The 144,179-nt window shown below is 46.4% G+C and overlaps 2 protein-coding genes across 51 annotated transcripts; one reads left to right on the top strand and one right to left on the bottom strand.

Annotated features, from left to right (window-relative positions):
* Positions 1-81,993: 81,993 nt before the first annotated feature.
* On the bottom strand, positions 81,994-119,241 carry FBXO15 (F-box protein 15). Of its 50 annotated transcripts, none has more exons than XM_086372582.1 (12): positions 118,599-118,747; positions 111,873-111,983; positions 109,965-110,069; positions 109,720-109,795; positions 109,208-109,391; positions 105,853-106,095; positions 105,220-105,429; positions 101,589-101,715; positions 100,456-100,538; positions 99,378-99,520; positions 83,524-83,648; positions 81,994-82,372 (listed from the first exon to the last, which is right to left on the bottom strand). In XM_086372582.1, exons 1-12 carry the CDS (start codon positions 118,689-118,691, stop codon positions 82,103-82,105), a joined length of 1,770 nt encoding a protein of 589 aa, XP_086228708.1. In that variant the 5' UTR covers positions 118,692-118,747; the 3' UTR covers positions 81,994-82,102. The 50 variants fall into 50 exon arrangements, 48 of the variants coding, with proteins under 48 accessions (XP_086228708.1, XP_086228721.1, XP_086228711.1 ...); XM_086372595.1 differs by lacking the exon at positions 118,599-118,747 and adding an exon at positions 118,066-118,248; XM_086372585.1 differs by lacking the exon at positions 118,599-118,747 and adding an exon at positions 113,329-113,407.
* A 181-nt stretch (positions 119,242-119,422) lies between these two features.
* TIMM21 (translocase of inner mitochondrial membrane 21) lies at positions 119,423-125,124 on the top strand. The gene is made up of 6 exons (XM_086372631.1): positions 119,423-120,001; positions 121,835-121,897; positions 121,996-122,093; positions 124,338-124,411; positions 124,499-124,604; positions 124,707-125,124. The coding sequence occupies exons 1-6, from the start codon at positions 119,701-119,703 to the stop codon at positions 124,797-124,799; spliced, it is 735 nt and encodes a 244-aa protein (XP_086228757.1). The 5' UTR covers positions 119,423-119,700; the 3' UTR covers positions 124,800-125,124.
* Positions 125,125-144,179: the final 19,055 nt, after the last annotated feature.

Here is a 144,179-nt window from a genome sequence, read left to right as displayed (position 1 = left end):
AATGTTTATCCAAGTAAAGTCTATGCACACGCAACCCGATCTGAGAAAGGCATGGTGGTTTCTTCCACCAGCAGAACTTTCAGGAGCCCAGGCCAGACACTGAACATCTTGTTCTGAGATCCTGGAAAAAGCCTTGCTCCCCGGGGGCCACAGCACACACAGGCGGCAGTGTGCCCTGCAGTGTCCGGCTGCCATGACTGAGCATGCACTGAGGGAGTACTTTCAAAAGCAGCTATTTGTTGTCAATTATGGCATGAAATTGATGATGATCGCTGAAGGTCTAATTTATTCATTAAAATATGAGATGGGTCAATTACTGTCCTTCCATTTCACATTGCTGGGCTCAGGTCCTGTAAGGAGAGGAGGTGCCTTTCGTTTCACTCAGATAATTTCTTGGTCATCTAGATTTCTTAGGAGGGCACGGCCACCCTAAGAAGGTGCAGAGCTCACTGCTGCAGAGAAGCTTTACAGGGATGGGCGTCAGCCCCAAGAGGACGATGACGCTCACGCCATGTCCTTCAGTGGGGCGCCAGGGCCTCCACCCCGAGCTGGCCCCCTGGCAAGGGCTCACCTGCAAGAGCAGCATTTCCCAAAGTGCATTCTGACTTCGCCCTGTGCTCTCTAAAAAGAGTCACTTGGTCCAGTCATTTGAAAACAGCCCCCGGGGGCTCTAGAACTGAAGGATCTGAAGAGCCAGCAATAAAGGAACTGGTTTCCTTTGTTCCACAGAGAGTGTTCGACATGCCTTTTATATCCTAACACTCCTCAACATCCCACAGAACTCCCTTTCAGAAATATAAGAAGTATCTAAGAGGCTGCAGAAAGAACACATTGGGGCCTTTAATGGGGAAAAACATCACATCTTGATTTTCACTCATCACCAATTAAAATTTGTCATTTCCTTCCATGATGAATGCAGGCAGCCCACCAAAGTGAGGGGTACCAGCACCTCTGCCGCCAAAAGAAGTCTTTATGACTCCATAAACTGTTGCCTTACCAGGCTCCTCTGTCCACGGGATTCTCCAGGCAAGAATACTGGACTGGGTTGCCGTGCCCTCCTCCAGGGGATCTTCCCAACCCAGGGATCGAATCCAGGTCTCCAGCATTGCAGGCAGATTCTTTACTACCTGAGCCAGCAGGGAAGCCAGAGAAGACAAGCCTGGCAGTAAACACAGTTATTGCATGGATTTTACCCACTGGAAAAAGGGAAGAGCCTGCCTCACCCCAAAGTAATGGTTTTCGTTTTGAAAACGAATATTGTAAATCACTGATGTCTGGTCTTCCAGCACAGAGAAGGTGAATTAGAATCACGCTGAAGTCAGACCTTGAGAGTTCCTCGAAGTTCCCAGATTTTAGAGTATCACACCTGAGACTGGCTCTTAGTTCAACCCTCCAGCCGCCTGCGAGGCTCTCAGTTCAGATGCACCGCAGAGCAGGGACGCCAAACAAGTGAACCAGCCCGTCAGCTTCAATGCTAGCCCTGAACCCAGCAATCTGATCCATTAGCTCCTATGATGTCTTCACTAGTAGGAACATGCAGACTAACTTCTCTCATCTTAGCTGACCTGCACACACACGCTTCCCGGAGCTGGAATATTGCACCCACCCCATGCTGAACTTCAGCCCATATGTCATGTCAGCAACATTTCCACTCTACATGAGATTTTGTTATTTTTTAAAAAATTATCCTCTGAGGAGCTTAAGGGAGGGGAAGATTGCAAAGGCCATTGGATTCAGAGTCCAGAGAAACAGGATCCAAACTATGGGTTTCCATTGAACTCTGTACCTTTGAACAAATGACTTAACTTCTAAGAGCCTATTTCTTCATTTATAAAATAGGGGTGATGAAAGCAACAATACTGGATTAAATGGGAGAAGGTGGATAACTTACTGTCATATAATAAATAGATTCCCAAGTGGCTCAGTGATGAAGAATCTGCCTCCCAACGCAGGAGACATGGGTTTGATCCCTGTATCAGGAAGATCCCCTGGAGGAGGGCATGGCAACTCACTTTGGAACTCTTGCCTGGGAAATCCCACAGACAGAGGAGCCTGGAGGGCTACAGTCCATTCCATAGGGTCACAAAAGAGTCAGATATGACTTAGTGATTAAACAACAGCAAAAACATAAATAAGTAAATTGCAAGAGTGTTTTCTAGTAAGAAGCTCTCCTTTCCCTATTTATTTTCATTACTGAAACAAGTTTCAATGTCGTGTATATTTGCTGAAAATTGAAAGTATCTCAACCTAAAATTTTAAAGTTATACACATCAGGAACCAACTCCACTGTTCTTCAGAAAAAGAAACTGAGACCCACAGATGGTGGCTGAGGTCCCACAGCCAGTTTACACCCCTTTACTCAGCATCACTCACACCATAGTCTTAAAGGGACTTTCATCTTGATTTATTTATCATTTATCTTGCTAGGTTATCACAGACACCTCAAGTACAAAAGGACATGCTTTCACAGTATAATTACTCAACTTAGAGGGAATTTTTTATTTTTTTTAATGAAAGTAGCATTTGAAAAACCCTAGTTTCATACTCCTTGTCATTTGGTATATTTCATTTTCCCCTAATTATATGTACTTAGTGACTTAGAGCAAAATAATTCCCCTAACAAATAGGCCTTTTGCTCTAACTATATCTGTATGAGAATAGAATAAAAAGAAAAGTTCTCGTGGTTTATTCTATTATTATCAAGTGCTAATTGAGAAGGATATAATTTGCCTATTTTAGAAGGCTGTTAAATGAATTAGCTAATGATCAAGTACATTTGATCTTAAAAACTAAATAATATTAACAGGAAGGAGAAAGCATGTCACCCTTCTCCATTTCAAATACCATCAACCGAAGAGGAGGCTAACAGAGAGTGACCTGAGGACCGTGTGTTAGAAACAGGAGTAACAGTAGGGTCACAAGAGGCTCCTAATGTCTGTATGCTCTTTGCTTAGAGAAATTATGCTGAGGGCTAAATCAGTGGCGCATATGTGGTGAGCAGTCAAGGACTGGAGCTTCCCTGGTGGCTCAGTGGTTAAAGAATCTGCCTGACAATGCAGGAGGCACAGGTTTGATCCCTGGTCCAGGAAGATCCCATGTGCAACGGAGCAACCAAGCCCGTGGGCCACAACTACTGAGCCTGTGCCCTAGAGCCCGGGAGACACGTCTACCGAGTCCTCTCACCACACGTGCTGGAGCCTGTGCACATTGCAACCAGAGAGCAGCTCCAGCTCACTGTGATTAGAGAGAAGCCTGAGCGCAGCAGTGAAGACCCAGCCCAACCAAGTAAACGAACAAAAAACAGCCCATGACTGAACTGCTTTACTTTACGTCAAAATGTTGCTCTAGCTCTCTGCTGCTGTGTACAAACCACGCCAAAACTAGGCAGTGTCTCCCTGACCCACAGGACATGAGGCAATGGGGCTGGGGGTTCCTGTCCAAGATGGCACCTTAGTGTTCCTCTCTCCTCCCTCTCTCTCTCCCTTCCTCCCTCTGTCTCTCCCACTCTCTCTAACACACACAGCCTCCAGAATCTCTCCACACCCCCTGGACCATCACAGCCCGACAGTCTCAGGGCAATCAGATTTCTGGCATGTTGGTCAAGGGCTCCAAGAGTTCCAGGGCCCATGCTCCCCTAGACCCGGGCTCAGAAGCTGGCTTGGCACCCTTTGTCATATACTTTAAGTTAAAGTGATCACAGAGCCCACCCAGATGTCAGGGACATAGACTCTCTCACAGTCAGAGCCCTTGTGGCCATACTAAATCCACCAGAAATCTTTAAGGCAGTGTTTCTCAACCAAAGTGATTTTGTCTCCTAAGTGGTCATGTATGGATGTGAAAGTTGGACCATAAAGAAAGCTGAGCACCAAAGAATTGATGCTTGTGAACTGTGGTGCTGGGGAATACTCTTGAGAGTCCCTTGGACTGCAAGGAGATCCAACCAGACCATCCTAAAGGAAATCAGTCCTGAATATTCATTGGAAGGACTGATGCTGAAACTGAAGCTCCAATAATTTTGCCACCTGATGGGAAGAACTGACTCATTTGAAAAGACTGAAGGCAGGAGGAGAAGGGGGTGACAGAGGATGAGATGGTTGGATGGCATCACCAACTCAATGGACACGAGTTTGAGTAAATTCTGGGAGATGGTGAAAGACAGGGAAGTCTGACATGTTGCAGTCCATGGGGTTGGAAAGAGTCAGACACAACTTAAGTGACTGAATCACAAGGGATAAACAGTGATGTCTGGAGATATTTCTGGCTATCACATCAGGGCAGGTGAACACTAGTGGTTTCTAGTAGACAGAGGCCAAGAAGGTTCCTGGACACCCAGAAACCCACAAGGACCATCTCCCAAAACCAAGAATCATCTGGCCCTGAATGGCAGTGGTGCCAAGATTGAGAAGTATCGCTTTCAAGTGTTTTTTCACAGTAAATGAGGAGTGATTGTTAAACCCCTCTCTCCCCAGATGCTCCTACAGGTTGGGTTTCAGAACAAAGACAGAATTCATCCCTGAGGCCACATTATTCAGTCATTTTAATTCAAGAGGAACACTGAACCTCTGGTGCATGCTCCATGAAGTGGGCAAACCAGAGGTGGATAAGACATGGTGCCTGACCTCCGGAGAGGCATAACCCAGAGGCGGGGAAGGGGGGAGAGCAGCAGGACAGGGGTGTACATCATTATCTGATTCAAAGAGGATGAAGGAGACAAGGTCATAGATCATAAACAGTTTTTCCTATCTCCAGGATTCACTGTCTCCTCTGTTTCCAACCCCTAGACGCTCAGCAGTAGATCAGTCAACATCTGTTGAGTGAATAAATGGAACCGAGCTCCTATATAAGGGTTGGGATTTGAGAAAATGCCTACAGCGGCTTCTTGTTGGAAAGGGCAAGGGCCCTTGCTGCCACCTCATCCAGGGTGGTTTCCAAGGTGCCCCATGACCTGTCTTGGTGTCCCCTAAAGGCAAAAGCAAAACTGTTTAGGGCCTGGCAGATAAAAGAGGTACAAAGGAGAGCTTGGGTTCTCAAGGGGATGCTGGGACAGAGGTCGGGGACCCCTGCTATAAGGTCCCCCCATTTCCTTGGACTGTGGTCTGTGTGATTCTTGGTTATTTCTCCACAGTGGTGAGCTGTTCAACTCTCATAAAAGGGCAGCTAGGAAGGGAGGAGGAACAGAAGGAAGATTGGAGGGGAAGAAGACAGAGACCAGGGCTCCAGGAGAGCATCCACAGTGGGCTCCCCACGTTGGATAGAAGCGGCCTCAGATCAGAAGGGAGGGGACTTCCCTGGCAGCCCAGTGGTTAAGGATCCGCCTTGCAATTCAGAGGACGCGGGTTGGATGCCCGGGCAGGATCCCACATGCCACAGAGCAACTAAGCCCACCCACCACCGCCAGAGACCCTGTGTGCGCAAGGAAAGGTCCCACAGGACTCAATGAAGACCTCATGTGCCACAACTATAACCAGACATAGCCAAGTAAAGACATAATCGTCAGTGATCCTCTGAAGATGGTGGAGGAATAGGACGGGGAGAACACTTTCTCCCCCACAAATTCATCAAAAGAACATTTAAACGCCGAGTAAATTCCACAAAACAACTTCTGAATGCCAGCAGAGGACATCAGGCACCCAGAAAAGCAACCCATTGTCTTCGAAAGGAGGTAGGAAAAATATAAAAGACAAAAAAAGAGACAAAAGAGGGAGGGACGGAGCTCTGTTCCGGGAAGGGAGTCTGAAAAAGAGAGAAGTTTCCAAACAGCAGGAAACATTCTCACTGCCGAATCTGTGCCAAGCCTTGGAAGCACAGAGGGCAACATAACAGGGAGGAAAAATAAATAAACAATTAAAACCCGCAGATTACAAGCCCTACAGTAACTCCCCCAGTGGAGAAGCAGCGCAGACGCCTACACACACCACTAGCAAGCGGGGGCTGGGCAGGGAGGCGCAGCGTCGGCTGCATCGCTTAGAGTAAGGATCTGGCCTGAATACCCCGAGCGCTATCTGAGCGAAATAATTTGGGCTAGCAAACCAGACTGTGGGATATCTACCACGCGAAAAGCCAGCCCTAACCTAAGACACCGCCAGGCCCGAGCACGGAACAAAGGACTGAACAGAGATAGCCGGCTGCAGACCATCCCCCTCCGGTGACAAGCAGCCAGAGCCGGAAGGGGACAATCGCAGCCCCAGATCGAATCAGATCAGATCAGTCGCTCAGTCGTGTCCGACTCTTTGCGACCCCATGAATCGCAGCACGCCAGGCCTCCCTGTCCATCACCAACTCCTGGAGTTCATTCAGACTCAGAGAGAAATTATCCACAAAACTTTAAGCAGGCTTCTTTGCTAACTAAAACTTCTTGGGGGTCTGGACGGTCAACATCTGCCTGAGAAGGTGCACTGGTTGTACACCTAGACAACTGAGCGGCAGGGAGGCGATAAGTCGCAGCAACCGCGCTCGCCAAACACCTCATCACCTGAGCTGCTTGGACCAGGGAAGGGTACAAAACTCAGGCCTAACCGAGTCTGCGCCTCTGAGGACTACCCGAGTGCCTGAACCTGAGCAGCTTGGACCGGGGAGGTGCAAGCAGCCCAGGGCCGGCCACGGATGGTTCCTGGTGGAGCAACCTACAGCCTGAGCAGTGTGGGCAGGGAGGCTACACTCGCAGTGAGCAGGGGCAGGCCCAGTTGGCTGAGGCACTGCAAGCACATGCCAGTGTTATTTGTTTGCAGCGTCCCTCCCTCCCCACAGCGCGACTGAACAAGTGAGCCTAAAAAAAAAAAAAAAAAGTGACCACCACCGCCCTCTTTGTGTCAGGGCGGAAATCAGACACTGAAGAGACCAGCAAACAGAAGAAGCTATAACAGAGGGAACGGCCTTGGAAGCTACAGGCAATAGATTAAAACCCTTTGGTTAGTACCGACTACATAGGAAGGGGCCTATAGATCTTGAGAAATATAAGCCGGACCAAGGAACTAGCCGAAAATAAATTGACCCCACAATACCCACACCACCACCAAAGAAAGTCCTAGATATATTTTTACTATCATTCTTTCTTTCTTTTTTTTAATTTTTTTTTAATTTTAAGTCCTCTATTACTCCTTTAATTTTCACTTTTATAACCTACTATTACTTTGCAAAAAAAAAAGACCCTATTTTTTTTAAAAGGCAAACTTCATATATATATTTTTTATAATTTTTGTGACCTTGTTTTTTTTTTTCTTCTTTTCTTTAACATTGTATTTTTGAAATTCCAAACTCTACTCTAGATTTTTAACTTTTGCTTTTTGGTATTTGTTATCAATTTTGTACCTAATTTTCTTTATAATTTTTGACTTTTTTTTTCTTTTTCTCTGTTTCTTTTCCATCTTCTTTTCTTTAACATTGTATTTTTGAAATTCCAAACTCTACTCTAGATTTTTAATTTTTGCTTTTATGCATTTGTTACCAATTTTGTACCTTTAAGAACCCAATCTTCAGGACCCATTTTTTACTAAGGAGTGAGCTTACTGGCTTGACTGCTCTCTCCCCCTTTGGACTCTCCTTTTTCTCCACCAGGTCGCCTGTGTCTCCTCCCTAACCCCTCTCTACTCTACCCAACTCTGTGAATTTCTGTGTGTTCTAGACAGTGGAGAACACTTAGGGAACTGATTACTGGCTGGATCTCTCTCCTTTTCATTCCCCCCTTTTATCCTCCTGGCCACCTCTGTCTCCTTCCTCCTTCTTCTCTTCTCTGTATAACTCCATGAACATCTCTGAGTGGTCCAGTTGTGGAGTGCACATAAGGAAGTGATTACTGGCTAGCCCACTCTCTCCTCTATTGATTCCACCTCATCTCATTCGGGTCACCTCTAACTCCCTCCTCCCTCTTCTCTTCTCTATGTAACGCTGTGAACCTCTCTGGGTGACCCTCATGGTGGAGAAACTTTTCATCTTTAACCTAGATGTTTTATCAATGGTGCTGTATAGAAGGAGAAGTTTTGAAACTACTCTAAAAATAAGACCAATAAAAAAATAAAATAAAAATAAGACCGATAACTGGAAGCAGGAGGCTTAAGTCCAAACCCTGACTCCAGGGAACATTAATTGACAGGAGCTCATCAAACGCCTCCATACCTACACTGACACCAAGCACCACACAAGGGCCAACAAGTTCCAGGGCAAAACATACCAAGCAAATTCTCCAGCAACACAGGAACACAGCCCTGAGCTTCAATATACAGGCTGCCCAAAGTCACCCCAATACCATAAACATCTCATAACTCATTACTGGACACTTCATTGCACTCCAGAGAGAAGAAATACAGCTCCACCCACCAGAACACCGACACAAGATTCCCTAACCAAGAAACCTTGACAAGCCACCTGTACAACCCCACCCACAGCGAGGAAATGCCACAATAAAGAGAACTCCACAAACTGCCAGAATACAGAAAGGACACCCCAAACTCAGCAATTTAAACAAGATGAAGAGACAGAGGAATACCCAGCAGATAAAGGAACAGGACAAATGCCCACCAAACCAAACAAGAGGAAGAGATAGGGAATCCACCTGATAAAGAATTCCGAATAATGGTAGTGAAATTGATCCAAAATCTTGAAATCAAAATGGAATCACAGATAAATAGCCTGGAGACAAGGATTGAGAAGATGCAAGAAAGGTTTAACAAGGACCTAGAAGAAATAAAAAAGAGTCAATATATAATGGATAATGCAATAAATGAGATCAAAAACACTCTGGAGGCAACAAATAGTAGAATAACAGAGGCAGAAGATAGGATTAGTGAATTAGAAGATAGAATGGTAGAAATAAATGAAACAGAGAGGAAAAAAGAAAAACGAATTAAAAGAAATGAGGACAATCTCAGAGGCCTCCAGGACAATATTAAACACTACAACATTTGAATCATAGGGGTCCCAGAAGAAGACGACGAAAAGAAAGACCATGAGAAAATACTTGAGGAGATAATAGTTGAAAACTTCCCTAAAATGGGGAAGGAAATAATCACTCAAGTCCAAGAAACCCAGAGAGTCCCAAACAGGATAAACCCAAGGGGAAACACCCCAAGACACATATTAATCAAATTAACAAAGATCAAACACAAAGAACAAATATTAAAAGCAGCAAGGGAAAAACAACCAATAACACACAAGGGAATTCCCATAGGGATAACAGCTGATCTTTCAATAGAAACTCTTCAAGCCAGGAGGGAATGGCAAGACATACTTAAAGTGATAAAAGAAAATAACCTACAGCCCAGATTACTGTACCCAAAAAGGATCTCATTCAAATATGAAGGAGAAATCAAAAGCTTCTCAGACAAGCAAAAGCTGAGAGAATTCAGCACCACCAAACCAGCTCTCCAACAAATGCTAAAGGGTATTCTCTAAACAGGAAACACAAAAAGGGTGTATAAATTCAAACCCAAAACAATAAAGTAAATGGCAACGGGATCATACTTATCAATAATTACCTTAAACGTAAATGGGTTGAATGCCCCAACCAAAAGACAAAGACTGGCTGAATGGATACAAAAACAAGACCCCTACATATGTTGTCTACAAGAGACCCACCTCAAAACAGGGGACACATACAGACTGAAAGTGAAGGGCTGGAAAAAGATTTTCCATGCAAATAGGGACCAAAAGAAAGCAGGAGTAGCAATACTCATATCAGATAAAATAGACTTTAAAACAAAGGCTGTGAAAAGAGACAAAGATGATCACTACATAATGATCAAAGGATCAATCCAAGAAGAAGATATAACAATTATAAATATATATGCACCCAACATGGGAGCGCCGCAATATGTAAGACAAATGCTAACAAGTGTGAAAGGAGAAATTAACAATAACACAATAATAGTGGGAGACTTTAATACCCCACTCACACCTATGGATAGATCAACTAAACAGAAAATTAACAAGGAAACACAAACTTTAAACGATACAATAGACCAGTTAGACCTAATTGATATCTATAGGACATTTCATCCCAAAACAATGAATTTCACCTTTTTCTCAAGCGCACACGGAACCTTCTCCAGGATAGATCACATCCTGGGCCATAAATCTAGCCTTGGTAAATTCAAAAAAATTGAAATCATTCCAAGCATCTTTTCTGACCACAATGCAGTAAGATTAGATCTCAATTGCAGGAGAAAAACTATTAAAAATTCCAACATATGGAGGCTGAACAACACGCTGCTGAATAACCAACAAATCACAGAAGAAATCAAAAAAGAAATCAAAATTTGCATAGAAATGAATGAAAATGAAAACACAACAACCCAAAACCTATGGGACATGGTAAAAGCAGTCCTAAGGGGAAAGTTTATAGCAATACAGGCATACCTCAAGAAACAAGAAAAAAGTCAAATAAATAACCTAACTCTACACCTAAAGCAACCAGAAGAGGAAGAAATGAAGAACCCCAGGGTTAGTAGAAGGAAAGAAATCTTAAAAATTAGGGCAGAAATAAATGCAAAAGAAACAAAAGAGACCATAGCAAAAATCAACAAAGCCAAAAGCTGGTTCTTTGAAAGGATAAATAAAATTGACAAACCATTAGCCAGACTCATCAAAAAACAAAGGGAGAAAAATCAAATCAATAAAATTAGAAAAGAAAATGGAGAGATCACAACAGACAACACAGAAATACAGAGGATCATAAGAGACTACTGTTAGCAACTATATGCCAATAAAATGGACAACGAGGAAGAAATGGACAAATTCTTAGAAAAGTACAACTTTCCAAAACTGGACCAGGAAGAAATAGAAAATCTTAACAGACCCATCACAAGCATGGAAATTGAAACTGTAATCAGAAATCTTCCAGCAAACAAAAGCCCAGGACCAGACAGCTTCACAGCTGAATTCTACCAAAAATTTGGAGAAGAGTTAACACCTATTCTACTCAAACTCTTCCAGAAAATTGCAGAGGAAGGTAAACTTCCAAACTCATTCTATGAGGCCACCATCACCCTAATACCAAAACCTGACAAAGATCCCACAAAAAAAGAAAACTACAGGCCAATATCACTGATGAACATAGATGCAAAAATCCTTAACAAAATTCTAGCAATCAGAATCCAACAACACATTAAAAAGATCATACACCATGACCAAGTGGGCTTTATCCCAGGGATGCAAGGATTCTTCAATATCCGCAAATCAATCAATGTAATACACCACATTAACAAATTGAAAAATAAAAACCATGTGATCATCTCAATAGATGCAGAGAAAGCCTTTGACAAAATTCAATATCCATTTATGATAAAAACTCTCCAGAAAGCAGGAATAGAAGGAACATACCTCAACATAATAAAAGCTATATATGACAAACCCACAGCAAACATTATCCTCAATGGTGAAAAATTGAAAGCATTCCCTCTAAAGTCAGGAACAAGACAAGGGTGCCCACTTTCACCATTACTATTCAACATAGTTTTGGAAGTTTTGGCCACAGCAATCAGAGCAGAAAAAGAAATAAAAGGAATCCAAATTGGAAAAGAAGTAAAACTCTCACTGTTTGCAGATGACATGATCCTCTACATAGAAAACCCTAAAGACTCACCAGAAAATTACTAGAACTAATCAATGAATATAGTAAAGTTGCAGGATATAAAATCAACACACAGAAATCCCTTGCATTCCTATACACTAATAATGAGAAAACAGAAAGAGAAATTAAGGAAACAATTCCATTCACCATTGCAACGAAAAGAATAAAATACTTAGGAATATATCTACCTAAAGAAACTAAAGACCTATATATAGAAAACTATGAAACACTGGTTAAAGAAATCAAAGAGGACACTAATAGATGGAGAAATATACCATGTTCATGGATTGGAAGAATCAATATAGTGAAAATGAGTATACTACCCAAAGCAATTTATAGATTCAATGCAATCCCTATCAAGCTACCAACAGTATTCTTCACAGAGCTAAAACAAATAATTTCACAATTTGTATGGAAATACAAAAAAACTCAAATAGCCAAAGCTATCTTGAGAAAGAAGAATGGAACTGGAGGAATCAACCTACCTGACTTCAGGCTCTATTACAAAGCCACAGTCATCAAGACAGTATGGTACTGGCACCAAGACAGAAATATAGATCAATGGAACAAAATAGAAAGCTCAGAGATAAATCCACGCACATATGGACACCTTATCTTTGACAAAGGAGGCAAGAATATACAATGGATTAAAGACAATCTCTTTAACAAGTGGTGCTGGGAAAACTGGCCAACCACTTGTAAAAGAATGAAACTAGAGCACTTTCTAACACCATACACAAAAATAAACTCAAAATGGATTAAAGATCTAAACGTAAGACCAGAAACTATAAAACTCCTAGAGGAGAACATAGGCAAAACACTCTCTGACATACATCACAGCAGGATCCTCTATGACCCACCTCCTAGAATATTGGAAATAAAAGCAAAAATAAACAAATGGGACCTAATTAAACTTAAAAGCTTCTGCACAACAAAGGAAATTATAAGCAAGGTGAAGACAGCCTTCAGAATGGGAGAAAATAATAGCAAATGAAGCAACTGACAAACAACTAATCTCAAAAATATACAAACAACTCCTACAGCTCAACTCCAGAAAAATAAATGACCCAATCAAAAAATGGGCCAAAGAACCAAATAGAATTTCTCCAAAGAAGACATACAGATGGCTAACAAACACATGAAAAGATGCTCAACATCACTCATTATCAGAGAAATGCAAATCAAAACCACTATGAGGTACCATTTCACGCCAGTCAGAATGGCTGCAATCCAAAAGTCTACAAGCAATAAATGCTGGAGAGGGTGTGGAGAAAAGGGAATGCTCTTACACTGTTGGTGGGAATGCAAACTAGTACAGCCACTATGGAGAACAGTGTGGAGATTCCTTAAAAAACTGGAAATAGAACTGCCTTATGACCCAGCAATCCCACTGCTTGGCATACACACTGAGGAAACCAGAATTGAAAGAGACACGTGTACCCCAATGTTTATCGCAGCACTGTTTATAACAGCCAGGACATGGAAGCAACCTAGATGTCCATCAGCAGATGAATGGATAAGAAAGCAGTGGTACATATACACAATGGAGTATTACTCAGCAATTAAAAAGAACACATTTCAATCAGTTCTAATGAGGTGGATGAAACTGGAGCCTATTATACAGAGTGAAGTAAGCCAGAAAGAAAAACACCAATACAGTATACTAACATATATATATGGAATTTAGAAAGATGGTAACAATAACCGTGTATACGAGACAGCAAAAGAGACACAGATGTATAGAACAGTCTTACGGACTCTGTCGGAGAGGGAGAGGGTGGGATGATTTTGGAGAATGGCATTGAAATATGTATATCATATATGAAACAAGTCACCAGTCCAGATTCAATGCACGATACTGGATGCTTGGGGCTGGTGCACTGGGATGACCCAGAGGGATGGTATGGGGAGGGAGGAGGGAGGAGGGTTCAGGATGGGGAACACATGTATACCTGTGGTGGATTCATTTCGATATATGGCAAAACCAATACAATATTGTAAAGTTAAAAAATTAAATTAAAAAAAAAAGACATAATTGTCTTAAGTGCCCAGCACACTAAAAATAAAAATCAGAAGGGAGGCTGAGATGCTGAGGCCTCAAACAAGGTGCCTCAAAAGCCCAGCTTAAGCCGTTTGCTCTTGAGGGAGGACCAGCATCTTTCATCTGGCTTGGAGCAGATGCCACATGCCTGCTGCTGGGTGAATGGTTGACTCAGGGCAGGAAGCAGGGACCGATTTTTCAGTAAACAGGAAAGGACTGATTTTCCAATGAACCAGGAACCAGTATGGGGAAACTTTAATTCTTTTTTCTTAGGTTGGTTAAAATTTTCATCATAAAACATAAAACCATACAATTCCTAGGAGAAAATATAGGTAAGTATTCTGATAAGTATGTAGACAAGTGCATTTTAATTCTGACACAAAAGCTAGAGCCTATAAAGAAAAAGACCGAAAGCTTAAATACCTAAAACATATTTTCAAAAAAGTTAAAGTATAACCCCTTTGCATAAAATCCATATAGTCGAAATTCAAAATGCAAACTGGAAAAAGTTTACAGAAGATATTCTATACAAATGATCGATATGCTTAATGTATTTTTTAGATTAGAAATAAATAATATAGATGGCATCCTAAAAAATCATAGGTAAAGGAAAGAATAAACTAATTGTAAAAGAATTTCCAATGAATATATGAAAAAACATTCCTCACTAGTAAAAAGTACACACCAAAACCAATAAAATGCTATAATTATCTATCAAGTTAGCAAAAAAATATACAGAATACAAATTGTTAGATTTTTTTAAAGCAGTTTAGCAAAGGCATTAATCATATACAACAATTTTGGCCCTAAAATTCCACTTCTAAAAATTCATCCTAGGCAAATTATTGCATAATAAACAAAGAACATAGACAGGGGATATTTATCATGCTGTTTATAGAAAGACAATGCATAAGCAACCTAAACGTCCAACAATTAGCAATTAGTTGAGTAAATTATGAAAAACAGAAGGCATGGATTGCTATTTTTATTCATAATGATCACATTAATGTACAGCCACTGATAGGAAGAGATGTCTATGATCTATTAACTAAGAAGGGCAGAATACAGAAAAGTATTTATAACATGATCCAGTTTTGTTTCTGAATTGATGGTCAGAAAGAGAACTATAAAGCCTGGAATGTCTAGAAACAGGGGTTTTCTCTGATTGGTGGATGGGATACTGAATGAATATTTTTGATTTATCTGAATTTTCTCCAATGAACATTAGTTGTGTAATTTAAGTGCCTAACAGAAAAAAAAAATCTCGATTATAGTGTAAGAGTCCAGCAGATGCAATTAAAGATCCTAAGCACAGATGGAAAGCAGCCGGCAGATAAAAACATGTGAACATGTGACTATTACTGGGGTTTCCTATGTAGGAAAGGAAAAAACCTTTTCTCTTCTCCCAGGTTCTTAGCTGGGATCCTTGTGACAATAGACAAATGAACAAGAGAAAATAAGCTGGCATTTATTAGCATCTATCTTTCACATAAACATGGGAGAAACTCTGGGAAGAATAACTCAAATAGGTGGCTAGAACTTGAACTTCTTGACCATCTCAGCTAAATCAAAGAAAGGATGTGAGGGAGGGTGGCCAGGAAACTATGGGAAATGAGGGGGAGGTTTGCTATGCAAGTTAAGGCAGTGTCTCCAGCATGGACCAGAGTCTCTCAGGATTGAGAGACACCCTTCTCTTTCCCGGTGGGCTAGAGTCCATGGGGTCACAAAAAGTCAGATGTAACTGAGCAACAAACACTTCTGTTTCTAGTACAGAGTAGGAGACATCTTTACAAATGGAGATTTCCCTTATAAATACAAATCTTCTCTGTTATTGTTGTTCAGTCACTAAATCAGGTCCTATTCTTTTCAACCCCTTGGACTGCAGCAGGCCAGGCTGCCCTGTCCTTCACTATCTCCTGGAGTTTGCTCAGACTCATGTCATTTGAGCTGATGATGCCATCCAAGCATCTCATCCTCTGCTGCCCCCTTCTCTTCCCTTCAATCAAGAGTAGGGTGTGCACAGGGTCTTTGGTGGTTGGGTCTCCTAAACTTGATGAGCTTCCCTGGCCCCCTTAATCTTGCCTCAGGTGGTTTCCTGGATGCTCCTTCTTTGATTAGTAACTATTCAGATATGCAGATGACACCACCCTTATGGCACAAAGTGAAGAAGAACTAAAGAGCCTCTTGATGAAAGTGAAAGAGGAGAGTGAAAAAGTTGGCTTACAGCTCAACATTCAGAAAACTAAGATCATGGCATCTGGTCCCATCACTTCATGGCAAATAGATAGAGAAACAGTGGAAACAGTGGCTGACTTTATTTTTCTGGGCTCCAAAATCACTGCAGATGGTGACTGCAGCTATGAAATTAAAAGACACTTACTCCTTGGAAGGAAAGTTATGACCAACCTAGACAGCATATTAAAAAGCAGAGACGTTACTTTGCCAACGAAGGTCTGTCTAGTCAAGGTTTTCCAGTGGTCATGTATGGATGTGAGAGTTGGACTATAAAGAAAGCTGAGAGCCGAAGAATTGATGCTTTTGAACTGTGGTGTTGGAGAAGACTCTTGAGAGTCCCTTGGACTGCAAGGAGATCCAACCAGTCCATCCTAAAGGAGATCAGTCCTGGGTGTTCCTTGGAAGGACTGATGTTGAAGCTGAAACTCCAATACTTTGGCCACCTGATGCGAAGAGCTGACTCATTTGAAAAGACCCTGATGCTGGGAAAGATTGAAGGGAGGAGGAGAAGGGAATGACAGAGGATGAGATGGTTGGATGGCATCACCGATTCAATGGACATGGTTTGGGTGGACTCTGGGAGTTGGTGATAGACAGAGAGGCTTGTCATGCTGTGGTTCATGGGGTCAGAAAGAGCCGGACACGACTGAGTGACTGAACTGAACTGATTCTGCCCTTTGGAACTCAGAAAAGGTCATGGAGGCTGGAGTCTCACATACGAAAAATGGGGAACAAAGAGGCCCCTGTGCCCAGGAGCACCCCCAGGGCCCTGTTTGGCATCAGAAGGGAGATCGGGAAACAGGAAAGCTCTTGCACAGGCTCCAAGGAGCCTCCCCTAGAGCTGTATCTCTTTTTCTCTTTTACGTCTATTCAGTTAGAAAACCTGGAGAAGGCAATGGCACCCCACTCCAGTACTCTTGCCTGAAAAATCCCATGGATGGAGGAGCCTGGTGGGCTGCAGTCCATGGGGTCGCAAAGAGTCGGACATGACTGAGCGACTTCACTCTCACTTTTCACTTTCATGCATTGGAGAAGGAAATGGCAACCCACTCCAGTGTTCTTGCCTGGAGAATCCCAGGGACAGGGGAGCCTGGTGGGCTGTCGTCTATGGGGTCGCACAGAGTCGGACACAACTAAAGCGACTTAGCAACAGCAGCAGCAGTCAGAAAACCAGGGGAAAGCAATTTCCATTTCCGAGGATTAACCTGATAACCGGTCAACAGCAGGAACTGAGAACACTGAGCTCTGTGTAGTCTGTTTTCATATTAAATGAGCAAACTGAATTAAAAGTGCAATTTCACATTTAAAGGAGGCTTAAGCCCCTGGCATGATGCTAGTGAGGTGAGGCAGAGCAGGCAGGCCCCTCTTCAGTCCCTACCCTCCCATAGAACTAGAAAAATAAAGCCAGATGCCCTCTCAAAGGAGATGTTTTAACTCAAAGCCATGCCTAATAATAGGCCATGTTTTACTTTTTAAATATCATTGACCTGTGATCTTACGGGTACCAGGGATGCCAACCCCACTTAAAAGCATCAAACATTATAATGATGGGCCCAAGGAACTAAGGAAAATGAATATTAAAAAAAAAAAAAAAAGCTGACTTCCTGCAACCTGAAATGAAAATATATCTATTAAGCTCCTTGTGGATCAAAACAGTCAATCCTAAAAGAAATCAACCCTGAATATTCACTGAAAGGACTAATGCTGAAGCTCCAATAATTTGGACACCTGATACAAAGAGCTGACTCCTTGGAAAAGACCCTGATGCTGGGAAAGATTGAAGGCAGGAGGAGAAGAAACTGACAGAGGATAAGATGATTGCATGGCATCACCGACTCATTGGACGGGAGATGGTGAAGGACAGGGAAGTCTGCTGTGCTGCAGTCCATGTGGTCACAAAAAGTCGGACATGACTTAGCAACTGAACAACAACAAAAGCACTCGTTTAAGGCATAGTTCCTGCCTTCAAGGAGCTTGCAGTTTTGTCAAACTTATGTAGTTTCAACAGGGAAAGTTGGAGAGATGAGGGAGGTGGGGAGAGAGAAATATCTAAAATCTATACCAGGTATCTGCACCTCCATTACCTCTCCAGTTCTCCAGATCTACCGAAGAACAAACAAACAAAAAGATTAAAAATTCCAACCCTCGTGGACTTCCCTGGTGATACAGTGGTTAAGAATCAGCCTGCCGATTCAGAGGACACAGGTTCGATCCCTGGTCCAGGAAGATTCCGCACGCCGGGGGGGCAACGAAGCCCATGTGCCGCATCTATTGAGCCCATGTTCTGCAACTACTGAACTTGCCGCCTAGAGTCCATGAGCCATAACAAGAGAAGCCGCTGCGAAGAGAAGCCTGTGCATGGCAACTATAGAGTAGCCCCTGCTCCACCGCAAGCAGAGAAAGCGCACTCACAGCAACAAAGACTCAGCCCAGCCAAATACATAAATAAAATATGTTTTAAAGTTCTAACCTTCTAAACTGAAGAACTGCCTTCCTGTGTATTTTATCTTTTCCTGTAAGGAACAACCTTCTACTAATATATTTTGCCCAACCAGGCAGGACAGTGAGTGTATTCAAAATGCACACACACACACACACACACACACACACATTCTCTAGGCAATATACAAAACTCCAAAAGAGAAATAAGCTATCTGGGCTTAATTTATGTTTTCTTAAATATTTTATTGATGTCCTGTGACTTGTTAAATGCAAATATATGAAGGTGCTCATAGAGGAGGAAATGTTTAGTCCCTAACAACTACGATTTCAGTCTATCATTTACTGCATTTGAATAAACAGAAAAGCCATCTAAACCTTTTGAATTTAATACATTTTAATGGCCCTTTTATATTCTTCCAAAGTGCCTTCATACGTACATAATATAATGAACTACCCACCTGATTCAAATGCTCTCACTGCCTAGTTAGATGTGGAATTTGAGGCAGCATGCCAGCTGGAGAAGAGTAATAGCAGCTGTTGTAAATCCAAATGAATTTTTATAGGAAATGATATGAACTTCACATTGGATAGTTAATTACACTGTTTACTGCACACCTGCAGACTGAGTTTCATGATCTGCCACCTTGATCAGAAATGGAATAAGACATACATGAATCAATCTGGGTGATAGAGGTGTGTCATCTGTATCTAGTTATTGGAAAATTAGTTCAATCGAAACATGGGGCTTCCTGGGTGCCTCAGTGGTTAAGAATCATCCTGCAAAGCAGGAGACACAGGTTTGATCCCTGAGTTGGGAAGATCCCCCTGGAGAAGGAAACTGCAACCCACTTCAGTACTCTTGCCTGGAAAATCACATAGACAGAGGAGCCTGGTGGGCTACAGTCCATGGGGTCATAAGAGTTGGACACGACTTAGTGACTAAACCAGCACCACCAAATAATAAGCTAAAAGGTGGGCTGAAATGGAGACATTCCTTAATCAAGCAGAAGCAACTCCCCAGCAAGAGTGGCTGAAAGCCTCTGAATTCCCCATGCTACCTGGGAGGCTCGGAGAAGGCAATGGCACCCCACTCCAGTACTCTTGCCTGGGAAATCCCATGGATGGAGGAGCCTGGTGGGCTGCAGTCCATGGGGTCGCTGAGAGTCGGACACGACTGAGCAACTTCACTTTCACTTTTCATTTTCATGCATTGGAGAAGGAAATGGCAACCCACTCCAGTGATCTTGCCTGGAGAATCCCAGGGACGGGGGAGCCTGGTGGGCTGCCATCTGTGGGGTCGCACAGAGTCGGACACGACTGACTCAACTTAGCAGCAGCAGAAGCAACAGAATATTGGAGAATGTCTAAAAGGGACCACAGCAACATTTCCTGAAAATGCACCTGACACTTCAGAGATAATTTTAAGAATGTGCTAAAACGTCACAGCCACCTCTCCAGTGGTTCAAGGACATCCTGAAAGAGGCCACGATCCAGGTTAAGGTCCACGTGAAAGCAGACGGTCACTTCTGAGGCTTGAGAATTCCCTCCACCATCATTCTGAGCGTGTACAGTGCAGAAACTCAAGAAAAATAGTGCTGATGGTCCAGAAAGGCATATTTTTGTATCTTCTGAATAATCCTCACAATAACCATGCAATGAGTGTTATTAAGCCCAGTTCAAAATTGTGGAAGCTGAGGCTGGGAGAGAGAGGATGCAACTTTGTCCAGGATGCACATCAGAAAATGCAGAAGACAGTCTTGACCCCAGAACCTGGGCTCAGGTGTCACCCTCCTCTCTCTGGCTCCCGTGATGAAGGAGCCAGATTTCAATGATGTGAGAGCAGCTGCTTTGTCCCTCTCCTGTTTGCCTATTTCTGTCCCCTCTACCCCTGTGCTCAGTTGCTGAGTCGTAGCCAACTCTTTGCGACCCCATGGACCGTAGCCTGCCAGGCTCCTCTGTCCATGGATTTCCCAGGCAAGAATACTGGAGTGGGTTGCCATTTCTGTCTGCAGGGGATCTTCCAGACCCAGGGCTGGAACCTGCGTCTCTTGCATTAGTAGGCAGATTCTTTTCCACTTTGCCATCTGGGAAGCCCCCATACTACTTGATCTTAGCCAAAATGCCTCTAACCTTTAAAAAAAACCTAACTCTAGGCATGTGATCTCTAGACAATTGAAACTGCTAAATTACACTCTCCTGAATCCACACCATGCATGGTCTAAACTGTTGATTCTTTTCCTGGATAAAAAGAAAGCCAGGTCTCCACCTCCATAAGCAATCCTGCAGGCAGATCACTCAGGCAAGATCTCTCTCTGAAGAGACAGCTGGCCAGTCTGGAGCAGTGGAGAAGGAGGCAGAACCTACTCCCCTGCCTCCATGATTCACTGGGGTTCTTTTCCCTCCAGTTTTCCCTTTAAAATTTATCCTGGCTGAGCAGAATCTTTGGAGTTGGTCTCTGGACATGAGTCCACCATCCTCCCAGATTGCTGGCTTTGCTGATTAAAAGAACTTATTTTCTACTGACACTTTTTCTCTCAGTATTGGTATATGAGCAGTGAACAGCCAGCCAAACCTGGATTGGGTTACAAATCCAGATGATAAAATACTGGACCAGAGCATATGGGGACCTTAGATCTTTGAGCCCACTGAGGCTGAGACCATCTGTATCATAAGCCAGAGTCTCAGAACACCAGGGCCTTCCTGGTGGCTCAGACGGTAAAGAACCTGCCTGCAATGCAGGAGACGTGGGTTCGATCCCTGGGTCAGGAAGAACCTCTGCAGAAGGAAATGGCAAACCACTGTTGTATTCTCACAAAGGAAATCCCATGGACAGAGGAGCCTGGCAGGCTACAGTCCATGGGGTCACAGTGAGCACAACTGACCTCAAAGCACAGGGTTCCAGGGGCCTGCCCAGCCAGCAGGATTGCAGTGATGGGCATGGAATCTCATCCCCAGTGAAGTCTTCACAGAATCTCTTAATATCTGCCATCATTTAATACCACTGTTTAATCTCTGATCCATACATTTAAAAGGGAGCGGGAAGGAAGATACAGTTTCCTTTTTTTAATATTAGTAAGTTTGATATTAACAAGTTTTGGAGTGATTTTAGGTTCACAGCAAAATTGAGGAAAAAGCACAGAGAGGTCCCACGTACCACCTGGACCAATGTACATGCACACAGCCCTGCCACCAGCATCCTGCCCAGGGTGGCACACTTGTCACAGTGGACGAGCCACGACCGACACAATACTATCACCCAAGTCTGTAGTTAGCATTAGGGCTCATTCTTTGTGTCAGTGTTCTTTGGGTTTTAACAATATATAATGACAGATAAGGGCTTCCCTCATAGCTTGGTTGGTAAATCACCTGCCTGCAATGCAGGAGACCCGGGTTCTATCTCTGCATCGGGAAGATCCCCTGGAGAAGGAAATGACTACCCACTCCAGCATTCTTGCCTGGAGAATCCCATGGACAGAGGAGCCTAGCGGACTATAGTCCACGGGGTTGTAAAGAGTCGGACACGACTTGTGACTAAACCACCACCAATGGCAGATAAACACTGAGTGTTTGGGAGCAAACAAAGACTGGATTACCAGTTATTTTGAACAAATAACCGACTCCATTATCCACATTTTATTTACACCTCCCCATCTCAGTCCAGAGATAACTGAAAGCAACTGTCCAGATTTTCTAATTCAACTTTTGTGAGTTCTGCTTTTACTTCCCAGTTTGGCACCCTCTGCAGCCTAAGTTTTCAGCGTGATTTTGACGCTTGCTCTTTCAGTGTGTGTCATGCAGGCCTACAACCTGATGATGAAACAAGCACACGAGTAATTTACAGGAGCCAGTTGCCAAGAGGCTGCATGAGTCAGGGCTGAGGTGTTGAAGGGCAGGGCTGGCTGATCACAGCCTGGTGATCCGGCAAGTTCAGAGGTGAAAGGGCGTGTGCATGTGCATGTGAGCATGTGCCTGAGTGTGCCGGGGCTGTGCATGGTTTGATTAGACTCCCTCCATCTGCAGGGACAAGAGACTCAAGTCTGCACTGGGATAGGATTTAGTAGAAAATATGCAGAGCAGTAAGGACCCACAGGTGGACAAGGAGGCCCCTGGGGGAAATGGATTCCGAATGCATCACCCGCCCTCGGCTTGTTTCCAGGTTACTGTGTGGTGTCTCCACTTCTAGGCTCATCTACCCACCTCCCTTTGACCAGATCGATCACCACCCATCCAGGGGCTCCTCAGCCTCAGGCTGGCCTGTGTCCTGCTGCACCAGGGAAGGGGAGATCACCATTCAAATGGGGATGATCCTGGAATGAAGAACCATCCCCTGGGGGCCCATCAGCCTCCTCTGAGAGGCAAAGGATGTCATCTGAACTCTGGGACCCCAACTGAGAGCCACTAAGGATCAAGGTAAGCCTGTCTCTCAGCACCTCTGTGGTCTCCGTCTGCAATGTCCTGCCTGGTTAAAGGTCTTCATCATCTCTGGCCTGAAGTCCAAAGGAGCCAGTGTCGTGGCTTATATTGGGCAGCCACCCCCTCACCAAGCCACTCCAGGAATTGCGAGGCACCAACTGGATCAGGACCTGGGTAGGCAGTGCCATCAGCAGGCCCTGCCTTGGCCCATGTGGTTGGGACCACCCTCCCCATGAAGCCTCTCCTCTGGAGGCTCCAGGCTGAAGGAACCAAGGAAAGAGCAGCAGATCCAAACACTAACCTCATGATCAGCAAATGCCCCAGAATCTGCACCCCTGGGCAGGGACCCCAGAGAACTGCCACAGGGACTCTGCTCCCTGTATCCCAACGATTGTCTCAGAATGAGTCGCAGCAGCCAAACAGTGGAGACAACCCAAGTGTCCATCACACACTAATGGGTAAACAACACACTCTGTCCACACAACAGAAAGTTCTGCAGTCACAAAAAAGAAGGAAGAACTGAAAAATGCAACAAGATGGATGAGCCTTGAAACAATACACCAAGTGACTCAAGCCAGGCATGAGGGTCACTCAGTGCAGGATTCTCAGTTCAGTTCAGTCGCTCCAACTTCAGTTCAGTCGTGTCCAACTCTTTGTGACCCTATGGACTGCAGCACGCCAGGCCTCCCTGTCCATCACCAACTCCGGGAGTTCACTCAGACTCATGTCTATTGAATCAGTGATGCTATTCAACCATCTCATCCTCTGTCATCCCCTTCTTTTCCCTCTTTCAATCTGTCTCAGCATCAGGGTCTTTTCAAATGAGTCAGTTCTTCACATCAGGTGGTCAAAGTATTGGAGTTTCAGCTTCAGCATCAGTCCTTCCAATGAATATTCAGGACTGATTTCCTTTAGGAAGGACTGGTTGGATCTCCTTACAGTCCAAGGGACTCTCAAGATTCTTCTCCAATACCACAGTTCAAAAGCATCAATTCTTTGGTGCTCAGATTTCTTTATGGTCCAACTCTCACATCCATATATGACTACTGGGGAAACCATAGCCTTGACTAGATGGACCTTTGTGGGCAAAGTAATGTCTCTGCTTTTCAATATGCTGTCTAGGTTGGTCATAGCTTTTCTTCCAAGGAGCAAATATCTTTTAATGTGTACGATTCTACTTGTCGAAAAAACTAGAATTGGCAAATTCATGGAGACAGATGTGGACTCGAGGTTACTGTGAAGGCAGCAGGGTGGAGTTGGGGGGCGGGAGTCACTGCTTCCTGGTTAGTGGCTTTCTTTGCAGTGCTAAAAAAAGAGAGTTTTGGAAACAGAGGTACTGGTTGCACAGCAGCGGTGTGAATATAACTGATGCCCCTGTATTATCAATTTAAAATGTTTAAAGTGGTGAAATGTCTGCTTTATCATTTTATCACAATAGCAAAGAGAGAGGATGGAAGAACTTGTATGGAGGAGGGGGAAGGAGGCGTCGAGTGGGGCCCAAACACAGACGTTGCAGAGATGCTCTGCAGCCCCAGAGGGTGCCCGGTCTCCCTCCAGCCATAGGTCCGGCTGGACTTCCTGCCCAAGGGCCCTGCTCACAGCGCAGGTCTGAGCAATCGCTTGGTGGAGGCCCTCAGATGCCCAGAGCACCTCAGGGACTCACAAGAGTTTCTGCAAACGCCACATGTAGGCTCCAGCCCCGCACGCCCTGACACTTTCCCACCTGCTCTGACTGATCCCAGCGCAGCGGCACAAACACAGGATGGGTGGTGAGGTTTTTCTGACCCTTTCAGACCCACCCCTCACCCCCCAACCTCTCCATCTGGGGAGAATCCTGTGCCCACACCTCATCCCTTATTCCCAGAACATTGCGGGGCTCCTGGCTTGTAGATGGACCCCACCCAGGGTCCCAGGGAGGGCTGCCCACTGTAAAGAACGACCCGCCTCTTCCTCCCTGACCAGGGCGGGCAGCCGATGCCAGCACCGTGGCCACTGTCCGGGGAGCCCGGCACAGCTCACAATGTGCTTTCCATGCGCACCTCACCTCCACGACCATCAGGGATGCGCGATTCATGGGAGAAGAGGAAACAGGGACTCAGAGAAGTCAGGAGGCCTCCGTCAGAAGAAAACTGAGCTGGGGGAGACCGGGCCTGCCTCCCTCTCCCTGGGGTGTCTGCTCTCTTCCCCGGGCTCTGAGCTCAGCAGTGCCCCCTGCCTGGGTGACTGGGCGAGGGTCCCAGCCGACAATGCCGGCTCATTCCCCACGGATTCGCACACCCTGGCTCCTGGGCATCCCAAAGGCACATGACCCCCGGGAATCCTGCGAAGCTGAGTTTTGTCTCACAAGCAATGATTATGGAGTTCATTAGTGCTACCCTATCCGTCTTCCGCTGTTGGTGTTGATTTTCGGATTCACCCATCACAGAGCATCTGGGCACACATCCAAGACAGATGTGTGCTTAATTACATCCCAAGCCTCCCCACTCTGCATTCACAGGCATGTGTCCCCGAAGCATTAATCAGGCAAACGTCAGGGTGGTCCCGGGGCCCTGGAATCGCAGACAGTGAAAGTGGCTAAACTCCCACAGGTCCCTCCAACTTGGAGAGGTCAGTGTCGGTCAGATACATTCCTCTAAGGCACCTTCAGCGCTGGGAAAACAGCCTGACTCACCGAGACCCTGGGGCACAGAATATACCAAGGTCCACACTACAGTGAGGCTCGCTGGGGCGTTCACCCCAGTCCTGGGGCCTCCTGAGGACACAGTCCCAGTGTAAATCCCCACCTAAGGCTCCGCACCACGCTCCCTGCACCACGCTCCGCTTGTCCCCCGAGGGCAGCAGCAGGAAAGCCCGTCCAGTATCTGTCCACACGCGGGGACAGACTCCTGCCCTCCCCCAGGACCAGGGGCAGGGCACCACCCCACCGCTCCCAAGGGATGACTCCCTCCTGGCAAAAACTCTGGACTCGAATCGTGTCCTAAACAGGGCCACTTTGCCCGCAGCCGGGGGATGTTCGTCAGTGACTGGAGACGTCTGAGGATGTCACAAATGGATGGGCAGCCACGTTGTACGAAGAGTGTGACTTTAGCCCTTGAAACTGACCACTGGCACCAGCGGGGACCACCTCTGCGGGCCTCTGGTCTGAGGACGCAGGCCTGAGCCTGACACTTGGAGCGGGCACAGCCTGGGCCTCCTCCTGCTCCAGATGCCTCTCTCCCACCAAGGCTCTGCCTGGTCTCCTTATCTGACTCCTCCTGCGCCTGACTGCTCCCACGTGCCTGCTCCCATGCCCCACCTCCTCTCCCCGGGAAGGCCTCCAGTTCCGGTCAGTCACTCAGTCCTGTCCGACTCTTTGCAACCCCACGGACTGCAGCACGCCAGGCTTCCCTGTCTATCACCAGCTCCCCCAAGGCCCATCTGGTGGGCGCCCCCACCCCCGCCTGCTGCCAGTGAGCTGTGCGTCCCTTCCTCAGGGCTGTGCGTCCCTTCCTCCGGGCTGTGCCTCCCTTCCTCGGGGTTGCACGTCCCTTCCTCGAGTTGTGCGTCCCTTCCTTGGGCCTGTGGGTCCCTTCCTTGAGCTGCACCTCCCTTCCTCGGGGCTGTGCCTCCCTTCCTCGAGGCTGCGAGTCCCTTCCTTGAGCTGTGCGTCCCTTCCTTGAGCTGTGCGTCCCTTCCTTGGGCCTGTGGGTCCCTTCCTTGAGCTGCGCCTCCCTTCCTCGGGGCTGCGCGTCCCTTCCTTGAGCTGTGCGTCCCTTCCTCGGGGCTGCGTGTCCCTTCCTCGGGGCTGGGTGTCCCTTCCTTGAGCTGTGCGTCCCTTCCTTGGGCCTGTGGGTCCCTTCCTTGAGCTGCGCCTCCCTTCCTCGGGGCTGCGCGTCCCTTCCTTGAGCTGTGCGTCCCTTCCTCGGGGCTGCGTGTCCCTTCCTCGGGGCTGGGCGTCCCTTCCTTGAGCTGTGCGTCCCTTCCTCAGGGCGTGCATCCCTTCCTTGAGCTGTACGTCCCTTTCTCAGGGCTTCGAGTCCCTTCCTCGGGCCTGTGGGTCCCTTCCTTGAGCTGTGCGTCCCTTCCTCGGGGCTGTGCGTCCCTTCCTTGAGCTGTGCGTCCCTTCCTTGGGCCTGTGGGTCCCTTCCTTGAGCTGTGCGTCCCTTCCTCGGGGCTCCCTCAGGCGATGCTCACAAATTTGTTGTCACCTTTACACAGTTTTGCAGCTTCTGCATGGGGTTGTCTGTATTTACAAAAGTCCCCGACCTATTTAATGCTTCTTTGAATCCTCAGGATGAGAGAAGCCAAGGGTTAGGCTCCCATTCAGAATCTGGGCTGCAGGATGCAGCACCTGGCACCTGTCCTGAACCCATGCCGGCCTGGGCATCACCCACAGAGACTCTGGCCACCTGGCACCCGTCCTGAGCCCATGCTGGCCTGGACATTACCCAGAGAGGCTCGGGTACAGCTGGTGGATGAGGGCTCCACCAGGCAAAGAGCTCAGAGCTCTCCTGGCGAGGATGAGCAGCTCAAGCTGGGGACCAGGTGAGTAACAAGAAAGGCAGACTCTGGGCAGAGCTCTTGTCACTAGAGAGGGAAAGTGCCAGTGAGCAGAGGGGAGCCGCGGGGAGAAACCCCAGCGGAGGCGCCAGACCAAGGCTGCTTCACGGCCCACGTGACTTGGCAGTGAGCCAGCTGGAGATCCAGGGAGGTGTCTGGGGGGCGGGACTCTGCCTGGCGGCGCTCCAACCAGACGGAGACACTGCAGGTGAGAAGAGTCCCTGTCGGTGGGGGAGGACAGGCGCTTGCCCAGCTGCCCTCCTTACACTCCTCCCCCTCTTCCTCCTCCTTGCGCTGAACCCTCCTCCCAGGATCCACAGGCAGAAAGGGGTATGTGTGTGTAAGTCACTCAGTCGTGTCCCCATGTCCTCTTTGCATGTCCTTTGCGACCCCGTTCACTGTAGCCCCCCAGGCTCCTCCGTCTATGGGATTTCCGCCGCAAGAATACTGGAGAGGTTTGCCATTTCCTCCTCCAGGGGATCTTCCCAACTCAGGGATCAAGCCTGCGGCTCAGGCATTGGCAGGCAGGTTCTTTACCCCTGAGCCATGCAGGAAGGTACAGTTTGCGCTCATCACACCTCACACCTAAAATTGAAGAGGCAGCAGCCCCCGCCCTCTGACCCCGGTCTTCAAAGTGGAATCTCGAGTATGTCCGGGCAAGACCATCATGACAGTGACGGAAGAGCCCGCAGAACCAGTCACGTCCGAGGGCTCCTGCAGCTGGTGGAACCACCCACTCACTGTACCAGGGGCCCTTATTTTGTCTTCCTGTCCTTGGAATTTATGGCTTCCCAAGTGGTGCTAGAGGTAAAGAACCTGCCTACCAATGCAGGTAGATATAAGAAACGGGTTCGATCCCTGGGTCAGGAAGATCCCCTGGAGAAGGATATGGCAACCCACTCCAGTATTCTTGCCTGGAAAATCCCATGGACAGAGGAGTCTGGCGGGCTACAGTCCATGGGGTCACAAAGAGTTTGGACACAACTGACTTAGCAGGCACACCTTGGAATTTATTCCCACTGATTCTCTCTGCCTCTGCTTCCCAAAGAGCAAATGGGTCTGTGTGTGGACAAACAGTGATTTCTGCACTCCTGGGATGGGATCAGCTCAGGGCCCCAGCTCAGCCTCTGCACAGAGGACCTTCCGCTCTGCAGGTCCTTGCACAGCCCCGCCGTCCACAGAGCGACCAGCCGCAGAGACGTCTGAGAGCCTCGCCCATGGAAAACGTGCATGTGAGCAGAGGATGACATTTGGGAGAGAACAAAATAGCACAACATGTAGGAAGTGGTGAGGGAAGGATTATTTAATCCTTTTCCCCAGTGCTGGCCAGGCTCCAAGAGCAGTAGGCAGAAGACCAGTTTAGAAAAGTGAAAACTCATCTGAATAATGATGAGAGCGAGTGCTGGTGTCAGGAACCAGCCCAGCAAACTCATTTATAGCCTCATAAGTGAGGGAATAATTGAATCTCCCTGTGAAAATGAACATGCTGCATAAAAAGAGATCAAATTGGATTTCTCTCCCCAGGTCATGGAGCAGCAGCTCATATTTATGCTGGATACAGCGGATAAACAATTATGTAATCAAAGGAAAAGATCTCCTAACTTTAAAGCCTTATACAAGCCATTTAATCGCACTCTGTACCTCAGATTCCATTGTAACTCATTCCAGGTTGTGTGGCCTGCCCCTAGTTTTTTCTTAAGTCCTGAAATAATGCTACACCTGAGGCCAGATTCCAAAAGATATATGTTTTTATTAAAAGCAGAAGTGTGGATGGGAGAGGGGTTTGGGGGAGAATGGATACATGTATATGTAAGGCTGGGTCCCTTCACTGTTCACCTAAAACTATCATAAGATTGTTAATTGGCTATACCCCAATACAAAATGTCTTTGGTGTAAAAAAAATAAAATAAAAATTAAATTTAAAAAAAGCAGAAGTAATAAGTTGCCTTCCTTGGGTTTGGCTCTGGGTAGTGAGACCCTGCATTCATTCTTGAAGGAAGACACCCAGGTTTTGTTCCAGGAACAGTCACCTCTGGCAGGAGCATGACCTGGCCACTTGGAAGCACAACCGCAGGGAACACAGTAACTCAAGTCTCCCCCTTTCCAGGGAGACACTCCTGAAGTGCCTTTCCTGAGAGAAATAGGAACGCAGGTGGCTTTGAACTTGGAAGGCACCCAAGGCTGGACAGACAAGGGATCCCCAAGGGTGGCAGGCCAGCATGAGCCTGCAGGGTCAGACTGGTCTCACCATCAGAGTCAGTCTTGCCTTCTCCATGGCTTAGAACAAAAATACTGTTATAGAACTAAGAAAAGCTCACTTGTCTCAGCACACCAGAATCAACTGATAGGTGCTATGTAAATAAAATATGCAGAAATTATCTGCAACAAGGGAAAAAAAGACTCAAGCATCATCATACCGGAAGCAAGAAGATCACAGGGCAAGGGTTTTCTAGGTCTGGCCGCTGGTCCACAAGTCGATCTGTGAAGCCAGACTTTGCTCCCAGGGCAGTATCACGGCAGTGCTGACGCCGCGCTCACTGGGTGGCAGGCAGCAGTGCAAGGACCGACCTGGGCAGCTCCCTCACCCTCGAGCCCCACGCTGGGCGGGGGTCTTCCTCCCTATACCTGGGGGGCAGCCAAGACCCAGAGAGGTTACCTGTCTCAGTCAGCGTCACACAGCTTGTCTGCCAGGGAACCAGGGGCCCAGAGCACATGTCCCTACCACCACTCAGTGAGGACGTCAGTCGCGACTAAGCCAGAAACTGCGAGGCATTTCTCTACCGGCTTCAAAGGCAGGTACTTCTCAATCCCAGTTTACTGATGAGGAGAGTGAGGGTCAGCGGGGTTAGGGGACCACTGACTCCAAGGCCAGGGCATCGGTCACATGTGAGGACTGGGTGGGGGGCACTGAAGCGGACCATTTGCTGTGGTGGAGCTCTGCAGGGGTTTGCACACCTCAGGGTCTGCAGCGAGGGGGCCACTGGGATGCACATGACTCTCTGGGGCTTCCTCAGCCTTAACTGGGCAGTTGTCCCCAGTACAGGCTCCTGCCCCCTGCAGCTTTCTCAGACTTCCAAAATCCTAATCTGCATGAAAACTCGGCCCATTGACACATTCTCTGGGACATCAGTTGTGTGTGCACACATGTGGGTACACATGTGATACATGCATATGCACACACATGTGCATACACCTGGATGCACACACATAGAGCACAAACCCATAGGAGCCCCATTTCAACATTCTTCTCTACTTATCTTTCTGCCAAATTCATGGTTATCCTTCCAGATCCAGAGGTTAGCTCCTCCGTAAGCTTTGCCCTCCTGCACTTTTCCAATCATTTAATAACCTCAGTCTTCTGGATGGCCATAATAATTGGTTAAAACTTCCGTCATGCTTCCTACTACTGATCTGAATGCGTGTGTGTATTCAGATGCTAAACAGATCGATGATAGAGACAGACAGAGAGATAGATATTAACTGGTCTACATTGATAAAATACGTATTTAGATTGGTATAGAGATAAGTATAGAGACGTTAATATTTATATATAAATTTATACATTTATGTATAAATATGTCTACACAGGAACTACTGTTTCTCAGCTCCAGCGCTAACCATGGCACCTTCTATTAGTATTACCTAGTACACCTAGTATTAGTAATACCTAGTATTAATAAACCATGTATTAGGTTTTGAAAATGTTTAGAGAGAGGATGGAAGGACAGATGGAAAGAAAAGAGACAGGGATGGTCCATGGGTGGATAGATGGATGGAGGGAGGGATGGAGCTCAGTCTTAAAAGCACAACTAAGTGTGGCTGCAGTCCTGTGAAAAGAGGGCATAAAATCAAGGAGGAAGGTCTGGGAGGGAGTTTCTTGTCTTGAATTGCACCACAGTCAGAAAGTCAGGGGAGTCAACCTGTGGAGACAGACTGAGCGGGCTTCACCACTGATATCCGTCCACATTTACTGACTACTTACCTTCTGCACGCTTCAGTGTCCTCGTCTGAACCAAGTGGGTTGTAACAGTGCCTCCCTCCTAGGTATTCACTGAGCTGACATGCCCCAGGCCATGAGTACCTCTCTACACCACCCTCCTCGCCAGCTCACGATGGGCACTCCAGCCCAGGCAATGCTGTCTAACACCAGAGTAAATCTTGGGAGAGGTAAAGATGGTCCCCTGACTTTGCAGGGTTTGGTCTGGTGAGGCAGATGCATGTTGACAAGAGTACATAATTGCATGGAAAACCGCAAAGAATAGCACTGAAATACACCCATTACCATATGTGAAATAGATGACCAGTGCGTGTTCGATGCACCGTGCAGGGCACCCAAATCCAGTGCTCTGGGACAAGCCGGAGGAGTGAGGTGGGGAGGGAGGCGGTGGGGGCGCTCAGGATGGACAGGACGCATGTATATTTATGGTCGATTCATGTTGGTGTATGGCAAAAGCCCTCACAATATTGTAAATTATCCTTCAATTAAAATACATAAATAAAATAAAATAAAATACACAAATAATTTTTTTAAAAACGAAAGACTCAGAGCATGCGAGAGTCCACAGCGGTTGACCCACCCTCAGCTGAGAGTCAGAGATTTTCCCAAGGAGGCTGCACACAAGCAGAAACTTGACAACTGTGAAAGCAATCACCAGGGTGAGGAGGGGGTCAGAACTAACAGAGGTGCTGAGAGCTAGGGAGCACCGAGGATGACACCTGGGGACCTGGGGTAACCACCACCACAGCAGGCGAAGCAGGCACAGGGCAGGCACACCTGTGGGGGACTTTTTCCATCAGTGGGAACAGGAAACACCTCAGAAGTTTTATGAAAGGTGCGACTATTTCTCTGCACAGAAGAAGAGATGGAGAAAAAAAATTACCTATGTGGCCTGGATGGGCTTCTCTGGTGGTTCAGCTGGTAAAGAATCCACCTGCAATGTGGGAGACCTGGGTTCAATCCCTGGGTTGGGAAGATCCCCTGGAGAAGAGAAAGCTACCCACTCCAGTATTCTTGGGCTTCCCTTGTGATTTAGCTGGTAAAGAATCTGCCTGCAATGCTGGAGACCTGGGTTCGATCCCTGGGTTGGGAAGATCCCCTGGAGAAGGGAAAGCTACCCACTCCAGTATTCTGGCCTGGAGAAATCCATGGACTGTATAGTCCACGGGGTTGCAGAGTCGGACATGACTAAGCGACTTTCACTTTCACTTTTCACTTTCCTGGTGGTGAAATAAGACTAAATTGGAAATAGATCTAGAGAATCGTTGCCAAAAACCGAAGGATTTTTAAAATGGAGCTTATATTTCATTTAAAACTCCCTAACGAAGAGAAAAATATTAAGGGCTCCCTGTCCCATTCATCAGTCTCTTTGGTGCTTCAAGCCTGGCTCTCGTGTCCGTCTGAAGGTCAACGTAACGGACAAGGCCTGCCAATCACCGCACTTCCACCCATCACCTTAACAAGCTGCATCGCGTCCAATTTAGTTTAACTGCTCCAAGGGATCATTTTTCTTTTAGGAACGTCTTGTTTTCATTATTTCAGTCAAATACATCACCTCTTGCTTACTTTGGAGTGATCGTATCTACCAGAATGTCATCAGTTACTGCTTTCAGGATTTTTATGAATATTAGTAAATCCTCGCCATGCTCATTTCTTAACTCAAACACACTTCATTAACCAGGTGTCATCAGCATTTGCCCCATCTCCTGGCTCTACTGTAGGTGAAAGTCAACTATTTATTTGGTTTCTCAGTTAGCCACCTGGGAGCAGGCTGAGGAGGGGATGCCTGGAAACACCTTCCACACCATGACGGTTTCCATTGTCCTGCTGTGTCCTCAACCTCCCTTCATTCCTCACTTTTCCTGCCTTTGAGAATGCCCATGTTTGCTGACTCCAGCAGAGAGAGAACTTCGTAAACTTTAATCCTCTTTCCTAGTTCTTCCTCCCCACACTCCCCTGAAATCACTCCCCACACTGATTCCCCATCAAGCAGCCTCCTCCACAAACATTTTCAGAACAAATGAACACACACAGCAATTTTTTTTTTTTTTTTTTGCCTAGACAGAGCACAGATCCCTAAATAGAAGTAAGAAAATATACTCACTGAAGAACATCAAAACCAAGATACATGACTTATCATGTCAGGCTGGCCACAAAATTGAGAGAAGTAATTTGGCCATAAACAGAAATGATGAATATCTTTTCCAAATGGAAAGGCCCTGACAGCGAGGCTATAAAAATCACATTACTATTGTTACATATTCATGTGATGAGAAATTCATCAGCAAACAGAAGCGTGAGAGGCCATAGATTCTGTACATATGGAGACCATATGCCTCAGGTTTTCTGGGAAAGAAATATTATGTCCTGTGTACCCATACATACAGTCACCCTGGCAGGGCCATGTGTCCCCAATTTCAGCTTAGAAAATACGGCCCCTGGAGCTTATATTACCGCAGACCCCAGGCTGTGTAAAGAGGGTGTGTGCAGTGAGGGAGACACTGGCCATGACCCTGGCTGGTAGGAGAGAGTCCGTCTAGTTATCAGCAGATAATATCTGCTGTAGAGAATCAGCAGAGTGCATATATATGAAGATAGCACTTCTATTTTTTAAATTGTAAAACTATACTTATTTATTTATCTGGGCTGTGCTGGGTCTTCACCACTGCACTCGGGCTTCTCTGTGCACGGCAAGTGTTGCGCACTCACATTGCGATGTGCAGATTTCTCACTGTGGTGACTTCTCTGCGTGCAGAGCATGGGTGCTAAGACTCTCAAGGCTCAGTGGTGGTGGCCCACGGGCTTAACTTCTCCTTGGCATGTGGAGTCTTCCCGGACCAAGGATCGAACCCATGTCCCCTGCTTTGGCAGGCAGATTCTTTTCTTTTTAAATTATTTCTTATAATTGGAGGCTAATTACTTTACAATATCATGGAGAGTCCCTTGGACTGCAAGGAGATCCAACCAGTCCATCCTAAAGGAAATCAATCTTGAATATTCATTCAAAGGACTTATGCTGAAGCTGAAACTCCAATACTTTGGCCACCTGATGCAAAGAACTGACTTCTTGGAAAAGACCCTGATGCTGGGAAAGATTGAAGGCAGGAGGAGAAGGGGATGACAGAGGATGAGATGGTTGGATGGCATCACCAGCTTGATGGGCATGAATTTGAGTAGACTCTGGGAGTTGGTGATGGACAGGGAGGCCTAGAATGCTGCAGTCCATGGCATTGCGAAGAGTCAGACACAACTGAGCCACTGAACTGAACTGATCGTGGTGGCTTTTGTCATACGTTGACATGAATCAGCCCTGGGTGCACACGTGTCCCTCCGTCCCAAAGCCCCCTCTCATCTCTATCCCTATTCCATCCCTCGGGTTGTCCCAGTGCACCAGCTTTGACTGCCCTGTTTCATGCATAGAACTTGGACTGGTCTGGCAGGCAGATTCTTATCCACTGTACCACCAGGGAAATCCAATAGTACATATTTTTAAAAAATTTTTCAACTACAGCAATTCAGGGAAGAAACAATTAGAAGCAATCATAGGCATTCCTCAGGAAAATGTTTTGTAACTTCTCCAAATACCTTTGCACTGAAGGGAAGTCTCGCCCTCCAACTGTGGCATTAGCCATTAAAGGAACAGAAATAGCTAGAGAGTTAGAAACAAAGTTAAGGAACAGCTTCAAGGCTGAATGCTGAGCAATTGCAGGCATGGGCTGTGAGAAGTCACAGGCTGCAATTCTGATGATCCAGGCCAATGTCCAGGAGTGACCTTCTAGCAGGAGGGGAGGAGGAGACTTGAGGCTTTCTGCACGCTGACTTTATCATCAGGACTTCTGATCCCAGCCCCTCCTTGGCTCCCACAGTCTTAGGCATAAAACTACCAGAGTCTTTTGTTGGGGCTCCCTCTACAACAGGAGGACCCCCACATCTGTGCTGATCCACCTGAACTATGACCAGTGCAATGTTTCATGGAGGAAAATAGAACAGGGGCTGTGCTTTCTCTGGGTTAGTCTCTTGCTGGTACCACGGCAGTGAGAGATTAATGTCTCAGCCGTAACTTTCATTTGGTTCATGGTCTCCATCGGCTACTCCAACACCAGGCTAAGTCAGGCAACTCAGCTGAGTCAGGCAATGCATTTTAGAGCAGGAGAGGCCCTAGGAAATATATGACAAACTTCTTTGATCCTGGGGCACTTGTGTTACAGGACACCTACCAATAATACTCTTCGTGAAATATGGAATTTCAATATAAACTCTGAGATAAGAAAATGTGACATAACTTGCTGCAGGCCAGCATAAGCCACGTAGAGACACTGGGAGCAATGAAAAAAAAACACACACCAGAGACTCGACGCTCCCAAAACAGCCGTGGCTGTGTAGCTTATGTGACTGGATTCCAAAGGATGCGTTTGCCACCAGGACCACATTAAAGTTAACTGTCCTTGTAGATTACTCTAATCGGCTTCTTTCTGGGGTGCACTGTGAAAGAACTACACAGTTAGTGATGAAGTGTGGCTTCATACTACCTGAAGACACTTGAGTGGTCTGTCCAAAGACCTGATGCCAAGAACTCAGATTCGGGAGTAGACCCAACTTGTTCTAAAGTAGAGTAACTTGTGCCGTGGTAGTCAGTCAGACTGGATCAACCAGTGGCCCCTTTGCAGGATGCGGAGTCGGGGAATCCTCTTTGGGGGATGTGCTGTCTCCTTTAACCACACAGCAGGGCCTTCCCTGGTGGTCCAGTGGTTAGGTATGTGCCTGCCAATGCAAAGAACATGGGTTCGATCCCTGGTCCAGGAAGACTCCACATGCAACAAAGCTCATGTGCCATAACTACTGAAGCTTGCGTGCCTCGAGCCTGTACTCCGAAACAAGAGAAGCCACTGCGATGAGAAGCCCACGCACCACAGTGAAGAGTAGCCCCCTTAGCCCCGACTAGAGAAAGCCTGTTCGCAGCAACAAAGACTCAGTGCAGCCAAAAATAGATAAATAAAATTTTAAAACATCACACAGTGAAACAGCCACAGCGGGGGTGCTGAAGCTCAGTCCGATGTCTGTGGACTGAATCCTCAGCACCCATTACAGTACCAGGATTGGAAGCATCTTAAGTGTAAGTTGCAGGCCCTCCTGACAAAGAATGTGAAGTCTTTGTGAGGACGCACAGCTTTCCAACTAAGCTGTCAGAATACACGGACGGGAAGCAAACTGCAAAGTGCCCGGTGAACAGTGGCATAGGTGTCAGTTTAGGTTTCATCAGGAGCTGAAGCATGTTTCTAAGATAGAGGTTTGTGCCCTCAGGTGTGTGGAGAACAGGAGCCCAAGACACAGGGCAGGAAGGACATGTGAAGTTTTGCCCAGAGACTCTCTCTAAAAGGACATTCCAGTACTATGTCATCGCAGGGGGCGGAGGAGAATCACCAGCTTTCAGGAAAGATCCAAACAGAGTCTCCACACCACAGTGGGGAGTAATTAGAAAAGATGTAAAAGCAACTGAAAAGGTGTCTCTGGTGACAACAGAAGAGAGTCAGGAGCAACCACATAAAAGGCAAGATAAAGTTTATTGAGAGTGCTAAATTCATGGCGAGAAGAGGCGAGGAGCTGCAATGAGCACTTTTAACCAGGCAGCTGCAGGGGGCGTCTGCACTCACCCGCTGAGATGGGAGGAAGGAACGGTTACAAAGCTCCTTTTTTTTTTTATTAAGTGCCTAGTATGTGTCAAGATTTTAATATGCATTAGCTGTTGCTATCATTATTATTATCAGTAGTAATACTGTAAAGAATCTCAGTTGAGCTTATGTTTATCACTTATTTATTCATTTAATAGTGAAGAACTGACTCATTGGAAAAGACCCAATGTTGGGAAAGATTGAAGGCAGGAGGAGAAGGGGACAACAGAGGATGAGATGGTTGTATGGCATCACCGACTTGATGGACATGAGTTGAGCAAGCTCTGGAAGTTGGTGATGGACAGGAAAGCTTGGTGTGCCGCAGTCCATGGCATCACAAAGAGTCAGACATGACTGAGCAACTCAACTGACTGACTAAACAATGTCTATTGTATATAGGGTCCTGTTTTGGGTGCTATGGGGCAGTGGTCCCCAACCATTTTGGCACAGGGACCAGTTTCATGGAAGATGTTTTTTCCACAGAGCAGGGGGAGAGAGGGATGGTCTTGGGATGATTCGAGTGCATTAATTTATTGTGCATCTTATTTCTACTCTTAAAAAAAAAAAAAAAAAAAAAAGCTCCTTTTTCCAGACTGCAGGACAAAGAGACCAGCGACTCCTAAAGAGTCACACGGCGAACTGAGGCACCTCGGCCTTAAAGCAGTGTGCTCAGTCGTGTCCGACTCTTTGAGACCCCAGGGACTGTAGCCCGCCAGGCTCCTCTGTCCGTGGGATTCTCCAGGCAAGAATACTGGAGTGGGTCGCCATGCCCTTAAGGAGATCTCCCCAACCAAGAGATCCAACCCAAGTCTCCTGTATCCCCTGCTTTGCAGGCAGATTCTTTACCTGGTGAGCCATCGGGGAAGCTCCCTTAAGTCAATGGATTGAGCTAAATTTTCAGATGGGCTTGAACTTTGGTCTCATGGACCAGCTGAGGGCCTGCTGTGGACAAGCTGAGTGGCTGGTGTTGGCGCAGAAGATGGGAAGCATGCAGTACCATGTCCTTTAAAAACACTCCTGCCATCATTTCAGTAGAATTGGTCATTCCTCTGAGTTCATAAAATTCCTCCAGGCCCAATGTTCCCGGTGATCAGAGACCCAAGAGGGTTCTCTGAAGGGTCCTCCACAACTGGGTCATGGTCCAAATGCAGACACGCCAGGGGAATGAGAAGATAAAACGGGCTCAGCCCGTGGGCTCAGAGTCATGCTCAGCCTTGGCTTTCGGTCCTCAATGCTGAGGGAAGGGGGCACTTTGCTTCCCCGGCTCCTTTCTAGCATGCTCACTGCCTTACCCTCCTCTTTCCCAGGAACCTGAGGGCTACGACTGTAAAGACAAAGGGCTTGAGGTTCTCAAAGGAATTTCACAGAGTCAGGGACAACATGGAACACTCCTCTTCCTCCTCGCCGTCCTCCATCTTCACAGTCAGCCTCTGCAGGTAGCATCCTTCTCACCAGGTATCAGCCCGGCCTCCTCTTCTGCCCCCTTTTATGCTTGTCAGAACCCTGGTAATTACACTGCCAATGCCCCCCCCCCAATAATCTAGGATAATCTCCTCATCTCCAAATCCTTAAACTAATCATATCAGCAAAATGCCTTCTGCTGTGCAAAGTACCAACTGCAGGTCCGGGGCACTTGAAGGGACTTCATTCTCCCTGCAGCACTACATCTCCCGGACCTTCACGTTCACGGGCAAACCTGCCACCCGAGGTTGCCGGGCTGATGGGGAGCAGCCGATGTTCCTCTAACTGGACACCACGGGAGCAGGTTTGGAGCAGAAGAAAGGAGGCAATTCGCTTGCTCTTTAGAACAGAAGAGAGAGCGGAGCTGCTGGTTTTACTGTTACCTCTCGTTTCTGGTGGGAAGAGACCATGGCAGAAGCAAACCCAAGCCCTGCATCATTACTCTGCCCCGAGGTGATTACTCAGCAACAACTTCACAACACACAGGAATTTAACCTCAGGATTCTAATTAATGTTCCTGAGCGAACCTCGCATGGTTAATTCGTCACATAAAATGTTTACTCCCCGAGGCTCTCCTGTTACTTTAACTGTCATGTATAAATTACTTTATTGCAGATTGATCGGTAACTAATTCATGGTCTATGGATTGAGCCAAGGTGATTACCATCAACGTACTTTGTGGCCCTGAAGTTAAGCCCAAGAGCAGTTTTCTGTACAACATTCAGCTTTTACAATCGTGTCAGCCCTGCTGTCTTGTATTTCACAGTCAACAAGCGATGTTTGCCCAGATTGCAAATAATCACCATTTGGCCCCAAAAGTCAGTTTGTAGGACTAACAAATCATAAACAAAGTCTACGTTGTGAATGAAACTCTGAAATCAGGGAGAAAACAATGTCCAGATGACCTTAGCTAAGGCAAAAACCTCCACTGGGTCAGAAAGCCTACATGCCTCCTTAACCCATCAAAGCTGCCACACTGAACCAGTCACACCCCAACCCCACAAATAAGCCAATTTCCAAGGGTGTGGAAGCCACACTCAGAAGTCAGAAGGGCCTAAACTGGAAAGCTGCACACCCATGGGGGCCCACGTCATCTCCATGTTTGCCACCTCCTGCTTGTCACAAAGAAGTTGGCTCCACGTTCCCCATGCATGGAATGGAAGTACAGGCAGGTGACTCGAGAAGGCCTCTGCAGGACTCACTCTGGACCCAATTATCCTAACAGGTCAGTGAGCAGATACACTTCTAGGCTTGGTCTTTACTCAGTGGAGCCCACAACTCGAGTGTCTGATGAACATCTAACGAGGAGATTTTGAGTAGGACTTGGCCCCATACATCCCTGGATACACCGAGCCACTTGGATCTGGAGGGACTCACTGTGCTGTTTGCATCTGGCTCTCCTCCCTCTCTCCCCAAGGGTCCAGGTCCCTGTTCCTGGAATCTCCATGGACCCCATTCATCCTCCTCGGCCCAACTAAGTGACTGGTCTCTGAATCAGTAGGTTTCAGTTCTTTCTCTTTCTCATATAAGAAGCATTCCAGGCATAGTTCAGTGCAGTTCAGTCGCTCAGGTATATCCGACTCTTTGTGACGCCATGGACTGTAGCACGCCAGGCTTCCCTGTCCATCATCAACTCCTGGAGCTTACTCAAACTCATGTCCATCTAGTGATGCCATCCAACCATCTCATCCTCTGTTGTCCCCTTCTCCTCCTGCCTTCAATCTTTCCCAGCATCAGGGTCTTTTCCAAGGAGTCAGTTCTTTGCATCAGGTGGCCAAAGTATTGAAGTTTCAGCTTCAGCATCGGTCCTTCCAATGAATATTCAGGATTGATTTCATTTAGGATGGACTGGTTGGATCTCCTTGCAGTCCAAGGGATTTTCAAAAGAATCTTCTCCAACACCACAGTTCAAAAGCATCAATTCTTCAGCGCTCAGCTTTCTTTATGGTCCAACTCTCACATCTATACAGGACTACTGGAAAAACCATAGCTTTGACTAGATGGACCTTTGTGGGCAAAGTAATGTCTCTGTTTTTTTATATGCTGTCTAGCTTAGTCATATCTTTTCTTCCAAGGAGCAAGCGTCTTTTAATTTCATGGCTGCAGTCACCATCTGCAGTGATTTCACAGCCCAAGAAAATAAAGTCACTCACTGTTTCCATTGTTTCCCCTTCTATTTGCCATGAAGTGATGAGATCAGATGCCATGATCTTAGTGTTCTTGAATATTGCATTTTAAGTCAACTTTTTTACTCTCCTCTTTCGCTTTCATCAAGAGGCTCTTTAGTTCTTCAATTTCTGCCATAAGGATGGTGTCATCCGCATATCTGAGGTTATTGATATTTCTCCCTGAAATCTTGATTCCACCTTGTGTCTCCTCACCCAGCCCAACATTACGCATGATATACTCTGCATATAAGTTAAATAAGCAGGGTGACAATATACAGCCTTGACGTACTCCTTTCCCAATTTGGAACCAGTCTGTTGTTTCATGTCCAGTTCTAACTGTTGCTTCTTGACCTGACCTGCATACAGATTTCTCAGGAGACAGGAAAGATGGTCTAGTATTCCCATCTCTTGAAGAATTTTCCACAGTTTATTGTGATCCACACAGTCAAAGGCTTTGGCATAGTCAACAAAGCAGAAGTAGATGTTTTTCTGGAGCTCTCTTGCTTTTTCAATGATCCAACAGATGTTGGCAATTTGATCTCTGGTTCCTCTGCATGTTCTAAATCCAGCTTGAAAATCTGAAAGTTCATGCTTCATGTACTGTTGAAGCCTGGCTTGGGGAATTTGGAGCATTACTTTGCTAGTGTGTGAGATGAGTTCAATTGTACAGTAGTTCGAACATTTTTTGGCATTGCCTTTCTTTGGGATTGAAATGAAAACTGACCTTTTCCAGTCCTGTGGCCACTACTGAGTTTTCCAAATTTGCTGGCATATTGACTGCAGCACTTTCACAGCATCATCTTTTTGGATTTGAAATAGCTCAACTGGAATTCCATCACCTCCACTAGCTTTGTTCATAATGATGCTTCCTAAGGCCCACTTGACTTCATTTCAGAATGTCTGGCTCTGATCACACCATCGTGGTTATCTGGGTCATTAAGATCTCTTTTGTATAGTATTCTTGCCACCTCTTCTTGGTATCTTAATTAAAAGGTTAATCCTTTCCTGTTTATCCAAGTCCATTCTTTTTTCATTTACAAAAGACTGTTTCTGGGCCATCTCCTCTTCCTAGAATGACTTCCCAGCATCTTCTGATGATATGTTACCAAGAGCAGAGTCCGTGTCTATCTTGCTACCAGCAAGGAGTACAACAGCATTCATCTAGGTGTCATCTGGGAAAACATTGTGAACAGCTTCCAGAAGTAGTTAGAATAGACTCTGCATTGGGTACATAGCCCAGATCTCAGTAATTCAACAGGAGTTTATTTCTCACCCACACAATGCTGAGCAGCCCCAGACATCCCTCCACAAGGCTACTCAGGGACACAAGCTGAATTTCTCTCAACAAGCAGATATTTGCATAGCTACAACAGGGAAAAGAAAGAACCTAGAAAACCCAGACAAGCTCTTGAGTGTCTTTAATGGGGAGACCCCAGTGTCCCGTCTCCTGTGATTCATTGGCCAGAACCAATCATGGGCTGAGAAGTGGAGTCTTCTCTGGACCATAAAGAAGGCTGAGCATTGAAGAATGGACTCTTTTGAACTGTGGTATTACAGAAGACTCTTGAGAGTCCCTCAAACAGCAAGGACATCAAACCACTCAATCCTATTCATTAAATCAACCTGAATATTCTTTGGAAGGACTGCTGCTGAAACCGAAGCTCCAATACTTTGGCCACCTGATGCAAAGAACTGACTCACGGGAAAAGACCCTGATGCTGGGAAATACTGAGAGCAGGAGAAGAGGGGGACCACAGAGGATGAGATGGTTGGATGACATCACTGAGTCAATGGACATGAGTTTGAGAAAACTCTGGGATATAGTGAAGGACTGGTGTCCTTCTCCAATAGGGAAGCCAGGCCTGCTGCAGTCCACGGGGTCGCAAAGAGCTGGATGTGACTGAGTGACTGAACGACAACAGAGAAAGCAGGGCCTCAGTGAGCACTGGCCATCTGCCGCCTTCTAGTAAAAAGGAAAAGAGGTGGTGACCCCAAAGGGAGGGAACCCTGACTCGCCCATGTGTGACCCAAGCTGCTTCTGTGCATGAGTGTGGTGGTCTGAGGTGCCACGAGCAGAGGACACGGAGGGACAGGGAGCCCTCGGTGACAGATGGGCTGAGAGCAGAGCTGGAAGTGAGACAGGAGCCCCCGGGCCAGGCGGATAAAAGGGCCCAGGGTGGAGGAGGGTCCAAGAGCCAGGAAAGCAAGACCTTAACCTTAACTAAAGTCATTTCACTAGGGGCGTTAGAGGTGGGGGTGTTCAGCCCCCAAATACCATCTGCTGACTTAACACTCTTGATTCTGATTAGTTTAACTTCTTAATGTGCTAAATTGCTTCAGTCACGTCCAACTCTTTGTACCCTATAGACTGTAGTCCGCCAGGCTCCTCTGTCTATGGGATTCTCCAGACAAGAATACTGGAGTGGGTTGCCATGCCCTCCTCCAGAGGATCTTCCTAATCCAAGGATTGAACCTGCATCTCTTACATCTCTTGCTTTAGCAGGCAGGTTCTTTACCACTAGCGCCCTTTGGTTATAACTTGCTAATGAAGTGAAGTGAAGGTTGCTCAGTTGTGTCCGATTTTTTGCGACCCCATGCACTTAGTCCATGGAATTCTCCAGGCCAGAATACTGGAGTGGGTAGCCTTTCCCTTCTCCAGGGGGTCTTCCCAACCCAGGGATCGAACCCAACCTTGTCTACTATCACCAGGACTGCAGGCACCTGCCTGTCTGCTGCATATTCCCTGAGGTGCTGGAAGGGGAAGGGCCGCACAGGTGACACTCTCAGAAAGCAGAGTCCAGACCTTTGCTAATAGAGCCATTCCCAGGGGAGCAGGTAGGGGCCCCAGGCCGAGGACTCCACTGAGAATTACAGGAAGGGGGCGCTGCATTTGCCAGCACTTAAAGGGGCGGGGCTGAGTCCCCCTTGCAGCCAACAGGGTGACCTCTCAGCTCACCATGCAGCTGTGCAGAGCGCACCTCCACTCTCCGCACCTCCTGCCCCCAGGGGTCGAGGACAAACAGGAGGGTCCTTGGACAGCCTCCAGGTCCCCAGGGAACAGAACCAGGCCATGGGGGAGGGCAGCCCAGCGAACACAGCACCACGTGGTCCTCCTTCCAACTCATTAGCACCAGGAGTGTCAAAAGCTAGCCGCCCTCTACCTGCTCACGGGTGCGCAGTAAAGCGGGAGTCTCCCTGTCAGCCTGAGGGACTCCTGCTTCCTGGCAGGAACCCTGAAGACTGAGGCAGCTGTGCTGAATCTGAAACTCTAGGCGGGGTGTCAGGAGCCACAACAAGGTTGCCGGGTGCCCTGAGACCAGCCCACGGATGGCGCCTTCTGGCCCAGGTGGCCACCCCGAGTCCATCAGCTCTGCCCAGTGGAGCAGGGGGGTTTGCCCATTTAACAGAGCAGTGACTGTTAATACAAAAATAGCATAAAAAAAATTAAGAACCAGCTGCTACTAAAAAGGCATCTTGTGTGTGTATTGTGGGTTCTGAAGCTGGATGCTCTTGACCTCGGTTCCCCAGCAGACTGAGGTTCCAGAATGTAACGTGCTAGATGAGCCGGAAGGAAATTAACCGCCACACCAAGAGCATGGCCCCTGCCCTCAGGGGGCTCTGCACCCTCCATTCCACCCACAGAATGAGCTTCTATTTATAGATGAGATGAGATGGCTATAAATTCACATTCGTCCACATTCCTAACCAGTAAATGTACCAACAGCTTGCTTATTAAAATCATCTGTCTCTATTTGTGTCAGGATGCATTAGAAGTATAATTAATCTCCCCAGTATTATTTCTCAGGATTTGTCCTAAGAAAGGACGTATCATCATTTCTACCAAGACACAATTTCTTGCACCTTAAATACCTCTCCCTATTCTTCTATGAAGACCATTCTCCAAGCCCAGATCAAATTCCACCTCTTCTCTGAAGCCTTCTCAGACTAGCCCAAGATGGTCTTTTCTCTAAACTGATAACGTGACTTCTCGGGTAATTGAGAATCACCTTCTCATGTGGTTGTATCTGACCATGTCTATAGGAGTATAAAATTCTTCATGCCAAAAGGCATCAAATACATCCATCCATAGTATCCAGATTAATATCACATCATGAGTGGTTGCTATGGATAAAGAACACTTGCAAATCTTTAAGATAAATACAACAAACCCATTAGAATATAATGAGTAGGGTATGTGAAAAAGAAAAGAAACAAATTGCTAATAGATACACTGCTACGCTCACATTCTAATAACATGAAAATGGAAATCAAAACAGTGAAATAGCGCTGGATGCTAATCAGAATGACAAATATTTTTTAATCAAATGCTAAAGAAGATGTGAATAACTGAAATTATAATAAAACTACTTTAGAGATATTAAGTATTTGACCTAACATCTCTCCCTCCCTGCATGTGTATATCTATGTGTGTGTTTCAATAACACTCTTGCATCTTAAGCTGTAAAAAAAAAAAAAAGGAAGGTGCTGTTTTGACCTGAATGGTTGTGTTCCCCCAAAATCCATATTTTGAAACCCTAACCACTAATGTGATGGTATGGTGTGTGTGTTCAGCCACTCAGTCTTGTCCAACTCTTTGTGACCCCATGGGCTGTAGCACAACAGGCTCCTCTGTCCATGGGATTCTCCAGGCAAGAATACTGGAGTAGGTTGCCTTTCCCTTCTCCAGGGGATCTTCTTGACCCAGGGATCAAACCCAAGTCTCTTGGGTCTCCTGCGTTGGCAGGCAGAGTCTTTACTGCTTGAGCCATTGGGAAAGCCCGTGATGGTATTAGGAGAGACAATTAGGTTTAGACTAGGTCATAAGAGTAGCGTCCACCTCCTACTACAACCTCACCCCGGTGCCTTATGAGAACCCAGCAAGAAGGCCAGGAAGAGGGATCTCTGGCCAGAAACCAGCCATGCTGGCACCTCAATCAACTTCAAACCCCTCAAACAGTGAGGAATAAATTCCTGCTGTTTAACCACAGTCCACAGTATTTTGTTACAGCAGCCTGAGCAGACCAGGGCAATAGTGTTGGAAAAAATCATTGCTAAACTCATTCGGAGGACTCTAGGGTCACTGGCAGTTATACGATATTATTAGCAATGACAGGATGGAGCTAGAAAGACTGTCCTAAAGTCTTAGCTTCCAGTTTACCAGCAGTGTGACCTTGAGCAGTTGAGCCCCTTTATTTTACATCTACAGAAAGGAAAGGATTATGGCTATTAAAGGGTAGTTCTTGAAGTTACATAAACATTAGCATTTTTGAAGATGCTAAGGGCAAATTACTCAGTACTTAGTCTCTGTTTTCTTACAGGAAAAACCCTACTTTTATTCAATGTAACTAGACGCTCAGAATACTTCACACACTCAGTTCTAGCCAACAGGCAGAGGTGTGCTGCATGTTCCTGATTGATTTTTCTCCTGAAATAGACACTCCTCGTTTCCTCTTATTCCATCTCTCCTTTCCTCTTCCTCCTTCTCTTTGTCTTTTTCATCTTCTTTCCCTGTCTGGGATGTGGATGTGACAGCAGAGAAAGTGCAGCTATTTCATAACCATGAGGGGTGTGGGGGTCCAGGGCAGATCGCTCCCAAATGTGCATCAGTGGCATACTGATTATTTCAAATTAAAGTGAAAGTGAAGGTCACTCAGTCATGCCCAACTCTTTGTGACCTCATGGACTATAGCCCACCGGGCTCCTCTGTCCATGGGATTCTCCAGGCGAGAACACTGGAATGGGTTGCCATGCCCTCCCCCAGGGGATCTTCACAACCCAGGGATTGAACCCAGATCTCCTGCATTGCAGGTGGCTTCTTTACTGTCTGAGCCACCAGGGAATCCCAAGAATACTGGAGTGGATAGCCTATCCCTTCTCCAGTGGATCTTCCCAACCCAAAGTTAACTTGAAATGCAGTCAGTACAAGAGAGGCAGTTTGACCCTCCTCTGTCCCCTTGAGACCAGGAAATAAATCTTCCTGTGAAGGTGCCTCCCTGCACCAGGAGGCTAAGAAGAAGACCCCTGCCACCAGAGTTTGGGACTTCAGGACCGAGAAGCTTGTACAAACAAACCTTGTTTATACCCCGAGTGGCTCAGCAGTAAAAAGTCCAACAGCAGTGTCAGGAGATGCAGAAGACTCGGGTTTGATCCCCGGGTCAGGAAGATGCCCTGGAAAAGGAAATGGCAACCTGCTCCAGTGTTCTTGCCTGGGAAATCCCTTGGAGAGAGGAGCCTGGCGGGCTCCAATCCATGGAGTCACAAAGAGTCGGACACAACTGAGCACAGAAGCAGAGAGCTAACCAATCACTCTCTTGTGAAAGCTGGCAGAAGAAAAAAGACCCCCCAGGCCAGACAAAGGACTTCATCGCTCACAACAGCCGGAGCTTCACGTTCTCCTTGTCTCCATGTCCCCACAGGTCACCGAGAGACACGGCCAGCCTGAGACAAATGCCTGCATGTAGTGTTTGCATTACAGGAAAGAAACCCAGGGCCCCTCATGTTCTGAACAAGGAGTAAACGCTACAACAGGCAGCAAGCAAGCCAGCCCCCACCCTCGGGGAGCAAGTGGTGGCATGGGGGTGATGCGGGGGTCGCCTCCACCTCCCAGGTGACCAGCTCCAGAAATGGAGTCAGACAATCCTTGCAGCCAGAACCCTGGGCAGGAATGTGTGGGGACACGCAGGACTCTGGACGCTCTCTCAAAGGTACATCATGTTAACATTATCACATTAGATATTCTGTGAACCTCTAGATACCAAGGCCTATCCTGCTGAACTGCAATCATGGGATTCATTGATGGAACTAAGCTGGGAGATGTTAAGATATTGGCCAAAGATGTACACGCCTTCAAGAGTCTGTCAGAGTTATCACCTCCTGCTCACTCAAGCTGAGGACCCAGCTCCTCTCCTGACTCTGAATTATCTGCCCCATCACCAACTTGTGTGACAGCCAAATGCTTGCCTTTCAGAAAAGATGGAGGCACTTATGCTGAGTCAGACATACTAACTGCTCATGAGGTGCAACTTGCTCGCGGTTGTTTATTAAGATTCTGAGAAAAGGACATGGCACTAAATGTTATTACAGCCGGCATAAAACATCAGTGAAGCTCAGAAATAAAACACAGTGTCAGCTTTCACACCTAGAGCCAAACCCAAGAGAAATCACAGTGCTGGATCATAAGATAAATCCTATAATATTTTCTAATACTTGGCCCCATTAAAACATACAGTATTTTCAAGAAATATTTCCTAAGCCCTATGGAAAAGGCTGAATGGTTCCTGGAAGTGGGGATAAATGAGCTGGGATAAAGCACTGTCTTCTGTTCTTGGACAGATTTTGTATATGAAAAATAAATTACCTTATTAATGATTAGCACATGGAAGTATGTAAAATGTGTATGGTGACGTAAAATTTTTTCAGAAGTGTTTGGAGCAATATTTAAAGAAATATTATCATGGAAATAAAGCGGTGGATGAGTAGGACACAAATAACAAAGAAATGGAGGACTTTCCTGGGGTTGGTGTAGTGGTTAAGAATCCACCTTCCGGTGCAGGGACTCAGGTTTGATCCCTGGTCTGGAAAATAAAACACTACATGCCTCCAGACTCCTAAACCCATGAGCCACAACTGAGATTTAATGCAGCCAAAAACAAGCCAGCGTGGTGATGACACAGCCCGGTGATGGTATGGCCCAGGCCCCGAGCAACCAGAGACTGGCCTCAGGCAGAACTGAGTTCAAATCCGAGCTCTGCCTCCTCTCTGCAGTGTGACCCTGAGCAATGCACTTACCCCCTCCCAGCCTCAGTTTCTTCATCTGTAAAATGGGGAAACAGTAGGATCCACCTCCAAAGACTTTTATGAGAATAAAATACGACGGCACTGTTGTTTTATAGGCATCATTATGTAGGGGATGACGCAGGAGAAACTTACTCCTTAGCGTTTGGGAAGAAAATTTGTCTCCCTTACATCCGGGCATCAGCTAAAGACAGTCATATAACCTAATCTGCCCCTTTTGATGTTGGCTGCTGGGAGACTGACTTAATGCAATACTTAGCCGCAGTAACCGGGTACAACACACGAGCACACACAGCATTTAGCTTCCTCTGCTTTCCTTATCACTTTGATTTTCTAGTTTAATGGTTTCCCTCAAGTATCACTTTATATCAAATTGCCTCAAACCTTTTTTGGGGAAGCAAATGTAATATAAATATAAATAAATAATATTCATGAGGGAAAGTAACTTCGTGATAATAAAAAATTCAAACTGCTTCTGCAGTGCCTATTTGAAATAATGCAAATCTCACTGAAGTCCTTATTTTAAAAATGCCGTGCAGCTAGCAGCAGGGCCGTGTGACTGTGAACTCGCCTGCGAGCCCTCCCGTCTGCCCCGCCCTCCTCAGGACCGGAGTCCCTCCTCCCCTGGCGTGCTCCTCCTCACTCTGCTCCGTCTGCACTCTGCTGATGTCCTGTTTTGTGGCTTGAAGCACCATTTTCAAATGAGGTTTCTCCAGTCTAAATCACCAAACTTCTTCCCTGGGCTCCAGATTCATACATCCATCTGCATCCTTAACATTCCCACCTGAGATGCTAACAGTCTTTTTAAATCCAGCACAGCTGAAAATGAGCTACTGATCCCCTCTGCCCCACCCCACCCCTGCATAGCCAGCCCAGCCCCTGCGGGCTTCCTCCCCCCGCACGCTGGGCAGCTTCAGTAGCCTGTCTCCCCACGCTCAGGGTCATAGCACCTCTGGTTACACTCCCCTCACAAAGTGAATGACATCTAAACCTCCGACAGTTTCCACCACAAACGCGGAAACGAGAAGCCTCTTGCAGGCCTCTGCAAGTCCCACACAATGAGACACCGCAAGTCTCTAATTTCACCCCTCACTCCGCCTCTTTCTTACTTAGACACCCTTCCCCCCACCCCACATCTCTCCCCCTCCCCGTCTCTCTCCCCACCAGCTCTTTCTGTGTCTGGACTTTGCAGTCCAGAAGGTTCTCTCTGGGCTTAGCTGGCTGCCTCGTCCCACCACCTGGACTTGAGCTCAAAAGTTACCCATCTGAGGGATGGGCCCTCTCCTGATCACCCTGAATACTCCCCGAACTGCTGTCTAAGACATCACTTGGCATCTCCCAATACCCTTCCTACTTTGGGGGAAACTCAAGACATCAGCTGTGAAGCTGAGGGTGGGGGACGGAACAGTTCTCTCTCTCCTGCCCCCCAGGAGCCGGAACTTTCTCCCTTGACCTCTGCGGGGCTAGCGACAGGGGCTGGAGGGGGCTACGTGGACTCGCGCATCCAGGGCAGCGAGAGGCCACATGAAGCCCTGCTCCCGCCTGCCCTCCAACCGATTCAGAGCAGCCGGCACAGTCCTTCTCTGTTTCACTTGACGGATTTGTATTGTTTGTTACCGAGGACTGGGGCATACTTACCATTATCAAGGATTATCTTATTTACATGTTTTTACTTATTTATGTGTTTTACATGCTTACTAGGGCTTCCCAGGTGACGCCAGTGGTAAATAATCCACCTGCCAATGCAGGAGACACAAGAGATGCAAGTTTGATGCCTGAGTCTGAAAGATCCCCAGAGAAGGAAATGGCAACCCACCCCAGTATCCTTGCCTGGAAAATTCCAAGGACAGAGGAGCCTGACAGGCTACAGTCCATGGGGTTGCAAAGAGTCGGACACAACTGAGCACACACACGTTTACTATCCCTCTCGCTATCTAAAAGCTAACCCTGTCTTCATCAGTGCGATCCTGATACACAGTAGGGTCTCGGATCCTTGTCAGCTGGTTGGTTGGAATGAGTCCACGGCACTTATGAACAGAGATATTTGGAATTTCATCCACTCCTTTGTAGCCCCTCAGACGCCTATACAGATTTTAAAAAGAAGGACAAAATTTATATCTAAATTCTGGAGAAAATAAGATTTAAAAAAAATTGGAGATAATTTTGAGATGGTAAAGAAACTGATGCCAAGACCAAAAGCTACATGTTTCTGATTCATCCATTTGAATCCAAGCCAAAACTATCTGAAGGGAACCATAAACCCGGCAGCTGGGAAGTGATGTCACATCTCACATGAGGGAGCCATTCACCAGTGGTGTCCACGTGGTCACGCTCTGCAGGGCGCAGGCGAGGCTCTGCCTGCAAGGTCCTTTCTTGGGGCAAATGCCAGGTTCCGTTAAAGCAAGGCTCGCGTGTGCTTCTGTTCCCTGTCACCATCACACACCGAGCAGCACCCGGGGACAATCAGGACCAGGTTGACAGTGAGCCTCCTACACGTTCAGTGATCAAAGGTATCAGGCACGTAGGTCCTGTGGGCCACCTCCTCCAGGACATTCCATTTTGGTGCTCACCCAGGAGATAGTGGCATCCTTTCCTAAGGATGCTTCAATGTCAGGTGAAGTACACTGCCTCCAGGGGACAAATTGGAATGAGAATGACAGAGATTAATTAAACTCTAGGCTCCAAAACTTTGGCCACCTGATGTGAAGAGCCAACTCATTGGAAAAGACCCTGACGCTGGGAAAGATTGAAGGCAGGAGGACAAGAGGGTGACAGAGGATGAGATGGTTGGACGGCATCGACTCAATGGACATGAGTTTGAGTAGCTCCGGGAGATAGTGAAGGACAGGGCAGGCTGTCGTGCTGCAGTCCATGGGGTCACAAACAGTCGGACACGACTTAGCAACTGAACAACAAGAAATTCAAGACTCCATGACGTGGGATAACACACAGCTCTTTCACCAGAACCACAGAGAACCAATGGCTGCAGCACAGAGCTACCGTCAGCATCAGTAAACAGCTACCTGAGAACATGAAAGAAAGGACTCGAGCTCGTCAAGCTCCCCCTACTTCAGGAAACTTTCCAATGGAAGTGGTTGCGTTTTTTAACGTCACAGATTACCTTGAGGGAATATAATGGATGCTGTAGACCCTTACTCCTGAGAAGTGTGCCGCTGACAACCCTGATGGACACTTCTCACAAGGTTAGTGCTTTTGTGGTGCATCTGAAGCAAATGCTGGGGGTCCCCAGAGGTCCTCAGGACCAGTTGAAGAAGCTTAGCAACATTAAAAGAGTCTGAAGGAAGCAGCAGGGGAGGAGGGCGGTGGGGAAGGACCAAGCCAGGATTTAGGAAAGGAAGGTGTGAGAGTCAGAGCGCCCCAGGGTCAGGAAGCATCGTCTCCCCTTCTCCATCTGCCCAGTAGGGCAGGGGGACCCTTTCCTGCACTTCGTCTTCTCCATCTCTAAAATGACAACAGTCGGGATGGCTGAGTCCAGGATCCCTTCCAACCCCCAGATCCAATGACACACTAGAGTCCTGGCTGAAACTTGCCCCTCTGTCAAACCTTCAGCACACTGACAAAGTTCTCTAGGAACAAGAACAACCCCCCCCCCAAAAAAAAGGCACTAAAGTCTCCTACCCTTTTAGGAAAAAAATGAAAATTCCAAAAATAAGGCTTTCCCATAAATAGCGATCTGCCTGTCTCAGTAGGTAGCTGGAGTTGTCACTTGAAAATAAATGCAAAGATTCAATCAAGAAGCTTCATAAATATTCCCTGCTCTGCCTCCCACCACCTCCGTAACACCCTGCGAAGCACTCCATGTGACAGTGAGCCGGTGGGTCTGTCTCCTCACGCCGGGGAGATAATTGCAGGGCTACTAATTGTGCTCCTGGGAATTAAGTGGGGCCAGCAACCTCAACAAGAAACCCTGGCCTAAAACGATTCCAACTCACCTAGGAAACTCCATTTAAGTGGAAACACAAAGCTCTCTAGCTTGTGCGGTAAATCAGAGAAATGGTTCGAGCCACACCTGCTGACAAGGAGTGAGAACCTCCATGCGGAAGCCGATGGCGTTAACTCTGACCTACAGAGTGCCTCCTTGCCCCGAGGAAAAGAGTCCTCTAAAGTCACTTTTTGTGGAGGCTAAAATCTCGGATATCTCCCCCTTCGTGGAAAAGTTTGCACGGATGGCTTTGAACAGCAGGGCAGTCCATACAAGTTAAGTGTGAATATGCTGTTGTTGTTGTTTAGTCACTAAGTCATGTCCGACCCGTTTGCGACCCCATGGACTGTAGCCCTCCAGGCTCCTCTGTCCATGGGATTTCCCAGGCAAGAACACTGGAGTGGGTGGCCATGTCCTCCTCCAGGGGATCTTCCCAACTCAGGGATCGAACCCATGTCTCCTGCTTTCGCAGGCAGATTATTCACCACTGAGCCCCCCAGGAAGCCCCCCAGATGTGAACACACAATCTCTCTTTTTCATTTTTCCTTCTGAGGAAACAAAAACCTAAAATCCAGCAAATAATCATGCTGGTTTGAATGGTGTTGACTTTTATAAAATTAAACTTCAAACACTTTTTACTTTATAAAATGTCTTTAGGCAGCACTTTAATATCACATTGTAATGGGAGTGGCACTCGAGTTTTTCTGATCAGCGGTTTATCTACTTGTCATTTAGTATGTATTTTCACCCCTGGAGAAGGAAATGACAACCCACTCCAGTTTTCTTGCCCGGAAAATTCCATAGACAGAGGAGCCCAGCCTATGAGGTTGCAAGGGTCAGACACAACTTAGCAACTAAACCACCACTGTCATAATAGTAAAAGAAATCCACTGAGAAGTGTCCTCATGTCATGCTTTTCTTCTTTACTAGTGGGTGTTACCTTCAGACCGAGGGTCTAATTATTTCGTCTCCCAGAGGCTCCCACTTCTAAGTCCCACCCCCCACCCTTACCCAGATCTCATCTCACAGCAGGGCTGGTAAGGATCACAGATCCCTCCCATCACTAGGCTTTATTTCCTAGAGAGAGTCCCTCAGAGCTGGCTGCTCACAAAACAATCATTTGTTTCAGGGCTATTAAGGAGCTTCCATTAAAAGAAACGGACCAGGACGGGCATCATTTTTCTAGGATGAAAAGAGGAATTGTCACGAAAGGCAGCCGTCATGGAGCCAGTGGGCAGGTGGAGGGCCAGCTGTCCTCCCAGCTTTTCTCTGCAGAGAAAGCCATTCGTCCTGAAGGCCAAGGTCAAGGCATGCTGGCCTGGGATGCCCTGCATCTGCATCCTGTCCCATGAGCGCAAATCCAGCTGAACCGCCCCTCCCCTCCTCCAGCCGTGCCAGGTGCCTCCCTCACTGAGGCTATGCAGCTCAGCTGAGTGGTGAATTCTTTGGACCACAATTTGGTGCCCATGGGTCAACACCGTGCTGGGCACTACAGACACACAGCTCCCACTGCGTCCAGAGCCCAGATTCTGCAATGAAACGTGTGTCCCATACAACAGAAAACGTCTGATTTATTTATCTTTCTTCTAAGAGCAATTATAAGGGAGCAAAACAAGTTAGAAGGCAGAGGGCTCAGGTCTGGAGGGAATTTATTCAGACTTCATACTCTAAGGATAATAAAAGGCAGTAAATCCTTAAACTAAACAGAGTCAGCGGCAGGGAGCCGCTCAAAATTTATCCTCTTCTAGATTAGCAACGATTCAATCACACCGTGATTTATTTTAAAATACAGCGATTTTCATTACTTCATGTGTTTCAAAACACTCAGTTTAAAACAAAGGACACGATCCTTTCATGTTTTTTTTTCCGACACTAGTTCTTAGATGTTTCTTCACCGCGGCTGAGAAAGAGCTTCCTCGGCTGAAATACAACTACTGCATCCCTAAAGCAAGTACATTTCTTCTTTATTGCACGTATAATGCATGAGAATGTACATGATTTTGCAAACTAAGAACTTTCTGTGAATTTAGGGAGAAAGTAAAGAGCCATCTGCATAGACAAAGCTGAGAGATTGATTCTTGAATGTAGAGCAAACTAGAGAAGTGGGGTACCCCACTTCACCCTGGGGTACACCTAGGCTCCCCTTCACCCTCTCTCGATTTCTCCTCATTCGCAACATCTCTGTGGGCTGACACCATTTTCCAGAAAAGACCTAGGAGGAAGGAAGCGGGAGCCTCAGGTCCTGACAGGTGAGTCCAGGATGGAGCAGGGCCAGGACCAGCAGGGTGAGCAGACAGCTTGGTCCTGCCCCTGTGGCTCCTCCTCCCCAAGCCCTCCCCCCAGGACGCAGTCCTTTCCATGATGTATGGACATGAAGAGCCTTTCCCACCCAGCACAGCTCCAGAGATTCCCATTCAGTGTCGGGTTGCCAGAAAGTTCATTTGGGTTTTTCCCTAAGACCTTGCAGAAAAACCCAAACAGACTTTCAGGCCAACCCAGTATTAATGGACTCATATGCTTTTCCATTTGATAAATATGCAGTGAACAGCCAAGAATTCTCCAGAGGTCTGTGTGCTGTAAATTAAAACAATGGGTAAATGCTAAGTGAAGTTCATGGTGGTCGGTGCACACGAAATGTGGACAGGTGCCTCCACGTGAGGCCATGTGAATGCATTTTTGACATTCAGCTCGGACACACTTGCCTTCTTCCTCTTCCAGGGCCATGGGGCCCACCCCTAAAAGCTGCACATTCAATAAAGCCCCCATAATAAAGCATGTTCAGTAAAGCCACTACTCCACACTCTTTAATTTAGCCCTAATTTATGGTAATTAGGGTAATCACATTCTATTTTTATCAGAACTCCTGGAAAATTCTAAAGGGTTTTCTTAAATATATATTCAGTTCAGTTCAGTTCAGTTCAGTCGCTCAGTCGTGTCCAACTCTTTGTGACCCCATGAATCGCAGCACGCCAGGCCTCCCTGTCCATCACCAACTCCCAGAATTCACTCAGACTCATGTCCATCGAGTCAGTGATGCCATCCAGCCATCTCATCCTCTGTCGTCCCCTTCTCCTCCTGCCCCCAATCCCTCCCAGCATCAGAGTCTTTTCCAATGAGTCAACTCTTCACATAAGGTGGTCAAAGTACTGGAGATTCAGCTTTAACATCATTCCTTCCAAAGAAATCCCAGGGCTGATCTCCTTCAGAATGGACTGGTTGGATCTCCTTGCAGTCCAAGGGACTCTCAAGAGTCTTCTCCAACACCACAGTTCAAAAGCATCAATTCTTCGGCACTCAGAATATATGGTAAAATTATATAGTTCTTATTTTAGAGTGTGAATTCAGTCATTTCTAACAAATCTATGAAGTCCCAAAGTAAAGACCCCTCGTCTTAGTACTGCTCACAAGTAGTGGCCTGGACCCAGGGGGTCCTACCTGCCTGCAATAGTGTAGACTAGAACAAGAGCCAAGGTCATTGTCCTGGGTTTGCTAAAGAATCCACCTGCCAATCCAGGAGACACAAGAGACATGGTTTCCATCCCCAGGTCAGGAAGAGCCTCTGGCGGAGGAAATGGCAATCCACTCCAATATTCTTGCCTGGAAAATCCCATGGCCACAGGCACATGGCAGGTCACAGTCCATGGGATCACAAAGAGTTGGACACGACTAAGTGACTGAGCACACACACATGCACACACACAGCTGAAAAAGGTGGCCCTGAGGCAGAACCCTGGGTAGGAGGATGTATCAGGAAGTGTATGCGATTTCCCCCAAATTGTCCTAAACATTTCCTATGTCCAGAAGCACATACTAAAGGCAAGTATGTCAAGTGACATGTAATATACTAGAAGAGACTTTTCATGCAAAGTTGGATAACTATATATCTGGTTTAAATATAATCCTTCTTAAAGACAGGAAGATGACTAGTGATTCATTAAAATAACTCCCCACGGTAATACATATAAACCATTTCAAACAGAAGCACCCTGTTTTTGCAATGCCCTATAAACACAACCTATGTGCTTTCCTTATAAGCTTCTGTAGCATTTAACAGCTCTTCCTGGTTCTGATATCACCAGCAATAGAAGTGGTAATACTAGTAGTAGAAGTTCCACTTCTAACCTCCAACTCTTTCTCAACTTTTTTGAAGGTCATAGACCTTGTTGAGAATCTTTTGAAAGTCACGGACATCTCCTCAGTGTGGTGGACTGATGTACATATTTTGATTAAATACAAATAAATATTCATAGCCTAATTATAAAATACAAAGAATGACTGCTATGCATTTAATTGTACTCTCTCAAAACTCATATGTTGAAGTCTAATTGCCCCGTTGTCAGAACGTGAACTTATGCACAGAGAGGGTCTTTATAGAAGTGATCAAGCGAAAGTAAGGTCTGCAGAATGGGCCCTAATCCAATTTGACTGATGACCGTATACAAAAGGGAATTTTGCACACAGAAACAGACAAGGGGAGACCAAGGACAGGTGCACAGAGAGAAGACTGTCATCTGTGAGCCAAGGAGACAGACCTGGAATGGACACCTCCCTTGCAGCTCTTGGAAGGAACCAGTCTTACTTGGACTTCTGCCCTCCAAAACTGTGAGACAGTAAATCCCTGTTGTTGAAGCTTCCTGGTCCTTAGCAAATGATACAACAATCTTGTGAGGTTCTTTCATGTTGATATGTGTACCTGCAGTTTGTTTCCATTACTGTCTGAGCACACCAGAGTTTATCTGTCCACTCTGTTGCTGGTGGATTATTTGCAAAGCTTTGCAGTGTTGAATGATGCTGCCATGAACATAGTAATGCATGCATCCCAGTGGTTATGTATATGAGTTTCTCTAGATGCCCAGCACTAGAATTGCTGGATCAAAGGTATATGTTTTTATCCAGGTTGTTTGGAAAGTGAATGGGTCAATTTTTATACTCAGCACCAGTATATAAAGGGCTCCTGCTCCTCAAACTTGCCAAAACTTAATATCATCAGAGTTTTTTTCACTCTTACCAATAAGCCTGGTGTCAGAGTGTATCTCATTAGATGGATATAGAGACAATTTCATTGACTGACTTGCATTTAATATTACTATCATCAGTATTTATGACTTTTATGTATTGACTTTTCAACTCATAAAAAAATCATGTAGTATGATTTAATGTGAATATCTTCTATCTCAAAAGCTGTTTATGAGATGAGCTTAGTTCCAAATGAGAGAGTTTGTTAGCAGCCTCCCCAACACCGTCCACCCTCAGTGATTCCGCAAGATGCTCATCTCCACGTAGAATTCTGCATTCAGGGTAGTGGTCACCATGGCAAAATGCAGGCCTGAGAAGGAGAGCGTGTGGAAAACAAGTGCTATGCTGATGTAATTTTATATCAACATGGTAGATGTCAGTTCACCCTCGTGGCTATAATTTTTTATTATTTTATAATTTGGTACAGTGAGGATTTGGGGGTTTTTTTCTTTATCGTTTTTGATGATGATGAAGTAGAAATTCAGCATAAATAATTTGAGAGAGACAGAGAGCATACAGAAAATATGCATATAAAGCTATAATCACACCATCAGAGAAGACGGCTTTTAAAATTCACATGCAGGGACTTCCTGGTGGCCCAGGGGTTAAGATTCCACCTTCCAATGCAGGGGACGTGGATTTGATCCCTGGTGGGGGAGCTACAATTCTACGTGCCACGTGGGGCAGGACAGTAAGCAGCACTAGAAAACTTGAAGGTGCTAAGTCGCTTCAGTCATGCCCAACTCTTTGCAACACCATGGACTATAGCCCCCCAGGCTACTCTGCCCCTGGGATTCTCCAGGCGAGAATACTGGAGTGGGTTGCCATTTTCTCCTCCAGGGATCTTCCCGACCCAGGAATCGAACCCACATCGTACGTCTCCTGCACTGGCAGGTGGGTTCTTTACCACTAGCGCCACGTGGGAAGCCCTTAGAAAACTTGAATACCTCTATGCAAAAGAAAACAAACAAAAAAAACCAGCAACAACACCTAACCAGACCTTGCACGATATACAAAGATTAACTCAAAATGGATCACAGACCTAAAGGTAAAACCTTAAAAAAACAAATAAATAATAAAATAAAATTCAGGTGTGCATTGAAGTTGATAGCCCCCAAAGGTGGCTGCCATCGATGTCTTTTCATCGTGAGATGCACTCCCGCTCTCCCCACCTCCACTGAGCAATCTGACCTCGTGCCCCACCCTGACCCATGTATCGGGCAGAGGCAGCACTGTGCCAACTTTGGGTCTAGTCTTTAGGAGATCTGGAAGTTTCCACCTTTTTTCCAGGGAGGAGTGAAGCGGTCACCATGTGAAAGCCCCAACCACCTTGGCCTACTGAGATGCTGAGACGCCTCAGCCAGCCCTGTGGAGAGGCCACGCCGGAGAAGCACAGCCCCAGAGCTGCGGGCAGAGGCTTTGGGACCGGAAGCCATGCCCAGCCCCCGCTGGACAGTCACATGAGGGGCCCACCCGACCTCAGCCAACATGGTCACGCTGCAGGTGCCCCACACAGGCACTCCCCGCACACGCGAGTGCGTGCCTGTGAGCGTACTAGACTCTGCATGTGTCTCTAGAAGCATTTCCACTTGCAGTGACTCTCCACGGTCCTTGGTCAGGTGACATTTTCAGTGGCTCCACTCTGTGTCCTCGTGAGGCCACACGTGCTGATCCCAGGCAGGCAGGTGGCTCCCCCATTGTCCCCACTACACCTGCCTTCTAATGAGTGCTCTTGTACATAAATCTATGCATGAATACGTCACCCCATCCTTTGCATGAATTCTGGACATGTAGTGAAAGCCTCCGAGGGTTAAACGTTGTTGATGGTTCTATTCAAATTACCTTGAACAAAAACTGCCCCAACTCCCCTCCCACCAGCAGTGGACAAGGGTGCTGTTCTCCAGGCTTGTGAGCTAAGGATGCCATGTGATTTTTAAATTAGTCTCCTTTGATTTGGCGGATGAGAAATCACCTCCCGCTGTTGTTTTAGTTTGCCTCTCATTATAGAGGATTAGAGCTTTCTTCCTGAGGGTGAGACGCCCGTGGTCACTGCACTCTACTGCCCTGACCACGTGACAGTGTCCTACACAAGGTCGTCTGACAGCCAAGGGCAAATGGAGGCGGCCACGAGGAAAATCGCACGATGGAAGGAACACGTTAATACACGATGACAGGGGTAATTTAAGACTAAGGCCTAAAGAGTCATAATCAATTTTTCTGACAGAAGAATTTCACAATCCATTGATTTAAAATCACATGGATGGATGGACCATGTTTCTAGAGCATTTGTACCTGCCACTTATATTTGCTACCTATGTTTATAGGAAACTGCCACTTCTTGGCAAATCATTAATTGGGAAAATAGCATTTCAACCCGATTAAACTTCTAAAACTTATTTTATGCTATAAACTTTCAGTAATAGGAACTAATTCTCAAATTCCTGAGATAATTGCATCATCTGAAAGCATCTCCATAGTGCCTAGTACATGGTCAATGTTGGTTTCTGTTCTTTGCTATTAAACTCCATGATTGGGTAAAGAGAACACAGAATTCTAAAGTTGCACGGTCAGTCCAAAAAAGAGTTGTAAAATCTTCCAAAGAACCAAAGAGGTAGTTTTTGTCTCCTGTATAATTTAACACAAGTTGGAAAAAAGGAATAGGCACATTTTGAAAAGCATCAAATATGTCAGAAATGGAAGAAAACACTGTATCATCTCTATATTGTAGGTTCTAATGCAGTTTCTGATTATTCTAATAACTCACTTTTATGGAGAGACCAAGTTATTATCAAAGAAAATGATATCCTGTTAATGTCTTACTAATAACAATTACATCTTCAAAAATTGATATATAAGACAGAATTCAATTGGTTCAGAAAGTTACAACTTCAACAGTATCATTTGCTTGGAAGTGTTCTGGTCACAGTATGTCCTTAATTACTGTAATTCTCTTCCTTGTTTGAGTCTGAAATTACACTGCTGATACCGCTTTAGTGACAAAAGCACTTTGAACAGACAGAAAATCTCAGATATGGCTTGTGAGTCTCTTTTGATTGGAAGCTTGTTGACTGCAGCTGCAATATTTCTGAGTTAAGCTATGCTCATAAGTTCTCATTTTCGCTGGAACATTTCAGACTCCGTTGTTTTGATTGCGATATTGTCCACCAGGATGGGCTTGTGATTAATTCACATTATTAAGATGACTAACGCGCCTTTCAGATGGCAGTTGAATACCCACGGCAAGAACAGCCTTGAGAGTGATCTGCCTGCAGATGGAGGGGGAGCGAAGGTTACGTCCTCTTTCCTTCTGTAATTCAGCAGGACTGAACAGGATGCACTTGGCATCTGGCAGGTCATCGTGGTTTCTGGAGGACCCTGCAGTGAATGGCCTGGTGTTCCCAGGAAGAGCAGGTGATGAGGCCTGGACACAGTCAGTCACTGATGGGGTAAACAGTGGAGTCCCAGACAGAAGGAAGTCGAGAGTAAGACTCTCGTATAAATAAACCTGAGATTCCTTCTGAGCCCACTGCATCTTTGGAATCCCACCCACGTACTGAGTTAGGGGGTGGCTCTCGCAGACACTCTGCATTGTGTAAGAGCTGCCACTGACCCAAGTGGACTCACAGAATTATTATTATTTTTTTTTTAATTTTAAGAGTTTGAATTAAAATTTTAAAAAAATCCACCTGGACACAACTGTTCTGGTACCACCTACTTAAGCTCATATAGGGTGGGGTTGGACGAGTCTCACACCCAGAAGCCACTCGCTTGCCAACATCACGAGGGGGCAAGGGCTAACAAGCCTGAAGGAAACCAGGCCAGAGGGAGACCATCAAGCAGAAGCCCCCAGGAAATGAGCTTGTTGGGGGGACAATGGCTCAGAACACTTCCCCAGCATCTCCAAGCCTATACTCAGGAGCTCCAGGACTCTGCTGTATCATTAACTCATTCACCTGGAAACCAGGATGACCATGAGACCCCGAGTACCAAAGCCACAGGCCACCCCTGCCCGTCCCACCACCATCTCGGGGGTCGTGCTGACAGGCATAGAGAAGCCGAAGAAAGCTTCTCCTCTGTGGCTCTAAAGTGACCCTCCCAAGTCCCTTTGTCAGCTTTGGGTATAACCGAGCTACAGCTTGAATCACAAATCATTTTTTTAAACTGGATGTTCTTTCACCATCTTTAAATATAATTCTTTCTTTGAGTTGCTTATTCCGGATAATGCAAAACCATAAAATCTGGAACCAGAAGATGTGGGCTCAACTCCTGGCTTTATCACTTTCTGTCTCTGTGATGGGAAGTGACTTAATCTCCCTGGATCTCTATCTCCTCCTTTAAAAATAGAGAGGACAGTAATGTCAAGCAACTATTTCCCTTGCTACCTACTTTCCAAAGCCTTTGCCAATTGCCCAAGATGGAATTAGTTTGAGCGGCCCTTGGTTTATTTCTCTGTCATAACAGGAGACCCTGAGATGGCTAATTTCAGGTGTTGATTGGACTGGGACACAGGTACAAAGACAATTAGTCAAACATGATTCTGCCTGTGTCATGAAGATGTTTCTGGATGCAGTGAACATTGGAACCAGAACACTGAGTAAAGTGGATGGTCCTCCCCGTGAGACAGGGCCTCATACAGTCACTGGAGGCCTGTACAGAACGAAGGAGCAACCCTCCACCGACTGCCTGCCTTTGGATTGGAACATTGGTTTTTCCCCAGCCTTTGGACTCGAACTGAAACATCAGCTCTTTCTGGGTCTTGACCCTGGGGATTTGCAGGTCTTGGGCCATCTCCACCTCCATAATCATATGAGTTAATTCTCTATTATATAATCCCTTTTTGTATAAGTGCCTATCCTACCAGTTCTATTTCTCCAGAGAACCCTGACTAATAGACACGGTCTATTATAATTCTCTGTGCATTCTGGTTTTTTCCATCAGCCTGTGAGGGCTTCGAGGGCAGCGACTGTCTCACAATTACAAGCACACAGCACAACCCTGCCCCAGAGCAACTGTTCAGTAAACATCCAATGAATAAATAACTGTCTTTTATGTAAATAAAACAGTCATAAGTACTTTGAAAATGGTACATACAACTCTACACAAAAATTAGATCTTTCTCCATGTCGGTCCCCAAACTCACTCTTCCTGGAGAAAATCAAATCAAACTGAGATTGACTTATTCTAATCTTTTCCATATTCCATTAATCTTGCCTCTTTGATAATGAAGGATCACCTCTTATGGGTGTGGCATTGTTCCAGGCACTGAGGCAAAGGATGCAGACAAGATCCTTGAGAGTCTGTTCTAGTCGGGAGGCGAGAAGCAAACTTTAAACAAGCAAACACATAAGTAAACAAGGTCAGCAGTAATGACCGGACCCCCGAAGCAAGCAATGCAGCCGTCCTGGGTGTAGGGGCCACGTTCTCCTGGACCATCAGCTTCCCGCTAATGAGAACCCTCTTCTGTTTTTCCCAGTATTTCCTGAGCCCAATTTCAGTTCCTTCCACCTCAGAAAGGAGCTTTAAGCAAAGTCTGAATTCATTCAAATTAATTGTTCTAAAACAGAATTTTGATCACATTATTCTCTTGCTTAAAAAGCTGTGTTGGTTTCCCTTTTTCTACAGAAAAATGTCCAAGTGCCTTATTGGCATTTCTCTGCAGTTTGTTCTAAAATCGTCTCATTTTTCCAGCTTGTTTATCTTTGGATTTGCTGCCCAAATTCACTTTCGTGAACACCCCCTCTCTCACCCCCAAGCCACCAGAACACAGTTCTCACTTCCTCTGACCTTCATGTCCACCCGTCAGCAGAGTCCATCATTTAAGATCCAGATAAATGATCTTTGATATCCATTACCTTCCTCATAAATATTAATCCTTTCCCTTCGTGGCTAGAAGAGAACATCTACCCCTCCAAGGCTCATAGCACTTGGTCGAAAAATACCTTATGGCATTTTTCTGGCTTTGCCTGGTATTATCATTTTTAGGGACATCTCACACCCTCCATCTGGATTATTATTTCCTTGGAAGAACAAATTGTTTTATCCAATTATGTTTTTCCCATAGTCCAGTACAAAATAGTGTTCAATAAACATCTGCTGAATAGATGAGTTTGGTGAATAAACAAATGGCCCAGCAAATAAAGATGAAGCAGTCCAAACTTTTTTGTATTTTTCTACTTCAACTGCTGATATTTTATTTATAATAAGTCATATAGATACATGAATCACTCCTTATGGAGTCTGGTAATAAGTAGTCATTGCAGAAGTTCTGAAAGTAAGAATAACTTCTTCTTATCAAGACTGATCATTTTGGTGACAATACAGAAAATTATGTGCTGGGCATAATTATGAGCCATTTCCTACAACAAAAAACTTAAGTAATTTTGAAGTTCTGTTTTACAAAAAAAATTTAAGTTTTTGACTCTGGTCAAAACTTGCACAATTACCAGGTAACACTTCCTGACAATAAGACACCCACGACTCTAAAGGTAGCATCAGGGTTTGAACATCCCTCCAGGTGCCAGGATGTGTAGCCCAGTGGACGGTCAGCATGGTGGTGATGCTGCCTTAGGTCGTGGGGCCCCAGGGGAGCAACCACATGGTCCCCAGGGGACCACAGCCCCACAAGCAACCCTTGACAAGACCCGGAGAACTTCTCAGCTCTCCATCTGCTGCCACACAGGATCATCAACAAGTAAAATACTCAAGGCATAAACTTTTGGGATATTTTGTTTCACAACATAAGATAATTGATGTGTTGCCTACAAGTAAGGAATGAGCTGGGAAAGACTGAAGACAAAAGGAGAAGGGGACAGCAGAGGATGAGATGGTTAGATGGCATCACTGATTCACTGGCTATGAATCTGAGGGAACTCTGGGAGATAGTGAAAGACAGGGGAGCCTGGTGTGTTATAGTCCATGGGGTCACAAAGAGTTGGATGGACATGACTTAGCAACTGAATAACAACAAAGAAATACGCAGAAAAATACATACTTGCATTCATGACACTCTAGTTAAAAGCTGAAAACTAAGTATACATTTGGTAGTATGAATGCGTGTGTGCTCAGTCACTTCAGTAGCGTCCGACTCTTTGCAACTCTATGGACGTAGCCCACCAGGCTCCTCTGGCCATGGGAGTCTCCAGGCAAGAATACTGGAGTGGGTTGGCATTTCCTCCTCCAGGGGATCTTCCCGACCTAGGGATCGTACCTGAGACTCTTACGTCTCCTGCATTGGTAGGCGGGTTCTTTACCGCTAGTGCTATGAATAGATGATCCCAAAAAGGTAAGGAGCATCACCATTTAGGTGAATTAAAGACACAAAAATCACCATCTATTTGACAAAGACAAATGTATATTTAAGGGTAATCAACAAGAATAAGGATCTACTGGGGTGAAAACAGGTGATGAAGGGTAACAGTTTCATAATACAACATGAAGTAATGCGGGTAACAGAACGATGCCTTGGAGTAAAACCCAGAAAGGGGCATGTATGGACCCATTGCAAACCTGTTATCACCTGAGGAATGAGGCTAACCTAACTCTCTGCCAATAGAAACAAAAATGACTGCTTTTTGAGGGATGCTGAACTTAGATTCCTTTGCAATTTAAGTTCTCAATCCACGTTAAAGAAATCAGAACTAGAAACCACAGTTGATGGACTGTGCTGTGGTTTATGCAAGAAACACAACACAGACTTGCAACCTGCACTCAGAGAAGAAACCCGGAGCTTACTCAAACCCATGTCCATCGCGTCAGTGATGCCATCCAACCATCTCATCCTCTGTTGCCCCCTTCTCCTCCCGCCTTCAATCTTTCCCAGCATCAGGGTCTTTTCAAATTAGTCAGCTCTTCGCATCAGGTGGCCAAAGTATTGGAGTTTCAGGTTCTGCATCAGTCCTTCCAGTGAATATTCAGGGCTGATCTCCTTTAGGATGGACTGGTTGGATCTCCTTGCAGTCCAAGGGACTCTCAAGAGTCTTCTCCAACACCACAGTTCAAAAGCATCAATTCTTTAGTGCTCAGCTTTCTTTATGATCCAGCTCTCACATCCATACATGACTATTGGCAAAACCATAGCTTTTCTTCAGTTAACTACCCAAATATCAGATAGCTTCCGGTTATGGGTTTCTTCTGTGCTGGTTATTGTACAGCGTGCAGAATTTGAGGTTTTCAACTGTGTCTTGTCTGTGTGGCGGGATCCGATCTATGCCCTGAAGAAAATGGGAGCTTTAGAATGCATTTTCCTGTCCTTCGCCATTTCCTGGAGTTTGCTCAAACTCATGTCCACTGAGTCAGTGATGCTATCTAAACATCTCATCCTCTGCCGCCCCCTTCTCTCTCCTACAGGCAAAGTGCCAAGGTGGAGGGTAAAAATGCTTTCCTTTGGGGTCTAAAACTCCTTAATCTATACCTTTTGTGGGAATCCTTCCCCCTTGGGTGCCCCTCAAGCCCAGCTCGGCTGACCTCTCTGCCCCTTCTTTTCCCCACACCAATCACCTTGTGGGTCTTACAAATAATGGACATTCTACCTTTCCCATGCTCCTGCTAAAACACGTGATCAAAATAAGGCCACCACCTTTGACTTATCAAATGCTTTTTTATCTTCCCCAAGGCACCTGCCCACTGGCATCCTTGCATTTATTCTTCCCAGGGGCCTTAGGGCCCTCTGAGTCACAGTGAGCAAATAGTGATGAGAACCAAAGGCCATGTCAAAGGAAAAAATGGAGACAGTGGATAATAAAGCTATAAATGCAAAGCTTTGGGACTTCACCATTCAAGACATCTATTGGCTTTTCAAATATTAAATAGCAATTATCTCCTCAACCTGCAATAAGTACAAGAAGGTTAAAAAAAGCTTGCCAAGCTGGTAAAAACAGGCCACTGTATGTTCAGAGGTAACAGCCAGGAACATGCTACCCAGTAAACCAATTCAGGCTGTGGCTGCAAACTAACAATGGATGCATGCATTTGTTCATTAATTACATTTTTATTGGGCATTTACCATGTGCCAGGCACTGTGGTTTATAAGGGCTCCAGGGGGAGGGAAGCTGCTCAAATATCTCATCTGCCTCTCCCCTTCAGCAATGCTCTTCCTCCAATGCTGGACCAAGCCTCCCAGCTGCACCCAGAAACAGATGTGGTAACTGACCCTGCCTGGGGGGAGCCAGCACCCCAATTCTAGCGTCAGCTTATACTGCATTTGCAGTAGGAATGGCTGGTGAATGGGAGAGGGAGCCCTAGGAGCTTCAGAAATCTAGGGGCAGATAGTAGATGTTTTCCAATATTTTCATCTAAGTTCCCATCTTTCTACTGCAGGGTTGTTGTTGTTCAGTTGCTGAGTCGAGTCTGACTCTTCGTGGTCCCATGGACTGCAGCATGCCAGGCTTCCCTGTCTTTCACCATCTCCCGGAATTTGCTCAGACTCACGTCCATTGATTTGGTGATGCCCTCCAAGCATCTCATCCTCTGTCATCCCCTTCTCCTCCTGCCCTCAATCTTGCCCAGCATCAGGGTCTTTTCCAGTGAATCAGCTCTTCTCATCAGGTGGCCAAAGTATTGGAGCTTCAGCGTCAACATCAGTCCTTCCAATGAATATCCAGGGTTGATTTCCTTTAGGATTGATTGATTTGATCTCCTTGCAGTCCAGGGGACTCTCAAGAGTCTTCTCCAGCACAATTCAAAAGCATCAATTCCTCACTGCTCAGCTCTCTTTATGGTCCAACTCTCACATCCGTACATGACTACTGGAAAAACCAGAGCTTTGACGATGCAGACCTGTGTCAGGGAAGTGATGTCTCTGCTTTTTAATATGCTGTCTAGGTTTGTCATAGCTTTCCTTCCAAGGAGCAAGCGTGTTTTAATTGCATGGCTGCAGTCATCGTCCTCAGTGATTTTGGAGCCCAAGAAAATAAGGTCTGTCATTGTTTTCACTTTTTCCCTTTCCAGTAGAGTCCTATTTTCAGAACTCATTTCAAGATTTCTGAACTGATGCAAATGCCCTTGAAATGCATCTCTAACTAGAGCAGCAGGAACTGAGTCATGGTGTGGCACTCACAGCAAGCCCACTGATTCATCGTCACCTAAACTGGCACCTAGTAAGGATGGGCCCCAGGTGGCTCAGGGCAGCTCTTGTCTTCATGAGGTTTTGTAGCTCTTCCCAGTCGTACCTGGAAGTGACAGCAGAGTTCTGAGTGTGAGATCTAAGGACCCAGTCATACACCACTGGTCACCTGCTCACAGCAGGATTACATCTGGTTTTGCATCCATTCTGAAGAACAAGGGACCTAGTGTGGTCTAATATGTGATAATCTCATGTACAGAGCAAAAGACATCACAGCAATCTCATTGTCCTCTTGTTGGACAATCTGTATAAATTTATATCCTCAAACTCAGATCACAGACACCTCCTCAATCCAGTCATTCTATTTGTTATGTTCACATCCTTTATTCAGACTTTCAGGTGTGAGGGATTGGCATGGAAGGGCTGGGGGAGGGGGCTGTCTGAAGGTCAGAGGGGCTGTCTGAGGTCAGAGGTCTGTTCTTTCACAGTGTTCTTCAGAATTTCCAGCTGATGCAGTAAATGAGATTACAGGTGTATGTATATTTACATCTCCCTGCGGGAGATCCAAGAGGGAGGGGATATATGTACATATATAGCTGATTTACTTCATACATAGCTAATGCAACGTTGTAAAGTAGCTATATTCCGATTAAAAACTAATAAATGCATACATATATATCTCTTTATAAAAATAAAAAAACAAAGCCTTCAAACTTTACATAAACTACAATCAGGAAATCACTATGTAGTATGTCTATGAAATATGATATGTCCTTAATAAAGAACAGTAGAGGTCTTAAAATCTAACATACATAGGTGATGGATAATAGATGCATAGATAGATATGGATGGATAGATATGATTATATATATTGATGACAGTTTTAACTGACATATGAAATATTTCAAGCATAGTCACTTGGTCACTTCTTACTATTTTGCCATATTGTCTTTATATCACTGTTTTGTGAAGAATTCTCAGTCCCTTAACCCTTTCCATCCCTTTCTACCCAAATTTAACCACTTATTTGAAGTTTATTATTCTTATACATGTTTTTAATGCCTTAAAAGCATTTTTCTATGAATGCATACTTCCAAAAATATATGCAAGTTGGTTTTAAATGTTTTTAAATGTTATATAAATTGTACCATATTCTCATGCTATGTCTATGAGATTTATTCATGTTCATGCATGTAGCTCTGATTCATTCATTTTAACTGGTGTATTGTGTTATATTTTATGAATATACCCAATATTTTGTTCATTTTCCTATTGATGGACATACAGGATTTTTCCAGTTTTTCCAATGGTGTTATCACAAACAGCACATTATAAATATTAAGGATCTCTCCTTGTGCACTAGTCTCCCTTCCATACATACTGAGAAATGGAGTTGCTAAATTGTTGTTGTTCAGTCACTCAGTCATGTCCAACTCTCTGCGACCCCATGGACTGTAGCACACCAGACCTCCCTGTCCTTCACCATCTCCCGGAGTCCACCCAAGGTCATGTCCACTGAATCAGTGATGCCACCCAACCATCTTGTCCTCTGTCGTCCCCTTCCCCTCCTGCCCTCAATCTTTCCCAGCATTGGGGTCTTTTCTAAGACCCTTAGAATTGCTAAATTATAGAGTCTGAAATATTTAAAATTATGAGAAATGCAAAATTACTTTCCAAAGTGGTTGTATCAACCACCAGCAGACCATATGCGTTTCTAGTCTCCACGTTCTCACCAAGACTTGGAATTGTCAGATCTTTTCATCTCTGCCAACTGGATAGTGTGAGCTGGTACCTCACTTGGGTTTTATTTGAAGTTCCCCGATGATGCAGATCTCCGTTCATGTGTTCAGTGTCGACCTGCAGTCCCTCTCCTGTGACTTTTCTGTCTATAGTGCTTCCCAGGTGGCTCAGTGGTAAAGAATCTGCCTGCCAATGCAGGAGCCGCAGGAGACACAGGTTCCATCCCTGAGTCAGGAAGATCTCCTGGAGGAGGAAATGGCAACCTACTCCAGTATCCCTGCCTGGGAAATCCCATGGACAGAGGAGCCTGGTGGGCTACAGTCTATGGATTTGCAAAGAGTCAGACATCTGTCTATACCCTTTGTTAATTTCTATCAAGTTTCTGGTCTTCAGCTTATTGCTTTGAAGGAGTTTAATATATTAAACATAAATAAAATATTTAAGTATATTTGCTTAAATATATTTACACATTTATATTCAATAAATACTTTAATATATTTATCAGTTATATGCTTCACAAACCTCTCACAGTCTTTGATTTGTCTTCTCATTTTTGCATGAATGGAAGTTTTGCTTACAGACAATTGATTTAATCCTCATTTTCTCCTATGGCTTGTATTTTTTATGTTTTTCATTTAAAATCCATCCCTACACCGAGATTAGATATTCTCTGATGTTTTCATTTCAAATTTGAAAGTTTGCTTATGTCATTGGTCTACTTAGGCTATATTTTTGTGCAGATTGTCTAATTTTAATTCTGATTTTTTGCAAATGGGTATCCTATAGTCCCAGTACCATTTATTGAATAGTCCATATTCCCCACCTGATTTATATGGCTACCTTGCCATTAACTTGTGTCCATTGTGCATTATTTTGCTTCTGTGTTCTCAATTTTGTGTGTTTATAAATCAAGGTTTTGCCCTTGAGCTACTTCCCACACTGTTTTTACTGTAGCTACAAAATAAATCTTCAAAGCATCTCCCGCTACCTGCTTCTTCAGACTTGTCTTCTCCATTCTTAAACTCACAGCTTTCCACATGGCTTTTTAATTAGCTTATAAAGTAAAACTTTTTTTCTTGCAATTAGATTTCAATGGTATTGAATTTATAGATTAACTTATTGAGAACTGACATTATTAAGAGTCAGTCTTTCCATGTATAAAAGTGATAACTCTCTATTTATTTACATTTCTATTGATGTCATTTGAGAGAGTTGTAAGATTTTTCCATAAAGGTCTTACATATCTTTGGTTGGGTGTTTTCCCCAAATACTATATAGTTTGTTTTTATTTGGGTGAATTTAGAGGGCAATTACAATAAAGCATTATTTAATTAAACTTTCTGATTGTTGGTTTTTAAAGGAATTAAATTGATTTTTACACATAGATATTTTTCCAGAAGCCTTAATGAAGTTTCTAATTTTAATAACTCCTCAGTGGGTTAGTGTGGGTTTTTGATGTAGAAAGTCATATCATTTACCAATAACAGTTTGATTACTTCTTTCTGGTCCTTATTCATTGTTTCCCCCTTTTCCAGTCCTACTGGCATGCCTTGGACCTCCACCCAAAGCATTCACACAAAGTTCACAAATGGACAAAAGTAAAGCATTTAGTAATGGATGCTTAGATTATTAAAGAATGAGGACAAATAAGAATGTGATAACCTAAAAGTCAGGACGGTGGTTATCTTTAGGGAAAAGAGTGTTTTGATGGGAAAGGCCCTGAGGACTCAGGGGCTGTGGCAATATTGGGTGAAGGTCAGTCATGATTTTGAATTATAGTAATTGTCAATCTGTGCATTTTTCCTTCATGCAATTTCTATATGTGTGCTACAATTTACAATTTTAAAAATGTTTTTAATTGTTTAAGAATGAATTGGACAGCATTCTCTGTCTTCATATGCTCTAGAACATTCTGTTGACAGCTAGTGGTACTCTCTGGCCCTTAAATATAATGTAAAAAAGCAGATTTAAATAGTTTGAACTTTGCTGCTTTTTAAAAAAATATATGGGGTTTTGATTACTGATTGATTTTTCAATGATTACATTCTATTGACATGTTCCATTTCTTATTGAATGAACTTTTGCTATATTTTTCTAAAAACTTCTTTTCTGTTGAACCAGATTAGTTCCTAATGTTCTCATGTTTGTGAGTTTCTGTCATATTGGTACTTCCATCCACTTTTCCATTGCTATTGTTCTCTGTACCTGCCCCTCTGAGGGTGATTTTTATTTTCCTGTTTGTACTTTGTTGTATACTTTTAAAAGTTCTTACCAAAAGTGTGTATTTCTTTTATAATCCATAACAATCTAAAAAGCCTATTTCAATTTGGGGAGGAAAAACAGTCAAACGTTTGAGAATTCTTTCATAATGTGAAAAAGCACCTCACCAAAAAAATCTCTCCCTAATGTACCAGACACCACTGAGCACACCGCGCATATGAGCTCAGTTGATCTCGTGTGTTGAGCTGCAGAGAAATATCAGTGAAAACATCAAACTCATAGGTCAGCATTTAACTGCCAATTTCTTTGTCACACCTCGCACACCCACAGGCTGTCAGGCTCACAATCTCTTCTTCATCTTCCGCACCGTCTGGTATTAATAGACGGTAGGACACTTCTGCGGTGACCGGAGTTGGGGTGCATCAGCTGTGAGGTTCCCAGGTGGTGAAAACAGGACTTACCGCAATGTCCCATAGGAAATTTCATCCCAGTTACATACATCTTCCAGAGAACAGCTGTGGCTGAGGAATTTCACAAAAGCCACATTCCCCCAAAACGAAGCCATTAACTCCTCTGGACATCCATGGCCATAAAACGTGCTGGGAGGGCAGATCTCCAGCACTCATTTGCTTCTAAAAATAACTTGCTTCATCCCATAACAAAGCACTGCTTTTCTAATGGATATTAGCGGTTTAATTGTTTGAGTCAAGCGGGGCGAGGATGGTAATTGCATTCACTTCTACAAATGCTCTTGGACTGGACATTAGTTGACTGCTCTGTGAGGGATGACATCATCATGTATCTTGCCCTTGGCAAACTTTAAAGAAGACTGGAGGCTTCATCAGTTCCTCGTGCCCTGTCTGCGGGCTTTAGGAGGGCGCTCTCCCGGTCAGCATCCTCTTCTAGACGCCACCCTCAAGGTCATTCTGAAGGTGAACCGCAGAGTTGGAACCAGGATACAACACCCTCCACGCCTGCGCCGAGGCCCAGATGGTTCCTGTGAACACTGCAGCCACAGCGCCATCACGATGCTCTCAACTTCCTAAAATGGGACGTTCTCAGCTGCCTTCTGCCTCCCTCGTCCACACGGCTGATGCCTCCCTCTCCAGTTCTCCTGGTTCTGTGGCTGAGGAGGAAGGAGAGAATGACGCGGCAGGCTCAGTGCCATCTGCAGCTGCGTGTTATATATATATCAGATTTCCGATCCCAAGGTGGGCATCACTGACTTCCTCCCATGGAACAACTTCGCTAAGATTCCAGTTCAGCAAGCGGAGAACAGAGCTAGGAGCCTGGCTTTCATTCCTGGAGAGTTTTTGACTCCCTCATTGAAAGCTGTCCGGGAACTCTCATTCGAACTCTGAGAATTTCAGCCTTATCTTTGAGTTAAATAGATGTGGAAAGGTAAAAACAGAGAAATTACTGTTGAATCATAGACAAATTTTATTCCAGGCTCAAATGCAGTAAATGCTGTAAAGAGACAGGTAAAAAGTTGCACCCGCTCTGTACTAAGTATCTGTTGTGTTGAATGGAACAACTTGGGCGAGGGGGCAGTTTGAACAGAAGCAGCTCTCTCTCCTCTATCACAGCTGTGGCCTCTCCTGTGTTTCTCAGCACTGGACCCTATCGTCCCCCGGACTTTCTCAGGGCACACACCATTGGGTCCACTGGGATTCCTCCACTCACCACCGGGTGATCTGTCAGACTTTACACTGCAGGTGAATCCCTGGTGGCCTTGATCTACAGCTCAGAGCTCTCAGGAAATACTTTGCCAGAAAATTATTCAAGGTGGTGCTAGTGGTAAAGAACCCCCTTGTCCATGCAGGAGACGTAAGAGGTAAAGGTTTGATTCCTGGGTCGGGAGGATCCCTTGGAGAAGGGGATAGCAACCCACTCCAGTATTCTAGTCTGGAGAAGTCGATAGACAGAGGAGCCTGGTGGGCTACAGTCCATGAGGTCACAGAGAGTCAGACACAACTGAGCAGCTAACACTTCCACTTTCCCTCTGTATTCCGTCCAAGGATCCATACTCAAGTCCTGTCATGGGGCCAGGTTTCAGTCCCAAACAGAACATTCAGGGAATAAATTCCTCCATGGCCCAAGCATCCACAGATTGGCGGGGGGACACGCCGCCCACAGAAGTAATGTTCCCTGTTGCGATTAGGTTTTAACATAAATCACAATGACGGAGATGCATGGTTACACTTCCTAATGTAACAACGCCCTTGGGGAATAAATGTGACGGTGACATAAATCCGTGAGATGACATCACGCTGCTCTCTGCCTCCGGAATGAAACGTTTAACCTTTTCCTAATAATACCAGTGTGGAAAGGTTTTCCATTTTTTGTTCTACCCTATGAAACAAAGTTTCACCAGCTGGCAACTTTTTCCTACAGAAAGCTTTGAGAATCTCTTTAAATAGTAGTTATAGGACTCCCCTGGTGGTCTAGTGGTTACGAATTCGCCCGCCAATGAGGGGACACAGGTTTGATCCCTAGTCTGGGAAAATCCCACTTGCCACGGAGCACCTAAGCCCGTGTGCCCCAACGACCGCAGCCTCTGGCTCTAGAGCCTGTGCGCCACGAGGAGAAGTCGGCACTGCGCAAGCGCATAGTAGCCCCACCCTTCCGCGACTAGGGAAAGCTTGCCTGCAGCAACGAACACCCAGCGCATCCAAAAATAAATAAAACAACAGTTGTTGTTTTTTTTAATTGTTAAAGTAGTTACAAATGTACCATAATCATCTTCTCCTGCAAGAAAAGGGCGTGTCCAGCTGACGATCCGGCATCAGGCCGGCCTGTCGGGGCCGCATGAAGAGCACGTCGTGAACTGAAGCATCAGCTCCGCCACCAAGCTGCTATAGAAACAAACCTCTCTCACCTGACCGTTCGCTCCACTTAAGCAGAATGGAGATCATCGGGGCAAATGAGCAATTTAGCAGTGGAACCGTAGCCAACAGAATCTTATCACATAAAGGATCTCCTTCTGGGAAAATGGGTGGATGGCGTTTGTAAATCTAAGTGGTTCTAGATACCACTTAGTATCTTGTTCCATGACAACTGCAATTTCTTCCGCCCTAACCGGAGGCAAGAGGTCAATGTGCATTGGAAAAGCACAAGAACTAGGGGCTACAGACCTCCACTGGGGTGTAGGCTGTGTGTAGATAAAAGATCAAATAATTTTTATTGCAGGCTCCATAGTCCAGTGACATCAGAATTTAATGGCATGCTGCAGTGAAGAGGTACTCGACACATTAAATCAATACAGAATGTTTTCACCCCATCATTTTAACCCTGAGGGTGTTTAGACGCTATTCACCAATAAAAACATTTCCCTTAGAATTTAGCAACATTAAATGCCATTAAACCAGCATAATCCTTGATCAGCTTTCTAGAGCACGCAAGAAAACTGTGTGCATTTTTTCACTTTCATCAGGAGCAATCCCTTTCCATACATATTTCACTGCACAAATTTAATTTCCTGATTTTTTGAGTCCCTATCAAATTAAACAAATTAACATTTTTTTTTTTTGGCCACTAAGCATTTTCTTACAAGCTCATTATTTCTTCCAAGTCTAATGTTCTTATGTGAAGATTTAGCTACTATCAGTTATATTTTGGGTTTTCTATTTCTACCAAGTCTGAATTTTCCTAATAACATATGCAATCAAAACATCACTGCAGCTGAAATGGTCAAGTCCAGATATTCTGCTTTATTTATGCATACATTATATAAGTAGACTTCCCTTTTTTCTCATGGGCATAATCATCCATGAGTGACTGAAATCCCCTTAGTAGCTCAGATTACTCCTCAGCTTTCTTTGATTGATGCATTGAGACCTGCCTTGGCTTCCCTGTAAAAGCCACCCCGGGAGGACCCAGTGGAAATCAAGCTGACTCTGGGCATCTCTAGAGGGGAGGGGACTATGGCCAATGAGTGACATTTCTCTTCTCTACAGGTACTCAGAGGCAGGCATTGGCATGACACGGGGAGGGATGCTCAGCATGAGTTATCAGGAAAGGGACTACGTTCCCTTGACAATGAGGATCGTGTTTCTAAAAGAGTTCAAAAGGGTGCCTGAGTCCAGTGCCTGTCAGTGACCTCAACACACGGAAATACTGCCCAGGCTGTCTTTTGAAAATAGTGGTTGTCATTGTTGTTGTTTAGTCACTAAGTTGTGTCTGACCCTTTTGTGACCCCATGAACTGTAGCCGGCCAGGCTCCTCTGTCCATGGGATTCCCCAGGCAAGAATACTGGAGTGGGTTGCCATTCCCTTCTCCAGGGAATCTTCCCGACCCAGGGATCAAACCCGAGTCCCCTTCCTTGGCAGGTGGATTCTTTACCACTGAGCCACCAGGGAAGCCCCTCATACTGTCTCCCAGAGCTTTCTTATTTTGCTGTTCACATTTTCATCTACAGTCTAGCAGGGATGTGTTTCTGGGTGTGGTGTAGTGGGTCCACTTTTCTTTCCTCCAGACAGCCACCTAGTCATCCCAGCATCAGCCATTAAAGCCCACTCTTCTCCTCTGCTCTGAGCCACCTGTACCATCAAACTTGTCTCTGAGTTCTGTCTTCTGCTCCGTTTATCCGTTCTTGCCTTGCATCAAAGGGCAGCCTCATACCTCCTGGCTTTACACCAAGCCCTCCTCGTGGTAGAGCAGGCCCTGCCTCCCTGGCTTGTTCACAGTGACTGAGTTACTCTCAGTCTTTCCATTGGTATATACTGGTTTCACTGATTTAAGGCATCAGTTCAGTTCAGTTCATTCAGTTGTGTCCCACTCTTTGCGACCCCATGGACTGCAACACGCCAGGCTTCCCTGTCCATCACCAACTCCTGGAGTTTTCTCAAACTCATGTCCATTGAGTCAGTGATGCCATCCAACCATCTCATCCTCTGTCGTCTCCTTCCCCTCCTGCCTCCAATCTTTCCCAGCATCAGGGTCTTTTCCAATGAGTCAGCTCTTCGCATCAGGTGGCCAAAGTACTGGAGCTTCAGCTTCAGCATCAGTCCTTCCAACATTCAGGACTCATCTCCTTTAGGATGGATTGGTTGGATCCCCTTGCAATCCAAGGGACTCTCAAGAGTCTTCTCCAACACCACAGTTCAAAGGCATCAATTCTTCAGCACTCAGCTTTCTTCAAGGTCCAACTCTCTATCCATACATGACCACTGGAAAAACCATAGCTTTGACTAGACAGACCTTTATTGGCAAAGTAACATCTCTGCTTTTTAATATGCTGTCTAGGTTGGTCATAACTTTTCTTCCACAGCATGAAATGGGTGTACAAAACTCTTTCCAATTTAAATGTCTGCTTCAGGAAAGGCATAACTCTTTTAAACAGCTGTATCCTTGGATTAGGCAGAAATGGCTTCATTATATGTATTTATTTACATGATGCTAACTACCTACCTGATGACATTTTCTCAGGTCTTACATGTCCCCGATGGTCCTTCTGCCTCCCAGAGCCACAGGACACGTGGTATAACATACAACACGTACACGGCACCAGTTAAGGCACCGGCTCCAGAAAGGGGCGAGTCACGGCTGTGTGTACCTGTGGGTATTTACCCTCTGAGCCTTGGCTCCTTACCGTATGAGGTCATCATCGTACCATCTGCCCCACAGGTTTATTAAAAAGCTACAAGTAAAGCTTGTTGCACAGTGCCTGGCACACAGTAAGCTCCCGCTCTTTAGTGAAAGTTTTTATTATTAATCGTGGTGAATGTCTCAGTTTCTCCCCAGGCAGCATTAAGTCAGGGAGCGAGCACAGGTGTTTCATCTCAAGTCCGCGGACGCTTTCCTGAAGCATACATTTATAATGAATGTATTTCGTACACCCATTTCACTGTGACATACCTCTATGTCAATCAGCAAACACGCACACGTGCCCTCGAGGCAGGTGCCAGGGTAGTTCACTGTGTCCCCCTCCAGGGTGGAGAGAGAAGTCAGAGGGTACTCAGGCCAGTGGTCGGGGCTGAGGCCAGGCCAGTTGAGGAAGACTCTAAGATCTGACGTTTGGAGAGCAATTCCCAGTTTCTACACATTCTTGGAGCAGGCACGCATCCTGCGTGTCCTTTTCCAGAGCAGAGCATCGTGGTACCTGGACCTGAAACAGAGGATGTGTGAGCCTGAGGCCTTCGAGGCCTGGTCCTCACACTCCGCCGGAGGCAGGGCCCCTCTGTAGCCGCCCCGTTAGCCCATCGAGGCCCCAGACCAGCCTGCTCTTCTCCCGACCTCCAGGCTGTGGCAGATGTTCGGCTGAGCCACCTGGACGGCACCTCTGTGCTCACCACCATACCCCAACCATGTTCCTCTGGGCGTGCTCTTTCAGCCCCAGGGGCATCCGCAGCCCAGGACATGCCTAGCAGGAGCTCACAGAAAATCCAGGTGTTATTCCTTGAAGCCCCAGGAGACCACAGACGACGTCCTTTGCTGAAGCTGGATGATGTATTATTCCACAGGCGAAACGCACCCGGTGCGTAGGACCAACACGTGCCTGCAGTTTTTAAAGGCACATTTCTTTACAAACACTGGAAAAACACTTTGTAAACAGTGATCTTCCCATGTAAGCATTTTCTTTCTGCAGCAATTATAATCATTAGACTCATAGAGAGATGTTAATAAGAACAATAGACAACTATCAAGTCACTATAAAATCCATCTTGCCCAAGGTCAGTTGAAGAATTGATGCTTTCAAACTGGTGCCGGGGAAGACTCTTGGGAGTCCCTTGGACAGCAAGGACATCAAATCAGTCAGTCCTAAAGGAAATCAACTCTGAACATTCATTGGAAGGGCTGCTGCTGAAGCTCTAATACTTTGGCCACCTGATGTGAAGAGCTGACTCATTGGGAAAGACCCTGATGCTGGGAAAGATTGAAGGCAGGAGGAGAAAGGGACGAGAGAGGATGAGATGGTTGGATGGCATCACTGACTCAATGGACATGAGTTTGAGCAAACTCAGGGAGATGGTGATGGTCAAGGAAGCAGGCCTGGCGGGCTGCAGTCCACGGGGTCGAAAAGAGTCGGACACGACTGAGTGACTAAACAAGGTCAGATCTCTGGTCTGATTTTGAATCGGACAAAATCTTACACATGGAGTACACTTGAAATAAAAGTATGTCCCTCTGACTGCACGCCCGTGGGAGGTACATTTCTCTGCATGTAACTCACGCTTGCTTCCTTTGCCAACTGCATAGTGAAGAGTTTGCACCTGTTACTTTACTTGAATTGATTGAGCTCCATGAGCCCTGCTTCTTATTCCACTTTGTATTTAAAATATTCCAGCATAATAGATTCTCCTGCTTTACAGACAAAAAGACTTTCTGACAAGGCAGTATGATTAGTAAATGTTTTTTTTTTTCATGGCTGTTAATGTAATCTCAATGCATATAATACTAAGATGGGCCAGTCCCCAGTAGGGCTAAATTATTTACACCAGGCATTATCTGTGGACATTCACAATGTACATAACTAATACAGGTTTGCATGTTAATCCTTGAGAAATCCACCATCCCCCACGTCCATTTCTAGCCACGATGTAGCGTCCGGCGCGGCAGGCACCTGTAGTGGCAGGGAGGGGGCTCTGAGCAGCCCAGGTGGGGTGAAGAGGCTGCACTCGCAGGGGCAGGGGGCACAGGAGCCCTGGCAGAGTGAAAAGGGTTTCCTCCAGGCAGGGCACCCAGCCACAGCGCAGCAGACCAGCGGGGAGGAGGGGTGCCTGGCGAGGGGAGGGGGCGGAGGGGCCGGGGGGGCCATCAGGAGACTGGGTCCAGGTGTGGCCTTTCCTGGTTCCTCCACTGTGGACTCATCCTATCCTCCAAGACTGTGAGTCCCTCGTTTCTCATCACTCTGTCACCCACAAACTCAGCACCGACGGATGAGTCTTGCTGTGATTTTGCCAAAGAGTGAAGGTGGAAACTGTTTTGAAAACTGAAATTGATAACCCTAGAGACTTGTGTGCAGGCTTGCAGACTGCAGCCTGGGGACGATTCGGCCTGCACCTGCTCAGGTGAATCAAGGCTCTGCAGAACGTGGGCCCCTCCCCTGCAGGCAGCCCGGAGCTGACTTCACGCTCGGTCGCACAGCCGAGTCGATGCAGCAGACACCATATGCTCCACAAATGCCGAAGCCACCACTGAGCCCTTCACAGAGAGTCTGCCAGCCCACCTTAGAGAAAGACTGCACTTGCAAAGCAGCTATGGAATGTCTTATATGGAGCTAGAAAAGGAATCCATATACAGTATAAGCCTGGTCATCACCATCAAAAAAGATTAAATAGAAGGGTTGAAAAGGAAAACCGAGACAGTTACAGAAAGTAGAACCAAGGACTAAGAGACAGAAGGTGGAAAAGATAAGAAACTCAGAGGATCCACCCAGAAAGGATAACAGTAGATTAATAAAAGGAATGGAAAAATAGGATAGAGAAAATGACTGACATTTTTAATGCATAGCTGAAGTGCACAAATTCTTAGATTAAAATGACCCATAATGAAGGATAAAGACCTACTTCAAAACACATTATCTGGAGATTTCAAAACACCAAGCATAAATTTCAAAAGTTTCCAGAAAGAAGAGAAAAACTACAGACCAGACACAAAGCAAGATCCACCCAAATGGCATTAGATACTCACAACCACAGGATAAATGCTCAAGAAAGATGTCTTCAAAGCTCTAAGAGAAAATATTCTACCTCCTACAATTTGTCCCCAGTTAAACTATCAGATAGTTTTCAGAAATTCATGGACCTCAAATGCATCTCCCGTGGCACTTCCTTCGAGACCTACAGGAAAACCTGCGCCACTGAAGAGAAGATGTGCAGCTGACCCCAGAACAACGTGGGTCTGAACTGGGTGGGTCCACAGACACTTGGGCTTTTTCCCACAGTTACGATTCCGCTGCTCGATCTGAGGTTGGGTGAATCAGCAGATTCTGAGGAAGCCCGGACAGGGAGGGCCAACTTCATACTATACTCCAATTTTCAACTACGTAGAGGGTCCACACAGGCGTTGTTCAAGGCTCAACTTTAAATCAAGAATGAAGACAAGATTCCATGGACAGGATGCACACAGGAGACTTCTCAGGATGAGGGCTGTCCAGGAGGGCTGGACAGAGAAGTTTAGATTGAAGCAAGCAGAGACAGAACTCAGGGGATGAGCCTAGTGGGAAGACACAGTAGAACTTAAGAGAGTTTTTGACATATTTAAGCCTGTATGGGTGGTGGAGGAGGTGGGATACACTGAAAAACTGGCCAACACATGCAACACTGGACAGACCTTTAAGGAAAACTTGAGGCTCATTGAAAACCCATGCAAGTCAACAAAAGAAGGCAATTACTAATCCAAGAAAAATAAAAGGCTGTAGAAGAGAGAAGCCTCACCAGGAGCAATATTACATAGTAACAAATCACAACAACGGATTTTATGTTGCAGGAATTATCTGGTATGATGCAAGACGGGAGATGGCTGGTGTAACAGAGATATTTTATCGACCGTAAATCAATAGATGCTAAAATCAACAAAGCCAGAATCAGCTACAGATTTTTACTTAGAAATATGGAGATAAACGAGAAGAAAGAGCTACCCTCAGCTAAACATTCTCTTAGACCCATGAAAGGGCAAGTGGGGGCAAGGGTGAGTCTTCCAGCCTCGCCTGGTGGTGAGCACAAGGCTTTGATGAGACGCCAGGACTGTCAGTGCCTCACCGGCCCCGCCCTCTAACCTTCGCTTCCACCTCTAACTTTCCCTTCCAACGTTAGCTCAGATGGGAAGGACTCGATCACCCGCCAATCCCTGCCTCCAGCAAGCTCCCCCTGCTGGTGGTATGCCCCTCAGAGCAGTTTCCACGGATGTGCAAACAGCTGAGAACGGATGGAGCCTGGTGTGCACTCACGGACCAGCCGGCTGTGATGCACAAAGTTCTGTAACTGTGAGCCCCCACGGTGCTGCCAACATCAAGTACCCGGGGCTCCCTGTTCCATCCTGGTGCTGTCCAGCTGGGGAAAGGAGAGCGGCCCTCTTTCCCCAGCTCGACCTGCTTCCAACGCCACAGACACAGAGCTGCTGTCTGAACAGCACGTGCGCCACACTTCTCTCTTCTAAGGAATGACAATTTCTTCAGATGATTACACACGCGTCTTTCCTTCTGAAGCAGGTCATTTGTCTATTTTACTTTCCTTTATTGAATACTAATGTGGCTGCTAAATGCCATGAATACAGCACTTTCTAATCCTAATGAATACCATGAAGTTCAGATTTAAATGTGTTTCCTTATTTGGGTTTCTAACCTACAAAGAAAGAATCCTATGTATCCAATATACACACACAGTGATCACATGATCTTTACCCAACACACACACCCCCACACACCCACACACTGACACATACATACAGTGGTCACATGATCTTTACCCAACACACACCCACACACACCACCTTTATAAAGATCAGGTCACATGATCTTTATTCTACACACACACACCCCCCCAAGAGCAAACTTACCAGTTTCCAGTCTCATCCATTTTCTTGCATTTTAAAGTGCAAGGGCAGGAGAAGAGTAAATATTTCCCTTTTTCATTGTATGTGAATTTCCACTGTGATGTGCTACTTCCGTGTTTTTAAAATGTAACTTAATCTTCTATACCTTAACTTTAAAATGACCCAGAAAGCATAACTTATAATGTGAAATAAGAAGATACCGAACAGACCAGTGCTTTATTTTAACTCACGACAAACACCAGGAACAAAACCAGTTAGTCCGATGAAAACAAACAGCAATAATAATTTGCCACCGATTGCTACCGCTTAGTATTGTGTCCCAAACCACTGGTTTACTTTCGCCAACCGCAGGTAGAGGGCCAGGCTGACGATGAAGTATTCCTCCGTCTCCTCGACCCACACCAGCTCCATGTGCAGCCTTCCTTCCGAATCCGAGTAGTCCACACAGTATGCCTCCCCCAAGAAATTGGGGCCGTCGGAGGGCCCAGGGCAGCACCGCACGCACACCGGGGAACTGAAGCACCAGAAGGGCTTCCCGTACTCCTCCAGAAGAGTTAGGTCCATTATAGAGCAACTCTACAAAATAAACACAAACATTCATAAGTGGCAAGCATAAAAATCCCAGTTAGACCTGGGGAGACATGGAGCCTCGTCATGAAGGACTAAGTGAAAGAGGAGGGAGAAGAGGAAAGAGAACAAAATCACAGGAGGCGGGAACGTGCAGAGTGTGCACTTCCTGACCCCTTAAGTCTGCCAGGTTGACAGTCTGCCTTTCCTGGTCCTCAACATCTACTGTGATTTCAACGTTCTCGTACATGTTTCTGTAAGACTCACCTGAACCCATTTTAAAAAGCCAGGCCTGTGCTCCTGAAGAAACGGAACAATATTCTTTTGTGTACGACAGATCTTTGCCGAAGCTTAAATGCCTGTTTACACGTGCAATTAATAAAACATCTCATCACAGCAAAGAGCAAGTGGACCAAGGGAGACGCCTTAGTGATAATGAAGTGGTCTCCATGCTCGGCGACAACGCGGCTCTTGCCTCAGTCATCACCCCTCACCCCTGTGACGAGGCTTCCGTGCTCCTAGGCAGCATAAAGCCTAGCTCACTGGGGGCTTCTGCATCCACAGCAGAACCGTCCCATGTAAATCTAGTTCACCCCACAAAATACAGAAGGAGAGGAGTGAGAACCAGGGCGCCCACGGGCACAGGGGTCACCAGAGGAGCCCGACTGTGTGAGAACCACCCTCCTCCGCCACACCAGCCCCCACAGCAAGCCTCCCCGCTGTGCGGCTGGTTTGTGACAGGCAAGCTCCAATTTAACTGTTCAAGGAAAAATCTGTATGGTGGAACAGAACTGCAATATACTTTAAATGGGTGTATGAGTAAGACGTTTTTGAGTAAATGCGACTTGCCTGGTGCAACCTACAGCTCCACTCTTTCCCCATAAAACAAACAGCCAAAGGGCTTCGAGGGAGCTCAGGGGTGCAATCAACACCACTCAGAAACGGTGCTGAGTGCCGCCCACCCACCTCGCTCAGTGGAAAACAAAAGGCGCTCAGTAAGCGCTGGATAAGTCAATCAACTGATGGTCAGCAGTAAGAAGACATGCACAGCTCTTCCGACACCAGAACAATCAATCTAGGACTTTCAAAGCAGCATCACACATACACATCATCAGACACGTTAATTATACAGAGACCGAGTACTTTAAGAAAAAAATTACCTTTATACAGCCATCAAAACTATTAGTTTTCCAAGAAAGGCCAACTTTTCCAATAAGAGGTAAGTGTTCTGTGTTATTTTTAAAACTTATCACAGTGAGCTTCATGTATTCATTTTCAAGGTATCCTGAAAAGATTGAAGATTTTTTAAATTACTATATAGCAACCAATGCAGGACGACAGGTCAAGATTCCTCAGGTCAGCCACTACAAGGAAGCCTCGTGGATCTAAGAGCTGGGTTTGGGGATGGAAGGAAAAGAGAGACCCCGGCGTCTGGCTGAGGCCAGGGCACCACCATCTGCACCTGCATTCCCAAGACAGAGAAATGAGCGTGTCTCACCGGGGAGATGGGGAGACCCCTGGGGTGAACCCAGATAGCACCCTGTCACCATGGAGAGGCCGCTGAGAGGCAGGGGTTCCACTGATCTGATAAAACATAACAGCAAGGAAAGTGGGGAAACAGAGCTGTGGAGCTTAAGAAAACAGGGGCCAGAAAGTGCACAGAAAGGGAAGGAGAGACGTCCAGAGAAAGGAGCCGGGAGGGCAGGTGACCGTGGACGTGGTCAGGGAAGGAGCCCCCACACAGTGTCTCCTCACAAGCGCATAAATGAGCAGAAATCCCGGCCTACGCGGACCAGCGCTGAGACGAGAGCCCGGGCCATGAGGACCAACGCTGAGCGGCCTGCAAGCAGCCTGACCGCCAGGGCCGTCACGGTGGGGCTGCACGCACACCTGGGGGCCTGCGGGGCCACTGACCCTCCTGCACCCACTGTAACGCGTCCTGCTAAGGCTGCATCAGCCAGGACAGGGTCAAGGGCCTTCACTCGCACGTGAGCTTTCTTCAGAGGCCACACCTGCCCCAGCGTGCGATGTGAGTCACAGGCCAGCAGGGGGAGGAGAGCCAGGAAGAGCACAAGCTCTCTGACCCCACGCCGTTTCATTCACAGGACAAGAGAAAGCCAAAGCTGAGCTGTCATGGGAGCCACAGTCCTGTTCTGAGAACACGGCACAGTGTCCTCACATAGGCGCAACCGAAAGATCAGAAGCAGGACACAGGCTCTGAGCGGGAGTCCCATCGGGCAGTGCCGCTCCAGCTCCACGGGGCAGCCCAGGTCCCTGCTCGCCAGCTTCACCAGCGAGGCCTCGGGGGAGCCGAGGCAACGCCATCCTGCCCAGCAGATGTGGCCCTGCTCAGACCCGTGTCACTGCACAGCCACGCGGGGGACTGCCGGCCTGTCCGCAAGCCACGACAGAAAGGAGACTCCAAGGTACCACAGCCAGCGACAGCTCAGTGACATCCGTCCGAGTTGATAAACATGAAATCTCTCCAGGAAGCGAGGACCGCTGCTCTTCCGTCATCACCAGACATCCTCCCTGTAGACCAGCAATGTGGCTCTTCACAGTCAGCGCTCTCCCCACCGACCCTGGCAACCACTTCCATCTCTGAGACGGAACAAGGGGAAGCTCTCTCTCCATGTAAGCAATCTGCACACAGGACGCAGGTGTGAAGGTGAGTGTACATAAAACGGGTCATGCTTCTGGGTATTTCCTGCACACCAAGCATAACTTAAGCACTTTGTGCACAGCAGCTTAAAAGAACAGCCTAGAACAGGACTACTAATTAGACACTGTGCTTCTCTGAGCTCATAGTTGAGAAAGCAGAGAGGCGAACAGCGCCCTCTCTGAGGCCACACAGCAGGGAAGCGGCAGAAATACAACCCAGACTGTGTTCTGTGTCTACGACATGTTAGGACAGATTAAAATGGATATGAAATCAGGGAAACAGGATCTCCCATTGGTTTACATACTAGCTGAAAATGTGTAATGTGGATTTAGATTCTCAAGAGGCTTTGTTTTCATTTTACTACCAACAGAGTAGAAAGTATGAATGCACAGACCAGACGTGCTGGGGAACCAGCTGCAGCCCCCCAACCACGGCTGATCCCCTGGGCTCCCTGCCTGCCGCCCCAGCTCTCCTGAGACCAGGGGTAAGTGGCCTGGCTCCTGGCAGGGGCGCGTCCCTGCTCGCCTGGGTCAGTGTGAACAGAGGGCGGGGGCAGAGAAGGGAAAGCTGCCTTGACGGGTGGGGACAGGGGCACAGGCAGCACTCTGCGGTCAGCTCCTGGGGTGACAGGGTGATGCTCTCACGGGAGAAGCCACAGTTCTCTGGGGAGACTGTGAGCCAGCACATCCTCATTTAACTCCTGTGATGCTTAAACCATTTGGAATAAACTGTTGTTGGATCCTGTCTAACCTTAACCTGCCAACATATAAAGGCCACCCCCAAAACACAGAGAAATACAACACAAGGCTCACTACCCTTGGCTTCCAGGACATACGCTTACAAGCACGAAATCTAAGAGTCGTAAGGACTTCATTTCAAACCCTGCCCAGGCATTTCCTAGCAGTGTGACCATGGTCAAGCTCCACGCTAATCAAAATGAGATATGAACAGAAAGTACTTTATAAAGCTGTGTGATTAATGGAACTAACAGTAAACAGCAACATTAGAGGATGGGTCCTTATAAATGCCACGCTAAGTACTTTTATGTATTATCTCAACAATAATAATCCATCTAAAGGGTTAAGTCTACTGCCAGCCAGAAAGATGCACCGTGTTCATGGATTGCAAGACTCGAGACTGTCAGGATGTCCATTTACCCAAATTTGATATACAGGCTTAATAATGATAATCCAGCAGGTATTCTCCTAAGCGTTTTATTTTGTGTTGGGGTATAACTGATTAACAAGCCCTGTTCTGACAGTCTCAGGTGAGCAGCAAAGGAATCCAACCACACATACACCATCCAGCAGGTATTTAATAACCAATTTATCAATAAAGAGTAAGATTTGACGAGCTGATTCTAAAATTCACATGGCAATGCTAAGGGCCTAAAATAGCCACACAATCTTGAAAAAAAAGAAAAGTAATTGACTTCAAGAATTACTAAAGAGCTAAAGCAATCAAGACAGTGTGGTATTAGTATAAAGATCAATAGATGAATGATGTAGAACAGATGGGTCCAGAAATAGGCCAATACTGTTACAAGCAACTGATTTTTTGACAAAAACATCAAAATAATTCAATGAGAAAAGAAAGCCTTTTCACAAATGGTGTAAGAACAACTTTCTATTCATTTGGGAAAATGAAACAAACCTCAACCCTTGCCTCATACTTCATACAAAAATTAATTAAGGATGGTTCACAGACATAAACGATACTCCAGCTGGAAGAAAGAATATCTCCATAACCTGGTGCAGAAGAATGTTTTTAACAGAAAACAATACCATAAAACAAAAAAATAATAAATGAGATTTCATCAAAATGAGAAACTTCTGATCACTAAAATGGTAAATCATCAAGAAAATTTGGAGCTTCCCTGGAAGCTCAGTCGGTAAAGAATTCACCTGTGATGCAGGAGACCACCTGCAATATAGGAGACCCAGGTTCAATCCCTGGGTCGGGAAGATCCCCTGGAAAAGGAAATGGCAACCCACTCCAGTATTCTTGCCTGGAGAATCCCATGGACAGAGGAGCCTGGAGGGCTGGCTACAGTCCATAGCGTTATAAAGAGTCGATACCACTGAGCAACTAAACCACCACCACTGAGAAAATGAATAAGCAAGCCACAGCCGGGGAAAAAATATCTGCAAGACACGTATCTGGTAAAGGACTATTACCCAGAATATATAAAAAGCTCTTACAACTGAGGAATAAAGAGACAGAATACACAGACACAAGGATACTCCAAAACAAGACATACAAACGGATAACGAGCACTCGAAAAAGCACTTAACCACTGGCGGCCACCAGGGAGAAACCACCAGTGCCACACACCAGATCCGCGAAAATTTAAAAGACGAATAACATCAATGGTTGCCCAGGATACGGAGCAACCAGAGCACTCAGACACAGATGATGAGAGTGTAAAATGGCACAACCACTCTAAAAACTGAAATTTGGTAACTTCTAATACATAAAAATTATACTTAAAAAAAAAAATTATCAACTTTCAACCCATAAACCTGCCTTAAGATTCAACTTTTCAGCCCTAGGTATTTAGCCAAGAGAAATAAAAACATATGCCCACAAAAAAGACTTTCATAAAAAATCTACGGTAGCTTTATTCCTAACAGTCCAAACCAGAAAACAACCCAAATTCCTTCTCTAGCAACAGGAAAATAGGTGAGCAAATTCTGGTGTATTTTTTCAATGGAATGCAATTCATCAATGGATAGGAATGACAATCACCCTTGCATCTCAAAAACACAATGCTGAAAGAGTCTGAACGCACGAGGACGTACCGTATGAGCCCGTTTGTATGACGTCCTAGAACAAGCAAGACCAATCTATCGTTAAAAAAGGAAATGCATATATGGGAGTTCTTGAACTATTCCTGTAATTTTTTCTAAGTTGGAAAGCAGAGGGGAAAGTTACAGAAAATGAGGCACTCAAGCGTTAGCTGTTATCTTGATCACTGTTCCTCCGAAGGCCCCTCTGCGTAAGCACCAGCCCCGCTTTTCCCATCCAACCGTAACTCCGGGCAGGGCCCACTTGAGTCCTCAGAGCTTCCTCGTCCCCCAGTGCCTTAGGGAGCTTACCCGTCACCCCTGCGGCTCACGGCACCCTTCTAACTGCGTTCATCTCTTCCTTTCCTAAACCCCTGTGTGTTAGCCACTCAGTCGTGTCCAGCTCTTTGGAGTGGGTTGCCATTTCCTTTTCCAGGGGATCTTCCCAACCGAGGGACTGAACCCGGCTCTCTAGCACTGCAGGCAGATTCTTTACTGCCTGAGCCTCCAAGAGAGCCCTATACTCTTGAACATTTAAAGATACTGGACTGTTGATCTCTTTCCTAAAATAACCTAGTCTCTGGGAATAAAGGTCATGTGTTCTGTGGCATATTAAGGACACTACTGTCAACAGTTCTCATTTCTCAGCTATGATTAGAGTTCATTTTTTGCATCACAAATAGAACATAGAAAAAGTGGGAAGTAAAGACAGTGGGGAGGAGAGACCAGTGATTTTTTCCTAAAGCAAAGAACACAGAAGGGGCGGGGGGTGGGGTTCAGTTAGATTAGAACGGCCTGAGGCAAGGACAACAGAGCACAGGTTAACTAAACAGATAAACTGAACAAGACAGAACCCTCGATCACCATCTGGAGACCAGCTCAGGAGCACAAATAAATGGAACAGAAGCAACTCTCAGATGTCTGTGCAAGTTTTGGATAAAGAGGGAGGGAGACCCTATAAACCTAGAAATACATGCCACAGAGTATTAACAATTCACAGCTACAGAGACCTGATGCTACAAAGTAGTAATTAGGAACAAGACTCTAATGATCAAACAGAAATGGCACTAATTCTTAAAGTGAGAAAATCTCCTCTCAGCTGTCTAAAGTAAATCTCCCCTGGAATACACATGGCTTTGCTATTTTTCTCAGATAATTATCTTGAGATAATCTTCAGACACATCTGTTATTCCAAACCCCTGATATACATAAAATGTAAATAGTTAAATGCAGTTACAGACCAAGTCCCTGAACATGAAGAAAAAAGTCTGACAGACCCATTGGACATGTATTTGTGATTTTCTCTAAGGAACCTCTGGGCATTCATGAAGTTAGAATCTCAAACAGAAGTAAAGAGGCCAGAAATGCAAAAGAGGAGGAAAAGGGCTCCTGTAAAGGCTTCCCAGGTGGCTCAGTGGTAAAGAATCCACTTGCCAGTGCAGGAGACGTGGGTTCTGTTCCTGGGTCAGGAAGATCCCCTGGAGGAGGAAATGGCAACCCACGCCAGTATTCTTGCCTGGGAAATCCCACGGACAGAGGAGTCAGGTGGGCTACAGTCCATGGGGTTGCAAAGAGTAGGACACAACTGAGTGACTAAACAATAATGAACGCTTTCAGAACCTCAAGGCTCCTCTCCACAGGTCCTGGGTCCCCAGGCTGGGGCAGGCAGGGGGCGGGGGGGCCAGCTTCAGGGGCCACAACCTGTGCGTCTGCAGAGGACCCTCCTGGTTTACTGTCACCATTCTGAACTGAATAATTTTCTCACAAGGAGCCTCGAAGTTCCATTTTACGCTGGGCCCCACAAATCACATCGCCTGTCCCGCTTCAGGGAAAAGACCACTGGCTCCCAATGAGCTATGACGTGAAATGCATGGAGGTCTGTGTTCTCCTGCCGTGTGGACAGCAGTCTGTAGCGCCAATTTGTTCATAACGGGCCACCGAATGTGCAAACCAGGGAAAAGGTAAGCACCACCACTGACGAAGATGCTATACAAATTATCTGCTCTAATTTTTCTAGATAATCACCACCTAGAAAATACTAAACAATTTCTAATGCCTTCCTGTTACCACAAATGTTTAGAGAGGATAATTTGACCTAGAAACACAGAAAGTAATTAGTATCAAGGAACAGAGGAAACAAAAAACTATCTATTTTTGGAATCACAACCAATAAAAATGGGGTGACATACTATATAAGAAACATATCTCAAACAAACCATACAAAATTTAAAGTAGAATTTCTTAAAAAGAGGTTATCTGGGCTAAACAGTTTCTGTTCCTCAAGAGAAGAACAACCCTACTTTTTTGTAAAGTAAAAAGTTTCTCAGGCCCATAACTTCTTTCAGATCCCTCAGTGTTTTCTATTGCACCTTACAGAGTACGGTACTATTTATTATTTAATCAGCATTTTAATGAAAAGCACATCACAAAATCTCCAAAGGATATAAAACAAATCTAGTAACAGTTAACGGAAACATAACCTAAGAGTATTCACTCACAATGACACAAAAATGAGTTGAAAAAAGTCAAAGACCTACGTAACAAACATTTCTCCTAAGGACGAGGAAGAAAACTTAAACAGAAGGTCCAGAGCCCTGAATGAAACTGCATCAATCCCTTCCAAATTAATGTACACATCTGATACAAATCTGATCAAAACCCAAATAAGACACTTAAAATCTGGCCAAGTGATTATTTTAAATACATCTAAAAGAATAAATGGATGGAAATAACTGAGACGTTTTCGATAAAAGTTCATTGGTAAGAAACGTTACCCTGGGGGAGGGGACACATTTTCATAACAAAATCCATGAGTAAAGCCTGGACGAACTTCCTGCCTGGTAGAGTCACAGGGAGAGGGGGCCGACCCACAGCAGAGAAGGAGCCCTTGTGGGAAGGCAGGGAACTGCAGGCTGCCTGTGGTCATTCCCAGCCTGGGGATCCAGCCCAGGTCTCCCGCATTGCAGGCGGATTCTTTACCAGCTGAGCCACGAGGGAAGCCCTGGGTTTACAAAAGGAAGGGAAGTAACAGAAAGGGAACATAGGTGAATGTTCGCCTGGCCTTGCCAAGTGGGTACTTTTTATGTGTAAAAATCTTGGAAGCAACAACAAGAAAAAAGGACTGATTATATACAATGAAAGATTTTTTAGTGGGACCCTCCCTGGTGGTCCAGTGGCTAAGAGTCTGCACTCCCAATGCAGGGAGCCAGGATTTGATCCCTGGTGGGGGATCTAGACCCGACATGCTGCAACTCAAGATTCCTCGTGCCGCATTTAAGACCTGACAAAATAAATAAATATTAAGAAAAAAACAACACTTGGGGGTGGGGGCAGGAATCCAAAGCAACATGTACAAAACTTAAAAAGGCAAAAGACAAAATGTTGAAAATATTTGCAACTAAAACTCACATAGATCTAGTAAACATTTAAAATAGTGGAACCAATCAAACACAAACAACTGGAAATTCAGTTAGGAAAGAGATATGAAAACCAGACAGCACTGGTATAGCCCGGTCTCCTGGAACACTCCTCACTTCCTTCCCACCTGACCACATGCCACACACCTGTGGCAGGTGCCACTGCAGCCTGAGCGGCTAGGTGCCCTAAGCAGCGCACCTGACAGCTGCTTCAGCAACCGCCAACTCAGCTACAGTCCACAGGCTTTTTAAAACAGTCAATACACATGGCTTTGCTAATTTTCTCAGATTAATTATCTTCAGATAATCTTTAGACACGCCTGTTATTCCAAACCCTGGATATACATTCAACATTTACGAAGTTAAAACAATCAGATGTCATTGTCACCTCTCAAATTACCAAACATTTTTCAAAATAATGCTCATGATAATAGTGGTATAATCATGGAAAAGGAGACCTAAATGCCCAACAGAAGGAGAATAGGTCAATAAAGCATGATAAGACCCAACAACAGGTTGTCATACAACTTCCCAAGGTCTAATTTTTCAAAGGCTATTTAGTGACATGGGGAAAAAGCAGGCACTGCTCCCACAGTGTGGTCCGCAAATATAAACATAGCTCTAGACTTGACAATGAACCAAAAGAGAAACAAGAGTTGTCCTTGGGTGATTTCTGTTTTTTACAAATGTCCACATATTCAGAATTCTCAAATCCCATAAAAGGAGAAAGCCATTAGTTTTTAAATGCATTTTGTAGCAACTCAAATAAGTGACACTAGCAGCATACTTTGTTATCTAGAAGTTCTTTTCCTCTGCCTCTTTACCATCACTCTCCCTCTCAACACTGATAAAAAGTCTCAACATGCTGTACTGTGCAAAATCTTTTTCCTCCAGCTTCTGAAAATTGGTAATAATTAGCTTGATACTAAGATCAAAAAAATACACATTCTTTCATACTTTGCACTGCTGAACGTGCTCTTTTTCAGGCTCCATTTACACTTCAAAGACACGACTGGACGCTTCCTGTCTGCTCTTCCACTGGGTGAAGTGGGCTCGCATCCTGAGACAGCCTACCCTTAGAAAGCCTGCCAGCCTCTGGCTGAGGTCTGGAGACGGGTTTCAGGAGGATTCCTACCTCACCATTCCTCTCTGACTGAACAGTCTGTACCGACAGCGTGATCCATGCTGAATACTTTTCCTCCTGGGAGTCTGGAATGTGGGTGAGGCTGGCAGAGGGTGCCCACGTGGCCAGCCCCAGTAAGAGCCCTGGGTGCTGAGGCTCCAACATGCTTCTCAGGCAGACAGCACTGGGCAGGTGGATTCGCGACTCGTGTGTAACCGCACGGCCCTGGGAGGGGTTCCTGGGTTTCCCTGGGCACGTTATGACTTCTGTACTTTTGCAGATGTGGGTAGATGGTTGGCACTGGGTCCCCAAGACCCAGAGGACCTACTGGGAAGACTCACAGGACTCAGGGCATAGCTGTCTTAATGGCTAAGATTTATTACCGCGAGAGGATACAGAGCAAAGTCAGAGAAAGAGAAAAACCTCAAGGGTCTGGAGGAAAGAGGTGTGAGCTGCCAAGGTCTTGCCACTCCCTTCTGCAGGCTGCTCAGCGTCCTGCAATTCTAGGACCGTGAGGATAAAACATTACCCTTGACAGGGGCACTGTGCTGTCATCCCCTCCCGCAATGACAGAGCTGGAATTTATTAAATATTCCACCTGAAACCACAAGCGCATTTCTCAAAAACCCAGAGGACACGTGGGTTTGTGCTCTGGTAGAGGGATGACTACTCTGATGGCAACAGCGCCCTCTGCTGGTCCGCATCGCGGAACCACAGGCAGAGGAAACATGCAAGAGAGTCGTGTGAAGCCTTATGGGGAAAACGTCCCTTATGGTGAAAACAGATGAAAGGCGAATTGAATTGCTCCTGTCACAGGCTCCCATTCTTTTACTCAGCCTCCTTCCTGTCCTAACAATCATCTCACCTTCTCAGGGTACGTCAGCGTTCAGGCAGAGAAGGGCCCCCACCTGACACCCTTACAAGCCCATCACCTTGAAAAGACAGAGTCACACAGGAGAAGGCACACCCTAGACACACAACGCTGCAAAGTACAGCATACAGGAGACAGCAGCCCAGGGCTTGAGACCCTGGGCTCCGCGGTCAGCCCGGGGTGCAGCCGGAGGGAGGACCCCAAGCACAAGCTTCAGCCACTCCAGCAGTGACCCAGGAGGGGGCACAGTGCCCAGCCCACAGGCTTGCCGTGAAGACTAACACGGGCACGAAGCGTGCAGCAGGCACCTGTGACGAGCGCCCGCCCAGGTTCTCTGCCACCCTCGTCCTGTCCTCATCACAGTCGAGGGCACAGCTCGGGCATGAGGGACGCACACAGAGCGCAGTCAACAGGACTCGGTGTTCCCCGAGAATGAGAACGAGGCACGGGCAGTCCTCTCCTCTGAACTCCCAGCAGCCCCCGCGACACGGGCCTCAGCCCAACCCCTGGAGAAGAGAGACCGTGTCAGGCAGGGAAAGCGAGATGCGAAGGGCACCCGAGGACCCGGGGCTGGAGCCCCGAAGCGTGAGACCAAGCTCTCTGCCAGCAGCAGCCCCGGGCATGCACGTGGCGCCCTGGGAACAGGTGCGCACGTTAGCAGCCCCTCCACGGTGCGTACCAGGAAAAGGGATGAGATTTCATTCTCTCTTTTAAATAACAGAATCAAGGCAAATGGGTGGATGGACAGAGAAACTACTTTGGGCTCAATGAAAAGCAGAAAAAAAGGCAGGTGGGCTGTTTCTGGGCAGAGCAAATTCAAGCCCAGAATAGATCATTCTTTAGATCACCTTTCAATTCCTTCCAACCTCGAGAGTCCAAGATTCTGGGCATAAAGGGAACTGGAGGAAAAAAAAGAAACGAAAACCTGAAAGTTAAACAATCTAAGCAGTCAACTCAAAAAGCTAAGAAAAGATCAAAATAAAGCCCAAAACAGATGATTTCTAGGAAATTATATAAATCTTAAACTGATTCAAAGTAGAAAACTTGCTTATGACTGAAAACGAAACAAATTTAACACATACAAAACTGAAAACTATAGTTTGAGTTTAAATGGAAAATACTAAAAACCAAATAACTGAAACTAGTATTTTTAAAATAAGCACATATTAGAGAAGAAGAGCTTGTCTTAGGGACTCTAGGATGTTAACATTCCCATAGAAGATGTATTAATGAAATTTACTGTTAATATTGTAAAGGAGAAGAAATCATACCATCAATAGTTGCCCAAATGTATTTCATAACATTTAATAATTATTCCTGATTTTTGTAAAAAAAAATCCAACAAATCCAAGAATAGAAAGAAACTCAAGAGGACATATAACAAAAACCTAGAAGAAATGTACTTAGTGACAACATATTTTATTAACTTCATTTCCCATTAAGTTGGAAATACTCTCACAAAGAGGAATTTGCCAGTATCTTTCAATATTACATTTGCAATGTACTCTTTGAGCTAGCAATTCTATTTTTAAGAAAGTGTCCCAAAGACAAGCTGACAAAGACATGAAGTGATATGTGAACACGGCTATTCACTTTATATTCACTAAACCACTATCTATAACAGCAAAGGCTGGAAACCACAGAAAAAGACATTAACAAGTGAAAGTCGCTCAGTCATGTCCGATTCTTTGCAAGCCCATGGACTATACAGTCCATGGGATTCTCCAGGCCAGAATACTGGAGTGGGTAGCCTTTCCCTTCTCTAGGAGATCTTCCCAACCCAGGGATAGGACTCAGGTCTTCCACATTGCAGGCAGATTCTTTACCAGCTGAGCCACAAGGGAAGCCCAAGAGTACTAGAGTGGGTAGCCTATCCCTTCTCCAGCAGATCTTCCTGACCCAGGAATTGAACCAGGGTCTCCTGCATTGCAGGTGGATTCTTTACCAACTGAGCTGGTGGGGAAGGAGAAAAAAGAGAAAGACCTGTATCTTATTCTAAAAACTAATCTTCAGAATAAATTATTAATTGGAAAAAATGAAGGAACATCAAAGGGAGTCTAGTATGTCTCATTTTAAAAATTGGGAGAAATATTAATATATTAATATATAGCATTATGTATTCAAAATGAAACATTGAAAGAACAAACTTCAGACTAATATGAAGGATTACCTTTGGAGGGAGGGAAAGAACAGAAGTGAAGAGACAGGGCAGAAGTAAACGTCTCTGAACTACATTGTTTTATAACTTCAACTTTGGACCATACAAATGTGGTATGTAATTTCTTAGTGTAAAAACAGAAGCAAAGCAATCCTGAAAAATAAAAAGTCAACTGAAACAAATCACCCTAATTGTATATCAAGGTGAGAGCATAACCACACAGAGCAGAATTATTTTAGGTGACTTAACTTTTTCTAACGTGATATATATATCTTAAGTACATTAAAAGCCACAAGGAAAATCTTAATTAAAATAACATCTAATGTGTGCTTAGTCACTCAGTCGTGTCCGACTCTTGCAACCCCATAGACTGTAACCTGCCAGGCTCCTCTGTCCGTGGGATTACTCCAGGCAAGAATACTGGAGTGGGCTGCCATTTCCTTCCCCAGGAATCAAACTCCCACCCAGGAATCAAACCCAGGTCTCCAGCATTGCAGGCAGATTCTTTACTGACTGAGCTACAAGGGAAGCCCTAACATGCAATAAGTTATTACTAATAATATCAGTATTTGAGGGGGGGGGGTTGAAATTTTATATATTTTGATGTTGTTTGGAACAAAGACTTTCAGTATAAGAAAAGAAATATAAGTATATAAAAATGATAGGTGAATTAAAAACCCCAAGATCTTTAATTTAAATGAATGTATAATTTATTTCTACATATTATAAAGTCTACAAACCTCATAGCTCTGCCCAGTGAAAACCCCGTCCTTAGGATATAGATTATGATCTCTAAATGCCACAGTCTATAGTGAGAAATAAAAGGAAACAGAAGTCCTGGGGAAATGGCCAAGTCCAGGTCTGGGTGGGAAACAGACAACATGAGCTTGAAGCATCTCATCCTGTTGGAACACAAGCAAGTTACCAAAGAGGAAGAGTCATGTCAGAAGAACAGAAGCAGATGACCCATGACAGGACAGTCTGAACATCACAGTAATAAAAACAATGGCTTCAAATGGACTAAAATAAATAACCTCTGTTTTTTCAATCCATGAATTAACAATAATACCTCCCTTGAGAAGGAAATGGCAACCCACTCCAGTATTCTTACCTGGAAAATCCCATGGACAGAGGAGCATGGTGGGCTACCGTCCATGGGGTCACAAAGAGACAGGACTGAGCAACTGAGCATAGAAAACTTATAAGTCATCTTCAAAGACTATTACAGCATAAATTACTACACTGTATGTAAATCAAGAAAGAATCAAGCATGTATCAGGCCTTTCCTGTATTAATTATATTTCATGGTAACTTAATAACTGACAAAAGAAAACCCTTCTTATCAAATGCTAATAATAGATGAAGAAGGAATGATACAATTAAGGAATCACCATTTTATAATCTCTAATAAAATGATGGACCAGGCTTCCCTGGTGGCTTACTCAGTAAAGAATCTGCCTGCAATGCAAGAGACTTACATGCAGGGCAGAAGACCGGGTGGGGAAGATCCCCTGGAAAAGGAAATGGCAACCCACTCCAGTATTCTTGCCTGGAAAATCCCATGGACAGAGGAGCCTGGTGGGCTACAGTACACAGGGTCGCAAGAATGGGACATGACTTAGTGACTAAACCACCAATAAAATAATGGATTTAAGTACTCGTCATCTGGTAAACATTCATGGAGAAATTTACAACAGAAGAAGTGGGATTGTTCTTCTGTTGATGAACCCACCCACCAATGAACCCACTCATTGATGAACCCACTCATCAATCTTTATATTTACACAGATAACTTGAAAGACACAAAATACCAAAGCTCACACAAGAACAGAAAACCTAAACAGACCTACATCTATAAAGGAAATTGACACTGTATCTAAAAACCTTCCCACAAAGCAAGCTCCAGGCCTTGATGGCTTCAAAGGTGAATTCCACCAACCACTTAAGAAAAAAATTCTATCCAAAATCCTAAAAAAAATTCAAGAGTTGGGAATATTTCCCAACTCATTCTATGAGATCAGCAGTGACCTGAGACCAAAACCACAAAAAGACATTACAAAACAGTTAGAAGATATAGCAAAAACAATGGAGGAAATAGTTACTAAAAATCTTAAGAAATGTGCAAAATTAGTATGAAGAAAATTGATACATCCCAAAAAGACATAAAAGTATTTTTGAACAAACTGAAAGACATTCCACATACTTCAGGAGGGGGGCACAAACAAACAACAAAGATGTCAATTCACCCTAGGCTAACAGATACATTCTTCGTAATTGTAATAAAAGTGCCAACAGGCACAGAAAAGCCTAGAAATCTTCTTGAGACAAATGCAAAGATGACTCAGAGAAGAAGAAAGGTATATGAACAGGCAGAGAAGTAGGATCCTGAAGTAGAGCCCACTGACCAAACTGGGGACAATTTTAGCTTTACGAAGAATAATGTCTATAACTGATTATAAATTATTGAGTACATAATAACCCAAGAGTCCAAAGTGACACTAAACAAGAGAGACAGGAGACAGCGCCCTCAAAACCGTTTCTACCATGAGTGAAGTGAGTGAGTGAAGTGGCTCAGTCATGTCCGACTCTTTGAGACCCCATGGACTGCGGCCTAACCAGGTTCCTCCGTCCATGGGATTTTCCAGGCAAGAATACTGGAGTGGGTTGCCATTTCCTTCTCCAGGAGATCTCCCTGACCCAGGGATTGAACCCAGGTCTCCCGCATTGTAGGCAGACGCTTTACCATCTGAGCCACCAGGGAAGATCCAAAGATGTCAATTCACCCTAGGTTAACATATACATTCTTCATAATTGTAATAAAAGTGCCAACATGCACAGAAAAGCCTAGAAATCTTGAGACAAATGCAAAGATGACTCAGAGAATAAGGAAGCAGGTGACAAATACATCAATTTTGTAATCTGCAAATTGGTGGTTAAAAGAGAAAGGATTAAAGCATTTACCCTGCCATTATAGGAAGTCACCCAATTGATGAAGGAAAAGGTTCTCTACAAGAGCTTAGCTAATAACTGCGGATAGAATGACGCAATTTTTAAATCACCGTTTTCTAAACCCCAAAAAGATGATGTAGGCAGGGAGTATTGCTAACATGCTGCTAAGTTGCTCAGTTGTGTCCAACTCTTGGTGACCCCACGGATTGTAGTCCACTAGCCTCCTCTGTCCATGGGATTTTCCAGCCAAGAATCCTGGGAGGGGTTGCTGTTCCCTCCTCCAGGGGATCTTCCTGACCCAGGGATCAAGCCCAAGCCTCTCATGTCTCCTGCACTGGGGGGTGGGTTCTTAGCCACTAGTGCCACCTGGGATGCCCAGGCAGGGAGTATTAATGGATGTCAAATCCAGCAGGTGGAAGAATCTGGGGGAACAGGACATTCAGAAATGAAGTATATAATTTCCCCCTATAAAATATTCTTATAACCAGTGTGAAACTTGAGTCTAAGCAAGTCTCTACATCGAAGTTCAAGTTTACAGGATACAAGGAACGACACCAGGTAAAAACAGTCAGAACCAGGGCAGGTGCCGGCGTCACCCCCACCCCCGGGTGACGCCCCCTGCCTCCCATCCACCGCCGTCTGGCCTCCTTTGCCCTCACCCTGGGCACGCCCCACACTGGGCCTGTGGGGGCATCCACCACATTCACCACACTCCTTTGAGAAGGAAGAAGTCAGGATGGGAGAGGGGGCATGTGGTGAGGCAAAGCACCAGCTGCCAGCGGAAAGGGTGAGCAGAGAATATTCCAGAAGGTAGAGAAGGGGGACGTGATGATGGAGCCAGAGCCAGCAACTGCAAGCGGGGCTGGCCCAGAAGCCCCACAGCCCGTGATAAGGGGTCTGCGGGGGGAGAGGGCGTGCAGGGCCAGGAAGGACACGGGTACTGGTCACTCGGGGGGCCTTCCTTAACTCGGGTATAAAAAGTGGTCCCCATGCCTCTTCAGACTTTGAATTTCACACCGAATCAAACACTCAAACTGAGGGAGCTTCACCTTTGCTGGCGGAGAGATTGTGAAAGGAGCCGCAGAGGCAGGACACGCCCCCGCTGTGCATGTCCACGTGGAGCCTGTAGCCGTGCAGTCCACGCTCAGGGCTGTCGTCCGAGACGGGTGTGTGAGGAGGCAACTCGTAGGGGCTGAGGAGCGAAACACACACATGCGCGAATCTGTCAGCCCCAGAGGCAAGAGGCTCCGACAGGAAAGACTCCCTAGAAAATGAACACCCCTTCACAACACCAGCTGCCGCCAGCCCTCTGTGGATTCCCGATAGGGTTCAATACCACTGGCTCAGAAGAAAGGACATGTTCCTTTTCTCTACTTCTATACAAATGGGCAAAAATCGCGTGTTCCCTGGGCACCCCCGGACCACCACGACAGAACATGGCTGGGACCCGCCCCGGACAGCAGCTCTGCTCTGCGTGGTCTTGGCATTTAGAGGGCTGAATGTGCGGCAGGAAGACACGCCAGACAAGAGCAGCAGCTCAGGGACCGCCGGGAGGAGACCCAGAGCTACGATGAACAAGGCTTCATCCAGGAAGAAACAAGTTAGCAGCTAACGCTCCAAACGGAGAAGCACTCAGGAGCTTTCCAGGTCAGTATGTGGGTGCCTTGGCCCCGGGGGGTGAGAGGAGCGGAGAAATGGAAAGCACGGCCCACACGCTGACCTGAGGTCCATTAACAGGCGCGCTGTCCTGACCAAGCACAGCGCATGCCTGGAGCTCAGACCCCAGGGGCCATGGTCTGCCTGCTGTCATGATCGAGCAAGCAGAGCAGCACCAAGAGCGTGCAGGGTCTCAGTGCGCTTGAACCTCATTACTGTGAGGCGCTGCCCTGATCTACAGACCGCATCCCACAAGGCGCGCCAGCCTGAGCCCTAACGAGTGCAGTGGAGGCTACTCGCAGGTAACCCAGTTACTGTTGGCAACAACTGCATACTTGTGCCCGTCAGCTTGTGGCTACTGATTAAAAACACGGTATCTTTGAAGCTATTCTCGGAATGTTAGGACGGTTTCACCTCAGACTCCCTTATGCTGACTGTACAAAACTGCACACACCACACAGCGATACGTACACAGCAGGCGACCCCAGCATGCTCCTCTCCACGAGGCAGTGGAGATGCAGATTTGCCATAACGAACGCCAGCTCCTCCTCCCTCTGCAAAGGCAATTAAAAGAAGACATGTGTCAGCAGAAATATTTTCATTGTTCACAGGGTCACTGTTTCTGATCTCAGCACATGCATCTCACAGAGAGATGTGGTTTCTTACCATCTAAGACCCCGCAGCACTAACTCACCATCACTGCCTGATAAGACGTCACAGTGACGGCAGGACCACAAGGCACCCGAGACGCAGTGCGTGGAACCAGAAGCATTAACACCCCAGCACTCGTGAAGCATCAGAGTGCCCTGTGACATAAGCTGACTGTGAGAACATACACTGTTAATTCCAGGTTGTTTCGAAGGCTTTTCAGAGATGAAGGGAACGCCTGCGAGACCTCCACCATGGGGTCAGCCAGGGTCCTGGCATCTGTGCGGCCAGCCCAGGTGGACCGACTCAGGAGCCCAGAGCAAGCCACATGCGGCCTGGTCCACAGTCGCCGCACGCGGAGGGAGGGTGGGAGGAAGAGCAGAGGCCACGGCAGGACGAGGGGAGAAGCGGTCTGGAGGCTGGCGTGGGGGCCTGGGCGCCGCCTGGTCATCGTGAACACGTGTGAACTGTTCTCACAACCAGCCTGTTCACAGGCCACAGCCACAGGGGCAAGCCGGCCTGGCCACGTGGGGAGGACACTGTCGCCCCTCACTGCCACGACCGCCCAGGGGATGAGGAGGAGCTGGCTGACTGGAAACGGCCCTGGGGAAAGCAAACGCCTGGCGGGCTGCTTCCCCACCATGAACAGAGACACCAGTGAGCCCCCCGGGTGAAACGGGCAGGAAGAAGCTTCCACAGAGGAAGGGCACAAAGGAGCAGCAGGCAGGAGCGTGGACTGCCTGGAGGAGACAGGACATCCTGGGAAATCACAGGGTGACGGGAACCCAGCACATGGGCAGGAAGGGCTCGTGCCGTGGGCGTAAGCAGCAAAGGGACCCCGGGTGGAAACGTGGAGTCGTGAGGGGGCAGCAGGAACCGCACCCTCTGCCCCATGTGCGAGGGGAGCGATGGGGGTGTGGACGGGAGGCGGCGGGGCAGGTGCACGCCGGGCTCACCTTCCAGAGCCCAACCACCAGGCCAGGGGGCAGGCAGAAGACCCGCATCAGCCTGTCACCGCCCACCGCGCTGGACTCGGTCAGCTGGCTCAGCTGGTACTTGGTGATCAGAGAGTGCCATCGGGGTCTTTGAACGTCATGCAAAGAAAGCAGAGAGGAACATGAGCGCTGGCTGGCCCGTGCTGCCAACGCTCTTCAGTGCATCTAGAAAGACTTCTAGGAACCTCTAACCATGCGCAGGTAGCTTGTAGGGAGAGACAACCTGCATAAATAAAAGGCAAACCAGGTAAACCAGAGTTCTCCCCGCCCCTGCCCTCGCTGCAGTGAGCGGCAGCATCGCCCAGGGGCGAGGGGAGGGGCCGTCCTCACAAGCCTGGACACCACCGCCACCAGGAGCAGAGCCTTAAAGTACGGCCCTCAGTAATGCAGATGAAATCCCTTAAATGGCAAAAAAGGAGCAGTCCACTGGGCTACCTGAAAGCAGAATCACCTCTTCAAGTTACTGTCAAGAACAACTCAGAAAGAGTGGAAGTTGTTAACGTCAGAAAATAAATTTAAACCAAAATTACAAGGGTTTTCATGAACGAGATGCAGCGTGAACTCTGTTAGGATTGAGAGTCTGAGAGTAAGTAACTCCCACGTGCAGAACACAGCTCAGCGCTACTGCTCGTGACACAGATCAACAGAAGGAAACCACGCTATCCGTTCACCGCAGCAGACGGAAGTGTCTCTCCTTCCCGGAGGCAATCCGGGAAACCGGGAGGGAGAGGAGCGCGCAGTGGCCAGTTGACACAGCTCAGCTGCCATCAGAGGGAGCTCTCGAAGGAGCGGGGGCCCCTCCAGCACCTAAGGCACATGCCTGCTGGTGATGGGTGTTCAGATGTTCGTTAGGCAGAGCATGTAAAAACCAGGGTGTCCCACTGTGCACTCTGAAAGCAGAGGGGCTGTAAGCGTGGAAACCAGACCCCTCCGTGGCTACCTAACCACCAGAGCCCCTCACCCAGCTTCCTGTGCAAAAAACACAGGTTAGGTGAGTGTGGGTGTGAGGCAACAATCTAAAAATACACCAAGCGCGGGCCGAATACCCTGGGAGAAGCTGAACACCAGGCTGGGGACCGAGTGTAGAGTTAGGAGAACCAGAGCTGAACGCTTAGCTCCAACCCTGCACACCGTCTCAGCGTGACTATACCTGTGTCCCGGGAGACCGCCCCTGCCTTGGAGGGCGGGCGGGCGGGAGATGACAGGAGAGCCCCTCCCTAGAGCGCGCAGCACCCAAGGAGCTCCGGGGCGGCAGCCACTGCGATGAAGTCGCCAACGTGGATGCAAGTGGCCGAGGCTGGGAAAACACCCCGAAAGGAGCCTGACACCCCAGCCCTCAGACCACGACTCCAGACAGGTTTGATAACCACCACAGAGGCCACGCCAGTCCCCACTGGCCTTGGCCTTACAATTCACTCTGACGCAGACACTAAGGCTGACGGTGACCCGACATTTCTCAGAAGTCCGGGAGGCAGAGCATCCCCTGAAGAACAGAGAACACCGGGGACGCAGCATAACACGTCCGACCAGGAAGGCACGTGTTACAGGGATGTGCAAACTGGAACTCACATAAATAAGGCTTTCATTGTTTAAAAACAAAGTCATCATGGAGGAAGCAAAATAAAAATCACTGTGTCTCTCCTTTGCCATCACACAGATGCATACAAGCGTTTGTATTTCTGCACCATGGACACACCTGCTCACAAACCTGCAACAAACGTGTCAAGCAAAACAGATTCCTGAGAAGCACTTTCAGAGTTTGTTCACCACCGCTGATCAAATAAATGCTGGCCGAAGTTCAGTGAGTTTTAATGGAAATAAATTACATTAAATGAATTTTCACAGTGAGTTCTAGCTTTCTGTCACTGTGCAGTATTGGGTATTCCTGACTTGGATGACAATTTCAGGAACATAGTATCTTTGAGTGAGTTTACAGTTCAACACCATCCATTTATGAACGTTCATAAGCGTTTTACTTTGATGCAAACTGTTCTGTCCTCATCCCTATAAACATAATCTCATGATGTGCCAATAAGGTACTGTTCAGTCACACTGGTACAGAGGCTGCAGACTCACTCTCTGAAAACGATTTCACAGTGCATAAAACGTAAACACTGCAGAAGAAAAATCTGGGGTCCACCATGATATCAGGTAGAATTTCAGAGAGTCATGCAAATAAAGATACCACTCCAAAAAAGTAGCTGTTCCCAAAATATCTTCGGTTAATATAGCCAGGGGAAGTGATGCCAATATTTTCCTTCACAGTAGTAAGAATATTTTCGGAATACAATAAAACCTGGACTCACTAGCACTAGGAATACGACACCCCTACGGTCACAGCATGACAACCGGACCAGTGATCACGGGAAGAGCCCTCAGAGAGCCAGCGCCAGAGGCAGGACCACAGAAGAGGGGCTCGGCTACAAACTGCAGAATCGTCTCTACATCCAGGGACACCGGGAAAGAAGAGACTTCTACTGAGCAGAAGGCAGATGCTGCAGTGAGATCCCAACACCTTCCGCGGCAGGGGCTGGGAGAGGAGCCTGTGGTGGGGCTACGGCTCGAAGGGCGGCGACAGCAGTGCACTGAGAGGTCAGAGGGGCTGGGGGCGGGAGAGAAAGCGGCGCCAGAGAAGGCAGCCGCCACCTCTGCATTGCCACACACGTACAGCCAGGAGCTCGGGAAACCACACGTGACAACATCCAGCTTAGAAAAGTCAGCACGACCGAGTTCTTGGGAAAACCAAAAGCCTAAGAATGAGTGTGAACCCAGGGCACAGCTACCTCACCACGGAATAATAATAAGGACTCAATAAGCACCAGCAATAAGACACATAAGACCCGATGTAGGTGCAGCAGTAAGACCCGATGTTCGCACTGGACGGTGAAATTCTGTGGTCTCACAGCAGCCACGCACACTAAACACTGCATCACAGCCAGCCTCACCCCGTCCACAGGTGAGAATGTGGAGACTTGGAACAGCAAGCCGTCTGCACTAGGTGACACGATGGGCGAGTTCAACAGAAAAGCACAGAAAACAGTGACTGTACGATCTAACGCGTAAACCATGATTACTGTATCATTTACTAAAGAAGGAAAATATAATCGTTTTATATGTCTCTGTGTTAAAGTGCTTTTAAAACTAAAAAACTCAGTCAGCCACCTATTATCCAGGCAATTGTCACGAAAAAACCATTCCCTAAGCCATAGACGGGGCTTCCCTGATGGCTCAGTGGAAAAGAACCTTCCTGCCAATGTAAAAGATGCAGGTTCAGTCCCTGAGTCGGCAAGATCCCCTGGAGAAAGAAAAGGCAACCCACTCCAGTATTCTTGCCTGGAACACCCCACAGACAGAGGAGCCTGGGGAACTACAGTCCACGGGATCACAGAGTTGGACACGACTGAGCAACTAAACAACAACAATCAGCTTGTCGATGCAATAAGCCCCTTCTTTTCCTATTCGACAGTAACCCAGAATGAAAGAAAAGGCTTGAAGATGCAATCAGATCAAAACATATCACTGATACTTTTTAACGACGAAAGGCAGGCCAAGTGTCGTTCCACGTGACACGGCCTCGCCCGGCAGCACGCACCTGATCCTGCTGGGGGTTCTGGACTGGCCCATGAACACCGGCGTCACCCCACACAGGTCCAGGGTGGACAGCGTGGCCAGAGGCGGCCAGTCCTTGCCGTACCAGACGACGGTGACCGAGGAGTCGTTGACGGAGAGGTCAGCGTGCTCCATGGTGTACTCTCGCCCATCGGCTGCTCTCAGGATGATCACCCAGCCCAGGCCAGACACTCTGAAGACAGAAGAGTGGGCGAGAAGGTCTGCCTCCTGTCATCTCTAAAGCACCTGGAACCCTAGAAGCCCAAGCTCCTAGCACACACCTGACCCGAGTTTTCAAGCCGTAGCAGCTCTCTCTAGGGACCTGCCCCCTCACGTCACAAACACCTGTGGAACTGCTGCTCTGTGCCAGGAGCCAGTGACACACAGATGAAGACGGCCAAGGCTCTGCCCGTTCAGCAGGGCCCTGAATCTCCCGCTTCATTAGAGCCGACTGCCAGGCCTCACAAAACCTTTGGACCATACGTATGGGGTGGGAAAATACCATTCATTTTACAGGTACACAAAACCAGAAAACATCCAACAGTCCCTCCCCGTGTAAGCTGTGCGTGGGACCTGTATGCACAGTACTTGGGGCTCAGGCTAACGCGAGGCCTACCTAAGGGCTTCCTTGGTCTTCATCGGGAGGCCTGTGTGGGGGTGCAGAGGTTTGAGAACCCGCGCTAGAGCCGCCTTTACAGACGCTATCTGTTTTGTAAGATACTCTTTCTTCCAATATCCAGCTTCTTTATCCCCCGCTGACAGTAAGTTCACAGACAAGTCTGTCTTCTCTGCCGGATCAACTCTCCAATGAGATCTTCTAGGTGAAAAGGCAGTTGAGTAGATTCTGATCCAAATAAAACTGGGGGAGGAGAGGAAACAAACGCGTTAACGAAGAGACACTGCCATGCACCTGCGACGAATGTTAGAGAACAATCACGCAACAGCTTTACGTGATTTAACAGCTAGTCAAGTAACTGTTTCAAGCTAAACGTTCACAGCTGTTAAGTGTCGACATGAAGGTTAGCGTTTTAGATTCACCAGCCCTAGAGACACACACTAACGGGAAAAGCGTGCTTCCCAGGGCCGAGGGAGACGAGCGGTCTCGCGTTACCCTGGTGTCATCCCAAATAAGAGCTGCCCTCTCACACCAATAATCGAACAGGCCTAACACAGGAGAGAGCAAGAAGGGTGCACAGTGTGACTTCCTAGCTTATATCATGCGTGTCTTTGAAAAGATCAGAAAGCAGTTTTATGCATACACACACATGTACACACACAGAGAGAGAAACGCTGATGGTGACTGACACGTTTCTGATTTTTTAACAATGAATGTGGACTGCTTGCACAAAGAGGAAAAACTGAAGACGGTTAATAACACCTAACAGCAGCTAACATTTCAGAGCACTAGCCCTGAGCACACTTCAGCACTTCGCAGGCACTCACTCACTTCACCCTTCCAGCAAACCCAGGAGGTGGCGGCTACGACTGTCCCCACTGCACAGACGATGTGACTGAGGCCCAGCTGCAAGGTGCCCGGCCCAGGTCTGTGTTCACTGGTGACAGAACCACCACCGAATCCTCACAGCCTCAACCCCTGCCTGTCCCTGACTCTCAGCAGCACGGAGACATAGGCGCCAACAATCATATCCACACCCAGAGCACCCACCAGCCGGGGCGCTGGAATTCCAACACCACTCTGACCCAGAGGAGGCAAAGGGCCGGGCGTCACAGGAGTGGAGCAGTGTTATGGGCTAAGCCCGGGATTCCCCTCACCAAAACTCTCCATCAGGAAGGAAAGGCACTCAGGAGGGAAACTAAGGCAGGAGTTAACAGGGTTTCCTGGTATGAAGGGCGAAATTTACATAATTATTGACTAATTCCTGTCTTATTTCTAATGAATGCAAAAAAGGATGATCTGCAGGAGGCCTGGGAGGCAAGACTTCTGGAGGGGAAGGTCTGGAGGGGTCAGCCTTTTCAGACAGCGTAGTAAGAGCGATCCTCCAACACTCTCACTACAGGACTTCCCAGCAAACAAGCCAGCAGTCAGACCCCTACCCACTACCAACATCGCTTTCTAGAATGAGTTTTTCTAGTCATTTCTCCCCTCACAAAATCATTTCACTCCAAGGTTTCTGTCTTCATGTTTCAGCTCAAAATTTTACAGGCTTTCGTACATGGACTAACAGATACAAAATAATGATCAGTTGAGAACATCCAGGTAATCTGAGCTCTTTCAGCAAAATCCCTTGAGAAGATGCTTGCTTCTGAAAACTCCCTTTGCATAAATGCCTGTTCGTGCTTTCTTCTGATTTACTCAGGTCACTCCACTTCAGTGTTCTTCTACTTCAACAAGATCTCCACTGAACCCCAAACTTCCCACCCCCGCACCACAGGAACTGCGGCTCGTTCTATTTTCCACAAGCTCCAGCGCCCACAAACTACAGAAGATAGGCCTGGGGAGGGGCGTGAGGGGCAGGGCAGTGACGTCACACCCTCGGCTGGTCACAGGTACCACCCTACACTTTAACACACATTATCTCACTTAATTCACCATCAGTGGAGCCTCAAGAGAATAAAAAACATCCTACACAATTAAAATATTCAATACTACGTATATTGTTCCACTTCACTATTTATAAAACACAAAGGTCAAGCTTAAGAGGCTTTTAGACAGTCCCTAAACCCAAAAACATTCATTTCTTGATCACAAAATGCCCAACCTGGTTAAAAAGCTAGAGCAGACTGAAGGGCAAGAGCTATCTGACTATGAGCCATGCACAGAAGAATTCCATCAGGTTGGTCAGGAAATGGGGCCAATTTTACGTTCTGATAAACAGTGTTTCCCAGAGGACTGGAGAGAGCCAGGTTCAGCCCTATCCAGGCTTCCCTGTGACCCCCCACCACCACTGCAGAGCCCAGGGCTCATGCCGAGGGCTGCCCCATGCAGGTGGGGGGGACAGCGCCCCAGACAACAGGGGCAAAGGGAGACCCCACCCTCCTGACGCATCTCCCCGTAAGTCAACAGTGTAACTTGTCACGGGATGGCTCCTGTCTTCTCTTCAAACAAGGCTCAGAAAGTACCACCAACTTCTCAGGAACATTCATGGTTTACCTATTCACTTGTTAACATGAAGTTGTTTAATGAAGTCTGGCTGTGAAATCAGACTGTAACCCTTAAGAATACAATTCAACTTATCCCACTAAGACTCTCCTCCATAAAGAGAACAAACACGAGGGTAACTTCAGAAGAAGCTCAGATTTTTACAGCACAACCACTTCCAAGAAAGTGGGATGGACAGATAACCAACAACAGAAGTGCAAAGAATCTAACCACAGCTGAGGCTCCCAGGCTGCTGAGAGCCCAGGGCCTGCACCCCGTGGGCCTTGGACCGAGGGGACAGAGCCTAAGAAACTTACGGCTTAGTACTTAGCAGCAGTAGCAGCAGCACTTTATCTGAATAGTCTCAGTTCTGTCCTTGAATTAAGTAAGAACTCCCAAGAAGCTACAGCTCTGGTCATTTAGTCAACCCCTTCCTTGAAATACGCCTCACTGCTCTTTGCTTCAGTGAATGTCTTCATCTCTGAGGGTCACTAAGGGAGAGACACACAAAACTTGCTTTCCATTCATTCTCGAGCTATCTCAGGAACTGACACTACACATATATACTGACACAGACACGTATTTTCTCATACAGGAAATATGTTTTTTAAGTTAACAGATAAAAAAACCACCCTGACCAACCAGAGAATGACATGTGTCCCCTTCTTATTATGAGAATGTGGCTGGAAAGATTTTTAACACAGATTCTAGAACACAGAATTTAAATCTGCAGAAATGTACACCAGGGATCCGATACTTTTTTCGCCTTCCCGCTGGCTCTGATGCAGCTGTTGTGGGCCCCGCCCTGAGGAGCGCTGTGCAGCTGTGTCTACATACCACAGCCCTCCCCTGTCCCTCTCCACCCCCTCACCGAGTAAACCACTCCTGAAATCCACATTCCCCTCCGTCATGCTCTCTGCCCTGGTTGACATGGGGTTTCTGTGTGGGACCTTCTGATGTTGAAGAGAGAGGGGCGTCACAGCCAAGACCCCACGACGATTGCCAGAAGCTGGGCGGAGCCCACTTCTCACCCTCGAGACAACGTTCTGAGCCGCCTACAGAGATCACAGCAACAGCACAGAAGAAGGGGTTTCACCCCTCTTCCCACGGACCCCCCCGCCACCAGCCCTGGGGCTCTGCGGGCCTCTTCCCCGGGGCAGAGGCTCCCTGGGCACGCTCTGTCCTCCCTGCCCTCCCCTCACGCCCCTGCACCAACCACGTCCCACGGCAGGCGGGTTTCGGGGAGCCCCTCCCTTGTCTTCCTGCGGGGTCTGCTCCACAAGGCCCAGCAGGGCGGGTCAGGGCAGGTCCCACGGCGGTGCTGCGGGCTGTGGGGAAGCCTGCCCACCTCTGGGGGAGAGCGAGTCCTCCCAGACAACAGACCTGACGCCACTTTCTCCAACAGCTTCATTGAGAACAAGCGGGACCTTTTCCAGTTCACGCAGAGAGTATCCCTTTCCTAAAACGCGGAAGGGCAAACCTTTGAAAACTTCACCCGGGAGACATACATCTGAAACAAACTCTCGAAATTCTTCTACATTCTCAAAAATGGCTCAGAAGCTCTCGCTAGTTTTCACAACTTCCATCAAAATGCCACTGGACACGCCAGCAACGTGCAGTCTCCTTACTTGTCGTTGGCCAGGTGATAGAAGCGCCTGTTCACGCACCCGGCGCACAGCAGGGCCGCCGCATCCAGGTAGGACAGGATCTTCAGCAGGACCTCTGAGGGCAAACTGGGGGCGTGGGGAGGAGAGGAGTCAGAGCAGCTTCCAGAAAACACCTGGCCATTCATCTGCCAATGCAAGTGGCCCTTTCTGTGCAAGAGTCCCAGGGCTCCCATCTTGGCTCTGCCGGTGTCTCTCCCTCTCCCCTCGATGAGCAGCAGGGACACGGGCAGAGACGCAAACGAGGCAATGTCAGAAAGCAGACGGTGTCGCACCTCTGAGCGTAAAGGCCCACAGGGAGAACAAGGCCCGCCCCTCCCCTGGGCCTTCGGGCTGCCTCCCTCGCCCCCGGCCCCAGCACCCGGCTCCGGCGGCACGTGCAGGCCCCCCGCCCACTGCCCCACTGCGCTGCCCCTGTCTGGAGGCTCTTCCCCAGGCCCTGTCGTCTCCGTGTTCAGTTCTCAGCTTAAATGTCAGCTCCTCAAGAGACGTCTTGCCTGACCATCCTGCCCTACTAATCCGGATTAAAGAGTCCATTTGCTTTCTGGACAGCACATACCCCAATTTATAATCCACTCCTTGTTTCAATCTGGGTCCTCCACAGGACTGGAAGCCTCATGAGAACACATGTGAGTGGCTCACCAACTGCCTCCTTCCCCAAGCAGAGCGTTTGGTTCAGAGAAGGCCCTCGGGTATCCATGGACAGATCAGCTAAAGCGATATTTGTTCTAGTTCTCCTATCAGATTATTGTATGACGAGTCTATTCCCAGAGAAGAATAAGAAGACAACTCTTGAGAGTGCCTTGGATAACAACATGACACCAGTCAATCCTAAAGGAAATCAATCCTGAATTGGAAGGACTGATGCTGAAGCTCCAATACTTTGGCTGCCTAATGCAAAGAGCCTACTCGTTGGAAAAGACCCTGATGCTGGGAAAGATTGAAGGCAGGAGGAGAAGGGGATGACAGAGGATGAGATGGTTGGATGGCATCACCAACTCAATGGACATGAGTTTGAGCAAATTCCAGGAGATAGTGAAGGACATGGAGACTGGCGTGCTGCAGTTCATGGGACTGCAAAGAATCAGACATGACTGAGTGAATTAACAACGACAAAATTCCCAGAGTGAATGGTTAGGGTTAAAGTTTAAATTCATGTCCTTAATTAAATCTTTCTTTTTTGGCTTTTCCTTTCTTTTTAAAAACATAGTACAAGTGTGGACACTGTTACCTGAGCTAGTTATGATGCAATGTTAAAAGTCCAAAACTTGAACTCAGGCTTTATGTACGAATCCACGTTCTGTAGCACGTGGACTAGGTGAGCCCGCTCCCCGCCCTGTAAGATGGCCCCGGTGGTGCCGACTTTCCAGGACTGCACACAACACTGAGCGCACAGCCGCTGCTCCAGAGATGTTAGTGCGGTGCGAAGCAAAATATTTTTGTCACTTTCTACAGATCTTGTTGTTCAGGGTCACAGAACGGAACCTGACGTGACAGAAAAGGGTGTCCCAAATCCTGAAAGCCAAGTAGGTCAGAGACCTCCTGAGCTCTCCAAAGGACACAATTTAATCTTCTTTCTCCTTTCTCAAGGGTCTTTATCAAGTGGAAAGTGAATAATTGTGAAGAACATTTTTTAAAAAGGAAAATTAAATGCACTTGTCACTTCTACAAGTTCGGCTTCATGAAACTAGTCTGACGATGACGGTGACAGGCTGTGATGACTCATGGCCAGCTCTCCACGCTGTACATTCTCCCCACACACGTCTATTCTTAGAGAGCTCAAAATAGCAACCTGGTGTATCCGGCACTAAACTTTCTCTAATAACGCGGCCCTTGCAGCCCTGAGCTGCGGCAGAGCACCTCACCCCTTACCTGTCCAGGGACGCAGAGCAGCCTGTGCTGGGCCTTCTGCAGACCTTGTCCTGCCGGGCACGGCGACTCAGGGCAGCGGGGCCTGCAGGCAACATGGCTCCTGGCCTCGTTCTGAAAGCAGACGTGGAAAATACTAATTACAAAGGTGAACTGTCCGTTCCCCTCTGCAAAACAGAAAGGATTCATACACTCCAAAGACAACTCGCTGTGAAACTTCGTCTACAGAAGGCAGGGGGGTGGGGGGGCAGTTAGACATTCAGTGTTCTGAGCAAACCTGAAGGCTGGGCTGACTCTGCTGCATCTTATAAACCATCAGCAAACCAAAAGGTGCTACAGAAAGAACTTAGTGGAAACAGTGAAGCAATTATCCTTGAATAAAAAATCAATACATTAAAAAAAAGAGTACTGAATGAAAACAAAAAGGGAAGATAAAATATGTCAACTGTCCAGTTTAAATAACACAATAGAAAAACAGTAAAGTTAACATCAGTTCAGTTCAGTCGCTCAGTCACGTCCAACTCTTTGCGACCCCATGAATTGCAGCACGTCTCAGTAGGGTTTAAAATAAAAAACACTTTAATTCCTGAACTGGATCTGGCACCATCTTCAGGTTTGCCCATCTTGGAGGGCTAACGAGCGGTTCCAGTTCCGGCTCCGGCAGTCACAGCTACAGGAGGACCAAACACCCACCTGCTAAAATCAATGTTCACTACAGTCACCCCTCAAGACAAGCCGTTCTCAACAGCAGCTGGGCAGGGACCTGAGATGCCCAGAAAGCCAGCAAGTGCACACCTCCCGGTGGACACGCTGCTTCTGCTGGGGCAATATGGAACCTGCTTCCTTACCTGCCCTCCACACACCTGACCCCCACCCCCCTGCCACACAGACACAGCGATCACTGACCCTCCCAGCCAGCACACCATTTCAGAATCAACCAGAACCTAGAGCACGCAGTATCCACATGCTTGGCTCACCAACCCTATGGCTCTGAGGATACACTCTGTTCACCACTGGTTTAATCACCCCATCCCATTTTTCCTACCAGATATACGTGATGACTGGGGGGCAAAGGGAGGGTACCCCAAGAACTTGGAAGTCAGGGCAATAGTCTCTCTGGGAGCAGAAGAATGAAGTCCACATGGACAGATCTAGATGAAGGATGGCCCTGACCGTGAGCACAGCCTGATCTCAGGAGGCTTGGGGATGGTGCTGCCCACAGACTTGGCATCCCCTGGTGCCTGCCGTGGAGACACACATGCCAGGATGGACATGCCAGCAAGCGCTCAAACAGCCTGATGATCCCCCAGGTGCTTCCGAGCAGCCAGAGCACAAGTTTCTCTTCCCTTGCTAGATTTTTCTCTTCACAAACGAGCATACTGGCTGGCACATGGCAGGCCCTCAGGAAACACTGTGACCCTCTGTGTGCTGGCATCTCAACCCAGGAGAGGCAGAGTACCGTCCAGTTCCTGCTGCCCCTCCATCCCGGCTTCATGCAGCAGAAGGCACTCAGGTGCTCTTCATCTTACCTGACTTCCTGGCCAAGTGCAGAGACGCAGAGTGGGACAGGGCAGGGCGAGATGCTCGTTTGGAAAGCTCTGCAATGCCCTCTCCCCCTTTAGTCAGAGAATCCCTCCTGGGCAGTAATTTTTATACTTCTACTGACATTTTTGTTTAAGCAAAGATTTCCATAGCCAACAAGCTTCAATTCCACTGATCTTGCTATACTGGCAACCAGAGGTAAAAGACAATTTCCTAATTGTCTTAATTTCCTAGGGCTGCCTTAACAAAGTGGGCTTCCCAGGTGGCTCAGAGGCAAAGATCTGCCTGCCATGTAGATGTCGTTTCGACCCCTGAATTGGGAAGATCCTCTGGTGAAGGAAGTGGCAACCACCCCACCCCCACCCCCAGTATTCTTGCCTGGGAAATCCCACGGACAGAAGAGCCTGGCAGGCCACAGTCCAGGGCGGGTCGTAGAGTCAGAAGAGACCGCGCAAACGTGCCTTACAGTACCTTGATCCAGGGTGGCTTCAAACAACAGAAACGCGTTGTCTCACAGACCTAGGGGCCAAACAGGAAAACCAAGGTGCGGGGAGGGCCATGCTCCCTCCCCAGGCTCCAGGACCTACTCGTCCCCGTCTCTTCCAGCTTCTGAGGGCGCTGACAGTCCTCCGTGCTCTCTGACTTGTGGCAGCTAAGCTAACCACAACCTCTGCTCCCTCCTGACAAGGCAGCCTTCCCTTGGTGTGTGTGTCTTCCTACACGGCAGCAGTTGCGTTCAGTTTAGGACCCACTCTGATCCAGCATGACCTCATCCTAGCTAATGACATCCGCAGAGACCCTAATTCCAAATAGAGGCCGATCCTTAGGTTCTGGGTAGACAAGAACTTGGGAAGAATGGGAGAAGGGGGCACAATACACAATTCAACACTACACACACAGTTTTTTAAAGCATTCCTTATTTTAAGCAGCTAACCAATCCTGCAAACTCTAGATAACCTGTGCTTCTTATACAAAGAAAATATCTTAAGGAGACAAAGGTTTCTGAGCTTACTTAAGCTTTGAAGGATTTTTTTTACTCTTCCATTTAGTAACAATATCTATCCAGTCCTGAATGGGTTACCTTTAGACCCCTACACAAGTGTGCCCAGAAGTCTGTGAGTCTGTACACAGGTAGACACTATTGACTGATGACTGAGGAGCGTCTCTCACAGATAAATGCTATTTTATAACTTAAACAAATACTGCTGTGGCTGATCAAATACAAATTTGTTTAGAAGCATTAGTAAATTGATAACAGCTTTTTGCCATTATGTATTTCTTCAATCAAAAGATGAAAAAAAATCAAAACGATCACCCTAGGCCTTTCCAAGGAAACCGAAGAAAAGTAAATTAATAGATCTATCCATCAGTTTCAATCTAGCAAAGTGGCAAAGACCAAATAAACGATGACAAGGGTGGCCTGGCTGCAGATGGGCAGGCATTCTCCTTCACTAGTGTGAGCACAGATTGGTGCCAAGGGCAGGGAAAGTCAAGTCCTAGTATATACTGAGATCCTTCAAAGGCAGGTATTTTTTTAAGCCAAGAACTTCAGGTCTAGAAATATATCCCAAGGCAAAAAAAAAAAAAAGAACCCAAAGGGTTCACTCAGGAACATGCATCTCAAAGTTGCCTACACTGGGAAAAGTACTAGAAACAGTATTTGGTTGTTGCTGTTAGTCGTTAAGTCGTGTGCAACTCTTTTGTGACCCACCAGGCTCCTCTGTCCATGGAATTCTCCAGGTAAAAATACTGGAGTGGGTCGCCATTCCTTTCTCCAGGGGATCTTCCTGACCCCGGGATCAAACCCGAATCTCCTGGACTGGCAGGTGGGTTCTTCACCGCTGAGCCACCAGGGAAGAAGCCCCTGGAAACAGTACAGGATCAGCTCTTTCCCATGGCCTCCATAAAGTAAGCAACATTCAGCCAGTTAAAATGGACAGTTGCAACACAGGTGGAAGTGTTTGCATAAAAACAAGTTCACAGCGTCTGCACGGCCTGCTTCCTCACCTCCTACATGCAGTGTGTACCTGCTTAGTTGCTCAGTCGCGTCTGACTCTCAAACATCACCGTCTCACCGAGGTCTTCCGGCCGTGCCCTCTAAACTCCAATCTGCACTTTACACACACATGGTGCTCCCCCCATTTTTTTCCTTAGCACGCATCACCAGACACCATCGCCCACCGCACTGGTGGAAGGGCTGTGCTGGCAGGGCTTCTGCATGAGGTCTGCTCGCTGCCTATTCTTCAGCACCCACAACACCCCCAGCATGAAGAAGGCATTCAGTAAATATTTTCTAAATTAATAACACATTGATCTAAAATGCACATTCTATCAGCATACATTACAAAATCTTATGTTTGTATTTCTCTCTTCAGAGGAAAAAACCAAACACACACACACACAAAAAGAAAAGCAGTCTGCCAGGAAAGATAACAAGGTATTAACTGATAATACATCTGATTCACAAGATTAGGGGATTATAGAGTTTTTGGTGGTGCTTGTTTTTAAATAGAACTTGGAAGACTGGAGAGAACACAGTGTACTCTCTAATACTTCCTGTGTACTGAAAATGGAATGAATTGTAAGGGAGGGTTGTTGTTCTCATCTCAAAACTAAGAACCCCACACACAAGAAGGTCTGGGAGCACAGCTATCACAGCAAAAAACATCCTTTCAGCTGGAGCCTTCATTCTCAAAGCCCCCAAGCATTCTGGGCTCCAGGTCCTCTGAGCACACCCTGCAGAAACCTCAAAACTTCTTTAACATTGTTCCCCAAAACTGTTACACTAGTGTTCCAGGTCAAGAGGGAATTCCCGGCCCACTAGCTCATATCTGTTGGAAAAGTACAGCCTATTTATTTGTTCCTGTTTTGTTTTTCCATGATTAAACTAGATCTCCTGAGCCCCTCATTGCCAGAGCAGAAGACTGAGGCTCTAGTGAGGTAATTAAGTGACGACTGTGTCACCATACATCTTATCGTTTTGGACTTTGGCACCATTGAGAGCACATCTGCATTTCTCCATAAAATAAACTAACTGCACATTCTTCAGGGCTACACAGTTCACCAACAGGAAGTCCCATGCATGACATGAAGCTCTGTATGGCTACAAAGTTAAGCAGTGCGTATTAAGCTTTATAACTAGTAAGATGACATTTAGTTTAAAACCGATTTTTTTTTCAAGTGACAAACTTTACCTGATTGCTTTGAATTAAGTTCAGTATTTTAAAAACCTACTTTCTGGGCCTGATTCTTAATATCTGATAAATCAAAGAAATTAGACCAAGCAGAAATTACGCCAACTTGACAGCTTTCTGTGATATTCTTACAGTTTAAGATATTTATTTATACAAATTCATATTTTGTGTTAAAAAGATCTAAACATATTAAACACTTTGTGTGATTCTTTGTTAAAATCTAATTTTTTCTGCCTCCAGACATTAAAAATAACCACTTACTTAGACTACAACCATTCTTAAGATCTGACTTTTCTTGACCAAGAAGAATTTATATACCACCAAATCACAGACTGCCATGCACACTTCCATGCCAGGCATAATTACAGGCATTCTAATTACATCATTTCAACAAGTTCACTCAACTTACAAAGTAATAGAAGATTCATCATGTAACAATCATCCTGCTTCCCACTAACAGAACCTTATATATAAAGACTAATTTTAGTAACAGTGGCAAATTGATTTAAAGTTCAATCTTCCTACTTTAAATTCCTGTCTTTCTTTCCTACATAATAGAAATTTTGCAGGCATTGTCGCCATTTTGTCACGAGGCTTGTGATATGTACAGCGTTTACAGCTATTCTCAAGAACCAACTATCACTGTAGTACCTAGCGAGGGGGGCCCTGCTTCTGAAACTAGGGTAAACGGGGTAATGGATCCCAGCAGGATGGACACGGGACACAGTCCTGGAGATTCAGGGGGGAAAAAATATACCTTAAGTAGTTGAGCTGGTAAGTAGTAGTCGTGTAGTGTTAGTCACTGCTTAGTAACAGAATCCTTTTCTATGCTTAAACACAGACATCTGGTTTATTAGAAGGCATAATATGGCAGACTTTCTATATCCATAAATCGAGATCTACAAGCAAAAAGAGAGTCTTCAAGAATGCAAACGGTCCTTAGCACTATTCCTCCACCTTGCAATCTAACTGGGAAGACCAGTCCAGAGCTGGGAATAGCTCAGGATGAAAGAAAGGGATATAATAAGACATGAAGACAGCACCAGGGATACTTCCTCTGACACCTGGGCCACTCACTCTGTGAAGTGGGCCACTGTCCTTGGAGTTAAGCTGAAGTTCCTTTTGGAAAGCAGTTGCCGCCTCCTGCGCCCTACCCCTTCCCGATCTCACTCCTCCAATCTCCTTCTGTGACTGCAGAAGAGGACCACCCTTCAGGCGCAGGGTACCCCAAGAGAACTGGAGCAAAGACGAGCCCCCTGTCACCAGAACAACAACAACAACACACATACACACACCCTCCTCCGCTTGGACAGGAAGACCGCAGAAGAGAATCAGGGAGCGAGCACCGAGGGGTGTCTGTCTATTAACAGAAGGCATCCCCCCAGGGTCTGCTCAGAAACGCAAACCTGGCCCTGATGGCGGAGGTGCAGCTCCCAGACCAACCTGCCTAACAGCGTTACCTGGTTAGGGGCTGAGTCCTCCGTTCCTGAACTGGGTGCAGGAGAGAAAATTGATTATGTTTTGATAAGTAGAATCGACTTTTATAAAGTCATAAAAAAGACAAAAACCCGGCCCCAGAATTAGGAAATAACTTCGGGAACACGCTTTGGAGGGGAGCCGTGCCGGCTACCCGGAGCGGGAGCGCGGAGATTCGCACCTGCCCCCGCAGGTGGGCGCGTCCACGCGGCGGCTCTCCGCGAGGGCTGCTCCAGGTGTAGGGCCTCGCACGCCCCCGTAGCCCCAAGGCCCACTAACTGAATGAACCGAGGAGACAGAATATTCCAGGGAAGCTCCTCGACTTGAACCGTGACTTGGGCTTACCCCAGGCTTCCAAGTTTTAGACACTGCCTCTCTCCGTCCTTCCAGACCTTTCCCGCGCAAACAGATCGGAATCAATGAAAAGAAAGAGAAAGGGAGGCGGGGGAGTGAGGGGCTAATCCCGTCGGGGCTCCCGGGAGCCCGCCCCCACGCCACCCCACCCCCGGAGAGTCACCTGAACCCTGCGCGCCCCGCGGCAGCCCCGGGGCTCGCGAAAGCTGAGCCAAAGCAGCCAAGCGGCGGGGGCCGCGCCAAAAGGCATTGCCATTGCAGCTGCAGGAGCCGGCCGCGTCCGATCGCCATGGATACCCAGCGCCGACGCTCCTCCTCCGGGCCGTCGCACCACCCCGGGCCACGCCCCCTCGACGCTGACGCGTGCGCAGAGTTACTGTGGGGGGCGGGGCCGAGGACAACTCCGCCTGTCAGCCGGCTTCGGCACCGACGCCGACGTCGAGGACGCCTGGCGGCGGCGAGAACACAACTTGGACTTTGTGCTCCCACGGGGGCTGAGGCGGCTTCGCCCTCCCCACCTGCTGGCTCTGGGGTAGTCTGGGCTGCTTCCTGCCCGACTGTTTAAGAACACCAAACGAAAAGGCTACATCGTCTGCCCAGAGGCAACAGCAGGGCCACATTTAGACCGAGAATTCCCCAGTTGGCACGGCCCCTTCTAGAGGGACATCGGGATAGACGGTTTGTAACCGCGAACTTGGTTTTTGCAGGTTCCTGAAGTACGCAGCGCCAGGGGCTCCCATCCCGCCCGCCACCAACAAAGCCCCGCCTTTCTGTCAGACCGAGCCGCGCGGCGTTCGCGCAGGGGCGTCCGCGCAGGGGCGTGTGGGAGACCTCACGGCATCGGCGCGCGCCCCGGCTGCCTTGCACTGTGGGAGACGTAGTCTTTGAGCGTCCCGCGCCGCGGCAGTTCCGGGAGGAGTGCCGCCCTCGAACTACCACTCCCAGAACTCCTAGCGGTCTTCCAGGTCCCTTTGCAAGGGGCCTGCCGGACATCAGGTGAATGTCAGCAGAGAAAGGAATCCAAGTATTTTCAGTCCAGTGAAAGGAGAGCCGAAGGGAAGGGAAAGTGGGCGTCAGCTCCTTTCGGGAGACGTTCTGTCTTGATTGACGCAGTTGGAGCTAACGTTTTTGCCGAGCACACCCGTGCAGCGTCACCGGTGTGCGCGCGAGCGCTGGAGCCCGCGTCCGGCCGGGTGTGTGGCAGGTCGCGAAGGTCTCCTCTTCACAGCTGGAGTCTTCCCTGAGCCGGGCGGCCTTCCGGGAGCATGATCTGCACTCTCCTGAGAGCTGTGCGGTGCACGGAGAGGCTGCATGGGTGCCCCGGGAAGCCATGGTTTCTGCCACACTCTGTGCCTCACAGAGCTTGCTCGCAGACTGAGCCCAGGTGGAGATGGGGGCTGCAAGAGCAGAACACGACGGCGCGACCTAGGTGTATTTGGGGAGTCACCCAGAGATCCATTTGGACGCAAGTACGGAGCCCCCAGAGCGCGAAGGAGGACGGCAGCAAGCAAGTGTCTGTGCACAGGAGTCAGGGCGGGGAAACCGTCCTCTCAACGTCACAGAAAGGTAAAGGGGATTCCGTGTAGCGATCAGTCTCAGCAAACGTGACGGGAGCTGCCAGTGCCCTTTATATAAGTTCAGAACCGAGAATAAGCGGTACACGCAAATTAAAAGGTAGAACCGTTGAAGGCAGTTCAGAAGCAGAGAAGATAGGCCTACAATTTTCTTCCCAGATTTGAGAACTCACATTTGACGCTTGATTTTGATGCAACTTTGCTGAATTATGCCTGTAAGATTTTTCTCAACTTTTATTAGTTTGGTGTGGAGAGAGCTTATAAAACCGTTGTTTAATGTTTTGTAACAGACAAGTAGATTTCCCAGGTGTTACTTCATCTCATTTGAATTTCACCGTTTACTTTTTCAGACAGGACTCAGTAGTATGTATAAGGCTAATTTCCCCGGTTTCGCACAACTAAAAATTGAGTGTGAGTATTTCTAATCTCAGTTTCCTAATAGCCATGCCAGTACCTCTTGGGACAACCACACCTGTCTTTAGCCTCTAAGAATAGCGCTGTCTTTGACATATGGCCCTTAGATGCAGTGCTGTTTTTTATTTACTATTTTGATCAGTGGGAGGCAGTTTTAGAGGCTTCCATTGGACTTTACTCATTATGGTATGGTGGGCAATGCACCTCAAAGGACCTAGTTTAGGGACTGTTGTTGCTGATGACTGAGTATAGCCGTTCCAGTTATAGTTTGAAAATCAGGGAAATGACCATCTGGTAAGTCCACGCAGCTGTGACCCTCTTACATGCCAGGCTCTTTATTACATAGCCACCACAGGTACTTAACAGAGGGACCGTAGAGACTCCTTAGGTTATTGATGTCAGCTTAGACACTGTCCAGTGGACCTTGAAGTGTCCCCTTTTCCAGCATAGGGTCACCAAGTTAATGGCCGAGGGGCTCTGGTGAAGGACCAGGGGAATCTTATACTTGCGCAAGTGCCTCCTGATGGAGTTGGCCTTCCTTCGGTAAATGAATGCCAGGAGTGAAGAGCGGTTCAGGTCCAGAAACCGAGCTGTTCGTTGTCACGACTGTTCCCACCTGGCTTCAGTGCTGGGCCATCCCCAGGGCTGTCAGAGCACCTTGTGAGCAGTGTTTTCCAGGCCCTCCTTCGGGACAGCCGGCTTTGGTGTCTGACATCCACTCGAGCACACCCACAGTTCGCTGTGGCAGTGCTGTCATTTTTACTTCACTTAATGTGGACCCCGCTCGCTCCATCTTTCCAGGCACGAGCCGAGCTGTGCACCAGCTCCCAGGCTGCTTGTCAGACTTCAGTGTTTGATCGGAGAGTGCTGATCAGTCAGCTCCCATTCGTCCCGGTCTGTATTTTGCGCCCCTTCCCATCTCCCTTGGGATATAGCTGGCTCTGCTGGTGGGGCCTCCAGCCACTTCAGGGCTGGGGTGGCCCGTTTCCTCCTTCCTTCCAGTTACGTTGTACCCTGGCCAGAACACGTGTCTTGCAAGGTGGAAGCCCCCACCAGGTCTTCGAGCAGGAGGAAGAGCTAGCCTTTAACAGGGAGGCATGAGCTGCCACTTCATGTGGGAGGCTTCAGAGGAACTGGATCAAAGGATTTCCTAATCTTAGACAGTAAGGAGGCATTAAGATCAAGTACCTAAAGTACCAACTCCTCAGCCCTGCTCCCAGAGTCGGCTGTGGTTCTTTGCAAATAACTCTTCAGGTGATTCCAATGCGCAGATTTGACAGCAGCTGCTCCAGAACACACGCTGACCCCTCCCATGTCCCAAACCCACATCTCACCTGCTAGACATCCTGAAGCCAAGAGTATCCAGCTCATGTCCGGCACACATGTAACCAGGGGTGTTTTCTCTTTACAGTGAAAGAAGCCGGAAGAGATTTTACCTACTTAATAGTGGTGCTTATTGGAATCAGCATTACAGGTTGAAATCACAGCAAGTATAAACCTCCTGAATGTCTTTTTTACTTTCCATTTGTCTCGTTCTTGTTTTGCTAGATCTCCTTTTTCTGTGATTTTCAGGTGGCTTGTTTTACACGATCTTCAGAGAACTTTTTTCTTCATCTAGTCCGAATAAGATATATGGGAAAGCCCTAGAAAAGTGCAGATCACATCCCGAGGTTAGTCTTCAAGGCTGAGTTATACAGACTCCGACAATAGGAAGGAAAAAACGTTGGGGTGACCGGGGGAGTGGTGGGTAGAAGTCACATAGTGGTTCCAAGACTGGTGAAATTTATGTAATAAATCGGAATGGTTAGGTTTTGATTATGTTATTAGCTCCTTGTTCGCTACTTGAAATACTTTGATTTATGGGCAGCACCCAGAGGTCCATACAGGGACATTTCAATTCTAATTGTAAAAGCTTAGACTATATCAGCATGTTAAACTCATGCAGTAAGGGTCCAGTCTTTTTAAAAACCTGATCCATGACCTCATGATCATAGTGGGAATTGTTGGAGCTTACTGAGAGCATAGTGCACACCACACACTCTGCCCAGGCTCTAAGCGCTCAGTCTCTATCCTGCGTGCAGAAGAACACTGACATTTAAAGAGAGTAAATTAACAAAGCTAAGATGACCAAGCCAGTAAGAGGGAGAAAGTGAACGTGTTAGTCTCTTAGTCGTGTCTGACTCCTTGCGACCCCATGGACTGTACCCTGCCAGGCTCCTCTGTCCAGGGGATTCTCCAGGCAAGAATCCTAGAGTGGGTTGCCATGCCCTCCTCCAGGGGATCTTCCTGACTCAGGGATCAAGCCCTGGGTCTCCCACATTTGTAGGCAGATTCTTTACCTTCTGAGCCAGGGTGGAAGCCTGGTAAGAGGGAGAGCCAGAACCTAGTCCAAGTTTGTCTGATTCCAGATCTTATGTCTTAAGCACAGCCTGCCTGAACCACACCCCAGGAGTAGGCAGGCGCAGAAAAACCGTGTTGATTTTTTTTTTTAAAGGATCCCATCGAGAAGGAAGTTTTCCATAGGGCTTTCCAGTCACAGAGAGAAAGCCAGTGTAGCCTGTGAAGGCCCAGATTTCTTACTCCCTGGGTGCAAAGCTTCGGCATTGAAAAATCTAATTCATTTAAAGCTTAATTCTTGTACTTTGAAAGAATATGGCATATAGCATCATAAATCGCAGGGCTGTTTCTCATATAGACCAAGGACTAATAACAAAGAGACGGTCCCTGGGGAGAGCGGGAAGGTTTCGAACCTGCAGACGCTGTCAGCATAAGTCCTGTCAGCATCCATCCCCTGCCCTGGGTTTCCCTGGACACCGCCTCCATATGCTCCATCAGTGTCTAGTCCTGTCGGGACAGAAGCCTCGGGAGCTAACGGTCTCTGACGTCTTTCCTTCGTACTGAACTTGGGCGATCTGAGAGCTGTGGGGAGATGCCACTCTGAGTGAAACTCAGCAGGGAATAAGGAAGTTCCCATTGTAGTTCCTGGGAAACCTAATTCTACCTGAAAAGATACGCTTTACACACTCCAATGATAAATATGACCAGTCACGTAGTTAAATGTTGGAAGAGATGAAGAGTTGCTGCGTTGTTCACAAGCTAGCCGTTCAGTGATCCTCAGCATTTGGAACAAAAGAGAACTTCCCTGAATAAACGCGGAGTGGGATGTTTTCAAGCTCATAACTTAATTTGCTGCCTGAACGAGCTCTACAAAGAATAATTAAACTTTAACAACTTGATTTTGTCAGCACTTATTAGGGGCCTGTTCTTTGCCAGGCACTGTGACTGACTGAAAAACAGAAAATTCTAATGTTCTGATACTGACATGTTTAATCTATTATAGTGAGTTATTTGAAGAATTGTCCCATTTGTTTCATAGTTACTATTGTTACATAGTTCTTTAATATGTCTCATCTTACCTATTACTTCTTTTTCTTTATGTCTGAAAATTCTGATACTGAAGACACTCAGCAAACAAACTAAATATTTCCAGAGTTGAAGCAATATTTGTTTTACTTTCATATCAAATTTGTATTTTATGAAAATATTCCAAAGTATTTGCATTTTCAGTTCAGTGAAAATTTCATTTCCACTTCATTGAGTTTTCCCATTAGGAATAATGGTTTCCTACCCCTCGATCTGGTTTGCTTTAAATAGGGTCATTTGTTTTTATATGTGTGTTTAGTGACTAAAGTATCATTTTGCTCTCATAAGTTTTAGTATCAGACACCATTGGGTAAATGTTGCTAAAAATGTTCAGTGGACATTAATTAGAGTGAACTCTGGGAGATAATGAAGGGCAGGGGAACCTGGCATGCTGCAGTTCGTGGGGTCGCTTGGTTTGTCAGAAAATATTTTTCCAGGAAGCTTTAAAAAACCATAACCCTGACGGAGCAGGCCTGGTCTGTGTGCTCTAGGTCATCAGTGTCTTCGGCGAGCCCGTCAAAGGCTACGGGGAGGTGACACGGCGAGGCCGAAGGCAGCACGTTAGGTATCGGATCAGCCGGGATCCGGGGGGCTGGTGGGAGAGGCTTAAGTGAAAGGAAGTCAGGCTTGTGTTATTTCATTTTCTTGACAGCTTTATTGAATACAAGAAAGATGGGCTGAAACACATGCGAGTGAAGTTCTACATCCAGGGCTCGGAGCCTGGGAAGCAGGGAACCGTGCACCTTGAAGTGAAGGAGGTGAGCCGTGTGGGGTAGGGGTCCCGAACCCGGACTCACGGGAAGTGCCGAGGGGAAAGCACGGCCTTGATGCTGTTTCGTTTGTTTTTGTTTTTTTTCCAGAACCCAGAAAGTGGTGAATATGAATTTCGGTATATATTTGTAGAACTTGAACCCTATTCTAGAACTATTGTCGTTGAAGATAATCGATCCTGAGACAATCAGAAGAACAAGCAAGCTTGTGTTTCCTGATGAGTGTGGCAGGCTCTGATCATCACAGCCCTCCGCCAGCCTCTGTTTTGAATAAAACAGGAGGGAGTAAAACTCATAAAAGTGAAGGCTACTGGGTAGTTGTTACATTTAGACAAACTGAATTAGAGATTTTCTCGTAGAGTGAAAGATCATGAAATAGAGCATACTTTATGTTAAATCTTTGCATTAATGGTCAGAGTTTCTGCTGTACTTAACATCTTTTATGATAAATTTTTGTTATTAACAGTTTTACACCATGTAATAAAATAAAGTTCAGTATTCAATGCTTTTTTATGTTGTATAAAATCTGTGAAATAAAGTTGAAACTAATAAGATGTTCAATTGAGAAAGGAGTACATGAAGGCTGTATATTATCACCTTGCTTATTTAACTTATATGCAGAGTACATCATGCGAAGTCCTGGACTGGATGAAGCACAAGCTGGAATCAAGATTGCTGGGAGAAATATCAGTAACCTCAGATATGCAGATGACACCACCCTTATGGCAGAAAGTAAAGAGAAACTAAAGAGCCTGTTGATGGAACTGAAGGAGGAGAATGAAAAAGCTGGCTTAAAATTCAACATTCAAAAAATTAAGATCGTGACATCCAGTCCCCTCACTTCATGGCAAATAGATGGGGAAACAATGGAAACAGTGAGAGGCTTTATTTTCTTGGGCTCCAAAATCAGTGCAGATGGTGACTGCAGCCATGAAATTAAAAGATGCATGCTCTTTGAAAGAAGCTATGACAAACTTAGACAGCATATTAAAAAGCAAAGACATTACTTCACCCACAAAGGTCCATCTAGTGAAAGCTATTGTTTTTTCCAGGAGTCATGTATGGATGTGAGCGTTGGACCATAAAGAAAGTGAGCACCGAAGAACTGATGCTTTTGAACTGTGGTGTCGGAGAAGACTCTTGAGAGTCCCTTGGACTGCTAGGAAATCCAACCAGTCCATCCTAAAGGAAATCAGTGCCGAATAATCATTGGAAGGACCAATGCTGAAGCTGAAGCTCCAATATTTTGGCCTGATGAGAAGAACTGACTTATTGGAAAAGACCTGATGCTGGGAAAGACTGAAGGCGAGAGGAGAAGGGGACAACAGAGGATGAGATGGTTAGATGGCATCACCGACTCGATGGACATGAGTTTGAGCAAGCTCTGAGAGTTGGTGATGGACAGGGAAGCCTGGCATGTCGCAGTCCATGGGGTTTCAAAGAGACATGACTGAGCGACTGAACTGAATAAAAAGATGCCCAAAGCAGCTTCTTTTCATCTATTTTGGAATCAGACTCGAGATGAACATTTGAAAATATTTGAGAACTAACCATTTTAAGATGTTTTATCTGTGTTTTGCTACCAAACATTCTCAGGTACTTGGAATTTTCTTAATCAGGCCTCTCATATTCCTTTCCTGGCAAAGCAGTCATGGAAGCTTCCACTTAGGTAGGATTTGTCCTTGCCTCAGTGGCATTTTCAAAAGTCTTCTATGAGAGTTGGGGTCACAAGGCATTGTTTTTGCCCTGAAGTTATTGACCATGCATTTATAGCACACCAAGAGGTACACATCAGTCTTTTGCAGCCCCAGTCACACACCTGTGCAGCCAAAAGTACCACCTGCCAGATGCGGTCTCATTAAGTCCTCACATTCACGTGGGGCCGGCTGGCTAGATGGGGGACGTGGGGCTCTACTGTTCTTTACTGTTACTGGAAACCAGAAACAGGCATTCTCATTCATGCATTCAACCTTACAGTACCTTTTAAGGTATCATTTTCATTTTTGTACCTTCAGTTCTTAGCATATCTGGAAGATAGTAGGTTTTCAAAAGTTGTATTAAATCCAAGCCTTAGAAGCATCTAGACATACTTCTAAAACACAGCATAGTTCTCAGAAGCTGACTTTAAAAGCTGCTGAAGTCGTAGCGTGCCGGCTCTAAGAAATAGAAGACTGAAAATTATAGATGCAGTATTGTCACAGCTGAAAGCATTCATGGATTAGTAAAACAAAATCACAACCAAAATAATGTGCATCTAATGCCTCTGGAAGGTTGAAACTTCTGTAGGAGCAGGCTTGGAAAAAGGAAAACATGAATACTGCTCTTCAGAATACATACACACACACACACACACACACACACACATACATCAGCAAAAGATGGTTTTGCAGCAAAAGAACAACCAGCTTGTAAAAAGACTTCATATGCAACAACAACAAAAAAACCCAGGTCTCCCACACTGCAGGCAGATTTTTTACCAGCTGAGCCACAAGAGAAGCCCAAGAATACTGGAGTGGGTAGCCTATACCTTCTCCAGTGGATCTTCCCAACCCAGGAATCGAACCAGGATCTCCTGCATTGAGGTGGATTCTTTACCAAGTTGTCAGGGAAGTCCTATGTAACAAAATGCAAAGAAAAAAATTAATATTTTGATCATACAGATAGTGGAAGCACAGTTAATGCTTTGATACATGTCTATTGATTTGACCAAAGAGTTTTGTGCACTTTTGGAAAAAAAGAATTTTTTCATGGTAAAATATTTCTTTGCAGTGAAAATGGTGTGACTATTTTGGTGGCTCAGACAGTAAAGAATCCACCGGCAGTGCAAGAGACCTGGGTTCAATCCCTGGGTGGGGAAGATACCCTGGAGGAGAGCATGGCTATCCACTCCAGTATTCTTGCCTGGAGAATCCCCATGAACAGAGGAGCCTGGTGGGCTACAGTCCATGGGGTGGCAGAGTCGGACACGACTGAGTGACTAACACATTTACTCACAAACTCCCAACATAAACAGCTCAGAATAACCATTTGCATTAACCAGATACTCTGGGTCTGTCTTTTCAACATGAGGCATCTGATGCTGCGGCAGTCAGTGATATACACAGAGCTTCTAAGAAAGGTGCCCCCCACTTCCCCTGACACCCCAAGGACCTGCTGAGGCATCTGCTCCTCTTCCACTAAATCCTGTTTCCAGATGCCCCACCCAACCTAGGAAAGGATTAGTCAGTGCTTCTGTTTACAGTCATCATTACTAAGATCTCTGGTAAGTTGCAAAATGCCTCTCCTCTTCTTCCTGTCCTTTCCCCTTTTCATAGAATTTATAGGGAACTTTTGTTAAAAACAGTTAACAGCAATGCAAAGACCTCATTAGATATTTTGCATGTATCCATTCCATGGATTGAAGATCTAAGGAATTTTCAAAATAGTACTAAAAGGAAGCATGCCAAAGTGAAATATTAGTTGAAATGGTCAAATTCATCAGCTATAGAGATCCTGGCTTTATTTCTGGCAACTAGTATCCATCGGGGCATGTATTGCACACTTAATATTTGGTACATGTGGCAGCATCACAGGCTTCCCTGGTGGCTCAGTGGTAAAGAATCCGCCTGCAATGCAGGAGAGGTGGTTTCAGTCCTGGGTCGGGAAGATCCCCTGCAGAAGGAAACGGCAACCCATTCCAGTATTCTTGCCTGGAGGATCCCATGATCAAGTCACAGGCAGAAGACAGAAAAGCAGTGGAGGAAGAGAAGAACCAAGTGACTTGGCAGCAATGACACTCCAGTCCAGGGGAGCCTCAGTGATGAGAACTCGTTATCCACATTCACCGACTGTTCCTGCCACGTGCAAACGGAGACACGGGGATGTTCATCTATTTAAGCAAAGTTGTCACCATTGTCTCAGAGAGGAGGAAACGCTACCAAACAAACATGTGCTCTGTGGGGCCGGCAGATTCCTGCTTACAGAGGAGACGAAGGCCTGTGTGTTGATTTCTCAAGGAACCAAAGAGGCTCAGACAATGAAGACCAAGCTGTTCATTTTTTCCAAGAAGCTGCTGTGTGTGATGGGCTGCCTGCGGAAGCTCCCAGTTTTGCTTAGGAGCAATTCAGATAAAAACCATCAAGCTTTTAAGCTAAATGTCATGGTCATTAATAGCTACTTGTATCTAACCTATAGTTATGTAAAGTGGATGAAATACATCAAAATATTTCATTTTTCAAGTAGTTTTGAATAACTGGATTGCAACAGGTTTATTCTTTTTCATGTCAGTTATAAAATGTTCATTTCTGTCTTTTATCAAGCATGACGGCATCATCGTTAGTATTATTATTAATATACTGGTTTAGTTTATTTGGTTCAGATGGTAAAGAATCTGCCTGCAATGCAGGAGACCCAGGTTCCATCCCTGGGTTGGAAAGATCCCCTGGAGAAGGAAATAGCAACTCACTCCAATATTCTTACCTGGAAAATCCCAGGAACAGAGGAGCCTGGTGGGCTACAGTCCGTGGGGTCGCAGAGTCGGACACGACAAACAGTATCATTTTATTTCAAATTTATGCAACCAGGACATGCCGGAACATATGCTAAGCTTCTCATGAGTGATGCCACCTAGCAGCCACCTTGCTTGCAGGGCTCACCATACCGTCTGACTGTGGGGAGGAGTGCAGCCTGTGGCTTGACTGCTTCCAGTCCTTGAAGTGGTCTTGATTTGGTTGCTGTGGCTGCAGGCCTGAGCTGCCAGCACCCCTCCTCTGTCTGCAGAGGCCGCCTGCAGAGTTCTAGAGACAGGAGTAGAGGTTGGGAATCCCAGGGCAGGGGCACACAGGGGCCACTCGCTCCAGTACCCAGGCATCTTTGCCCAGAAGCTCAGTCCCCAGGGGAACAGTGGGATGCGGTCTCTCCCACTTAAATCCATCACAGCTCAGCTTCCCTTCGGGGAGCTGCCCGTGAGAACGGGGTCCTTTGTCCGAAGGACACAGCTCTGGGAGCTGCCTCAGTCCTTGAGGGTTTGCTTGCAAACATAGCTCTCTGTCCCGCCACCCCAGAGATTAGGCGCTTATTTACTGCAGGCACCTGGAGTTCTGTGCAAACTTCTCACGCCCAGAGAAATGTTATCTGGTGTAAGAAATAATAACAGGGAGCCATTCCCATGCTCTCAAGATTTCTTGTGACTGTTGTAAGATGTATAGGCCAACCAAGAAAAAAAAGTCAACTGTCTTGTCTTTCTCACACTCTTCTGTATAAATATGAGATGCTGAATAAAGTTGGTGTCAGACTGCGTCCCTTCGTGGTGACGTGTCTGAACCTCTCGACCCCATCTTTGTAGTCTCTTGCTTTAGTTTCTTTCTTAGCCCCACCGTGCACGTTCTCGGGACCTGATCGACTTTGCCGGCTGGCACCGGCAGATGGCGCCTGAACAGGGACTTGAGAATCGGAGCGCGACGACGGCCGCTGCCCACCAAGATTGAGGTAAGTAAAGAGGAATTCCTAATTAATTAAAGTAAAGGGCAGGGAGGGTGATTGTCGAGAGTAATACATCATGGGACAATGCAATAGCCGCCAGTTATTTGTACATATGTTGAAAACTATGTTAAAAGGTAGGGGAATTCATGTAAATAAGTTACAGCTAGAGGAAGTTTTTACTTTTTATAGAAGAGGTTTGTCCTTGGTTTCCAGAGGAAGGAACAGTTAGTCTGGAAATTTGGAAAAAAGTAAGAAAACAATTGCAGACGTATTATTCCTTACATGGTCCCAATCGTGTTCCTGTGGATGCTTTTTCTTTGTGGACTCTCATTAGAGACTGTCTGGATCCTGAACATGAGGGACATAAAATTCAAACGGCTCTCAGGGATTCCACGGACCCGAAGCTGCAGAGCCTTCTGCCCCTCCACCTGAGCCGCTTTATGCTGTGCCTGAGGGAACAGCTTGTAAGGCTGGAGGGAGTGATGATGTGTTAAGCTCTGATGAACAGGAAGAGTTAAATGAACAAGCGGCTCAGTACCATAGAGAGGATATGCCTTGGGAAATGATGGTTAACATGCAATCCCCCTCGGGAAAAGGGAAATTAAAGCATTCAGGGCTTTCTGAAGAACAGCTGGAGAATTTAATTCAGAAGATTGTTATAGCAGTAAACAAAGATGCATAGGGAGACTCCCACTCCAGCCAGCCTGCGCCTCCAGCATATCCTCCCTTGGTTCTTGCTGGACTCGATCCACCTCCGCCTTTCATAGAACCACGAGAGCTTATATCTATCCCTGCTTCTTTGCTCGGTGAAAACATAAAAATTAAAAGTGAGATATTATTATCTCCTCTTCAACAAGCGATTAAGCGAGCTAATGAAAAAGGAGAACATATTTCCGGGTTTTCAGGAATCTATCCAGTGTTTGAAAATGCTCAACAGCAGAGGTATTATGAGCCGCTGCCCTTTAAACAACTGAAAGAGCTAAAAATGGCTTGTGCACAATACAGCCCGACTGCGCCGTTTACTCAGGCTATTATAGAGGCTTTAGGAAATCAGAATCTGCCACCTAATGATTGGAAACAGGTTGCTCGAGCTTGTTTATCTGGAAGAGATTATTTACTATGGAAATCTGAGTTTGCTGAGCAATGTGGGATCACAGCCGATATCAATCGGCGACAAAGGACTGAACACCACTTATGAAATGATGGTGGGAGAGGGAGAATATCGAGACACTAACAGTCAACTTGATTATTTGCCTGGAGCCTACCCTCAGATTAGTGCTGCGGCTCTACAAACATGGAAAAAGCTTCCAAATTCTGATAAAAAGACTGAAGATTTATCTAAAATTCGCCAGGGGCCAGATGAGCCATATTAGGATTTTGTTGCCCGCCTGCTTGAGGCAATTGGTAAAATGATAAGAGATGAGCAGGCGGGAATGGTGTTGGCTAAATTGGGTTATTGCCTTAGCTGGTTTTAGTGGATGGCTTGATAATCATTATCCCTCAGATAAAATTTTGCAATTTGCTCGTTATCACCAATTTCTCTTCCCAAAAATCGTTGTTTCTCAGCCCCTTGCCGACGCCCTAACTGTATTTACTGATGGCTCTTCTAATGGAATAGCTAGTTTGATTATACAGGACAATACTACCACCTGGCGTACTAATTGTAAGTCTGCTCAAGAAGTAGAACTATTTGCCGTTTTTCAGGCTCTATTACAAATTTCTGCTCCATTTAATTAATATTCTGACAGTCAATATATCATAAGAGCCTTAAACACTATTGAGACTGTTCCATTTATTGGTACCCTGAATTCTACTATCCAAACTCTTTTTCATGATATACAACATTTAATTTGTTCCAGAGTTAATAAATGCTATTTTGGTCATATTCGTGCTCACTCTGGGCTTCCTGGACCTTTAGCACGAGGCAATGCTTTGGCTGATGAAGCTACACGTATGATATTTCCTTCATTGGAACAAATGGCAAAAACTTCCCACAGCTTACACCATCAAAACAGCAATAGCTTAAGACTTCAATTTGGCATTACTCGAGAAGCTGCCAGACAGATTGTTAAGCAATGTCAAACATGTCCTCAATTTTTTGGCATCCCCCATTATGGAGTTAATCCTCGAGGATTGTTGCCAAACAATATATGGCAAATGGATGTTATCCATATTCCTGAATTTGGTAAACAAAAATTTGTTCATGTTACTATTGACACCTTCTCCGGCTTTTTACATGCCTCTCTACAATCCGGAGAAGCTAGCAAACATTGTATAGCTCATTGCATTAAATGTTTTGCTGTTATGGGAACCCCTAAAACCATAAAAACAGACAATTGTCCAGGATACACTGGAAAAAATTTTCAATTATTTTGTACACAATTGTCTATCTCACATAAAACAGGTATCCCTTATAATCCTCAAGGTCAAGGAATCATTGAACGGGCACATCAAACTCTCAAACATCAATTGCAAAAACTAAAGAAGGGGGAATTATATCCCAATACCCCCTCCAACTCTCTAAACCATGCTTTATTTGTTCTAAATTTTTTACAATTGGATATAAGTGGCCGTTCAGCAACACAGCGATTTTGGAACTTTGATGCACAAACAATAAGACCTAAAGTCTTTTGGAAAGACCCACTTGTGGAAAAATGGTATGGACCAGATCCAGTACTAATCTGGGGACGAGGGCATGTTTGTGTTTTCCTACAGGATGCCGAAGCGCCACGCTGGTTGCCGGAAAGGTTGGTACGCACAGCGGAGACAATCTCTAGCAAACCAGATGAGGAGATTGACGATTCAAGAGCATAATGAATTACCATCTCGGCAACAACTTCAGGCATTGATGCGAGAGGCACAGAATCGTGTTGCTGTGCAGGGCGATTCGATATCGCCTTTAAGCTTCCTAATAACCTTATTAATTATCTTAAATCAGATTAATACTGCACATTCTGAAGAATATTCAAGTGCTTACTGGGCTTGTTTTCCCGACCCTCCCCTTCTCCAACCAGTGGGCTGGGAGGGTCAGTCTATTCCCATATACACTAATGATACTGTGGCTTTGGGTGGTTTTTCAGATAAACATGTTATTCCTAATCAAGTTAATTTCTCTTATCATGGAGTGTTTGATCGCTTACCTATTTGTCTGTCTAGATATTTTAATTCAACAGAATGTCTTTTTGTTGGGGAGTCCGGATATGCTGATTATGACAATGGTTGGAGCCTGTATATTCCTGGAGTAACAAAAGAGTCTGGAATTCCTCAATGTCGTAATGGAATTGGTCCTTTAGATATTCCTTTCTGCGACTTTGGAACAAGGGGAAGAGTCACTGCTGCACCATGGAAACTGTGTCGAGATGGAACTGCTACGGTTTATAACATATTTGGGACAAATGAGTCATTGTGGGACTGGTCTCCAGACTCGGCCCGAAACCCTGGAGCTCAAGATAATAGGAACTTTGCATCCCATATTTGGAACTTGGGCGGCTCTAAAGTGTTCCAAACAGAAATCTGGAAACTAGCTGCCGCCCTTGGATGTGAGGGTTCCTACCTTCAGGTGGGATCGAAAGTGAGACATGGTCATTTGTGGAATCTCACCATGAGATACCCTCGTGCATGTGTGCCTCACCCTTATGCTTTGCTAGTAGGATCTGTAAAAATACAACCTGGTTACGAAATTATAATGTAACTTGTAACAATTGTACCTTAACTAACTGCGTCAGGGGAATTACTAATCAAACTAGGGTTTTAGTCTTAAGACAGCCTGCTTTTGTTATGGTTCCTATAAAGATTAATGGGTCTTGGTATGATGAAAGGGGACTTGAACTTTGGAGAGAAGTAGAGGGTGCTTTAATGCGTTATCGCAGGGGAATAGGGTTAATAATTCTGGGATTTGTAGCTTTGGTAACTCTTATTGCTCCCTTGATTACTGCAGCCCTGTCCTTGGCACAATCAGTACAAACTGCAACTTTTGCTAATAATCTGGCACAAAATGCATCCGTTGCCCTGGGGACTCAAGAAGATATTGACAAAAAGCTAGAGGATCGATTGAATGCCCTTTATGATGTTGTAAAATTTTTAGGTGAAGAGGTTCAAAGTATAAAGTTGATATTACGAGTACAATGTCATGCTGATTTTTGATAGATCTGTGTTACTCCCAAAAAATATAATGGTAGTATAACTGCTCGGGATAAGGTGAAAGCTCATTTAGAAGGTATTTGGCATAATGAAAATATTTCCTTAGATTTGCTGCATCTACATCAGGAAATAATGAACATTGAAAATGGACCCAGACCTGATTTGGATGTTGCAAAAAGAGCTGAGTCTTTTGTTAAAGAACTTTTTCGAAATGTACCTACTGTCAATAGTATTTGGTACTTTGGAGCAGCCATGGGAGGACTATTCTTAATAATTTTAACTGTTTTATTTCTTGCACCTTGTTTAATTTAAAAACTGATTGATTATCTATGGATCATAAAGGCTTCCATCTATGGAAATGGTCTGCGGTTAAAGGAACATAAGCGTGCGCCTATATAAAAAGAAAGGGGGAGATGCGGGGAGCTGCCCGTGAGAACGGGGTCCTTTGTCCGAAGGACACAGCTCTGGGAGCTGCCTCAGTCCTTGAGGGTTTGCTTGCAAACATAGCTCTCTGTCCCGCCACCCCAGAGATTAGGCGCTTATTTACTGCAGGCACCTGGAGTTCTGTGCAAACTTCTCACGCCCAGAGAAATGTTATCTGGTGTAAGAAATAATAACAGGGAGCCATTCCCATGCTCTCAAGACTTCTTGTGACTGTTTGTAAGATGTATAGGCCAACCAAGAAAAAAAAGTCAACTGTCTTGTCTTTCTCACGCTCTTCTGTATAAATATGAGATGCTGAATAAAGTTGGTGTCAGACTGCGTCCCTTCGTGGTGACGTGTCTGAACCTCTCGACCCCATCTTTGTAGTCTCTTGCTTTAGTTTCTTTCTTAGCCCCACCGTGCACGTTCTCGGGACCTGATCGACTTTGCCGGCTGGCACCGGCACTTCCCCACACTCTTCGGCTCAGTGTGTTCCCTTCTCTCCATCACTCTCTGACTCTCCACCCCTCTTCTCTCTCCAGTCCCCACCTCACTCCTCCAGCTCCTCATCTTCTCCCTATTAGCTCCTTAATAGACTGTAACGGAGACTTACAAATGTCTGTGTTCCTTCTTCCTGATTTAAATCAGGCCAGGTGGATATTGGGCTTTCCTTGGTGGCTCAGATGGTAAAAAATCCGCCTGCAATGCAGGAGACCCAGGTTCGATCCCTGGGTCAGGAAAATCCCCTGGAGAAGGAAATAGCAGCTCACTCCAGTATTCTTGACTGGAGAATCCCATGGACAGAAGAGCCTGGAGGACTCTGGTCCATGGGGTCGTGAAGAGTCAGACACCACTGAGCAATTAACACACACAAATACACACACACACATAGATGGCTCTCTGGGTCTCTGGAACGGAAGATGGGAGGATGAGTCTTATCAGTTGAGTACCCAACTAGGGAGCACCATTTAACCCATCACAGGGCCCAAGAATCTGTCATTCTTAATGGACTCATAGTCAAGTAACACGGATAAATCGGGAACGATGGGCCAGGGGAAAGCCCACCGTTGATTCTCACTGCTTAGCAAGCTTGTCACTGAGTTTCCTGTATGTGCAGGTGTCTCTCTAACCAGACCATCTTCTTTCTCGGGACAGAGCCTTAGCAGGGCTCAGTACACACACACCCATGAACACTGATGGCCCTGAGAGATGCTGCCTCGGGTTGCACTCACACAGCTATTTCTCCAGAACTCAAATGTCTCGTCCTGGCCCCTCCCCAGCCACATGTCCCAGGGCTCCGCTCCCACCTGCTAACAGGACATCTGCAGTCATTTAATAGACACCGGCTCACAGATGGCGGCTCAGTTTGGGAAGGACGATTAACCTGCAGCAGAGGTCAATTATCTGACTGTTCCTGGTGAGAGCAAAGAAGGTCGCCTGGAATGCAACTTCTGTCGGGCTCCCCGCGTGCCCAGAGAGAAGCAGCAGAGCCTTGTCCTCCAGCCTCCAGCCGAGCCTTCCCTGTGCTCCAGGCGCTGGAGGAGCCCTTCAGAGCCAAGTGTCCACGAGGACCAGGGAGCAGGCTGTAACTGACAAGCTGGCCCCCAAACCCTGACTTCAGTAGAGCTCTTTTTTTCCCTGAAAATCCTAAAACCACAGATGATATTCCTCCATAATTTCAGTGCCCTATAACCCAGCTGATCAGACATTAGAGAGCCATGTTTAGGAATAAGCAAAGGGATTTAACAGATTATGGCCACAGTCACCCAGCTGTCCGGTTGAAACGGCAGTGAGTTGCTTGAGTTCGATAGTTCAGGTCTTTGTCCACCTTAATGCCTTTTACAGAAGTTACCATGAAGTCCTCGTGACAGGATTGCCAGAGGGACACCCTGCAGTGATTTTTCGACTTACCTGCAGGGGACTTTAGAAATACCCTTTGGCACTCTATGGAAATTGTGACATTATAAAGCAGTATTCAAAGAAATGAACAATACGTGACAATTTGTAGGAGAACAGCCTTCAGATCTGAGCACATTTGCAGAACGAGAAGGAATATAGGACTGTTTAATGTGCTTAAAGGGTTTACGTTAATTAGATTCTGTATCTTGGTCAGAATATTTTACAGAGGGAAAAAGAAATAAACCCTTAGCTCTGGAGCATTTTTAATATGCTGTTCGAATACCTTGTTCGAAATTACATTGAGCAGAACTATTTGGAGAAGTGTTTGAGTTGGGTCTGTTTTAAAACCTTGTCATTGAGTTCAACTACATTTTCAACTTAGGTTCTGGATTTATCCCTGAAAAGGAGAAATGGTTTCTTTGTGCTGTGAAATCTTCCCTCACCAACTATACTCTGCACAGAGCATTTTCTTTTACCATTATAAATATCTTCTCCCACTGGCCTTGTTCATTATTAGGATTTTACTTGTAGGAGTCCGGTTTGGTCCTGGCCTGGGATTGTCTTCACAGCTGAGAGGGTGTCAGTAGCCACTCAAGGAGTCAGGGAGATGGGTCCCTGATCTCATGCTCCCACTCAGCCACTGGACCAGGAGCGCTGAGGCGTCCGGCTGGCAGGAGAAGAAAAGATGCTCCTCCAGGCGGCTTTTGGCTGCAAAAACATTGTAGAATCACCTATCAGACAAGCCATATTTCCACCCTTCAGGGAGAGGAGTCTGGGAAATCTTGACAGTGCTGTGAAAATCAAGATCATGTTAAACTATGAGTGGGAAATCTGTAAATGTCTTACACTCAAGTATCCAGGGGCACAGCTGTTGAGCTACAGAGACCCGTAAATGGAATCCTTGTTCTGCCCCTGACATGGCTGAGTCACATGGACAGTCTCACTTGACCTCTCTGAGTGTTGATGCATCTGCTGGCGACATGGAGACCAAGGAGTGTGAGGGTCAGAGGTGAACATGCACGTCCAGCTGAGTATGAGGCTGGAACACAGGAGGCTTGTGAGCAAGGTTGCCGTCACCACTTTGTCTACTTGCCTTTGTTCAAAAACAGCGATCCACACTGAGACTAGAAGTTCTGAAATTAAAGCCACATTTTTCAATACAGTGGAAATGTGTGACCACAAGAATCCAGTTTTATTTTCCAGGAACAGTCTGTCATATGTAACCCAAGTATGCAGGGTCGAAATGCAAAAGCATGGGACTTGCCTGGTGGTCCAATGGTTAAGTCTTTGCCCTTCCAATGCAGGGGGCACGGGTCAGCCCCTGGTCAGGGACTAAGATCCCACATGAGACATGGCCAGAAAAGAAAACAAAATGTACCCATAAACAAGAACTAATGGCCAAAAATTACCTAGAAAAGGAAGAATGTCAAGTTAATAAAACTAATTTTTTTTTTAATGCAAAGGAACAACACAGAAATGAGAAACTGGGAAAAATCAACACAGTGTATTTTTAAACAAAAGTATTTTAAACAAAACTACCGCAATAGCGTATTTTTAAAGAAAAATATGCCTTTCATCCCCCTTCTACTTTACCAAATGCCACTAAAAAAAACTATCTTTTTTTCTTAAATGACCTTCCCTCAAGGTACTGATAGCTACCGTCCTGGTTTTTAAATACTTGGAGAGCAGCAAAAATTATAACTATTTCAATCGAAGATGTGAGCAATATAATGACTTACAATAATATATAGCACCTCCAAGCTACCTCATAATTTACCCAAAGGGAATATACCTTAAAAGGAAAGGATCTAATATTCCAAACCAATTACCCTCCAATTAAAAATAAATAAATTTTTCAAGAAGGAAAAGATATCCCATAATTTCCTTCTCCAGTTAGCATATGATCAGGCATGTTGCTTCCCTTTCATTGCCATAAATTCTCAAACTGTTGCAGCATAGGTCACCCTAAGAATTTTAGCATAAGAATAAAGATGTGTCTGACACAGTGGGGGAGCTGGGAGGGGGACTAGGGATAGTGAAAATGAGTCCATACTGGACGGGCCAGACTTCAGAGTCTGGCATACTGGGATGCAGGACAGGCAGCTGAGCCCGCTGGACTTCTGCACAGCTCAGGACTGGAGACCAGAACCATACGTATGCCATGCCCGTGCATCCTCCAAGTGTCCGAGGAGCCACGAGATGGGAGCAAACATCACCAATTGCTCAGGGCGGAACTGTGGGCGAAGAGCAAGGGTCGCTAACCCCACCCTCTCCTGATCTTCCCTCTGTGGGTGTCTGTGTCCTGACCTCCTCTACATGTAAGGACCCCATGTTGAATTAGGGCTCACCCTTATGACCTCATTTTAACTTACCTCTTTCCCTAATGGCTCTTAATCTGCCTGCCAACGCAGGAGATGTGGGTTTGATCCCTGGGTTGGGATGATCTCCTGGAGAAGGAAATGGCAACCCAATCCAGCATTCTTGCCTGGGAAATTCCATGTACAGAGGAGCCTGGCGGGCTACAGTCCATGGGGTCATGAAAGAGTTAGACACGACTTAGCAAGATCCTGTCTTCAAACACAGTCATGTTCTGAGGTCCTGAGGGCTAGGATTTCAACATACGAATTTGTGTGTGTGTGTTCAGTTGCTCAGTTGTGTCCGACTCTTTGTGACCCGATGAGCCCGCCAGGCTCCTCTGTCCAAGGAATTTTCCAGGCAAGAATACTGGAGTGGGTTGCTGTTTCCTACTCCAGGGGATCTTCCTGACCCAGGGATCGAACCTGAGTCTTTTGCGTCTCCTGCACTGGCAGGTGGATTCTTTGCCACTGCGCCATCTGGGAAGCCCCAACATGAATCTGGGGGGACATAATTCAGCACATTAAAGTAGGAGAATATCCTTATTTGTAGGAAATATGCACTAAAGGATGTGGAAGTAATGTGACAACATGTCAGCAGCTTATTCTTAGATGGTGTAGAAAAAAAAAAGAGTTCTTTGTACTGCACATATTTACCACTTTTCCATAAGTTGGAGGCTCCCAAAAAGCTGTTAAAGAAAAATAGTCCAAGAGGAGAATTTTAAATGTTGTTAATAGGTAGGTGAGCCTGCCACCATGAATGAAATGATGCTGCAGCTCTTTGAAACCTCAGCTCTGAATTTATCCAAGTCCTTTCCTCCTATCCTTTACCAAGATGGATAGCTAAGAATGCTTAGCAAAGCATTCTTCGGATAACCCATTACCAACTGTTGGCGTGAATTCTTAATACTCTGCAAGAAAATGATCCTGGAAAGTATAAAATATTTACAGCCTGCTGTCTGCTCTGCCTCACTTGAGGAAAATTCTCATCTGTACACAAATGTTCTTCAGCTTTGGGGAACAGATGGTGGAGAGTAATAAGTCTGAAAAATTAGAAGCAGGAGCAGAGCTCGGTACCCAGCCGGGGAAGCTGAGCCCCGTGGGGAACAAGTGTCTGGATGTTCTTGAGACAAAGAACCTGAACGCGCATCGCAGAATTTGTCCATCAGATCCTGTCCCTTTCTCCTCTTAATTTCGTATACATCTCCCTCTGTCCCCTAGGAACATGTTGTCTGGCACACTAGCACGCCCTCAGGCCACTGCACAGGATGTCACAGCAAGGCGTCATTAATTCCCTCTCCTGTGCAGGGCAGGTGACCTTGATAGAGACCACACCTGCTTTCCCTCACAGGCGTGGACCCTCTGACACACCCCCTTTCTTCACTCCCCTCTGCTTTCCCGGGAATTGCCAGCAGCCCCTACGTTAATGCCTACTCCCTCTTACTGACTTTAGGTCTGTCTGACCTAATCACAATATTGTATCATCACTGAAATAGGCTCTCAAGGGAGTCCACCATCACATAACCAGCTTTGTTTGGGCTCGTTCACCTAGGCAATGCTACCAAACAAGGACACACCTGTATTTCGTAAACAGACGTGGACCCAAAAGGATAGCCACTTGTGCACTCATGCACCAAACCCCCTACTTTTAAAGACCCCTGAAAATCAAACATACCCTGTTGCGTTCACAGTACTGTTTGGTGCCTTTGATGTTAACTTTTCTTTCCTGAGTGTCATTACAAGTTCGCAGACCTTCAAAATTGTATCTTACTCAAATTAAGGATGCTGTTTTCTTTGTGATGCTCAGATTGTTGCAGGGAGATGAGCAGAAAGCCCTTTGTGCTAGCTCCTTTGTCCTGATGTCATTGAGATCCCGTGTTTGGAGAGGATTACCTTGCCAGGAGCGGTGGTGGAGTGGCTATGATATTAGAGCCACCATATGGATACTGAGTGTACGCATGGGATTCGGAGGTGGGCGGGGGATGTGCAGAACTGATGCTCCTGCTGCCCTCCCTAGGCCACATTTTATGATGAAACTGGAGAAAATATTTATTTTCAAGGTCATACTTTTCAATTAATTTAACTTTATCACTTACCATTGAATTGGACTGAATATTGAATTAAATATTTTAATTGTTTCTAGTTTATTTCTTCTAAAACCTACCTCTTTTAATTTTTAAACCTCTCTCCAAAACTATAATCATGCCTCCTTCTTCCTAATAAACTTCTTGCATCTCACTAACCCCCATTCGGTAGTCAGTTCATTGACTCTTCCATTCAAAAGCCCATCATACTTCTGTTTGTGGAATTGGGACCTGAAACCCAAGCACAGGAGCATAGGCCATAGGGTTCAAGTCACAGGCCAGTGCAGGTGGGGAGTGTTCAGGAGAACTGAGCTTCCTAACTTCCCTCAGGCCCTCCACCAGGGGTCTAGTCACCGTGGCTGCCACCACAGAATAGAGCTCCAGGGTCGTTTGTCTAAAGTTGCCATCCTGAGAACCTCTTGGGCCATCTTGACTTGGGACAATGCACAACATATTTTCTGCCTTAGAGAAATCCAGCAAAGTAAGAGTCTTTGCTTTGGTTTCCAGAAAGCCAGTAGAAAGTTTCACCGCTCCTGTGTTTTAATAAAGGGAAACATCTTTAAATGAAAATTTTAAATGCTTGGACAGAACCCCTGGGTAGTAACTCCGGGTAACAGCCCAAGCATCCTGTCTGCCCAACTACTTGTTCAACGGCCTCCTGGCATGTTTACGGTTTGCCTCCTTATTGTCTAGGGAGTCCCCAGTATGTGTTTATTGAGTAAAACTTAAGTGGTTGCAATCCTGATTCATACCGACACAGCTTCTGGCAAGTCAAACATTTAGGGCTGGGCTCCCTAAATTCCATGTCATATATTATTTTCCACTGTTAGATCCACTCCTGAGTTTGTGTCTGTATCAAACTCCTTCCTGTAAATAGAGATTTACCCTAAAGGGATACGCTTGGATTCAAATAGTCATTATTCATTGAGCCTAAGGAGTTTAACATTTTCAGTGTGGTTGTAATTGAATCTGTAACATTACTCAAGCATTTTCCTAAAACTTAACAACTTCCAAAATGTAAACAACTTGTTTATTGTCCTTCTGAGTATGCCATTAACTCTGCTCAGAAATATGCTGTGGTTCCAAATTGCTTCTCAAAGACCCATCTCCCCCCTCTATCTCATACTTTCGGAATTCCCTACAGTCCACAACATCCTGTCTCAAGAGTCGGCTACAATCAAGTCACTATATTCACAACCATCTTTTGCTGTCTTTTCCACCCCACCTACCATAACTTCAACCTGATTGATTATTTATTGAGAGATAATAAGTGAATCATCAAGGAAAACATATGCCCCAAGGTCAAACACAACAAAGGATGAGGTTGAATTTACTACCGTCCAGTTCCTGTCCATTTTGTGTGTGTGCACACATAGTCATGTGCGATTCTTTGTGACCCAATGGACTGTAGCCCACCAGGCTCCTCTGTACATGGGACTTTCCAGGTAAGAATACTGGAGCAGCTGGCCATTTCCTCCTTCAGGGGATCTTCCCAACCCAGGAAACGAACCTGTGTCTTCTGCATCGCAGGTAGATTCTTTACAGAGTGCCAGCAGGGAAGCTCTCCTTATCCATTACTATTGACAAATTTCACAAAATATTGGGAAGTAGAAAAACAGGTAAACTATATGAAGCTAATTATTATATCCTGGAGACTTTGAGTTCCTAATTAGTTTGATTAACTTTTTAAACCTCCCATTGGGTTCAACAATTTGATTTATATAATTTACATAGCCTGATTTTATGTTTTTTTTAACTGTTATTATTGAAAAAAGTAGTATTCCAAATTAACCTTTTTAATTGAAGAAGGGTCTCTTTCCCTTTCTTGCAAATATGCTTTGTGGGCTGGGCAGGGTCAGAGGCTGAAACACAGAGCGTCGGGGGCTATGGGACTGGGTAAGCCGAGGCGGCTTGTTGGCTGAAATTGCACGCAGGCTTCTAAGAACGCACACAGTACTGTTAACTTAGCTTTTAACAGGCACATGAAATACATTGAAGCCTTATTTTCTTTAGCTTTGCACACACAGACACATGGGGATAGCAAAGAAAAAGCAACAGCTGTTCATTAAATATTACATGTCTGCATCAGGCATGGTATTCTATGCCAAATTTGTATGTAATAAAAGCAGGGGGGGAAAGCAAGAGAATAAAAAGCTTTTAATTTTTCAGGCACTTTGAATATCCTGCTGCCCTGAGAGACACATAAAATATACATGAGGATCCAGAGCCAGGGTCCCCAAACTGGGGGAGGCACGGGGTGGGGGGAGCGGGGAGAGAACAGAGCATACGGCACTGACGCACGCAGTCTGCCGAAGGACGCCGGGTGTCCAGATGGGCGGTGCTTGCCAGCCGCAACTGCTGCGCCTCCTTTCTGTGTAAACGCCAGTGCACGTGTCTTCTTGCTCTCTTTGTGGCTTCCCTGGTGGTGTTAGTGGTAAAGAACCCACCTGCTAATGCAGGAGAGGTAAGAGACACAGTTTCGATCCCTGGGTCGGGAAGATCCCCTGGAGGAGGAAATGGCAACTCACTCCAATATTCTTGCCTGGAAAAGCCCATGGACAGAGGAGCCTGGCGGGTTACAGTCAGTCCACAGGTTGCAAAGAATGGAGCACAACTGAAATAACTAAGCCCGCATGTCTTTTCGCTCTCTTTATTGTTCCTGTTTTGCCCCTTATTTTTCTATCCTGTTACTGGGGGTTGGCAGCTTGTCATTTGGGGACCATTCCCAGCTTCTAGGGGCCACTCCCATCCCCAGTCTCCTGGTTCCCGCCCTCCATCCTCAAAGCCAGCAAGATGGGCCATGCCCCTCTCACACCTCGAACGAAACTCTCCTCCATCCTCCCTTTCCTCCATTCCAACCCAGCCAGCAATGAGGCTTCACTTTTAAGGACTCACATGATGAACGTTGCCCAATGTCAGGCACCCAGTAAGTAGCAGCACCGGGTTTGAAACCCAGCTATCTCACTATGGAGGCTGGGCCCTTAACCACTCGTAGAGGGAAGGTGTTAGTCGCTCAGTCGTGTCTGACTCCTTATGACCCTATGGACCTGTAGCCCACCAGGCTTCTCTGTCCATGGGATTCTCCAGGCAAGAATGCTGGAGTGGGTTACCATTCCCTTCTCCAGGGGATCTTTCCAACAGAGGCATCGAACCCAGATCTCCTGCATTGCCAGCAGTTTCTTTACCATTTCAGCCACCAGGGA

This window comes from Bos grunniens, chromosome 24 (assembly GCF_055505025.1).
Source record: "Bos grunniens cultivar Pamir isolate PY7600 chromosome 24, Bosgru_T2T1.0, whole genome shotgun sequence".
Classification (NCBI taxonomy): domain Eukaryota; kingdom Metazoa; phylum Chordata; class Mammalia; order Artiodactyla; family Bovidae; genus Bos; species Bos grunniens.
Note: the sequence above shows the minus strand (reverse complement) of the source record. Positions and strands in the feature narration are given on the sequence as shown.

Excerpts from the sequence above, each read along its gene's own strand:
- FBXO15 (XM_086372582.1), bottom strand. The coding sequence starts at position 118,691 with ATGGCAATGCCTTTTGGCGCGGCCCCCGCCGCTTGGCTGCTTTGGCTC. Across the intron at positions 110,070-111,872 it reads TGCTCTGCGTCCCTGGACAG|TTTGCCCTCAGAGGTCCTGC; the intron begins GTAAGGGGTGAG and ends CCACGCCCCCAG. Across the intron at positions 106,096-109,207 it reads TTTCAGGAGTGGTTTACTCG|TTTTATTTGGATCAGAATCT; the intron begins GTGAGGGGGTGG and ends CTCCTCCCCCAG.
- TIMM21 (XM_086372631.1), top strand. The coding sequence starts at position 119,701 with ATGATCTGCACTCTCCTGAGAGCTGTGCGGTGCACGGAGAGGCTGCAT. Across the intron at positions 124,412-124,498 it reads GGCCGAAGGCAGCACGTTAG|CTTTATTGAATACAAGAAAG; the intron begins GTATCGGATCAG and ends TTTTCTTGACAG. Across the intron at positions 124,605-124,706 it reads TGCACCTTGAAGTGAAGGAG|AACCCAGAAAGTGGTGAATA; the intron begins GTGAGCCGTGTG and ends TTTTTTTTCCAG.